Source organism: Cupressus sempervirens, chromosome 4, assembly GCF_028749045.1.
Source record: "Cupressus sempervirens isolate cs-2001-9-10 chromosome 4, ASM2874904v1, whole genome shotgun sequence".
NCBI lineage: Eukaryota > Viridiplantae > Streptophyta > Pinopsida > Cupressales > Cupressaceae > Cupressus > Cupressus sempervirens.
This window is the reverse complement of record NC_143121.1, coordinates 580,016,729-580,160,907: the sequence shown is the minus strand read 5'-3', so window position 1 is coordinate 580,160,907 and position 144,179 is coordinate 580,016,729. Positions and strand designations below refer to the sequence as shown.

Below are 144,179 nucleotides of genomic sequence, written 5' to 3'. Positions count from 1 at the left end.
TTTTTTTAGATATACACATTAATTACACCAAAATTTTATTTCAAAACCATATGCACAGATATAAACATTAAGTAAAACATGTACAATATTCTTGTAGATATACACATTAATTACACCATTTTTTTTTTCAAAACCATATGTGCAAATATAAACATTAAGTATAATATGTCCATTTTTTTTGCAAATATACACATTAAGTAGACCAAATTTTTTCTTTCAAAACTATATGTGCAAATATATATACATTAAGAACACCATGTCCAATTTTTTTCAAGGTTTTCTCTCTAATGTCAATGTGTATGTTTAAATGGTTATCAATGATAGATCTAGAAAGTACAACTAATTCAATAAGGGTAAAAGAATAATTTATTCCCATGAAGAAGGATCATGTCAGATAATACAAGGGAATTTGATCAAAATAGGGAGACAATCGCTAGATTGTTGTCTAACTTTCGAAGATAAGGTGATGAAAAATGTTATTGTCCTTGCAAGAGTTGTAATGGTTTAAAGACATGAAAAATCAAATTCAAAACAACTAAGAGACATTATAGGGAGAATGGTTACATTGAAGGGGGTTTTGATTATCATCTATTGGTAAGTTGATTGTTATATTGTTTTCACAATTAATTTATAGATGAACAATAGAATGGAGGTTTGATTATTATTATTTTTATATAGGTTGATCTCCCTAGGATAGTAGGTAATATAGACTACAACATCTCAGAGGAACATGTAGGTGTGAGTATTGAAGGAGAAGATCATGATCCCATGAAAGATGATGATCATGCATCAAAAAAAATATTTGAAGATGATGGTACAAATGCATTGATCCATGACACATTTGGTACCGATGTTGTTTTTTTTGTTATTGATGATGATGATTGTGATGAGGATGACATTGAGGCCATCCATTACATACCTCTACTTGAGAAGGAACACATGACCCTTTATGAAGGATCCCAATCAACTCTTCTCTCTGTTGTATTTTTTTAGTGAATTTGAAGGTTTTGAATGGTTTATCCAACATAACAATGTCACATATGCTAAGGTTTTTCATATACATCATTATAGTCTATAAAAGGTGAAACATGTACCATTGCTATTTTTTATAGTAATGACTGATATTTTTTGTTGTAGATTGATAGGTGATTTTTTGTTACCACCATCAAGTTTTCTCCCCCGCTCATTTCAACAATTATGTGTCACTATGAAATATATTGGAATTGAGTATCAAGTAATAGGTAATTGTCCTCAATGTCATGTTATTTATCATAAAGAACACAAAAATGAAATAGAATTCCCCAAATGTCATACAAGATGATATCAAGATGATCAAGTGAAAAAAAATGTGCCTCACAAGGTTCTTTGATACATCCCCATTATTCCACATCTTAAATGATTATTTAGGTGCAATAGCTTGTCACAATTTATGAATTACCATGTACACAATAGAAGTTGAGATGACATTATTCGAATGCTTGTGGATGGTTTAGCATGTATGGACATAGAGGAAAAGTGGCCACACTTTAAAGAAGAACTTTGAAATATTAGGCTTTCTTGGGCAACTGATGGTGTTAATCTATTTGGACAGATGAGATCTGTTTACTCGGTGTGACCTATTTTTAATCAAAAATAACCTTCCTCCATGGATGTTAATAAAGAGGGAGCACATTATGTTTTTGATTAAGTAAAACAAGTTTTATAGAGATTCTAAAACCCAAAAGTTTTTACATAATATCTGAAATAGAAATAATAAGTAAAGTCTAGCTACTATGCATCTGCTTATAAAAAGCCAAAACCAAAAGATAGGCCTGTGGCTAGGAAAAAAAATCTAGCAACCCTAGAGAAGGACTAACAAAAATGACTATTAGTTCTCCTTATCTAGAACTTGCAGAGTCTCTGTAACTTTCTTGGCCCTCTGGTTGTCCATGCCCACTTGGTACTAGTTTTGATCATCCATCGATCCCCTGGTCTCTATTGTTTCTCCCTTGGATTACCCAAAGTCCATACCATCCTTATCATCCTTTTCCCCACCAAAACTAGCATTCTTCATTGATTCACCTAGACTATTGATATTCTCATTCAGGGTGTTCAAAGTTGCAATCACTTGATTAGTCAGGTTCTAATTAGAAGTCTCCATCCTTTGAACTCTTTTTTCAACTATTGAGATTTGATCCTCTTGGTTAGCATGGTGTCCCTGGTCACTACTTCTCATATGGTCATCCTTCTGGCTCCTTTTCCCCTTGAGCTCTTCTATCTCATAAAATAGCCACTTGATAGAGTGAAAGTTATCTATCATGTTGTTTTTTGCGTTATTAAGCAGATTGAGCCCATACTCTCACATTGTTAAAGATTGCAACTAGAACCAGGTCAATAAGTTCATCTTTTCCATCTTTATCCTCCATCACTTGGGGGTTCATCGTCTCCTTGATAATCCCCATCTTTTCCATTTTGGTGTTGAAATTTCTCCATGACCCCCTCTTATCTTTCAAAATCGTCTCCCTACTATCTTCTACTAGAGAATCTATCTTTCCCTATAGCAAAGAAATAGTAGGGACAAGGCCGAAAATCACAAGAGTCTCATTTTTTATTTCTTCCAATAACGAAGCCTCCTTGGCCTTCCTTTTCTTGGGGTTCCCTGGCATAATTGTCATATCCTCCTTAGCTTTCTCACTATCCTCCCCCTTCATCTCTTCCTCTGACTCTGTTTCCCCTTCTTCAGCACTATGCTCCTCTTCCTCCTATTCCTCATATTTGGGGGGGTTGGGGGTTAAGCCCTAAGGGTTCTTTTTGCTAGGAACAATGCTGGCAGAGGGAGAAATTTTCTCCTCTTCCTTTGACTTCTTTCCATTAGAGGGGGATTTATCCTCATCTTTCAAATTTATTTTTTGAACTTCCTTAGAATCTAAGCTATCAGTTTCCTCAAATACATTCCTAGTTTCATCGAGGGATTTGCCCCTAGTCTGAGTCTTTAGGTACTCATAGACTAGAAGGAGCAAACCCTCATGAAGGGTTGGGTTTGCAATAAGTTTCTTTTTAAAACTCTCAATGCCTTTGTTCATTGACATTTAAAGATAAAAAGAAAAGGAAATCTTTATGCCATGCCTAAAATTATTTATAGAATGAAATGATGTGTTTCAACCCTATCGAATCTAATATCCAGAGATATACATTTGATAATAACCCTTAAGACATATCTCCATAGATTTTTAATGGACATTAGCCAACATTTTCTTGTCTTTAAAAAAGTTGATCCCCTCCAAGGGGATCTTTGAGATCTGGCCGATCAATTCCACATTAACTTGATGAGTGACCCTATCAATTTTTACACACCCATCCTTCCATGACTTCACATAATCTTAGTGATTTCCTTATCAAATCCATGGACTTTTTCTATGAATCTTGTAATACCACCCTTCTCCAGTTTATGCCAGACCTTCAAGTTTTTCCCCCAAATTTTGCCTCCCCCATTGGCTCCTTCCTACTTCTTTTCCCTACCATAATGTCCTCTGGTTCAAAAATCCTACACCTACTCACTATTCTCTCACAGACTTCGGCTTCTTTCAAGTTTCAAACCTTGAATTTTTTTTACATTTGGCAATTATAGTGGATGAAGGAAAATTGACCCATAAAACGTGCCACATGTACTCGATATGATGGATAGTTAATACCTTCGCATAATTTTCATTTATGCCCTATCCAACGTGCAATCTTATAAATCTTTCCATAATTGCTATTGGATTGACTTCATACTTCCCTAGATACGATCTGGCAATATTAAATCTTTCACAGTCCCTGGAAAGTTGTCGCTATTATGCCACATCATCATTGTGTTTTTGACTACCACTTCGTTATTGTTCCAAATATTTTCATATTTGATTTTTCTAAATGTTATAAATTATTGTTCCAAGTATTTTATTATTTTATTTTTATCTACATGTAATTATAAGTCTTGGAGTGAAATGACCACAATAATTATCTGATGTTGTTCATTCAACTAGGTAAGTACTAAGTGAAAGATATGAATGTATATATAAAATGTGCCACATGTACTCAATATGATGGATAGTTAATACCTTCGCATGATTTTCATTTATGCCTTGTCCAACGTGCAATCTTATAAATCTTTCCATAATTGCTATTGGATTGACTTCATATTTCCCTAGATACGATCTAGCAATATTAAATCTTTCACAGTCCCTGGAAAGTTGTCGCTATTATGCCACATCATCATTGTGTTTTTGACTACCACTTCGTTATTGTTCCAAATATTTTCATATTTGATTTTTCTAAATGTTATAAATTATTGTTCCAAGTATTTTATTATTTTATTTTTATCTACATGTAATTATAAGTCTTGGAGTGAAATGACCACAATAATTATCTGATGTTGTTCATTCAACTAGGTAAGTACTAAGTGAAAGATATGAATGTATATATTGAGCATCTTATTGATGAGTTTTTGGTGTTATGGAATGGTTTCACTATGTATGATATCTCTAGACTAATTAGAGAAAAATAATTTTAATTCCATGCAATGCTTGTGTGGACAATTCATGATGCCCCAGGGTTGACACATTTATGTGGTATGTTATGATTAAATCTAGTTGTATGCAATAATACTGATTCTAAAAATTAACATAATGAATCAAATTGTATCGTTATCTTATAGGTCTTCAAACAAGGAAAATTTGCATGTCTAATGTGTGGTCCAAAGATAAAATCTCATCATTCCAAAAGTTTAAGAAAGCAGGTGTTCAATGAGTATATGCACTTCCTCCACATAAATCATAAGTATCAAAGTGCCGAAAAGTATCTTTTCAATGGAAAAGAAGAGATTACATCAAAGCCATGAAGAATGACACCTCACCTATGGTAGTTTGAATATAATAGAATTTGAGGTAGTATCACTCCACCTAATGGTTTATGTTTGGAAATTATATATTTTGATTTTGTTTTATTGTCTAATTATGTAATTGATGATCATGAAGGTCATCAAGGCATCACTGACCACCTTCCAAAGGGACTAAAATGTTATCCCAAAGAATTTAGTAGGCCACCCTACTATGAGAAGCTACTAATTGTGCATTTGTTTGATACTATGCATATTGGAAAGAATGTAATAGAGACACTGCGAAAAATATTGGATGGAAGGTGTAATAAAGAAAAAATTGCCAAAATTTGTAGTGACGTTCATGATTCCAATCATGCCATGAAAAATATCATTGAGTCAAATAGAAATGGAGACAAATTAATGGAAGCTCCCTTTCTTGGTAATTAACGAAGTAGCAAAGCAATGCCATAAAATAAGTTATACGAAAAAATTCAATTTCCTATAGGATTTTCTATGAATATAAGCAATCTTATATCAAAGAAAAGTGAATTTGGGCCAAGGCTAAAAATGCGCGACTGGCATACCTTCATCAAGGTAAGTCACAACCTTTTGTACTTGCAATATATTTGTGAAACTGCATTCAATTTTCATTGTATTATGTTAGAAAAGAATGAAATGATTAGTTGATAATTATTGCAATATGTGCTACCCCTAATGCTCCTAGAATTTTTTTTCAAAAATATCAAACAAGTGATATATTATCTTGGAAAATACATGAGGTAAATAGTGATATTTTTGAATATATCAAACAAGTAATATATGGTAAAGTCTTGTATTTATATTGTTCTGTGTCTTGAATCCTTTGTAGGTAGTTATAATCTAAGGAAATCCATAAAAAAGATATAAAATATTGGAAGACAAGAATTTTTTGACTAATATGTGAAATGAAAAAGTGTTTACCTTCAACTTTTTTCAATGCACAAGAACACTACCTCACACACCAAGTTTAGGAGATTTAATTATGTGGACCTTTAAAGCTTACGTCAATGTGGATGTTTGAGAGATACTTGAAATTTTTGAAGGGTTTGATTTGAAAAAGAGTACGTCCCAATGGTTCTATGGTTGAGGGATATATGGTTTACCAAATGATGGTGTATGTTAATATCTTCCTAATCTTGTAGCAAAGACCCATATAGATTGCATTTTGGATATTGACTCCATTAAAAAAATTGAAGGGGAGTGCTTGGTGGGGAATGATAGATTTAGGAAAGTGTGTAGTTAATTAATTCTTAATCTTCAAAATAAATTTGTTGTAATTCATCTATTTACCTTTGTACAGTTGCTAAAGAGTGGGATGCAATACATTTGTTTATTGAAAATAATCAAAGATTTGATGATGGTATGGATTGAACAATGTCAACATTTTGGTCATAGATTAAAATGGAAATCCATGTCTTCATTGGTTATACAAGCTCATTGTAATGAAGATCCCAATGTTAAACAAAAGGAAATAGATTTAGCATATGGTTTAAGAGATCTCCAGGTACTTATAAGTTTGTTAATCAACGGTACATTTTTTAACTCGTAATGTAATAATTTATACATGTCTAACATTATTGTATTTGAAACACCACCGGGATATGTTATGCAATGGTTATAGATTTTGTATTAAAAAAATTGATGACATGAAGAGAACTTGTGATTTTGGGATAAGTGTAGTATTACAGGTGACCATTATTTCATCTAGAAATGACTTACATCCTTGAGATTCAAAATAGATACTATGGAATTTTGGTTGATATACTTGACTATGAATTTAATTCCTTCAAATTAGTTCTCTTTGGTTTCAAATGGTACAAATTATGACTCAATCAAAATGATCTAGATAGAACTATTATTGAGCATGAGAATAAATTTCCAATGATTGATACAAGGTTGTATGAGCCATTTGGGGATGAGCCCTATGTTCTTCCAAGACAATGTGAGTAGGTATTTTATTCAAAGGTTCTACATAAACTAGGTTGGTCATTTTTTGTTAGACATGATCTAAGAGGAAGCTTGATAAAGTATAATGCAATGGAAGAAGAAGACATCAAGAAAGAGGAAGAAGTGAATCACAATCGAGAGTTAGTTGATGATGCTTCTAATGAAAATGATGCTACTAATAATCATGATGATGATGAGGAGGAGAAGGATGATGATTATGATGATCATGATGATCGTGATCATGATCATAATGATGATCATCATCATGATGATGACGATGATGAAAACCACAATAGTGGTGGTGACGATGTCAATGATGATGATGATCTTGATAATGAGATGGATGAAGAATAATATCAATGATAGGGGGTTTGATTAGCTAACAATGAAGGGGGGTTTAGTTATCAATGACAAGAATGAAATGTACAGTTATGTGATCAATACCTATGTTATTCAATATTGAGTTCTTGATAGATCAATGATTAATCTGATTAACTTGTCATGTACCTTTTAATATTTATAATTAATATGTGATACTAATATTTGATGTGATTTTGAGTATATGTATTATGATTTTTTATAGCTAATATAAGACAATTGATTTACATATGCAAAATTCCAAAGCCTTTTCACGAGCATCCAACACAGTCTCATGGATTATCAGGTATAAGTCAATACACCACATAGAGATTAATGTCTTTTGCCATTTTTAAAATATGTTTCCCATTTCCAGCTATCTCTCTTATTTTTTAGAGTACAGGTATTAGCAAATAGGTATTTATTAGACTTATCTTCCTCAAGCGAGGAAAATGTAGGAATAGAAGAAGAAAGTGAGACATTTAATATGTCTAAATCAAGGAGATCGTCTTGAGGTCAAAATATCAGAAAGAAATTCAATAAGTGCATGAAACTTTTCCTTTCTAAAGGGATTCATATTCTTATGATGATGAGAATGAAGGCAACACTGATGTGCCCTTTAGGTACAAACATCTACAGAAGCAATGGATCCTGCTGAACTTCCTCCAATAAATATTGATTTTTGTGTTGGAGAGAGGATATATCACATAACACCATCCTCATTACATGGTTTGGGCCTATTTTCTATGGATGACATAAAGGTATTTTAAAAAAAGGTTGTTGAATTGATGGAGTATGTTGGACCTTGCTATGATTATAGTAGTTGTATGTAGATTGTTAGATAAAAAAAAAGTATGAGTAGGTATGCACTTGCATCATAGAATATTGTAGGCTTTATAAATAGTACATGACCTACATCAATTTAGAAGCGACCCAATTGCATATTTGAGGCATGCAAGGGAAATCATATATTTGCATGTTCAATAAAATCAATATCTGGAGGCAAAGATCTTCTTACTGATTACAATTTGAAATCCATAGATACAAACAAAGCCACTATCATGGTCAAGGTGGTATGTACTATGCATATTTAAAATCAACTCCAATCAATGAATCCAACACATTATTAAAAAATTTATTTTTAGCTTTTGCTAACTTAGAATAATAAAACATGTGTTTTAACATGTCTCAATGATTTTTTTAAATATAGGGCTATAGTATGGATCAACAGCCACATGACATGCATGACGACGATGGTTCTCATAGGACTTCTTCTTCCAGATAGGTAAAACTCATTGTTGTTCTACAAATTAGATACAAGAAATATGTTAATAGATATTTTTAATTATATTTTATTCTTTAGTACTATTTTGGATATATTTTAAATATAGCACTAATAATATTGTTCTCACAAATGAGTGTTGAATAGGAAAAGGGAAAGGAACAAGTAGTCCATGAGAGCCATAAGATGAGCATGATCCATTCATTATTAATTTTGTATCAACTGTTGATCCTATTGTTACAATGCAAAAGGTCCTTCATACACTATCAAGAGTGTTACGACAATTGGCATCAATTCAACCTTAGACTCCTTAAATACAATAGAAAAAGGATGAGTTGATGCACCTAGTTGAGACTTATATAATAGGTATTAATGTAATTTTTAATTACAACAAAAGTTCAATAATATTTTTTATAATATAGTATTTTATTTATGTAAATAAATAAATAAAATGCATATGTGTCATTTTTATAGATGATTCTAAATAGGTTAAAGGGCCATGCCCCAGATAATGATATTTTAGGTGGTTCACGTACATTGCATGTTCTATCCTACATTTGTGTTTTCCTCGAACAACTATTTTTAATAGCTCTAACAATCTTGCTTTTTTGTTCTCTAAGAATATTATTTTCCAGCTCATAGCATTGATCCTATGTTCACTACACCACCTAGTACAGGGAACATAACCAAAGAGGTAATGTCGACTAGAATGTTAACAACACATAGCATGGCCATAGATGCGATGGCAACTCCTATTGGTAGGTAGATTCCTCTTTTTCTCTCTTATTTTTCATGTATTTATTTCACTTGAATTATTATTTCTTAGGGGGCATTTTGTAATAGTAGATTCATTTTATGCAAGAGGCAATGAGGACATTCCTGGATGTACCTATGTTAGATGTATGAGAATACTAAAGAATTGTGATCAATTTCTTGTGATCAATGAAGATGGACTTCCCCTAAGAGCAGCACAACTTCTAGGTTCTTTAAAGATTGATCCTTTCTTTTACTATAAGATCTTATACTCATAATCAAATTTACTAACCTCTCATGTAATCCCTTGTAATAACTACAATCTCATTATTATTTTGTAGTGAATAACCTATTTTATGAAAAACTTAATGATGAATATTTGCACATGTATATTTGGGCCAACTATACACACAAGGTATCATATTTTGATTTCATTTCTAGATTAGATTTCCTTTGATCAATTTTTTCAAGTAAATTAAAAGGTAGCTTCAATTCATTTATGAATCTAAATTTTTTTTTATTTTCTTAAAAGGTGGAATTTAAAAACTATAGAGTTAAAGGATAAACTCATTGATGTCATGATAACACTTTTTGGATCCAATGTCTTTCAAAAACTTAGGATCCTTTAGAATGCAGGCCAAGATTTGAAGTAAATTAGGTACAACTACAGAACCCAACTAGAACATAACCCTTATTATGGGCAGCCCCCTTCTAATCTCAATATTGAGTGGGAGAATCTTAAAAAGGATGTCACTAAGAAAAGTGCAAGACATGGTAGAGAAATAGTACCACCCAAGGAAAGAAGGTATGTCATAATATTAAGAATGAAATTATGTACTAATTACTCTTAATACTTATGCAATCTAACATATTTCAAACTTCACATAGGTTTACTGACACATCAAAGGAAAATGAAGGAAGAAAATAGAAGCACGGGCAACACAAGCTCGGCTCGGGTGGATATTTAAAACTTGCACAAATTGTAACTATAAGTAAATGAAAACTTATATGCAAATATTATAAATTATTTTAAAAATTAGTCTTGATGAATTTTTTTTTTAAATCATGATACCAAGTAAAAATGTAGGCCTCAAAGTTTTAAAAAAAAATTCTAAAGAGGACAACAAATTAACCTGCAAACAAGGCTATATAACTATGGCTAAACAACTTTGAGAAATGAGTGTGCAAGATTCATCTACTAGATCTATTAATGAGGTAAATAATTCAACCTATTTTCATTTCAAATTGAATACCTTAGAAATTACTATATTTGATATTAAGTTCCAAAAATATAAGTTGTTATATTTGTTTTTGATAAGATAAATAGGTTTTAAGGGATCCTGAAACCCATAAGTTTTAAAAAAAACAAGGTTGATAATAAGCAAAAGAAGCCCAACCAAAATAGAGGTCCAACAGCTGAAAAAAGCCCAAAGGCATAGCCCAAAACAAAGGCCCACAGAAAGGCCAAAAAACAAACAAACTAAAACAAACTACAGAAAGCTTGTCCAAAAGCCAAAAGCCAGAAAGAAGAAAATACGAAAGACAAAAAATCTAGTCCTCAGTACTCTTCTCCATTTCTTGTATAGTCTGAGCTGCCTCGACTATCTTTTGTTGCTCCTTTGCCATTTGATCCTGGACCTTCTCCATGCCCTAATCCATACTGGAGAACATACTGATTGTGGCCATGTCATCATCCGGCCTGGCCTTCTCCCTGTTCTGTCCTCCCTCCTCCACCAGGAAGCCCCTGTCCTTAAGTTTACCAGCTAGGGATTGGATGTTTTCATTCATCGAACTCAGGAGAGAAATCATCTGACTTGCCAGGTTTTCATCAATACTAGTCTTTTTCTTAGTACTTTCCATCTGGAATACCTTTTCTCTAACTTCCTCTAGCTCATGGAAGAGCCATTTGATTGATATGAAGTTGTCAATCATCCTACTGCGGGCATTATTCAGAAGGTTCATTCCAGTCTCCCTTGCATTGTTTGAAATGGCCAAGATAGCTGGGTCTATGAGCTCATTGAGCCTAGGCTCCTCCAAGTTGTCCACCAGGATCTGAGGGTTCATAACCTCCCTAAAAATCCCCATAGTAGCAGTCCTCACATTGAAATTTTTCCAGGCCTTTCTTCTATTATTGACCTGCACTTCCCCCTCGTTCTCACCAGTGATGACATTCACTATTTCCTCCGAAGGAGGCTGAGATTGGATAGGGGAGAGGGGAAGAGGAATAGCATCCATCCTCTGATTTCTAGTTTCCTTAACTCTCACTACCTCCCTCTTCCATTTTTTCCAAGTTGTTATATTTGTTTTAGATAAGGAAACAATGTTATATATTTTTTAAAAACTTTAAAGTGAATATATTTATGTAGAAAAATGAATGTGTTGGAATATTTAGAATAACAGAGAGGGGGGTGAATCAGTTATCCAAGGTCCAAATGTACAAATAAAACTTTTTAGTTCTCACCAAACATATAAGTGCATGCATTGACTAGATCAACCAATAACTCCATAACTAAATAGATTAGTATCCTAGGTTAAAATAACTTTGCAGTAATGTAAACATTAAACACCAAAAACTCATTCACACAGTTTGACAAAATGGTTTAACATGGGAACCCAATTTAGGAAAAATCACCAATAACATGCTCCTAATTTTCACTCTTTTGAAGTGAGCCCTATGAGGAGCCAACCCTATTAAAGGTTACAATACACACTGTTAAATGTGACCTTGATTAAAGTATTTCAATCACCCTATTAGGAATGAGCCTTGTTAGAGGTCTTTACAACATTCCATTACGATGTTACCTAGTTAAAGGATTTATAAATGACTATTAGGTCAACCTTAATCCAAAGGATTTATCCAGATTGATACAATGGTTAGAATGTAGCAACAGGAATTGATCTAGAAGCAAAACATACCTCACTTGTAGATTATAAATCTCTAGTTTAGTCCTCCATTCTACTTGACATTCATCCCTATTATCTCCAATTACTTGTTCACCCTTCAAGTCTTCAACTCCTTAAGCCTTCTTGCTCAGTATGCCAATTGTAGATTCATTCCTTCTGCCACCATATGAAGCAACACCTTCTATCTCTTAACACTCATTACTTTTGGCCTTGTATTCTCTTATAAAGAGAATCATGATCTTTCTCTACTTAATGATAATTTTCCATCTTATGATTAGGTTAGATTCATTGAATCCTTCCTCTTTCCATTAGGTTCCCTCTAGAAATTTCTTTTACAATCTTCTTAGATTTTCCTCAAAATAGTTTATCTTAGATTTTATATGACCATCTCATCATACATATGTTCCACAAACTTCACACAATTCAAGAAATTAAGTTTGTCAGCTCAGATTTGTCAAATATTTTATTAAACTCTTTTTGTTGTCACTTGGTATCCACACTGTTCACTCGATGATAACAGCCTTCTAATGCTCAACCAACATTGGGTTACTCGACATCAACTAAGTCTTCCTCACTCAGTCACCACTATTATTTCCTTGACAGTTGGCACTTTCTATATTTTACTAATGATTGACACCTACTAATTTTTTGGCACTCAACACAAGCTAAATTTTTTTCATCTTGAAGTATTTTTTGTTGGCTTCCACTATTTTCTTAGCCAAGCTTGGTAGACACTTTTTATGAAAATACTTCTTCTTGGCTTGGCTTAAGTAAAAATTCACTTTAGCCTTAAGTAGATAAATAATACATCATATCATCAATATCTTACTTAATGTTGGTGCTCCTTTTATACACCATATAACTCAACCTTTCTCTAGGTACTCTTGTTATATTTTCTTTTCAAACCCTCTTCATCAATCAATCAAATGATAGCATTCAAACTAAAAGCAGTTGTCTTACTAGCAAGTAGTAGGTTTGACATCATTGACAAAATAATGATTGTTCCATGATAGTTCCACACTTCAAACAATATCTTTTCAACAATCTCTCTCTCTCTTTGGCATTGATGCAACAATACCAAAAATACCAACAATAATACTAAAAAGAAACTTAATACCTTTGAAACTCTCCCTCTATCAGTATGTGTCCTTCCTCTATATAGGGTAATGTAAGATTTTTGAATCTCCTTCAATGTATCTCCACTATATATCTCCCTCTAAACTTTATCGGCATATTTTCCTTCTTTCTATCTTTCTTCTTAAGATGTTTCAATGTATATCTCCCTCTTTATTCAATTAAGATATTTCAATGTGTATCTCCCTCTTTGAAAACAATGCTAAAGACTTGTCATCTTATCATGTAGATATTATCAGTTTAGGTTCTCCCTCTATCACCTTATTTGTGACTATAAATCCTCTATTTCAACTCCTTCATTACTATAGGTAGATCCTAAAAGAAGATCCATTGGACCAAGTTGTAATATATGACATTCAACTTAGTTGATATAGAGCACTAACCTAACTTCTCTAGTAGCTTGAGATAGGGGTATTGCCCCTAGCTTACCTCTTAGATATTCATGTACATCCTTAGGTAAAGCCTTTGTGAATATATCAGCTATTTGTTCTTTGGTATTCACATATTCCATTCTCATTTCTTTTTCATGAACCAATTCTCTCAAATAATGACATTTGATTGCTATGTGCTTTGTCTTCGTATGCATCATAGAATTTTTAGAAATATTTATAGAACTTGTATTGTAACAGTATATTACCACAGGTTCAGTGATTTGATCTTTCATACATTTGAGTAATATTTTGATCCACATCAAATTAGAGAAATTCATTACAACTGCCACATATTCAGTTCCAGCAGAAGATTGTGAAATACAATTTTGTTTCTTACTAGTCTAGGTAACTAGTATTTTTCCTATGGAAAATGCTCCACCACTTTCACTTTTCCTATCATCAATGTTTCCATCCCAATCAAAATTTGTATAGGATCTCAATTCAATTTTTTCATTGTTCTTGTAGTATAGACCATAGTCTTCTATCCCTTTAAGATATCTCATTATTCTCTTGACAACGATCAAGTGATTCTCCTTAGGATTGGCAGAAAATCTTGCAACAATCCCAACAGCTAGTGTAATATCATGTTTGTTATGCACTACATATTTCTATTTACTAATCATAGACCTATATAATGTTTGATTAAACTCAATAGAGTCATCAATTTTAGATAGTTTGTGCCCTATCACCATAGGTGTGCTAACTGGTCTTGACTCCTCCATACCAAAAGTTTTTAATATTTCCTTCACATACTTAGACTCAGTAATATAAATACCATATTTCACCTGATACACTTGAAAGCCAACAAAGAATTTAATCTCTCTAAACATAGACATCTCAAATTATTTCATCATTTCATCAACAAATATCTTACACAATTATTTTTTCCTCCAAATATGATATCATCAACAAATATTTCAGCTAGTAAAATACCTTTACCTCCTTCAATCTTCAAGTATAGGTTGTTATTGTTATCAGTCTTCTCAAAATTACTCTTCACAAGATAATTATGAAATCTTTCATACCTTTCTCTGGGAGCTTTTTTTAAACCATATAAAGCTTTATGCAATCTATATATCATGTTCTTGTTGTTAGGAACAACAAATCATTCAGGTTGTTCAATGCAAACCTCCTCTTCTAGTATATCATTTAGAAATTTTTACTTAACATCCATTTGATAAACTTTGAAACATTTGTACACAGAGTAAGAAAGAAGAGTTCTCACTCCTAATCTTGCAACAGGGGAAAATGTTTCCTCGTAGTCAATTCCCTCCTCTTGATCATAACCTTTGCAAACTCGCCTTGCCTTAGTCCTTGTCACTTCACCATTATCATCCATTTTTTTTCTATACACCCACTTGGTTCCAATAACATTATTATCCTCTGTTCTAGGTGTAAGTGACTAGGTTTTCTTCTTCTCAATCTGCTCAATTTTGTCATTCATGGATTTAATCTAGTCTTCATTTTCTAATGCATCCTTCAAAAATCTAGGTTCAGGTATGCTCAACAAGTATGTATCATTTTTTAATCTATTCCTTGTCATTGGTCCATCCTCTCTTCCACCAATGATTTTTTCAACTGGATGATGTCTTCTGGTATACTTTGAGAGTCTTGGCTCTTTTCCTCTTTCTTCAATAATAGGTCTTTAAGGAGATTAAATCATAGATTCACTTTATACATCTCTCTTAGGTAATTTAGCATCCCTTTCTTGTAAATTATTCTCGGCATCAATATGCAACTCGACTTCTGAATGCAACTTGGCATTCATTGGGTGTGACTTAGCAGTCACTGATTCTGGTTGATTGACAACTTAGTTTTTAGAATCATCAACCGTCATGCCTTCATAGTAGTTTACAAATGTTTTATAATCTTCAAGTTCCTTTTTTTGTTCATCTTTGTGTGTATTTGTATACACATCAACTTTTAGATTTGGATTTGCACTTTCCACACTTTTGTTAGTGTTAGTGTTTAAACACTTATAAGGTTTGCTTTTTGTGGAATAACCAAGGAATTTACCTTTCCCATTGTCCTTTAGAATGTAACACTTGCTTTTAAAGACCTTAAAATATTTGACATTGGGTGAGTTTCCATACCATAATTCAAAAGGTGTGATATTAGTACCTTTCTTTACTTATACTTGGTTCAAGGTATAGAGAGTTGTACTAACAACTTCACTCCAATATTTCAAAGCAACATTCTTCTCCATCACTACTGTCCTAGTATAGTCCATCACAGATCTATTCCTCCTTTTAGCCATCCCATTTATGGAGGGGTTTTAGTAGCAGAGGTTTGTCTCTTGATTCCTCTATTATTAGAGAAAATTTCAAATTCATTTGATGTAAACTCTCCACATCTATTAGATCTTGGACATTTTAGACTCTTACTAGGTTCCTTCTCAACTCTAGCCAAGTACCACTTAAACATTTGGAAAGCATCATATTTCTCTCTCAAAAACATAAGAGTCATCATTCTAAAATAATCATCAAAAAACAACATGAAGTATTTATCACCTTTGTATCTTTTTACATTAATTGGCATCATAGATCAGCATGAACTAATTCCAGAATTTCATTTGAAGTATGAATCTTACTCTTAAAACTAGACTTAGTCATCTTACCTAACTGACATTGTTTACAAATCACATTATCAAATTTCTTCAATTTTGGCAAACCTCTAACTCTCTTCATCTTACTAATACTAACAAAGTTATTAATATTAACATGACATAACCTTTTGTGCCATAGCCACACATCATCAATTTGTATAATGGGATAAGTAACTTCATTCATGTCAAGATAAAATAGATTACTTCTATTCTAATCACCACTACCAATGAGTTCACCATTAGCATCATAAATCTTAGTCTTTCTACTTCCAAAATCAACCTTGCATCCTAAACTATTAATTGTGACACACTCAAAATATTATAGTTAAGTCCTTCGAAATAGTAAGCATTGTCACACATGATCTTATCTGTCATTTTTATTGATCCTTTACCTTTTATCAGACAGGGTTCATCATTACCAAATCTAACACTATTTCCATCATAATGCACAAGAGAGTTGAACTTACTTTTGTCTCCAGTCATGTGATTAGAACAACCACTATCAATGATCCATCTATCACTCTTGTTCACATAAGACACTAATGTAGTTGCCTCATCCTCATTAGCATAATCCTTCATAGCAACATAGACAACTTTATCATCATCATCTGACTCTTCATTGTATTCCTCTTCAAGAATGTAGCAAGCTTTCTTTCCTTTATCTTTATAATCTTTGTCACTCTCATCTCTTTGACCTCTATATTTGTCTCCACTTCTATTATTCTTATTCTTTGGACACCTTGCAACAGTATGACCAACCTTAGTACAATTGAAAAATATGATTGGAAACTTACCTTTGTATTTTCCTTTTCCTTTGTGAAATCTCCTAGCCAGCAATGCTTCAAGCTCTTCTACATCATCTTTGTCTATATCACTATCACTAGAAACATGTTTGACCTTTTTCTTTCTCTCCTATTTAGGCTCTTCTAGTGATAATTTAGCTTTGAAAGAAGATTCAACATTCTCTAATTTGAAATTATTAAAATTTGAAAGCTCAAAAGTAGTAAGCCTACCAATTATTCCTTCAAGGGTCAAATTGTTACCAGGATTACATCTTAGTTTTCTATATAGAAGAGACTCTAATAACATAGATAGGTAGCAGGGTTCTCAACACTTTTTTTATCATAGCCCCATCTTCAATCTTTCCATTAGATCCTTAGATACATTAACAACTTCTTTGACTCTTGCACAATACTGAACTATATTCTCACCTTCTTGCATTCTCATATCATCGAATTTTCCTCTGAGACTTTTAGATTTGGCTCTAAACTCATTATTATCTCCTCTATAGATATTCTTTAGGGAATCCCACATCTATTTGGAAGTAGTGCACTCATTGATGTCATCAAACTCTATATAGCTTAGGGCAGATGCAATCTCCAACATTTTCTGATTATGTTCTTTCTTATCTTTTAATTGTTATGCAATCATAGCTCTAGTTACTTCCACAAATTTGATAGTTATAGTTGACATTGCAAAATCTCCAAGTCCTCCTACATGAAACTTCATCAAACTTTTCCATGCTGGAAGGTTTTCCTTGTTTAACTTGGGTACCTCCTTTCTATACATCTTGATCTTTCGCTTCTAGTACCTTCAAACTCTTTCCTCACAAGCACCAATGCTCTGATATCAATTGCTAGAATATTTAGAATAAATAAGAGGGGGGTGAATCAATTATCCAAGGATCAAGTCTACAAATTATTATTTTTTTTTTCACCAAATATTTAAGTGCATGCATTGACGAGATCAAACAATAACTCCATAACATAGTAGGTTATTGTCCAAGGTTAAAATAACTTTGCACTAATGTAAACATTAAACACCACAAACTCATTCACACAATTTGACATAAGGATTTAATGTGAAAATCCAATTTGAGAAAAACCACTAGTAACATGCTACAAATTTTCACTCTTTTGAAGTGAGCCTTGTGAAGAGACAACCCTACTAAAGATTACAATGCACACTGTAACATGTGACCCTGATTAAAGGATTTCAATCACCTTGTTAGGAGTGAGCCTTGTTAGAGTTCTTTACAAAATTCCATTAGAATGTCACCTAGTTAAAGATTTACAAATGAATGCTAGGTAAACTTTAATCCAAAGGATTTATCCATGGTGCAGGAGCATGTCTATAATAGAAAGTCTATTGGCAACAGGAAGATAGCATGCAGTATTACTAATGAAGGATTTTATTGCAATAGGAAGTTAGGTGGTGAAAAGAAGAAAGCATAAAATATTATTAATATAGAATTTTACTGCAAAAATAAGTCCAGTGGTGATAGGAAGGCAACATAGAATATCAGTAAAATGTAGAAGTTTCACTACACGAAGTCTGATAGCAACAGGAAGTGTGATAGTATATTAAAATGCAAAAGTTTATTATAAGATTTAAATGATTCCAACTAGTCATTGTAAGTGATGGAACATGAAGATTCATTCATTTATAACTTCCCATGAATAATATATAATGGGTCGAATTTTTCAAAAAGGAGGACAACCAAAAAATAGTTTAAAATGTAGTCTTATTAGTTTTCTTTGGCTATAGGCAGCCATATCTTTTATGAAGTTTTGTTTAGTTTTCAATAAATATTTTCATAGTTGAGTTTCAAATTTTCTTCTTCTATTTCTTGCTGTTGTTCTCATAATGGATAAAGGTTTAATCTTTGAGTGATTCAATCATGTATAGAAAGATCACAGAATATGAATTGATCTTTATTTGTGGGTTTTTAGTTCAGAGTTTCTTATATTGAAGTTCATATGATTTGGAGTCGAATCTTAAATATGTTGACAAGTAATAATATATTTTCCACAAAAAATTTTCATCTTCCAGTCATTTTTAGACATTATGTTACTGTAGATCTATAGAAATAATAGAAGATAAATTAGTGTAGGAAAGTCTATATAGCTACAAGAAGTCTAATAAGTTCATGTCATATATCTGCACTTTTGTTAATATTAAGAGAATCATTTGGATAGCAATCTGAGTTAAGTGGAATAATCAATCCTCAAGGTGTATGAACCCCTTGATGAAAACTTAGTTGAGTGATTTATTTCCTCCTAAGTTTTCCAAGGTGAGACTCTACATCATTTTTTGGTATTAGAGTTCAGTAAAAGATTTGGGAAGTGGAAGAGTTTTTATTTTTATTTTTATCAGTGGAGTTTTTATTGGCTACAAATTGATTTGTTCACTTATTGCAAGAGGTGGACATGGAGGTCTACCATGAGGGCCTTAGAAGGAGGTCCAAGTTGTTTGCCAAAATCCTTGGGAAGAGAGGTAGGAAATGAACTCCCATGTAAGGCACATAAGTTGTTTATGTGTGTGTGAGATGCAACACTAGAGGAGTGGACTTTTGTTCAAAGGAAGCCATTAAAGATTTTAGTGATGAGAATCTCAGTTTGAAGAATTGGTCTAGTAAAGACATCAAAGAAAATGAAGATGAAGAGGCAAACTTTTAATTTTTTTGTAGGTTTCAATCAAGCATATTTCCATGGGACATGGAAACTTTTTGAATTTTAGAGTATGATGCAAGACTGGTCAGCCTCACAATAGGTGTGTAATAATCATGCCCAAGGCCTTTCTTAAGAATACTTTATTCAATCTAAGGATTACTTCTCCCACCATGAGGTTCATTTAATTTGTTAGCCCAAGGATGTATACTTGAAATGGTTGGCACTATATGTGCACTAGGTTTCTTAAAGAGTCATTATGCTTATGTTGTAAGAAAGTAAAATGCATACAAAGAACCTACACTAGTGCTACAGGAAAGTAACACACTTAACTCCTTACTAAAATTTATGTAGGAGCATCCTAGGTTGCCTTGTTATCTTGCTCATTTTTGTTCATTCTGCATATGGATGTCCAATTACCATAGCTCTAGTGGATGTCGAGTTATTGTAGCTCTAATGGATGCCAAGTTACTGTAGCTCTAGTGGACGTTAAGTTATTGGAGCTCTAATGGATTATGGGTTACTGTAGCTCTAATGGATGCCAAGTTACTATAGCTCTAATGGATGCCGAGTTACTATAGCAATCTAGTCTTGACCGAGTACTCCTTCATGTGCCAAGTTATCCAATGTATGCTAAGTGACTCTTCATGTGCTGAGTTACATAGTGAATGTTGATTGTTAACATTTGGATGTGAGCCAACTTGTAGGATTTTTTTTTATCACGACATTTATGTTAAGATCTTTTCTTGGGATGTATCTAGACTATTGTTGGGTCAGCCTTCCTTTTATGTAATATTCTAGAATAATCTATAAGCCATTTTTGAAAGTATATATACAATATTTAGGCTTAAAGTCAGGCAAGTTTTTGGAGAGGAGGAATTTTGAGAGTAGAACTAAAAGTGCAAATTTTCAGTTAGATCTTGGAATGTGAAGGTATTTGTATTTGGCCGTAACCTAGAAGGCCTTACAACTGGACATGTATGAAGATATTTTGATGAATCAATAAAAGTATTTCACTCTTCTTCCTACTTTGGTTGTTGTTCTTTGTGTTTGCTTCCATTGTGTTAACCCTTGTATGGTGGTTTGGATAGCTGGGTGAGCCTTTGGCCCTAGTTATTCACCCTTTTGCCTGAGTCAATTTGTATCAAAGCTTGAGGTTCATCCTTGTGGAGATTGAATCGTGTAGAACCTTGATTTTGATTTGGTTGTAGGGTGGACAATTTTGTAGATTTTACCTATAACTTGCAAAAGGTTACAATCTTGTAGGAACATGATTTGTAAAGATGGTTTGTGATAGAGGAGATAATGTTGATAATGCTATATTAGATACCAAATTAGATGTTGTGGAGATAGCCCAAAGGAGAGGAACACATCTTGATGATGTAAGTGATGATGAAGTGGTAGCACCAAACCATAATCCAGAACCTAAAGAAGATCAAGATGAAAAAATATTGTTGTGAGTGTTGTCTAGGGAAAATTCAAAGCGTATTGTTGAAGTTGTTCCTTATGATGGAAGATTGGACACCAATGTTGTGTTGGATTAGATCTCTGATATGGAGAATTTCTTTGAGTATGAAAATACTCCTAATAATAGAAAGGTGAAGATTGTAGTCACTAGGTTGAAAGGTATTGCATCACTATGGTGGGAGCACTTGAAAACTGATAGACAAAGGAGAGGAAAGGAGAAGATCAAAACTTGGCCAAAGATGGTGAACAAGGTAAAGAACAAATTCCTCCCTGCTGATTACCAAGTTAGCTTGTTGAGAAAGATGCAAATTTTGAAACAAAAGGACATGACTATAAAATATGAGGAGTTCAATAGATTGGACATTAGATCTGGATATGTGGATGATGATGTTGAGAAAATTGCAAGGTACATTAATAGATTAAGATTTGGAATAAAAGATGAAATAAGTTTTGTGAATTTGGAAAGTGTAGAAGAAGCATATCAATATGCCTTGAAAGCTAAGGAGATCTTAGAAAAGAAGCAAGAACAACAAAAAAGAGGTAAAGTTGGTAGATTCCAGAGAGGCAGAGGTAGATCTTATGGTGAAGGTGGAAAATTTGAAAGTTTTGTGTAGGATAAAGGTGTTGGAAATGATTGAAAGGATCATGAATGAAGAATAATGGAACTGGTAAAGAATGTTTTCAATCATTGTTTTGATATTGATGTCAAACTTGCTACTTGTAGGAATGATAATTGCTTAAGTGATCCAAGTACTATCAATTGGTTGATTGACAAGGAGTAGGCAATCAATAAGATGTAACTAGAGCACCTAGAGAAAGGTTGAAGTTATGATGTTGTAAAGAAGTATAAAGATCAGCTAAGTCATTGATGAAATAGTGTATTGATGACATACTCTAAGACACAGAGAATGGACACACTAAGACACATCAAAGATGTAAGGTTTAACTAAGTCATTTGTAAAGACTAACTAAGTTCATTTGAGAGAACTGAGCAAGCTAGTTAGAGCTGAGCGAATTCATAGTTGAAGCCAAGCAAGTTCAACTTTAGTGTGTTCCAAGCAATCCTTCAGGTGTCGAGTAACATAGGAATGTTCAGGTGCTGAGTAACTCAGGAAAAGACTTCAGGTGCTAAGCATCAGAAAAAAGGTAATGGATGCTGAGCAAATTTCTTTAGGTGCCAAGCATCAGTAAATGCAGTAGAAGCCGAGTAACATAGAAGGAGCTGAGCATCGGTAAACCAACGATGCCGAGTTGTTGCATTATTTGTTAAGTCAAAAGATTCGCCAGATCAGTAACGATAAGTTTGTTACATTGAATTCTGTGAATTAGTTGGATGATAAGGATGATGAGTAGATGTCACAGAATTTTATGTAATCCATGCAAACCAATTCAAGGTGAATGCTAGTGGACTCATCATGAAGTTTCTAGAAGAAGCAATTTGGAGGGAAAACAATATCATTTTCTCAAATCAAATCAAGATTTGAGTAGGAAATGAAGAATATAAATTATTTATAAGGAGTTATAGGTCAGAGATCAAGTGTGTGTGATAGGGAGTTGATCATAAGTGTGGTCATGCAAAGAAGTCAAGAGAAAGCTAGTGTGAAGTGTTAAGAAGAGGACATAGTGAGGAGGAAGTACAAGGCATCAAGACTCTGAGTTGATCAAGTGACCATAGAGTGCATTGGAATAACAAGTAGAAGAACTCAAGGAGATAGATTTTCAAGGGTGAACAAGCTGTCAGCACTACAAGGGAGAAAAGCCAAGCAAAGAAAGGAACTGAAGAGTGATTTGAAATCTACAAGGTTAGGGTTGCAATCTTTATCAGGTCAAAACCTTTCTAATACTTTCTTACCATTGTATTAGACATTGAAATCCTACATTGCTAGGTTAGCTTAATATCTAGGTGGATAAGCCTCAAGAAAAAGATAGAAGATCCCCAGGAGAAGGATAAGAGATCCTCGGGAGAAGGATAAAGAGATCCTTGGGAGAAGGATAAGAGATCCTTAGAGAGGGATAAAAGATTCTTTTGAGAAGGTGACTATAAATCCCATGGACTTGGGTGAGCCTAATAGCTCTATGTAAATCCTTTAACAGGGTGGCATTCTAAGTTGAATATTCTTAAGTCCTCTAACAAGGCACACTCCTAACAGGGTGTAGAAATCCTTTAACAGGATCACATCTGACAGTGTGTAAAGCCTTTAACAGGGCAGACCTTTAACAGGGAAAATCATAAGAAGTGGTTGCAATCAATTTTGCAATTATTTTGTGGGTGTCATCCCTACTCCAGTTTTACCTTCTTATTCCTAGAGGGTTTCTGGGTTACCAAAATTCTTTGTGTTATGTGGTGATGAATGATTACTTTTCATGATTGTTTAATGTTTAATTGCATGCATGATAAGAAAGTAAAAAGGACAATACTTTTGATTCACCTCTATTTTATTAGAAATTTTGATTGGACATTATTGGACCTTGAATAACTCATTCACCCCCCCTCTCAATTATTCTAAAGAATTCTAACAATTGGTATTAGAGCCCACTGCTGATTTCTTTCAAGGTACTAGTAGCAGAAAGATCAAGATATCCAAGAGAGAAGTTCCCAAGCTAAACAAAGACAACTTTGTTGCATGGCAAAGTCTGATGAAGCTACACCTCAGATCAATAGATGACTATGCATAGACCTCAATCATAGTTGATCATGTAGACCCTACTAGACCCCTTGCTGCAGATGACATGAGCAAGAAGAAGGAGCACAATCAAGTGATGTTAGATATTGCTTCAGCACTAAGCTATGCCAAGTATGATGAAATCAAAGACTGTGGTACTACACATCAGATGTGGGAAACATTATCAAGAATCTATGGAGGAGATGATAATTTCAAGAGAGCCATAAGAGAGAGCCTAAGAGGAAAGTTTGATGACATGAAAATGGAAGAAGGAGAGAATGCTACTCAATATGGTGCAAGGATGAAGGAAGTGGTAAGTGCCATAAGAAGCCTAGGAGGACAGTAAGCAAAAGAAAGTTTATGTAGCAAATACTTGAGAACTTTGCTTCCTATCTATGCTATAAGAGTATCAGCCATCCAAGAGCTAAGGTGTGTACCAGGAAACGCATTGTCATTTGAAGGAATAATTGGAAGACTCACTACCTTTGAGCTATCCAACTTTAACAACTGCAAGCTAAAAAACTTTGAATCTGCATTCAAAGCCAAGATGACAAAAAGACAACGAGGAGGTGAAAACAAAGAAAAAGAGTGGAAAGGGAAAGTATGTATCTAGTGACAATAGTATTGATGAAGATGATGTAGATCAATTGGATGCATTAATAGCAAGAAAATTTCACAGAGGAAGAGGAAAATTCAAAGGTAAGTTGCCAATCATTTGTTTCAACTGTAATGAAGTTGGTCACATTGCAGCCAGATGCACATAAAAGAAAATTTACAAGGATGGAGGCAACTTCAAGAATAAGAAAGAGGACAACAAGGACTACAGAGGTAAAGACAAAAGATGCTACATTATTGAAGAAGACTCTGACGAGATTGATGATGAAGTAGTCTATGTGGCTATAAAAGATGAATCAGATGAAGATGAAGCAATTGCCCTAGTAACCTGAATGAACAAGAATAACAAATGGATCATAGATAGTGGATGCTCTCATCACATGACTAGAGATAAAAGTAAGTTCATTTCCTTTACTCAATATGAAGTAAATAGTGTTAGATTTGGTAACAGTGCACCATGTCAGATCAAAGGAAAAGGTAGTATCAAGCTTATTGAAAATATATCATGTGATAATGCATACTATGTTGAAGGCTTGAATTATAACCTATTAAGTGTCTCACAATTAGGCAACATAGGATGTAAGGTTGAATTTGAAAAAGGAGTTGCTAAGATTTATGATTCTCAAGGAAGTCTAATAGGAAAAGGTGATCAAACTAGGAGTAATTTGTTTTACCTAGACATGGAAGATGCTTCTTGTCTCATTGTTCAAACTAATGATGTATGGTTATGGCACAAGAGGCTATGTCATGTAAATTTTTATAATCTAATAAGCATCAGCAAAATGAAGAAAGTCAGAGGTCTACCAAAGTTGAAAAATCCTGATAACACAATGTGCAAACAATGCCAACTAGGGAAGATGACCAAGTCAACTTTCAAAAGCAAGGCTTATACTTCTAATGAAGTATTAGAGCTAGTTCATACTAACTTGTGTGGTCCTATTGCAGTGCAAAGCTACAAAGGTGACAGATACATAATGCTATTTATGGATGACTATTCAAGGATGATGACAATCATGTTCCTGAAACAAAAATAAGATGCATTCCAAATGTTCAAATAGTACTTGGCCAGAGTTGAGAAAGAGACTAGGAAGAGTCTAAAATGTATTAGATCTGATAGAGGAGGTGAATTCACATCAAGATAATTTGAAGAATTCTACAATGAAAGAGGAATCAAAAGGCAAACATTAGCACCTAGGACTTCACCTCAGAATGGTATAGCAGAAAGAAGGAATAGATTAGTTATTGACTGTGCCAGGACATTAATGATGGAGAAAAATGTTGCACTCAAGTACTAGAGAGAAGTTTTAAGTACTATAGTCTACACACTCAACAGAGTTCAAGTCAAGAAAGGTACAAGTGCAACACCTTTTGAATTATGGTATGGACATTCTCCTAATGTAAAAAATTTCAAAATATTTGGATGCAAATGCTATATATATAAGGAGTCTAGAAATGGAAAGTTTGATGCAAAGAGTGAGGAAGGCACATTTCTTGGTTATTCTACTAGAAGAAAAGCTTATAAGTGCTTGAATGTTAATACTAACAAAGTAGTAGAAAGCTCAAATGTGAAATTCGATGAGCTTGTAGAAGTGCAAAGTCTTGAGAACACCAAGAAAGTAGAAGAATACAAGACCTTTGTATACTTTTATGAAGGTATACCTAATAATGGTGAAGTTGCAACTCAAAATAATAATCAGCAACAAAATCTAGCATCTGTTGAAACACAGACAGTAAATGTCGAGCATCAGACACATTCAGAAGCTGAGCTACAGAATACAAAGAATGTTCATTCAGATTTTGAGAACTGTCAATAGGAAGAAAATGAAGAAATATCTGATAAAAATACACATGAAGATTCAGATTCTAAAAGAGACAGCATGCAAACAAGGAAAGAACCAGGCAAGACCAATGACAAGGAATAGACTCAGAAGTGAGACATGTCTACTCAGAAAAATGGAACCAAAAATAGTAAGTGAAGCCATAAAAGATGGTGATTGGTACAATGCTATGAAAGAAGAAATAGAACAAATTGAAAAGAACAAGACATGGACCTTAGTCTCAAGACTAGCTGACAAGAATGTAATTAGAACCAAGTGGCTATTTAGAAACAAGTTAGATGAGAATGGTGAAATCACAAGGAACAAGGCAAGACTAGTCTGTAAAGGGTATGCATAAGAAGAAGGACTAGACTATGGAGAAACTTTTGATCCAGTTGCCAGAATGGAAGGAGTAAGGACCTTACTGGCATATGCAGCCTTCAAAGGTTTTAAAGTCTACCAAATGGATGTTAAGTTCGCATTTTTTAATAGTATACTTGAAGAGGAAGTCTACATAGAGCAACCAGAAGGATTTGTTGATGAAAATAACAAAAATAAGGTATGCAAATTGCATAAGGCTCTATATGGATTAAAGCAAGCTCCTAGAGCATGGTATGAGATACTTCACAAGTACCTAGTGCGAATAGGCTTTGAAAGAATTGATAATAATAGCAACATGTACATCAAATCAGAAGAAGGTAAGGATATCCTTGTATCTAAAATCTTTGTGGATGACATAGTTTTTGGAGGAAAGGAAGCACTTTGCAAAAGTTTTGCTGAAAAAATGAAACATGAGTTTGAAATGTCTATGTTTGGAGAAATCAAGTTCTTTGTTGGATTGCAAGTACATCAACTAAAACATGGTATATTTATGACACAATCAAAGTACATCAAAGAGATACTCATGATGTTTGGATTGGAAGACTCCAAACTAGTCAGCACACCAATGGCAACATGACATAAGCTATCCAAAAATGATGAATTAGCTGAAGTCAATCAAACAATGTATAGATCCATGATTGGAAAACTACAATATGTTGTACATAGTAGACTAGACATAACCTAGCAATTGAAATAGTGGCTAGATTTTTTGCTAATCCTAAAGAAAATCATCTCATGGCAGTAAAAAGGATAATGAGGTATTTCAAAGGAACTGATTATTTTGGCCTATACTACAAAAATAATGAAAATTTTGAGCTCAATGCATACACAGACGTAGATTGGGGAGGAAACGTTGATGACAGGAAAAGCACAAGTGGAGGAACATTATTCTTAGGAAGAAGGCTAGTTACTTGGACTAGCAAGAAACAAACATGCACATCTCAGTCCACTGCAGAAGCAGAATATGTGGTAGCAACAATCACTTGCACAAACATTGTATGGCTTAAACATCTATTGAAAGGAATGAAAGAAGAGGTAACCAAACCTGTGATACTGTATTGTGATAATACAAGTGCTATAAACATATCCAAGAATCTAGTAATGCATGCAAAAACCAAGCATATTGCAATCAAGTATCACTATGTAAGAGAATTGGTGGAAGACAAAAAAGTGAAGATGGAGTACATTCACACAAAGGAACAAACTACAGATATCTTCAACAAACCATTGCCCAAGGATACTTATGAATATCTTAGAGGAAAGTTGGGGGTAATGGCCCTAACTCAAGCAATCTAAAGAAACAAAGAAGTTTCCCTGCATCAACAAGAGTAGATCATTGAAATATCAAAAGAATGATGCAGAGGATGACAATAGGAACATAAGTTTCAGATCAGTCACAAGCATGGTGATAGAGGGAGAAAACATGAAGATGCAAAGCATATATTTAGCATGTTGATGATGCTACATCTTTGGCATTTATGTCAAAGAGGGAGATTTATGAAAAACTGATCAATGAAAGGTAAAGATATGGAGATGTATGAGATCAATAGTATGGATGCAGCAGTCAAGAGGGAGAAGCAAAACAAAAGGATTCAGTTTGTATCAGCAAAAGAGGGAGACATGATACAAAGAGGAAGATATTTAATGACAACAAGTATTCTATTTGGTATCTAATTTTGGTGGTAACTAAGTTCATTAGCTCAATCAATTGATCAGTTTGGTTTTCCATCAATGCCAAAGAGGGAGATTGTTGGAAATGATTGAAAGGATCATGAATAAAGAATAATGGAACTGGTAAAGAATGTTTTCAGTCATTGTTTTGTCATTGATGTCAAACTTGCTACTTGCAGGAATGACAATTGCTTAAGTGATCCAAGTACTATCAATTGGTTGATTGACAAGGAGGAGGCAATCAATAAGATGTAACTAGAGCACCTAGAGAAAGGTTGAAGTTATGATGTTGTAAAGAAGTATATGGATCAGCTAAGCCATTGATGAAATAGTGTACTAATGACATACTCTAAGACACAAAGAATGGACACACTAAGACACATCAAAGATGTAAGGTTTAACTAAGTCATTTGTAAAGCCTAACTAAGTTCATTTGAGAGAGTTGAGCAAGCTAGTTAGAACCAAGAAAATTTGTAGTTGAAGCCAAGCAAGTTCAACTTTAGTGTGTGTCGAGCAATCCTTCAGGTGTTGAGTAACATAGGAATGTTTAGGTGTCGAGTAACTTAGAAAAAGACTTCAGGTGTCGAGAATCAAAAAAAAGGTAATGGATGTCGAGCAAATTTCTTTAGGTGTTGAGCATCAATAAATGCAATAGAAGCTGAGGAACACGGAAGGAGCCGAGCATCAATAAAATAATGATGTCGAGTTGTTGCATTATTTGTTAAGTCAAAAGATTTGCCAGATCAATAACAATAAGTTTGTTACATTGAATTCTATGAATTAGTTGGATGATAAGGATGATGAGTAGATGTCACAAAATTTTATGTAATCCATGCAAACCAATTCAAGGTGAATGTTGGTGGACTCATCATGAAGTTTCTAGAAGAAGCGATTTGGAGGGAAAACAATATCATTTTCTTAGATCAAATCAAGATTTGAGCAAGAAATGAAGAACATAACTTCTTTATAAGGAGTTACAGGTCAGAGATCAAGTGTGTGTGATAGGGAGTTGGTCATAAGTGTGCTTGTGCGAAGAAGTCAAGAGAAGGCTAGTGTGAAGTGTTAAGAAGAGGACACAGTGAGGAGGAAGTATAGAGCATCAAGACTCTAAGTTGATCAAGTGACCATAGAGTGCATTGGCATAACAAGTAGAAGAACTCAAGGAGATAGATTTTGAAGGGTGAACAAGCTGTCAGCACTACAAGGGAGAAAAGCCAAGCAAAGAAAGGAACAGAAGAGTGATCTGAAATCTACAAGGTTAGGGTTGCAATCTGTATTAGGTTAAAACCTTTCTAATACTTTCTTACCATTGTATTAGACATTGAAACCCTACATTGCTAGGTTAGCTTAACAGTTAGGTGGATAAGCCTTAGGAAAAGGATAGAAGATCCCCAGGAGAAGGATAAGAGATCCTTAGGAGAAGGATAGGAGATCCTTAGAGAAGGATAAAAGATTCTTTAGAGTAGGTGACTATAAATCCCATGGACTTGGGTGAGCCTAATAGCTCTATGTAAATCCTTTAATAGGGTGGCATTCTAAGTTGAATGTTCTTAAGTCCTGTAATAGGGCACACTCCTAACAGGGTGTAGAAATCCTTTAATAGGGTCACATTTGACAGTGTGTAAACCCTTTAATAGGGCAGGCCTTTAACAGGGCAAACCATCATAAGTGGTTGAAATCAATTGCGTAGTTATTTTGTGGGTGTCATCCCTACTCCAGTTTTACCTTCTTATTCCTAGAGGATTTTTGGGTTACCAAAATCCTTTGTGTTATGTGGTGATGAATGATTACTTTTCATGATTTTTTAATGTTTAATTGCATGCATGATAAGAAAGTAAAAAGGACAGTACTTCTAATTCACCTCTGTATTATTAGAAAGTTTGATTGGACATTATTGGACCTTGAATAAATGATTCACCCCCCCTCTCAGTTATTCTAAAGAATTATAACAAAAAGAAAATCTGAATGGAAAAATGATGACAAAGGCAAGGCCAAATTGAAAAGTAGTAATTCTTACCGAGGAAGAGGTAATTCTTATTCTAGAGGTGGATTTCATGCTAATTGTTTCAGATGTGGTAAAGAGGGACATAGATCTTTTGAATGTAGATTGTCTGAAAGTGGGCAAGGTAACAGAAATGTTGTGATTCAAGGAGATGATGAGGGTTCACCAAGTGAACCTAAGGCTAGAGAAAATCTGATGGTGAGAAGAACATTATGTAATAAGGGAAGTCATGAGGAACCTATTTTAAAGAGAATTCTTTTCAAAACCAAATGTAAGATGGCTAGAAAATGTTGTAAAGTGATCATTGATAGTGGAAGTTCTACAAATTTGGCATCAGAAGAGCTAGTTACTGTTACTAAAATTTTGCATACTTTGAAATTTTAGTATGAAGGCAAAATGCATGAGTGTTATTCATTGTGTGCCCAAATAATATAAATGTCCTTGTATTCTTTATTTTCAAGAAATACAACTAAATATTTATATAGAATGAAGTAAATATAAATGTTGGAAATGGAAATCTCACACAAGCCATGAGTCTAACTGTTGCTTCTATACATACTGAAAATAAGAAAAATATAGCATAAGGAAGTAGAATCAGAGGTAACTAGTCATTGCCTTTAAGCCTTTGACTAGTTATGTGTCTGTTGTTGCCGCTTCTGGTCCAACTCTCAATTTGATGGCTTTGTGATGTTCATCTTCCTACATGGAAAAAATGGGGTTAGATCTTTATGATCTAAGCAATGATTGGTAATAACCAACTATGTACCCACACATGCTATATATTTCCTATTCCAAGTACATATAAAAATAGTAGAGTAAATTCTAAGTGCGGAAATAGAATGTTAAAGGGACATATTATTTCTGATATGAAACCTTTCATTATAGTCAATAACGAGCATTTTGATTTCACAAGCAGTAGGTACAAGAAGGATAGTTCATGAGTGTCATGAGCCCGTGCTCAAACCTCATGAAGTACAATTTATACATCATCAAAAAATTAGAGTATCCTAACAGTCAGGAGAGCATCATTTCAGCATGCAAAAGATAGAGATTATTCAGATGAAATATGTAAATTAGAGATCCATCAACATCTATAACATAGGGGAAACTTAAAAGGAATAGAAGGGAAGCCAAATTACAAGAGCTCATAGTGGGAACAATGTGATCTTCGTTAATGTACAGATAGACAGCTACAACAAAAAAATTAGCAACAAGTATAGTCATCAATTAGTTTACAAGCTAGAGAACTTTTGACACATTAATTGTTGTAATTGAAGCTATGAAATATAAGGCATTTGATAAAATAATTCCATATATCCTATAATCATACTTTAGTCATAGCAGCATGGAAGCTTTTACAAACAAATTAAACATAAAATACAACAAAAGAGATACATGTAACCAATTGCAGTCCAGTCTCCAAATATCAACTCTATTAAGCAACAATCTCACTATCTAGTGGCACCTCTATTCCAGATTGCCTTGAGAGGAAATAAAATTTTGCATACAACCTTCGCTCAAACTATTGATATTAGCAAGGTGCTAATGCAACTGGCTTCGATGGAGTCACGAGTTCTGTTGTACATACAAATTAGAATATGGGACTGAATATGTTTGCTGAAGCAAGTGTCCATGGAATGCTGAATAGTGACTACATTTGAATGACAAGAATAGCAATAGAAATAGTAAAACCCAGTCATAATGTATTTTAAAGGAAAGATTTAGCTATTATTTCATGGCGGATTCGAGCAAAGAACCTAGAAGAATTAAACCAAATGATAAATATTTTCAAATATCTTCCATGATTGAGAGTGGCCAGGAATTATTATATTTTTTTAATGTGAGATATGCAGCATTGAAGCTAACATCTTGTTCATAGCAGCTGGAAATGTTCAAATACCCAAATGAAGGAAAGGGAAAGAGAGGAAAAGTCGACAGAACCCTTCAATTTAGTACATAATGGTAGGGGAATGTATTTCCTGGCGTCATGGTGAAACCAACAAACTTTCACAGTGACATGCCACATAATGTAGCACTATGTCTTGGAATATGAATATATTGCAACACACAAATCCTCTGCAATCTGGGTTAGTGATTTAACAATAGGATACTTATTTCTAGAATGACAAGACTTAAATTCAAAAGTGACTTCAAATACCTATTACTGGTATGTATTTTCAAACAATAGAAATCACTCAGCCAAAAAAAATCTAAAATTCATCCTCATCAATGGCAACAGAGGTAAAGCTTACCTCCAGGTACAACAATAGCAACAAGTGCATATAATGTAAACTCAAAATTACAGAGAGCCCATCTAAAAATGTGATGAAGGTTGGAAATGGAATTAAAAACCCTTGCCAGCAAGTCATGGCCCCATGAGCAAGAAAACTCGTGTTCTACCATGGAGTAAAGCCAACAAGTCTTCAAAGAAAACCAGTGAATTCATGGCAGCGTGCAAGGCATAGGAAAACCCTCATTTTTCCCCATGGTGGCGAGAGCTCATCCTCACATTTTGCAAAGTGTAAAATGAAATGATTTTGGCATGGTTAGGGTATTCGTATGATGCCTTCTAGAGCTTTCATCCCATTGATTTTTGTGGGATATTATTTTCTTCTTTTTCCAAGTGTTCTATTTCATGCCGCGAGCCTTCTCTATTTTGCTTGGCTTTAATTATAATTTTGCAAAAATTATCTTTCTCTAACTTTATTTTAAAGGTAAAATGAATATTTTGAAATATGCATTATAGTATTAGGAGTGTGATTTTGATATATCAATGTTAACGATATTATTGAGTGATTTATGATTTAAATCATTTAAATAAAATTATTAACATTGTTAATCCAATTGATATATCAAAACAATACTCATAACACTATAATAAATATTTTTATTTTTTCAAATTAATAATATTTATTATAAACGTTATAATTTATAATTCAATAAATATCAACTGGATTAATAATGTTAAGTGATTTAATGTATCATTTAATAACATTATTAATAATAAATATTATTAAATTAAATATTAAACAATTTATGATTTATTTATCTAATTGATATTAATCAATATTTACTAGATAACTAAATCATAAAATATTTAATATTAATGATAAGAATGAGATATTTATTTGACTTTTAAAATAATTAGAAGGATCTTAAGATATTTTTGCAAAGTTCTAACATCAGTCATGTGTTGGTAAGACTTGAAGGCCGGGGAGTTATTGAAATTTGGAGACTTTTTAGGAGTTTGCTTGGAGATATAGCTGCATTTATGAGGGGCAGTTGATGATATTATCAGACCATGCCTTTTGGGCTATTTTGTACACCTTTTTGAAGTCTTTTCAAAGACTCAAGTTTGGCCTCAAGGGCTTAATCCAACCCAACATTTATGGCTTTCAAAATGCAGTTGGATGAAAAGTGCATAAGTATGAGTTGGGGACTCATTTTGAGGAGGTTCTTTTTCTTCTCTGCCTTGCTATTTTTGTAAGTTTTTCAGACTTCTTGATAGGAGCAGAGATCCTTTTGTAACCCATTATTCAAAGAGATATATAGATTTGCAGCACTTTTAGACAGGAATTTCAGTTGTACCTTCTCTTTTTCTATGTTTGTGTGTCATGTTGATGCCTTCTACAAGATTGTTTTAGTCTTTTTGCAGGTTGAAAGTTGTGTTACAATGCAATTTTTGGATTGTGAGTAATTTATTCTCCTTTTAGAAACTGTTATTCTAAGCCTTCTTATCAGTTATTGATGCAATGATTTTGATTATTGAGTTGTGTAAAGGAGTTTCATTTTTACTATTTCATTATGTGTTGATTATCTGTTAGGTCTTAAGGATACTTTTTCTGGTGCATCACCCTTAGGATTTAGATTTTTACTTTCTGTTATCCTTCTTCCCTTTCCCTCCATAAAAAGAATCAGTTTCAGGTAGTATAAAGTGATTTACCAGATAGGAAGCCAACCTAGAATCTAGAGATTCATTCCAGCCACAGTTTACCCACAACCTTGGAATGTTTCCATGTTTCTCCAAAAGGTTTACTTTTCTATAAATTTAACAGGGTGCATTTTTGGTAGATAACAGTTACCAAGTTGCAGTTGTAGAGACTAAAACATCTTAGACCTTATCATGTTTCATGGATCAAAGATGAGCATAAGAAATTAGTAAGTGAGCAATGCCTTGTGAAGTTTAAAATTGGACATTACTTTAATGAAGTTTTTTGTGATATTATGCCCATGGATTGTTGTCATTTTTTTTGGGTAGACCTTGGTAATATGATAGATATGTTGTACATTATGGAAGATTGAATCAATATACTCTTTCGGTAAATGGGAAGAAACAAACATTGCTGCCTTTGATTGAAAGTCCAAATGAGGTTAGTTGCACTACAATAAAAGTTTGCATGGTTAATGGGAAACAATTTGAAAAGGAAGTGAAGAAGAATCAAGTCTATTTCACCATAGTTCCTAGAGGACCGAGTGTTGGTAGTAATGATCGAGTAGCAGAAGTTGGTAATGACTGAATGACAATAGATAGTGATAGTTGAGTACTAGTAGAAATTATAAAATTGCTTTATGAAGATATTGTTGTTGATGATATTCCTAATGGTTTACCTCCAATAAGAAGTATAAGTCATTGTATGGATCTAATTCCTGAAGCTAGTTTGCCAAACAAAGCACCATATAGATTGACACCTACAGAGAATGAAGAACTTAATAGACAAGTGCATGAGTTGTTGCAAAAAGGTTTGATTAGAGAAAGCTTGAGTCCATGTGTTGTAACTACTACATTAGAACCTAAAAGGAATGGAGAATGGAGAATGTATACTGATTCTAGAGCTATTAACAAGATCACAGTGAAATATTGGTTTCCTATGCTGATGATGGATGACATAATGGATTGTTTGAGTGGAGTAAAGTATTTTACCAAGATTGATTTGAAGAGTGGCTATCATCAAACCAAAATCAAAGAAGGTGATGAATGGAAAACTTCTTTCAAGACAACAGATGGTTTGTATGAATGGTTGGTTATGCCTTTTGGTTTGACTAATGCACCTAGTACTTTTATGAGGTTGATAGATGAAGTTCTGAAAAGATTTTTGGGTAAGTTTGTGATTGTTTATTTGGATGATATTCTAATATTCAACAAGACTAAGGAAGAACATCTTAAGCATATTAGACAAGTATTATAGAGGTTGAAAGAGTAAAAGTTACTGATTAATCTAAAAAAGTGTTCTTTCATGCAAGAGGAGATTGTGTATTTGGGATTTTTGATTTCAGCTAATGGATTAAAGATGGATCCTGAGAAGGTTAAAGCAATTTTAGAGTGGCCTACACCTAAGAATGTAAGTGAGGTAAGATCATTTCATGGTTTGGTTTGTTTTTTACAAAAAAGTTTATAAAGAATATTAGTGCATTTGTAATGCTATGACTAAAACAATGAGGGGAGATAAAAAGGAATTCAAGTGGACACATGGAGCTGATAAAAGTTGCATAAATCGAGGATACATGACAGAAAGAATTGTTTATTTATAAGACTCACCTTCACTAAATGTCAGTTTTAAATTTTAATAAATAGAATATTAAAAAAAAAGTAGAAAGAAAAAAATCCAAATCACACCATCTATGTAATAGGTATCTGCTACAATTGTGAAAGTCTTATCGATAAAATTGTCATTTCTCTAAAATCTAGGCATAGTCAATTAACAAATTTGATAATTTCTTTCATTCCCCATACAGAAATGTTTCAATGAACAAAATAGATGTCAAGTTACTATAACTCTAGTGGATGTCGAGTTAGTATAGCTCTAATGGATGTTGAGTTACTATAGCTCTAATAGATGTTGATTTACTGTATCTCTAATGGATGTTGAGTTACTATAGCAATCTAGTGTTGACTGAGTATTCCTTCATGTGCAGAGTTACCCAGTGTATGCTGAGTGACTCTTCATGTACTGAGTTACCCAATGAATGTTGAGTGTCAGCATTTGGACGTGAGCTGACTTGTGGGATTTGTTTTGATCATGACATTTATGTTAAGATATTTTCTTGGGATGTGTCTAGACCATTGTTGGGTTGGCCTTCCTCTTATGTACTATTATAGAATAAGCTATAAGCCATGCTAACAAGTATATATAGAGTGTTTAGGCTTTAGAGTTAAGCAAATTTTTGGAGAGGAGGAATTCTGAGAGCAGAACTGAAAGTGTGAATTTGTAGTTGGATCTTGGAATGCGAATGTATTTGTATTTGTCCATAACCCAAAAGGCCTTAAATTTGGGCATGTATGAAGATATTTTGATGAATCAATAAAATTATTTCACTCTTCTTCCTCATTTGGTTGTTGTTCTTTGTGTTTTCTTCCATTGTGTTAACTCTTGTAGGGTGGTTTGGATAGCTAGGTGAGCCTTTGGCCCTAGTTATTCACCTTTTTGCCTACATCAGAAATGAATGCTAGAAATACAACTCTATGCTAACCTGTATCTCAACCTAGACCATCCACTATAACTGCTCTTGTAGATATTGTAGGAACATTCACAAAGTACAATGCTGCGGGAAGAAACTTATAACTTCTATTTGAAATACTAGAAATGTTGAAAGTAAATCTACACTACTCTAATCTAATCCACCTCCCAAGTGGGACCCCTTGGTTTTCTTTTACTAATCTACTAACATAGAATGTAAACCAAGAAATACTTCATTATATTTCAAAGACTCTTTACATAAGAACAATATATAAAACTATAGATAACTCACTACAAGAGTCAACAATGTTTTTCCATAAACTTTTTCAACCCCCTAGAACTATCAATCCAATGCCTATAAATAGAGGATCGACACTTATTCCAAAACAAGAAAGAAAACAAATTGACTAAAAATCTACCAGAGAAGAAGAAGGAAATATAACAACTCACGGTATAAGAAATAAAGTTTGGGTAACCAATTCAAAACAATAGTAAATGTAGTGGAAATATAGCAACACTTCATCCCCGCATTCCTGGAATAATATCTCTTCCTTTTTAGTAGTCATGTCTTTCAGTGCCATCATGATTCCTCCATTGCAACTAGGCCTTGATGCTCCTCCTTGAATGTTGTCGACTATTCTCCAAGTTCTTCCTTTCCTAACAAGCTAGTTGTGGTGTAAAAATATTTATGCAAATAAGCATAATCAAATTAAATCAAAATATTAGAACACACATTCTGATGGTTATATGCAATACTACATTATATGTATAATATTGGAAAAGTATGACATAACTATCTACCCATGGTTTAATGGTTCTATCTAAACTTTATCATAAGTTCAACTAGTTATAAGTTCACAAATGTCCTAGTAGTATTAAAAATAAAGTATTAAAATTAATATAAAATAGAGGCAATAATTGGCCTCATCATCTACCCCATAGTAAGTTTAATGCTTGTCCTCAAGCATTTCATCTTTTGGCCATTGATCAAAAGTCTCCAACCTTAGTCCTCCCTCACCCATTACTCCTGAAAGTGTAGTAGAATCCTCTTGTTCTTTCCTAGACTTCCCTCTTGTAATCCTCTTGCAACTTTTCAAGTCATTCAGAGTTGATGTCATACAGGGGCCAAAGGAGCATGGGTGGCTGCATTGTTAATGTACACCAAATTTATGGTCTAATTTTCCTTCCTAGCTGCATGTATTTTGATGTGCAGAGAAGGGCTACCTCTAGGCTGGTGGGGCTATGTGTTTTTGACCTTTTGACTCCCTCAGGTAGTCTAGCCCACATTCTTTTGACACTGGCCATGACTCTTTGAAAGAAAAAGTAAGACATGTTGTCATACTCTTCATATACTTTTGTTCTGGCCTCAAAGATTTGTTTTCTTATTTCCTTCTGAATATCCCCATAGGTCATCCCAATTCCTAAGGATTTCTTTTGGTTTATTACTTTTTTCTCTTAATGGTAGGGGTTCTATTCTCTCCTAGTCTATGTAATTATTCAGTTGTCTATCATTATTGGCCTCATTGTGTATCTAAGAAATTAGGGCCCTAAGGTGTATATCCCCTATATAAAGTAGAGGGTTCCATTGAGTTTCTGTAGGGATAATGAATTATGCACAACAATTCACACAATAAATTTTGTGACCATGATGGAAGGGTCTGGTACAAACCATAGAATTCCTGAGCTAAGCTAAATTCTATATCTATATCTCTAAGGATCATCATCAACTGGAATAAGAGGAATTTTTCTTTCAAATAGATGGCATGTATCCTAGGTGGCGGTCTACAAGTGATTATTTGATTAGCCAACTTAAGGGCATGATCCATCTTTTGCTTCTGTTTCACCAATTGCTCTTTTAATTTTGCAATTTCTTGACCTTTTTCAAGCATCATAGGGGTTTATTCAAGCATCATAGCCTTTTTCTTGCTAACCCTCTTTAGTGTCTCTTCTACAAGAACCAACTTTTTTTTCTTTTGTTTTGAGACTATAGAGTTTCATTTTTCTATTGCAAGAACCAAAGTTTCTTCTTATAACTTTCATTTCCTTTTTGCTCAAGAAGAAGTAGGTACATTACTTGTTTGAGTGAGTAAAGGCGCATTTTTCTTTCACATTTTTAATTTTGCACCTTGGGTACGTTGCTCAATAGCTGTGTCAATGGGGACTGCATCATCTTGGCTAGGTTGCACATTAGGGGCAACCTAAGGCTGTAGGGTTTTATGCTAGACAATTTTTACCCATGACATATGAGAGATGTCCCTAAGAGATCTTTCTATGAGCAATGGTGACTAAAAAAATTGTCATTTCCTTTATGGGTTTCCTTAGCACTAACACATGACATATTGAACAAGAAATTGGGGACATTTACTAGAAAATTATGCCTTACATAACTAACTTTAAAATGATGTGCATGCAAATTAGAAAAAATTCCTTCACAAGTAAAATAGCTAATAATGTGCATGGTCAACTCATTGTATAGTGGTGGAAGAGACATTCTTTTGCATCCCTACTTAGTAATATTCAATGGAGGTTCACCTAGTAGGAAAAATTGGGCCCTAGCTAATCTAGCATCATGCACATTGGGGTAGTGCTCCTCTGCTACTGGCAGCCTGGTTACTTCCACCATTTATTCCTTTGTGACAATGAGTGTCGATCCCCATACTATTGCTTCACCTTCCTCAAATGTATTTGTAAATTTAGTAGTTGTTTCTTCATCAAACTCTATTAATTTCAAGAAATATCCTAGCCATCCACATGCATTCAATCTTCTTACTCCTTCTACATCATAAAATAAAACACTATGTTCTACTAGTTCACATCGCTACAACTGACCTCCCATTTGTGCTTACTAATGTCAACCTTTGCTTTATTGGCAACAATTACCTTCTTCCCTTCTATGAATTTCAAACTTTTTCTTTATAAAACCAAAAACCCTTTTCACATTATTTTCTATGAATTTCTATCATGAACAATAATAATGTGGTTTTAATGAGAATAAATCATAGATATCTAATAATCACTTCAAAATTTAATTTGGGTCACATCTTAGTCTGATAATGAGGGATTATTTGGGAATAAAGGTACAACACTTGAAACTTCCATACTATGGCAACTAGATTTTAATCAAAGAGAGAGTACATATTTGAGGATCTTTAATGAATAAATAGAAATTTCATTGGGGATTAGTAACCTTCCCTTCCACCTATGAAACATCGACAAGTGTCCTCACTTTTCATACTTGGCATGAGGTACACAGAGGCATAATGCTACAATGATATATGTAATGCAATAGTATAGATAACCAATGAAATCTATGTGCTAAAAATGAATAAAATTTCAAAAGCATATACCTGTCAATATGATCATTATAGATGCCAGATAAAGGTGGCAAGAGTAGAAGAATGACAACAACAATATACATCAGTGAACTCGCCATATTATTGAAAGCATAGAAAAATGATGACGTGGAAGGTAGGTGGGTGGTAGAGAAAGAAATGAGATGAGCTAAAAAAGAAGAATTTAGAAAGTGAATGGATAATTGTATTTGATGTAAACATAACTTTTTTATTATGGGCATGCTCAGAGGAATTCTTATTGAAGAGCTACAGGAAGAAGGTTGGAACCTTCTACTGGAAGAAGTGTTACCTATTGTCCATTGGAAGCTAGCTATTAAAATTGTTGTAGGAAGTCTTCTTTCATTTGGGGCTAGTGATACAAATTTAGCCAATGTCCATTGACTAATAAATTGAAGTGTACTGGATCAATTGTGGTTAACTAGATTGCTCCATTTCCAAATACATGGCTTATTTCATAGGGACCAAGCCATCATGTCTATAGCTTTCTTGGTATGTCTTTAAATCTAGAACCATAAATTAATGCCCAATCTCCAATTTGAAATTTCTTACTCTCAATGTGAGAGTCATGCCATTGTTTCCTTTGCTTATGTATGATTTTTGTGCGTTACAAGATAGACTTGTACATTTCATCCAAAGAATTAAGATGTAGTAAGTGCTCTTTGTATTGCAAGAAGATCAATGTTTAACTCTAGTATTGTCCTTAAAGTTTTGTGTTCAAATTCAATGGGTAGCATTGCTTCTTTTCCATACAATAGTTCAAATGGTGTGAACCTTGTGCTGGTCTTCCATGTTGTTTGATATGCCCAAACAGCTTTTGGTAGTCTGTTGCTCCAATCTCTATAGTGGAAATTAACTATCTTTATCAAGATGGCTTCTATCTCCTAATTTACAACTTCTACTTGTACATTAGTTTGAGGATGATAGGGGCTTGATTTCTAATGTCTAATATTATATTCCTTCATGAGTTTTGTGATTATATTGGAAGTGAATTAAGCACCCTAGTCACTAACAAGTTCTCTAGGTACACCATATGTGGAAAATATTTCTTCATACAAAAATACAACAACTTTATGGTCGTGGGAATGCTTCATGGCTTTGACTTCAACCCATTTTGTCAAGTAGTCAGTGCATACAAGGATGTATGATTTCCTATTGGACCAATGAAGTCCATGTCCCATTTTTTGAATGGTGTTACCACCACCTATGGATTGAGAGGTATTTCATCTATTCTTGTTGGTCAGCCCATCCTCTAACATTTATCAAAATTTCATGTATAATTGGCTGCATATTTATGAAGTGTAGGCGAATAGTAACTAGTTGTTAAAATCTTCAACATTGTTCTTTTTGCTGCAAAGTGCCCCCCACATGGTTCATTATGACATACATGTAGAATTTCATATGTCTCATCTTCTCTTACACATCTCCTCATAGCTTGATTAGGTCTAGTGTAAAATAGTGTGTTATCAATCCAAGATAAATGGAAACTTTTCTTTACAAGTAGCCTCTTATCCTTGTAAGAGAAATGTGCTGGCATTTTGTTAGCTACAATGTAATTAGCTATGTCTGCATACCATGGGGTTTGGATAGAAATATGAAATAAATGCTCATCTAGATATGTACCATCTATCAAAGTAGTACCTTTTTCATCATGATGGATTCTGGATAGATAATCAACTACCAAAATTTTTTTCCAAGGTTTGGCAATGATTGTGATATCAAATTCCTGCAAAAAAAGTAACCATCTTGCTAACCTTCCTATAATGGTAAGTTTCTTCATGAGATGCTTGATTGTTGCATGGTTAGTATGAACAAATATGGGATAACCAGTTACATAATGCCAAAAAAAATTCAAAGCATAAACTATTGTTAATTGTTCTTTTTCAGTCACTGTATAGTTTAACTCTGGTCCATGAAGGCTCTTACTAATATAGTAGATTATATTTTCAAGGAATTGAGATTTTTGTCTTAGTACTGCACTTATGGCATAGTTAGAAGCATCTATATGTATTTAAAAAGGAAAAGTCCAATTAGAACCCTTGAGTATTGGTGTAGTTATCAATAGTGACTTGAGCTACCAAAAGGAATCATCACATTCCTTTGTCCAGGCAAAGTTAGCCTCTTTGGTAAGCAAAGTATATAGAGGATTAGCTATCTAACTATTTGTTTTGATAAACCTCCTATAATAGCTAGCATGTCCTAGGAAATATTTGACTTCTTTTTTCTTTGTGGGAGTAGGGAGTGTGAGAATTACCTCTGCTTTCACAGGGTCTACCTGGATTCTAACTTTAGAGATAAAATGTCTTAAGACCACACCTTCCTACATCATCAAAGAGCATTTCTCACTATTGAGAGACAACTTTTGTTCTTCACATTGGATTAGTACTTTCTCCAAGCTCTTCAGGGCTTCCTCAAATGTGACACCAAATGTAGTGAAGTTTTCCATGTATATCTCCATGCAGTCATGTGATATGTCAACAAAGATGTTGATTACAACTCTCTGAAAAGTAGCAAGTGCATTGCATAAGCCAAATGGTACTATAGAATAGGTATAGGCACCCCAAGGAAATGTAAATATGGTCATCTCTTGATCTTCTAGAGCAATTTTTATCTGATTGTATCCATTGTATATATTGTACCATCTAGAAATGAGAAGTATTTCTTTCTAGCCAAAGTATCCAAAACTTGATCAATAAAGGGAAAAGGAAAGTGATCCTTCTTTGTGCCATTATTTATTTCTTTGTAATCTACACATATCCACCACTTACCACCTTTCTTAGGTACAATAACTAATGGTGATACCCATTTTCTATAAGAGATTAGATAGATGAATCCAGCATCCAACAACTTGTGTAACTCAATCTTAACTATTTCGCACAATGTTGGATTTATTCTCCTCTAAGGCTAATAGATTGGCAAGCGTCCATCATTGATGTAGATCCTATGGGTGCAAATTTTAGGGCTCAATCCTACCATATCCTTATAATCCCAAGAAAAGGCTTTTTCATGCTGATTGAGGAGCTTGTTAACAATTCCAATTTGATTGGGACAGATTGTTGTTCACATGGATATTATAACCAGGAGAAAGTTCCACAGTAGTTGTTAATTCTACCATTAACACTTCTGGTACGAGACTTGTAACTACATTATTTGGCAATAGTTGATCAATTATTTTAGGGCTTGTTGGGTAGACACAATCTTCATAGGTGCATAGCTTTAAGAGAGAACTTTCAGCAATATCTTTGGTTACTATACACTCATTGGTAAGAATGCACCCTATTACATCATCTTCCTCCTATATTTTTAGAAAAGAGTGCCTGTGCAACATCATGAGCTATGCTACAAAATTCAACTCTTCCTATTCATCCCCTAAATTTGGCCAAATAGGTTCTCCCAACTTTGTTTGGGGTTGGGTAGGTGGATATAGCGCTAACTTCCTTATGGTGCAACTATTTGAAATTGTCATACTACCTAATTTGCAACTAATTTTAGCATTAGTGGTGGCTAGCCAGGGTCTCGCTCATATGACAGGATAGCCAAAAAGTTTTACTTTAGGTGATGGGATAAGAAAATCAGCAGGGTATTCCCAAGAATCTAAAGTCACTATCACATCTTCTATGAGACCAATTGGAGTGATAGTTGAACTACTAGCAAGTTGTAACACTGTGGGAGTTGTCCTTAAGCCTTCCATATGTAACCTATGCATTGTATCTTTGCTCATCACATTTATTGCTGCTCCCAAATCAACTAAAGTATTTTTCACGGCCTGTCCATTTATGATCAGATTAACTACTAGACTACCAAGATCTGAATACTTTGGTATCACTGCCTTCCCTAAAATGATATTTACTAATTTCTTGACAATATGGACTATTTGAGGATCTTTCTTCTTCTACCCTAGCTTCTTAAGGCATGCTTCCTTAATAGCCTTTCCATAAAGAGGGACATCCTCGATAGCTTGGAATAGAGGAATTTAGATGTACATGTTTTTCAGTTGCTCAACAATATCAAATGTCTCTTCCTCTTGGAATATAGATTTCTCTTTATTTAGCCTATGTGGAAAGGGAGAATTCACTAAGGTGTGGTTAGTAGTCCTTCTAGGTACATCAGTTGGCAGGTTGGTATTTGGCAATGTAGCTTTTGGAAGCAATGTTGTAGGATTATCTGAAACTTCTATGATAATAAGGTATTCTGGTGTAGGCAGATTTATACCAAATCTCAAATGGATATGAAACATTTCTAGTGAATATGTAGGGCACTACTGAGTATCAGTGGTGTACATTTGTTGTTGGTGTTGCTTATTGTTTGGATTTGGCTGAGATTGAGTAGGCAATTAGGTTGGCTTAGGATTAGCATTATTTGGTGTACGTAGTGATATTGTTGCAGGTTGTTGCACTAGAGGTAGTAATTGTGGGTTACCAAGATTTTGGTTAGACCATTGTGGAGGCCCCCTCCATTGATTATTTTGTTGCCAATTTCCTTGAGGTGCTTTCCATTGATTCTACTAATTTTTCCACTAGCTTTTTTGCTAGTTTTTGCCATTGGTTATTTTATTTATTGGGTCATTGGTTGTTTTGCTAGTTTTTCCATTGATTATTTTTCTAATTAGGCCACAGGTTATTTTTTTGGTTTTTCCAAGGAGGTTGGGAGTGCTAAAAAAGGATTTTAATAACTTTGGTTTTGCCACTAATTATTCTAAGGATTTGAAAATTATAGAGGATCTTGAGCCATACCTTGTCTTGGAGCCCATGCTCAACATTGAGCAATAGAAAACACTTGATCATTGTCCCTATCTATCTTCATGTACTCAATTGGAAATTGTTGATTCTCCAGGTTGGCTACCAACTTACATGTGTAGTCTTGCTTTTGTTTGTGGTAGTGAGGACAGTACTCCACCAATCGTGATTTAGCATATGCATTCTTCTTCTTTGTAGTCATGGTGTCGAGATGTGTAGCAACATCATTTATGATGTCCTACTCAAAATATGAGAGTAAATTAGATATCTTGAGCTTTGAAATGCCTTAACTGATACCTTTAGTGGTTATGATCCAGTACCCTCTGCCCTTCTTCATAGTTGACCTTGAATAGTTAAGACATATTTTTTTAAGGTCATCCCAAGAAGATTGATATATATCACCACCAGCCATCAAGTCTAATGCTTCTAGACAATTATCGTTTGCCTCTCTCAAGAAGACTGGTTTCTATGAATCTTCCACTAGTACATGTTGGGGGTTCTTTTGCATTGTGTGATAAAAATGTGAAACATAGTCTTCCAATGTTTCATTCTCCTTTTGTATATTCTAAAAATGTCATCTCCCCTTGGATCACTCCCCTTGCTATAATCTTTGTATTTCTATAGAAATAGAGTCTGCATCTTGTCCCAGGTACCTTTTGCATTGGCTCCTAAGCTCATGAACCATCTTAGGGCTGATTCTTTCAATGTTATTGGAAACAACTTGAGCTTGTGGTCATCGGTGTTATAGTCAAAGCTATGACAAAGTATGTCAAACTCAAAAAAGAAAGTATCAAGATCCTCAATTACAAGGCCATAAAACTTTAGAAGAGAAGCTCTAGGTATATTTTTGAGATTAACATTGTTTATGAGGCTCAGGAGAGGAAATGGAAAAGTAGGGTGTGCCATTATTGGAGGTTTTTGATTATGGGTTTGTTGCTGAAAATGAGAATTAGCTATGGGATTTTGAACAACAGGTGGATTTGGACCTAAACTATCAAGAAAGCTAGCTAATATCCTAGAAAAAGGTTCAAGACCACTTATATCCAAAGATTCTACTCTAGAGAAAGATGTTGCTAGAAAATCAATGCTTGCATCTTCAAAAGGAAACTCAACTTCTTCAATTTCGTTGTTCAAATTAACAAACTCTTGTGGAAGAAATCTACCATATTCATCTCGTTGTCTTCCTCTTCGATGCATGCAATTGAATACTTCACACTTGTGAAACAATTTTTAGGACTATAAATCTCTATTTAAAACTTTCTATAAAAATAATGACTTAGAAATATGTTCCTAGCTTGACACCATTCCCAAAAAAGGTGCCAAAAATGGTCCGCCTCACAATAGGTGTCTAATAATCATGCCCAAGGCATTACTTAGGAATAGTTTATTTAATCTAAGGGTTACTTCTCACACCATGAGGTGCATTTAATTTGTCAACCTAGGGATGTATACTTGAAATGGATGGCATGGTATGTGCACTAGATTTCTTAAGGTCGTTATGCTTATGCTGTAGGAAAATAAAATGCATACAAATAACCTACACTAGTGCTGCAAGAAAGTAACACACTTAACTCCTTACTAAAATGAATGATGTAAATACAAATCTATGTTAACCTATATTTCAACCCAACCCACCCACTATAACTACTCTTGCAGATGCTACAACAATATTCACAAAGTACAATGCTACAAGAAGAAACTTATAACTTCTATCTGAAATACTGGAAATGCTAAATGTAAATCTACACTACTCTAATCTAATCCACCTCCCAAGTGGGTCCCCTTGGTTGGCTTCTACTAATCTACTAACATCCCCGTGTAAGCACCTGGTATGCACGTCGAGGGGGAGATTGTTGGGTGATGCAACGCGCTCCCCTTCCCACAGGTGGTTAATTATGTGGTGTTCCATGTTCACTAATAGTCATGGCTTTTGGTGCAACGGCAAATGGGCCCCACAATAAGAACAATAAATAAAATTGCAGATAACTCACTACAAGAGTCAACAATGTTTTTCCATAAACTTTTCAACCCTCTAGAACTATCAATCCAATCCCTATAAATAGAGGATTGAAACTTATTCCAAAATAGGAAAGAAAATAAACTAACTAAAAATCTTCCAGAGAAGAAGAAGGAAATATAACAGCTCGTGGTATAGGCAATAAAGTTTGGGTAACCAATTCAAAACAATAGTAAATGCAGAGGGAATATAGCAACACTTCATCATTGCATTCCTAGAGTAATAGCTCCTCCTTTGTAGCAGTCATGTCTTCTAGTACCATCATGATTCCTTCACTGCAGCTAGGCCTTTATGCTCCTCCTTGAATTTTGTGGACCATTCTCCATCTTTTTCCTTTTCTAACAAGTTAGTTGTGATGCAAAAATATTTATGCAAATAAGCATAATCAAATTAAATCCAAATATTAGAACACACATTCCTATGGTTATATGAAACACTGAATTATATGTATAGTATTGGAAAAATATGACATAACTATCTACCCATGGTTTAATGGTTCTATCTGGACATTATCATAAGTTGAACTAGTTAAAATAGAGGCAACAATTGGCCTCATCAAGGAGCACATTTGTGATAGGAAGTCTAGTGGTGACAGGAAGATAGAATGCAGTATTACAAATGTAGAATTTAATTGCAACAAGAAGTCAGGTGGCAACAGGGAGATAGCATACAATATTATTAATATTGAATTATATTGTAGAAGGAAGCCTAGTGGTGACTAGAAGGCAACATAAAATATCAGTAAAATGCAAAAATTTTGCCACATGAAGTCTGATAGTGATAGGAAGTATGACAACATATTAAAATGAAGAAGTTTATTATAGGATTTAAATGATTCTCACTTGTCATTGTAACTGTTGGAATATGAAGAGTCATCCATTTGTAACTACCCATGAACAATATATAATGGGTTGGAGTTTTCAAAAAGGAGGACAACCAAACAATATTTTAAAATGTAGTCTTATTAGTTTTCTTTGGCTATAGACAACCATTTCTTTTATGTAGTTTTGTTTAGTTTTCAATAAACATTTTCATAGTTGAGTTTCAATTTTTCTTCTATTTCTTGGTGTTTTCCTTGTAATGGATAAAGTTTTAATCTTTGAGTGATTCAATCATGTATGGAAAGATTGAAAAATATGTATTGATCTTTATTTGTCAATTTTTAGTTCAGAATTTCTTATATTGAAGTTCATATGATTTGGAATTGAATCTAAAATATGTTGACAAGTAATAACAGATTTGCTACAAAAAAATTTCATCTTCCTACCATTTTTAGATAGAACTATGTATGGTAGATCTATAGAAATAATATAAGTTAAATTAGTGTAAGAAAGTCTATATTGCTACAGGAAGTCAAATAAATTCATGTCGCATATATGCACTTTTATTAATATTAAGAGAATCAATTGGATAGAAATTTGAGTTAAGTAGAATATTCGATCCTAAAGGTGTATGAACCCCTTGATGTAGACTTAGTTGAGTGATTTATTTCCTCCTAAGTTTTCCAAGGTGAGGCTCTACATCAATCCAGATTGATACAATGGTTAGAAAGTAGTAGCAGGGCTTGATCTAATAAGAAAACACAACTCACTTGTAGATTATAGATCTCTGGTTCAGTCCTCCATTTTGCATGGAATTCATCCCTTTCATCTCTTATTTCTTTTTCACCCTTCAAGTATTCAACTCCTTAAGCCTTCTTTCATAGTATGTCAATTGCAGATTCATTCCTTTGGCCACCATATGAAGCAACACCTTCTTTCTCTTAACACTCATTACTTCTAGCCTTGTATTCCCTTATAAAGTGATTTATGATCTTTTTCCACTTAATCAAAATCGTCCATCTTAGGGTTAGGTTAGATTCATTAGATCCTTCATCTTTCCATTAGGTTCCCTCTAGAAACTTCTCTTATAATTTGCCTTAGAAATGCCTCAAATTGGTTTATCTTGAATTTTGTGCTACCAAATCATCATACATATCTTCCACACACTTCACACAATTAAAGAAATCAACTTTTTTGGCTCTGATTTATCAAATCTTCAATTAAACTATTTGCATTGTCACTCAACATCCACACTATTCACTTAGCAATTATAGTCTTTTGATGCTTGGCCAACACTAGGTTGCTCAACATCAACTAAGTCTTCCTTGATCACCATTTTTATTTCCCTAATGCATGGCAATTACTATATTTTGCTGATGCTCGGCACGTACTAATTTTCTTACACTTGGTACATGTTGAATTTTTCTCGGCTTGAACTAAGTCTTCTCATCTTCCACTATTTTCTTGGCCAAGCTTTCCAGACACTTTATGGAAATGCTTCTTCTTGGCCTTGCTAAGTAACCATTCACTTTAGCCTTAATTAGATCAACAATGCATCATATCATCAATGTCTTGATCCACACAATGTTTGAATAGTTCATTGTAGCTACCAAATACTTGGCCTCAGTTGTTGATTTGGAAATAAAGATCTATTTCTTGCTTGTCCATGACACAAATCTCTTTCCTAGAAAGAATGCACCTCTACTAGTGTTTTTTCTATCATCAATATTTGATACCCAATCAAATTCAGTGAATACCTTCAATTCAAATCAATCACTCTTTTTGTAATACAATCCATAATATTTTGTACCTTTTAGATATCTCAATATTCTTTTCACTACCATCATATGATTTTCTTTAGGATTTACTTAAAATCCTAGAACTATCCTAACTTGTAATGCAATATCAGGTCTACTATAAAAATTATATTGCACTTTTCCAATTATTGATCTATATAGTGTTTGGTTCACATTAGTAGATTCATCATTTTTAGATAACTTATGTAAATTTTTTCATATTTTTCAATAACTTCATTCAAACTCAAGTAAGGTGCACCCATGGTATTGTTTAGGTGAATCCAAATGTCCATGGAAGCTAAGGCTTGTTGTTGATTCTCAAAGACACTTTCAAGTGATTCCAATTTCATAGTACCTACCACAACACTTTCCTGGATTCTATCTAGTGCTCCCATTATATCCTCTATGTTGTCTAGCTAGTGTTTGTGTCATGCAGTCTCTCTCTAAAGTCACTCTTTTTCCTTCTCGTATATTTCCATGAACTCTCTCTCGTGCCTTAAATTCTGATCAAACTTCTGAATATCTACCTCTACCATATCTAAAATCAACTTCACATTGTGTTGTAATTTTGGCATAGGTGTTTGATCCTTGGTAGATTTCATTTCAACATTCAAGTTTTCAAGATTGGTCAACACCTTCACTTGCGAATGTCTCATGTCAAGCACTTTCTATACTATTTCAACACCATATTCTTGTTTTTGAGCTAATAGTACTTCAGGTGCATCTTCTTGTAAAAGATTAATTTTTTTAACAATTGTAATTCTTAGAAAATGCATTCTTGTTTTCTATTACCATTGGCAAGCTTCCTTTGAAAAAAATCAAAATAAAGAGGCATAAATAAACCAAATTTTTCTTTCAAAACAATATGTGCAAATATAAACATTAAGTATAACATGTCCAATATTTTTGTAGGTATACACATTAAATACACCAAATTTTTCTTTCAAGACCATATGTGTAGATATAAACATTAAGTACAACTAACTCAATAAGGGTACACAAATAAGTTATTCTCTTGAAGAAGGATCATGTAAAATAATACAAGGGAGTTTGATCAAAATAGGGAGACAATTGCTAGATTGTTTTCTAACTTTCAAGAAGAATGCAATGACAAATATTATTATCCTTGCAAGCATTGTAACAGCTTAAAGACAAGAAGAATCAAAATCAAAATAGCTAAGAGACATTTTCAAGAGAATGGTCACACTAAAGGGGGGTATGATTATCATCCATTGGTAAGTTGTTTGATATATCATTTTCACAATTAATATACATATCAACACATAGAACGGACATTTGATTATTATCATTTTTATATAGCTCAATCTTCCAAGGGTAGTACATGATATGGACCAACACATCTGAAAGGAATGTGGAGGTGTGAATATGGAGGAACATGGAGGTGTGAGTATTGAAGGAGAATATCATGATCCCATGGAAGGTGATGATCATGCACCAAAAAAAACATTTGAAGATGATGGTAAGAATGCATTGATCGATGAGATATTTGGTACTAGTATTGTTATTATTGATGATGATGATAATAATTATGATGATGCGGATGACATTGAGGTTGACCGTATGCATAAGGTATCATATTTTTATTTCATTACTAGATCTTGTTTCCTTAATTTGATCAAATTCTTCAAGTAAATTAAAAGGTAGCTCCAATTCATTTGAGTCTAACATTTTTTTCCTTTTCTTAAAAGGTGGAGTTTGCAAGCGAAAGATTTAAAGGACCAACTCATTAATGCCATGGCAATACTTTTTGGACCCAACGTCTTTCAAATACTTAGGCTCCTTGAGAAAGCAAGCCAAGATTTGAAGTATATTAGGTAAAACTATAGGACCCAAATGAAAAAAAAATCTTTTTATGAGTGGTCCCCCTATATTCCTATTATTGAGTGGGAGAGTCATAAAAAGGATGCCATTGAGATAAAAGAAAGAGATGATGGAGAAATGGTACCAGCCAAGGACAAAAGACATGTTGTAATATTAAGAATAAAATTATGTAATAATTACTCTTAATACTTATGTGATTTAACATATTTCAAACTTCACATAGGTTGCCTGACACATTGAAGGCAACTGAAGCAATAAAACAGAAGCATGTGCAATACATGCTCAACTCAGGTGGATATTCAAAACTTGTTGCATAAATTGTAAGTATAAGTGAATGAAAAATTATATGCAAATATTTATAAATTGTAAAAAATTTAGTCTTTGATGAAATTGATTACAAAAATAATCATGATACCAAGAAAAAATGTAGGCCATGGAGTTTAAAAAAACAACTTCTTAAGATGACAAAAAATTAGCCTACACAAAAGGCTATATAGTTGTGGCTGAACAACTCTGAGCATTGAGTGCACAAGGTTCTTCTGCTAGATCTATCGATGAGGTAAATAAGTCAATTGATTTTTATTTCAAATTGAATGCTTTAGCAATTATTGTATTTGATATTAAGTTCCAAAAATATAAGTCATTATATTTGTTTTAAGTAATGAAACAATGATTATATATTTGTTTAAAACTTTAAAGTGAATATATTTATATGTATTAAAATGATTGATTAAGATTTCTAATTATTTGTCTTGTATATATATATATATATATATATAATTGATAAATGCTAATTATTTACATTGGATTGCAGCCTACCAATCTTGATACATCAGTTGAGAACTATGGAGGCAATGATTCAAATGTGGATCCTAGTACTCAAGGTATATATTTTCTATTCAATTTTTTATTTTTGAATTATTAATACAAGTAAAAAAATTTAAATTAATTTGGTGTAGTAATACAAATTTAACTATAATATGTGTTGGGATTAAGAAAACATTTTGTATTGTAGTTGCAGGGGGATGCAGATGTTGTTCCTAATAAGTGTATTGAGATCCAAGTCGACGACCAAGATGATGAGGCTAGAGAAGGTAAAGATCGCTACAATATTATTTAAAATCTTTAAAGTATCATTTTTATTTGTTATTGTAGAGGAATTTCCTTTGCAAAGGATAGTGAGTGCACATCTATTAGTGAGAAGAAATATCAATGACAACATGGATATGCCTCTGCAACAAAATAGGGAGGGACAAAAAAGGAAAAGAAGAAAAAACAAATAATTCATGTGAATTTATGTAAGTTATTTATGTAACTTATTTGATAATGACTAATATTTATGTATAGATGTTTTATTTACATTCTATTAAATGTTCATGTGAATGTTCTAATGAATCTTATGTTTCAATGTTAATGTGAATGTTCTAATGAAACTTATGTGTTAATGAATGTTACCATGTGATCAATGTTACCTTTTATTAATAGAATGAATAAATTTTAGATTTTAATGGGGAATTTATATGTTGGGGGAAGAGGGAAAATGAGCTTCCACTTTCATGTGGTTGGCCCTGATTAGTAGAGAATATTAAACTATTCTCAAAACCAAGTGAAGCCTAACATTAACCTATGATTGCATGACAACTAACTATGTGAATCTCTTGGTTGCAGGAAATGCAGAAGGACACCATAGTCAAACTAATTTATTTATGAAATTTAGTTGCAATGTATAAAGTATTCAAAAAAATATCTTTCTGTAGTGCCTGCCCCTAAGTCGCATTTCTGTCATCATTGCCAAACTCTTTTAGGCCAATTTATGTTTGATGATTAGTATTATTATTTTAGAGATTATCAGATGTTGTTTTACACTCAATTTATTATATGATGAGATGACTTGGTACTCTATATTTCATGCATGTATGATGATTATTCAATGTTTTCAATTATCAATGATGATTAGTTATATGGTTTATTATCACACGTGCTTTCTTATGGATACTTACCCCATACTGCATGTGTATGGTGTGCGTGTTTGTTTTCTTTATGTATGGTGTTTCTGATGTGGTTAAGGAAGGGAGTCGTAGTCACCTGCTAGTCGGGATCTACACGATGCACCACTTCCTGCCATTGTCTGTTTAGCTTAGAATATTGTGTCTGTACATGCGTGAATTTTATGCAGGTTGCAGGTACCGGGTATCGACTTCCCTGAATTGCCAGGATGAGCGTACCCTATCGCTTTATCTCAATGGTAAGAGAGGGGAGATAAACTCTTAAGTCCAAATCCTAAACCCTTTAGCCAATTGCCCTAATTGATAATTAGGACAAGTATCTAAGTTAAGTACCCTCTGAATGCATCAAATGATGTTATTTCGTGATTATAACCCTTTTTGTTTGATTTAGTATGTGTTCTTCTATGATGGGTTTTCATATGTTGCTTTATGAGTCCTTGATGTATTTTCTATTAATTAAGTTTAATTAAAAGGATTAATTAATGATTTAATTTAATAGAAAATTATTATGATATTTTAATATTTAATTGTATTTAATTAATTGAAAAATTAATTAAATAAAAAGAATTAAATTTGGAAATAAAAGTTTTAAGTATAATTTTAGAATGTGGTAATATTTATTTAATTTAATAATAATATATATTTAGAGTTCATTTTTAAATAAATGCTAAATATTATTATTAATTGAATTAATAAATATTTTATCAATTAAAGTTTCTTAAATAAATTAAAAGTGGAAAAGATATTAAATTATTAAAGGTTTCTAGATCGCATGATCTAAGCATGAGTTTAAATATAAAAGAAATTAATTAAAATGATTAATTAATGATTTAATTTAATAGAAGATTATTATGACATTTTAATATTTAATTATTATTTTTATTTAAATTGAGAAATTAATTAAATGAAAGGAATTAAATTTGGAGATAAAAGCTTTAAGTCTAAATTTAGAACTTGATAATATTTAGTTAATTTAATAATAATATATTTAGAGTTCATTTTTAAATAAATGCTAAATATTATTATTATTTGAGTTAATAAATATTTTTACCAATTTAGTTTCTAAAATAATTTGAAAAGTGAAAATATAATTATTTAATAAAAGATTCTAGTTCGCATGACTTATGCATAAGATTAAATAAAAGAAATTTATTAAAAGATAAAATAAGTGAAAATAATAATGTTACTTTAATTTCATAAAGTGCGCATGAGATTAAAAGTAATAAAGATTAAAAATAGAAGTCAAGTGGAATATTAAATAAAGTTATTTAATAAATCAACTTAATGTGCATGAAAGATGAATGCAAAATAAAATAAAAGATAAGAAAGGTTAATTGGAGTTAACTGAGTTGTGCAAAGAGTCTTCTCGGGTAAACGCACAATTAGTGCCCCGATTTGAGGAGAAAATTTGCTTATCACAACATTGAAGGTTCATTTCTGGGGACATGAAGATTGGACACGAATTTGGAGATGAATTTTTAGGAAGCAAATTTAGAAGAAGAATGATAGGAAAGATTATCAGAGAAAAGTTCTTGAAGAGGAGCGAATTTTCCCACAATTTTTGGGTGGTTGCATATTAGCATCAGGATGAGGTAGGGTCTGGTATTTTGACCCCTAAATGATTTAAGAAATTTAATATGTTCTGTCTACTTCGTGATTGTAAGAACTTGTCTTCTCGAATGTGTGAATTCTTCGTTCTGGATCTTTTGCTATTCGATTCCATCTATGAATCTAGATTGAAAAACTAATTAGGAATTCTCGTTTGTTAGACTAAAGAAATCAAGATTTAATCAGGGAAGGGTTGAATTTTAAATTAAATGAAAATTTTAGATTGAAAATTTGAATGGTTCAATTTATCTTTTCTATCAGATTAAAATGGTAATTATTTATTTTAAAAAAAAAAAAATATATATATATATATATATATATATATATATATATGTTTAATGTGCTTATGAAGAGGAAGAGGATTGTTTAAAACAATTATTAATAAATTAAAATCGATTTTGAAAAATAATAATAATAATAATTTAGACCTACATATGAGAGGGTGTTGATAGAATTTGATAAAATTATATTTAAAAATATATATACTCAAACTGCCCCACGTACCTTTCTAAGTCAGCGGCCTTTATGCACACTGTGCGGTACTGATCGCAGTGACAGCAGCCGTACCCAGTGGCAGGCCTGCGATTAATCGCATGGCATATGCTTTATAATGTTTTGTTTTATTAAAAAGTTTTTATAAACTTTTAACTAAAGTAAGATTCTTAAAAAGTTTTTATAAAGTTTCATAAGATACGTGTAAAGCTTTTTATAAAACTTTTATTAATTAAATTATGTTTTAAGTTTCTTTTTAACTTTATAAGCTTACGTATTATTTATATTTTAAAAAGTTATATAATATAACTTTTTAATTAGTATGATTTTTTTTATAAACTTTATTATTATTTAATAATTTGTATTAATAGATTTTAAATTCAAATTTATTATTAATTAATAATACTTTATTAATAAGTAAATTTTATTATTATTTAATAATATTTATTGATAGTTTTTATTATTAGTTGTTAATTTAAATATCGATGCGTCTTAATATAGTTTTTGTAATTATTAATTTATTAATAATTTTTGGTCAAATATTAATAAATTGATAATTAATGAAAATATTAATATAAGCATTTTGATCAATAATTATTAATTAATTTAATTAAAATTAGTTGAATTAAAGTTAATTAATGATGGATATTATCTGAAAAAAAAATTAAAAAAAATGTAGAATTATATTATTGATTTAAAACATGATGGGAGGGTAATTCTAATTTCACTCGAACAAGTGATTGTGTCAACTTGTAGGGTTATCTAGAAATATTTTGAACTTGAATCATACCTTGAAACTAAAACTGAAACGTTACATTAACTCAATAGTATATTATCAATCAAACCAAAACTTGATACCTATGTTCTGTTTTATGTATGTTCTTGGGGTTGTATTAGCTTGACCAATCCTAGGTCGTTACCAGAGGCTCAGGGGTTTGTGATTGTGATATCATGATGATTTGGTCTCGATCTTTCTTAACCCGACCATGGTAATGTGATGAAGTGCTCTATGACATGATTGTGTTTACTGTTTGTTATTGGTTTCCAGTTTCCTTGTGTGAAGCTGAGATGTATGTATTTGAGATACCTGACTTAACCATTTTCGAGTCTCGATCAGTTATATTTGATAACCATTTTTGAGTCTCGATCAGTTATTCTTGGATTGATTTTTGGTCGCTTGAGAGGACTGAAGTGTGTGTTATGATCTTGATGATGTCATGTTTTGACTGGATCATTTTGGAGTCTTCGATCAGTATTGTAATTTACTATTGGGATACTTTCTGGTTGCTCATTGGAGAACCATTGGATTTCGTGATTTATCATTGATGCCTTCAGTTGCTGATAGAGAACTGTCGTGGTCATATGATTATTATTTGGTGCTTATCTGTTGCTCATGAAGAACTGATGTAGTTTTGTGGCTTATCTTTTATGATGTCTTTTCAGTTGCTTGTATAGGACTGAGGTGGTTTTATTATGATTCTTTGATTTATGATTTCATGAGCCTAGGGTAGGTTATCTATGTGTAGAGTCGGGAAGTGGCTTGCAATGGGGATCGGGGCCCTAAGAGGCTGCCTGGAGTAACCCATTGTAAGTTGTTTTAATAAGTGAAAACATTTACACTAAATAAGGGAAAATGAACCTAATAAGATAATTGTATGTTCTCTCCCATGCCATGAGTGCTAGTACAGACTAGGATGGGGTAGAGAGGATGCTTGGTTATGACCTTGCATTCCATAGTATGCCTCGTCAGTACGAGAGGATACTAATGGCCGCAGGGATCAGTAGGGACCCGGGATTCCTAAGGGATTGCTCGGGTAACTTCTACGTGACTTTTGCGATGACACTTTCCCGCTTGCATATTAGGTTTCCTACGTGTCTTTGTGGTGCCTCTGGGTCTAGATGTCTATCTATGTTGGAACCCTTGAGTTAGTATACTTTTAGGATTTCCAGACTTAGAGAGTACTTGTGTTTTGTGTTTTGATACCTTGTTTGGGACTTGAGACTATCTCCTCAGCGCGGTGGGAGTGGACCATTTAGGTTCCACGCGGTCGGGTGGTAGTGCTTTTACTCTTACCATTGAGATCCGTACCATGGTCACCGTGGCTGGAGTTTTCGTGATTGGGATTTACCTTCACTATGTCCTTGGATTATTATGATGGATGGTTAGATTTTATGTTAGATGTTTTATCATTATGGATGTATGGACATATCAAGTATGGTGAATAGTTTTGTATATATCTTTATTGTACTTTGTATCATGGATTCATGGAGGTTGATGTATTTCTATTATTACATATGTATATTCTTTTAAGCCTTTCATACCCTGTGACTTGTATAGTGGATGATTGAGCATTCCGAATTAATTTGCCGAGAGGCATTCGGAACAAATGTATATTATGGACATGGGACTTTCTGATTATTCTTTCATATGTATGTGATAGTTGTTAGACTTAGAATTAATTAAATTTAAACGTGACTCAACGTCTTGGGATCTTTAAGAAATGTAACTTACAATGTATGTTTGTCGATGATTACATGTCATTGCTTCCGCTACTATTTGTTTGATGTGTATGTCATACTTTCTTACTTTAAAAAAAAAAAAAATGTTTAGCAAACTTAGTAAAACTTTAGGTTAATTCTTTTGGATCCCTTGGCGGGGCGTTACACTTTCTATGGGATTGTCTCAAAATTTTCCTCTCTAAGGTATTGTATAGTTTCTATTTATCTACAATCATGTTTGATTACATTGTTATTTTTGCCTTAGAAGAAGAATATAGTAGTGTTGAGGAGATTGAAATGTTTTTAATAAATAGAAATCTCATGTTCATAGCTTCTCATGGAACACTATTAAGTCAGAGCTTGGCAATAGATGAGGTTGCAATTAGTCACTATGCTTCAAAGGTAGAATTTTTTTCTTGTATATTCATATCGAATGGAGCTATTTTTCTAATGGAAATAAATTAAATGATGGACTTCCTTTATCATTTTGATGTAGGGGAAGGTTCTCCTTATATCAAAAGTTGGACTCCATCAACTACATATCTTCGTTTTTGTATTGGCAGTTTCTCATTTCTTGTCTTGCATTGTAATTATGACACTAGGATGGGAAAGGTATGAGTCACTAGGCTTTCCTCCTCTTATTGTTATATGCAAAATAAATTTGGGGTCATGGTTAAATATTAGAATACCTTTGCAGATGAAGAAATCATGGGAGGAAGAGACTAAAATTTTGGATTATGAATTTTCAACTAGTTAGTCTAACATTTTCCATTTTCTCATTGAATGATTGCATTTAATAACTTTTGTTGTAAATTGGGAGACACGAAGAATAATTTGAATAGTGGTAACAAATGATATTATATTATTCTAAAGTATACATTGATTCATGAACTATTCTCATTATTTATTTTGAGTGTGGTGATATGTTGAATAATATTACAAGGAGGAAGAAGAGGATCCTAAAGTCTAGTCAAAGATTTGTCTTCAAAATATGGAAGCAAAGGAGGCCACCACAACACACTATGTATGTGAACCTATGTTTCATTTTTTCAATACTGGGAAGCACTAGTCCCTTCAGAATGGACTCACACTATGTGTCCTATATGACATGCAACACTTAATGGAGAAAGCAGGTAACATTTACAATTTCACACTTTATAGTCCTTGTTGCAAATTACAATATGCAAAAGTCAAACTTCATTGGCTACATATCTCGCTAGGTTTATATATGATATCTACTGATTTGAATTTTGAATTTTACTTTCAAAATACTTTGGTTAAATTATAATGTAAATGTGAATATTTCAGTTATTGTTTCCAAATGCCAAGTTCATCTTTTCATTTCAATATTTTATGATATTTCATGCTTTATTTTCAATTGTCCATTCTCATTAAACATCTTAATCACAAGAATGTGGTGCAACAACTTCAAATGTAGATTAATATCATTGGAATTTCTACTATCCTTGTGCAATAGTCAAAATCACAAGCTTATGTAGCAATGGTTGGCATCATGTTTGGTCTAGCAAAGCATTTGTGTAAGATCATGCATTGTACTTATGAGGTTTCCAATCTTAGTGATGATATAAACAACTAGAACAAGTCTTTTTAGGTCACAATTGAAGAGTGTTTAGTGCAATTTGTAAAAAGGTGATAAATTTAATAGTTCTTTTCCATTCTTGAATGCACAAGTTTTTATACGACACATATAAAATTAGTATTAAATATCCACTAATATGTAGAGTTCATCAATATAATGCAAAGTTCAACTTGTTTAGATATAATCCTAAAGAGGTGCCAAGGAATTGTCTGAAAGAATAAGAAATGCTTATAGACAAGGAAAGTGGAGTTTTTCCTAACAAAACATAGATGTTAGATAGTAAAGGAGTTTCATCACAATAACTTCTTGCATTTTTTCTCTACAAGAACTTACCATGACATCTTTGATTAACTTTTAGGTTTTTAGGTTGGTGATGCTGGTCCAATTCTTGACATGATTGTTGTCTCATTGGAGAATCTTTCTATAACCACTATTGTAGCTAGAAAAAAAATTGTAGCAATGTATCTTATTGCACATATCATATCATCTATACCAAATCATTCATGTTATAATAAAGCATGTCTTTGTTCCTTATATTCCTAGTTATTGCTAGCATCACTAGATAATTACTCAAATTTTTGGGCTTTTCTTTTTTTAGCATTTGAGGCACAAGGGTTCTCAATACATAGGATCTCTCATGTCCACACTTTTCTAGAGGATCTATTTCATTAGTTATTGCAAGCTATGGCACATCTAGATAATGAAACAAGGGTTAGAGCCCATCAAATTCTTTCAATTATCCTTGTATCATCTTTCAATTGCCTAAGAAACTAAGAAAGGAAAAAAGCTCGTTAAGGTTGAGTGGACATCAAATGGCTCTTTTATTTTCCTCACTATTTACTTAGACAATAAACCCTAATACACCAAAAAATTCTAAGGCAATTGCCAATACTTATAGTCTTGCATTAATTTTCTCTCATGTCAAGGTAATCTATATTTTAACTTTTAAGTTATATGCCTAAATTGTTGTTTAATTGCGTCAGTGGTTTGTTTGAGGAATATTTCTTACTTAAAATGCTCATGTTTTCCTTTGCAATTTATTGCCTAAGTACATTGTGCATTTCTTTACCTATAACTTCAATATAGCATATATGTATAAGCTTGAAGAAGAGATGAAAAACATTGTACTTGTGCCCTTTCCATATGATAGTTTAGATACTTTCAATCCTTGGAATACCACATTCTATATTGGCTAAGTATAGAAATAAGAGTATTGCATTGTGATTAATTTTTGTGATCTGGTTTCAATTAACCTCTATTAAATATTGGTTTGATCTATGTTTTGTTAAATGAGCCTTCTCAAAACATAATAATTTAGATATGGAATATACATGCTTATAGAGTACAAATATTAGCAACCATAGGGACAGCCACACCAACAAAAGTTATGACCAAAACCATATGAGAAAGAGGAACCTCCAAGCAAGAGATGAGCAAGGAAGACACACATCCCCCATTGAAACACCAACAAGTAGAGTGGACATAACATCACAAGGACCAAGGAAAAAAGCTTTGGCGATACCATCAACACAACAAGAGGAACTCAAACCACAACAGAAGCAATTGGAACCATCCCAATGGGTTCTTCAATCACACGATCTTCTACGTAATGTTGTGAGTTATTAAGCATGATTTTAAGATCATACTCACAATATGTTAGTATACAGTATTTAGAGGCAAGTGATTCTTGGAAATACCTCCACAAAATCACATGCATTGCTCATTGACTTTAGGGATACTTATATAATGCTATGTATTAAACATTTTCTATTGAAATCAAGTATTATGAAAAGAGTTTTTAAAAAGTTTACGACTTAAAATTGGATTCAATCTCTTCTTAATTGAACCATGTATGATGAAAAATGTAGTACACCTTACATAAGAAGGAAAATATAATGATATAAAAAGAAGTTTTATTAACATTATTTTAGGATTTCTACTAATCCAATTCAATTAGATTATTTTAGGGATTTCTATTAATGCCATGGACATGTGTGTAGCATGCCTACACCAATTTTTTTTAAAAATTCACCAAGTCATCACAATTGCAATGGCTTCTGCAATGGTCAATCGTCGTTTGACAACATTTTTGTTGCATGTCATCCTCATTGTGATGGATACTTACAATGGATGGTAGACACTCCTACAATACTACTATCACAAGTTGTTGATGTTGCAACGTCCCATTCTAATGGGTCTTTGTCGGTCCTACAACATAGATATCAACCTAGCGATGACATACTTAAAATGTAGTCTATCATTTTTGTGATAGTTTACCATCACAATTTTGATGGTGTGAAGATGGAATTTTGCCCTTTATTTCTATCAAAATTATGGCAGATTTGGGCATCACAATTGTGATGGATGAGCTTGTAATTGCAATTTATGACAAAAAAAATTTGATGCCTATATGACAGGAACCAATTGGTGGTATTGTCACTTGGGCAACAGGTATCCATCATAATTCTGATGGCCTACCATCACAATTTAGGCCCATATGTAGTAGTGTAAGAGAATTAAGCTACAAAAGTGGTTGGGTAATATCCCTAAGAAGTTAAAGGCCTATGAAATGTAAATATAATGATTGGTTAAGGATAGTTTTCAAAGGATGCACATGGTAACCTCAATTTTTTTTGTAGCTATTGTGAGCATAAGTAAAAGAAGTAACAAGGAAATCATATCCCCCATTACAGTTAAGTTGTCTAGTGGCCCTAGTAAGAGAACTAGACAAAGTACAAAGAAAGTTATTATTGTTTCACTAAGTTCAATGGTGGAGGATACCCTTCAAGGTAATGTGGAGGCTGGTAAGGAATTAGCTAAGGCGATCCAAGAGTTAGCTTAATTAAGGGCTCTGGTTGGGTTGCTAGTCCTAATTCTCTCGTTTCTATTATGTTTGTAGCTTTTGTTTATTTTGACACTTGGTTAGACTCTAGGTCCTTGTAAAACCTGGTTTTGAACTTTGATCATCTATTTATAAGTTTCATGTCCTTGTAAAACCTAGTATTTTGATATGTTTGTAAACTTTAGGTTCTAGGTCCTTGTAAAACCTAGGGAACTTTTATCATTTTATCCTTTTTCTAGTTGTATGGGGTTTTGGGTCCCCTCAAAACTTGTTTTTACCTTAATCTAAAACATCACTCAATCAATACTAAACTTTCTCACTTAACACTAAACTTAATCTTTCTCTTTCCAACTACTTAGTGACAACTATAGTCACTCAGTGAATATTGTCTTCTTTCTTTAACCTTGTCAGTCAGTGTAGCTTGTATAGCTCATTACATTATGATATTATATTATTGTAAAAAAATCAAACCAGCATTCCATTATCATTATCCAACTCATTCAAATGCCCATTGAATACCATACAACTCAATAATCTATCATTAACATACTTTCTTCAAATCCTTTTCATCAATTAAATGATGTGGCACTCTACTAAATTATCATAATGTCTAAACAGCTAATACTTGACATTAATAACAACATAAAAACTGATATGAATCTTTTAGATACATTTATAGCATTCTCAATATCATCATCAGTTGGGGTTAACAATCTACCCCTTTGGCATTAATGGTAACCATAACATTTAATTTTACACAACAAAACATTACATAAGATAATGAAATGTATGCATTGAAAACAATATAAATTTTCATCTCTTTGAATTTATCAATTGGTTCTCTTCAACAAATTTCATCATCAGGTGTACTCAGTCTGTATCTTCGGCATCTTCAAATTTTCTCATCTTTGGAATATAATATCACCTTCTAATCAGAAACATCATTATTTATTTTGACTTCATCTTCATCCTTCCTTATTGATTCTCACAAATTCTCTTCCTTCTATTCCTTCACTCCCCTTTGACAGATTCTTCTCCTTCAGTATACTTCTTTACTAATTCTCTCCATACTAGATATCTCCCCTCTTTTTTCATATCTTTACTTACTAATTCTCTCCCCCTTTATCAATAACTCCAAAGGTAACAATAAGTTCCAATGTGAAACTTATGAAACGTTATAGTTAGCCTTAAACCTTGGATCTACAATTTATATCATTTTCATATAGCTTCACAAGTGTTCATAAACTATGAACTCTTGCATCTACTCCACAAAGATATTTCTACTCATCTAGGAATTGATGCAAAATACATCTTCACTTAGCAAATTTTGGATAGGGGAAGGACCCCCAGTTTACCTCTTAGTTACTCAAAAGCATCCTTAAGCAATGGCTTGGTAAATATATCTACAATTTGTTCTTTAGACTTCACATATTTGTGCCTAACTTGTTTCTTGTGTACTTTCTCCCTCAAGTAATGATACTTGATTGATATGTGTATTTTTTGCATGCATCACCAGATTTCTTGATATATTTATTGCACTAGTATTATCACAGCGTTGGAAAATAGATTTTTCTTTTAGTTAAAAGAAAATAATGAAAGATTCTATGCCCAAGTTCATAAGACAAATAAAATTTTCCAATAGTTGAGGAATTTTTACATTCACAATTCCTCTCTAAATTTTGGTAAGGTTTATCTTCCTTATTAGATTTCCAATCAATATCACCTTTCAAAAGAGAATTACTTTTAACCTAAAAGTAATACAGCTTCCCATCTATTCTTGGGTAGGGGGAACAATCTAATTAGTAATAGTATAATAAAAACAAATACATACAAAGGAGAGAACACATAGTTTCTTTGTCAATCACCTTCCAGAAAATAAACAAATTTGATACACAGTCACCATAAGAAAGAAATATCTAGCACACAAGGAATCTCAACAATTCAATACAGATTCAATACTAAATCAATAATGAGAAAATTCAAAGCATACATCTTTGAACATTCAACCATTTCCTCTCAAAAAGAACAATACTATTCAGATATGATACTAGAAAAACCTAGAAAATTTGCATAATCATAAAGTTTAAGATAAAATGGTCACAACATGATATCCATTAAAAATTGCCAACCCTTAGCACTATTGAGTTTCAAACTTAAATAACGAGCTATTCAAGAATCTCCCTGAAAACCCAATTCTTGGATAGTTAGAAGTAGTTATGAAAACCAACATGAAATAGGGTATGCAAACCAAAAGTTTAACTTTTTAAAAACCATAAACTAAATTTTTTTGAAAGCAATTTAACAAAAAAGCATTAAACATTTTCCAATTGGTCAAGCGGTTTCCTCCTCTTCCTCGTCCTCAGCATCTTCTACATCACCTTACCCACATTCCAACTTCCACATCCTAAACGCATTCATGAATTTAGTCATGGTGATCATATTTGGATTCTTAATGCTTTGAAGATAGTTTTTCTAGATATTTGTGTCCAGCTTCATTTTGTTCATAGTGTCTAGGTAATTGGGTAGTCGTAGGGTGCAGGTTCCTGACATCACTTCACTTTTGGCCACTTTGGAGAAGTCAAATGATGTGAGATTGATTTTTTCTTTTACAGACTTTGTTCATTCTTCATGTTTCTTGGCCATGATCTCTACATCAAAGCCCTCCTTCTTTAAGGGGATTAGGGAAAAGCAAACTAATGGATTGGAAGTCTCTACTTACCTACTCCATTAATGTCTTGAAATCTCTTTCACATGATTGCATCCTTGAAATCATGGAAGTATAATTGGACACCCTCCAGGCTATGTTTTTCCTTAGAACTTGAATTAGACTTGTGTCTACCTATTGCAATGGGTTCTCTTGGGGGAATTTTTCTAGTCCAAACTCTTCTACTTCTACTAATTGAGACACCATGGTTGATAGTTTCTTGACTTCTATTTTCCAAGTCCCAGATTGAACATGGGATTCATCAAGTGCAATCTTGGCTAAAGAAACAATCTCATGAAAATTTTGCATGAGTTTAGCGACTTGACTCATTACCAAGTTAATCTAACTGGACACTGCAAATGTCATCATTTTTCCTTTCTTTAAATCTTCTAATAGCTGCTAATTTTTAGGGGCATTGGAATCAAAGGCCATTTGTGATTGATTCCTAGGAACTGAGCTTTTTCCTTTCAATGAATTTATGTATTCATCCATTGCATTATTTTTAGCTTTTAGCCTTTTCTTCTCAATTCAATCTTTTTGTGATTGCAGTACAATTTGTTTTGTGGATGCCTCTATGTAGTGCTCTTTTGTATCATGGTGCATTACCCCTAAATCTATATGTGTAATCTCAAAGTTGTTCAAGTGTAGTTTTCTAGCTCCCTCTTTTTGGTTATAGGTGGCTACCTTGACTATGCTCCTCCCAGTCACACTGTCAAACATTATCCTAGTTGTGCTTTTGGCTATTTTTGGTTTGGGAGCCTTATTAGCATATTTACATACAATATCATCAATAGGGAAAGAAATTGGAACTAGACTCCTTTTCTTGTTCATTGAGGGCACAAGCCAATTAGGAGTGATAGCATCTCATTGTGATTCAATAGCCCTTTCTAGGGTAGCTACAGTCTGCACCCTTGGAGGAGATGAACCCATGATCATTTGAACTCTCTACCTATTATAGATGAGCTCTCTGCCTTGATCTTTGTCTTGTTCACCATCAACTTGAATAACTTGGTGAAGACTTACTAGCATTGACATTTTAGTCTTCTTGCTAGAATGTGTTTTCTACACAAGAAGGGGATTGTGAACCTTTTTCTCAGAAATCCTTGATGACCTTCTGCTACTTGCAATGGTGGGACCAAAATTAGAAATAGGATCAACCTAGACATTATCACATGTGCCTTTTTTCAATTTCAACCAAGACTTTTTCTTTTTAATCAAATTTGTTGTTTTTTCAAGAATATTATCTTTTTCTTTAGAATCCCAATCTATAGCAAGGTTTACTGGTTCAATTTCTTGGGAAGCTAGAATGTTGGTCCCATCCTCTTCTATGTCTATAATAACTATACCCAATTTCAATTGAAAAAGGAGAATCTAGGAAATGTTAAACCTAGATAACCCTCTTCTCCTCACCTCTAATTCATCTATACAATCTTCCCAAAAATCTTCCATAGTGGGTACATGTATTTTTTTTTACTTGAGTATCAAACAAGCTATGAATGATTCCTTTGTTGTCAAAGTTTTCCCTAGCTTGATAAGAACATGTAAGAATTTTCTTTAGGGAAAAATTCACCCAAGATCAAAGAACTCAAGCACAAGCACAATAGTAGACCAAAAAGAGTATGATCAAAATATCGATATGTATTCGATTCAATGTGAAAGTGCACTAGGAGTGCCTATATATAAAGGCCTCTGGAATGCTTCTAGAATGCATAGAAATCAGCAACATGATAAGTCATACAACTAGGTACATGTCCACGAGGTGTGGGTTATCCTCCATTAAGCATAGGAGTAAGTGTGATGATTAGAGGATAAGCCTACAAAGGTGTAGCATGCAAAATAATGTTATAGACACCATGTGCTAAATTAGAAGTGTGAATAACTATGTTGTCTACATGAAAAATCAGTTAATTATGCAAAGTCTAGTGTTGTAGACACCATGTGCTAAATTAGAGTTGCTTACTTCTGTGTTGTCTACATGACAACTCATAAAAGTATGAAAACTCCTAAGTGTCTCACCAAATAAATAATAAAATAATGCATTAACCTAACTTAAGGTGTAAATAGTAAATATGTATTTACACCAACAGAACCAAAACCAATTTTAACTAGGTTAGAGCTTATACACTTTGCATCTTCCACGCTTCCACGTGTTAATTTTCCTAGCTTAAGTGGGAAAATGATATCACAGGCCTCTTTGGCTGAGAATTTATTTATCACAGAGACTAATTGCCATGCTACTTCTGCTAAGATGAAATAATCAAAGGAAAATATGGGAAGATGCATAGGTTCCTCATCAAAACCTCATACTCTCAAATAAGTGAACCATGGGAATTAGATGTATAAGCTACCGAAAGATTGGATGAGTCTTTGAGACTTGGGTGATAATCTGTGTTACAAAGAACTTTTCATCTCAAAATACAGTTTTCCAGAGAAAACATCATGAACCCTTCAAAAATCATCTAAGACTTTATCCTTGTGTAACAATAGACAATAATTGTATATGGTGATATCTTCAATCCAGGGTTCATATAGAAAATATTGCAAATCCTGAGTGGTAACTAACATGTACATTAAATAAGATGACATGAAGAAATCCATTTTCAGATTTAAAGCACCTTTCAACTAATCTCTGAGAGAGCTAGCTATTTATTCCACCCAGTCTAGAAATTATGAACCTTTTAACACAATTTGAATGTAGAAGTACATCCAATTTTCTAAAATACAGGCATCAGGAGAGCCACAAATTCTATGTAAAAGAACTATTATGTCTTGAACTTGAGTAGTCATTAGGCTTTTCTTCAAATTTTTAAGTAACCCTAAACCACCCTTATAGAAAGATTCAATCCAACTTTTTGCTATGACATTCTTATAATCACTTGCCTTCTTAGAAAATCTAGTTACAGACAAGGCCAGGGTAAGATTAGCAAATTTTTGCTCTTCTAGGTGAAACAAGCTAGATATAGTCTCCCTATTGACATTCAACAAAACACTTCCATCTTTCTTCAATATATTTCCTTTAGACACATTATACATATGTATGCACTCCTGAATTAACTCTAGGAAAGGATAAGCTAGAGGGAAAGTAGAAGCCATGAGAAAGTTTTTTTCTAATAGCTTAGTGGAAAAAGGTTTGGCTAGTCTTTCACACAATCCTTCTGAAACTCCTCCCAAATCTACCTCTAGCAAGTCTGTATCAGCTATTATGGGGGACCTCCATTGCAGACTACAAGTATTTCCAAATAGGTGTAATGTAGACTTCATGATTTTAGGAGCTCTACTTTGAATGCAAAAGCAAGGAAATAACCACAAATATGATTTTCTCAATAGGCAGGAGAAGAATAACCAGAAGATGGAAGGATAACTTAGAGGATGATGACCATTTCAACTATGGAAGAAGGTTGGTTTTCTCTTTTTTTTTCCTACGGCTGCTTGTTTTGAGAAAGAAAAGAAACTTAATGCCTTTCTTTTTAAATGAGAAAACTTTCTTTTAGATGTATTTTGAAAAGGAGGAAATTATCATTAATTTCATAGAGGATGGAAGTAATTTTTGCATGCCATGAAGCAAAGATGACAAGGCAAAATAGGTACTAGCATTAAATCAGGAGGCAAGTACTTTAAATAATTGCCCTTCTTTACACATGCCAAATCTTCATTTCTGCACCCTTAAATCAAAATTCTGGCACAACCATTAAGATAATTTTACTTTAACCATTAATTGCTTGTACTCACTTTTCAAATCATGATGTCACCTATGACCATGTTAATCATGATGAAGCAACTAGCTGTTGTGTGTCTCATGTGCCACGTGTGCATGTGGCATGTCAAGTGGGTCCTCTAAGGGAAATTGCTTTGAGGAATGAATGAAACATTGAACCCATAAACTAGTTCCTTTGGTACAAAAGGTTCAACGTTGAAATGTCCCTTTTCTGATTTTACATGATATTTCCAACCTTTAATCAGATCTTTAAGATCAAACAACTAATATCACAAAGATCCTCCAAATTTCTCAAGAAACCCCAAATCGGGTATGCCAGAAATTGTGCCAAAAGCTTCACAGCTTCACCAATTACTAATAAATCTGAAAATGGAAATTTTTACAGAACTTTCAGTAGCATAACAGCCTACAAATTGACATTTCCAGATCCGTATAGCCTTTACACAATAGCTCAAAAATGTAGGACCAAAACTATGCTCATCGGGCTCCCGAAATAGCACAAAATATGCCCGGAAACACCACAAGAACACTAATAATCTATCTCAGAAGTTTAATCACGTCCCAATATATATATTCAGATCTATTTTAATAGCTTAAAGTCTAAAATACAGCAGCAACCAAAACTGATATGAAATACTCAACCGGAAACACCAAACTCTTACAAAAATACACCCGGAAACTCACAAATCTGCACTGTTCAGCACAAAGGCAAACTCTGTATGAGCATGCACATGGAATGGCTTCAAACTCCCGTCCTTAGCCTTCCTGGAAACCTGCAAACTCCCATTCTTGGGTCTCCCTGGAAACCTGCAAACTCCCGTTCTTGGGTCTCCTTCTCCACAGGTTTGGCAGCCTCTGAAGAATAACAAAGAATGAGCGAAAATCAAGTCTGGAATCCCCCCAAAATGCCTCCAAACCTCTTTAAAAAGGGCATAACTGTAACTCACGTCCAAGAGAGGTTAATGAAACATATTTTAATAATAATTATCATTTATTAGTCCAACGGTTTCCAAAGATTAACTCCCTTTTTCCGAAACTTCACTTTCTTGGGCCTGCCTGCCTTAGCAAAGATTTTCTTTTTTTTAAATTATTTGAAAAGGGGACATGACAAGTCCTCCCCTCCCAATCATTGCTTGTCCTCAAGCAATGGCTGAACAATAAACCAATCAATCCACCTGGATCCCAAATGTAGTCATGAACTATACTACTACCAATTAACATAGGCTCCTGCAATATCCTTTGCAATATGACCAAGAGGAATCCATAATCAAATTGACAATTATAGCTCAACCAAACTCCGAAATCACCACTACCACAAACAAAAACCCATGAGGCACAAACTCTTAGAACATCAGAACCCAAGTAAAGTGGACAAATCAAACTACCAACACAGTAAATACCATCAACGCATCCCACTGGCCTATATGGAATGTACAATCCAACTCTGAAACAATGGTGAACCCTCTTGAATGAAACTGTACCAAGTATGGAGAATCCACACACTGTACAACTCCTGCAGTCAACACAACTCTGCAAATCATCGGCCACTATCTCATAACCATAACTCCCATACACTGCTGATGGTGAAAAGACATTCAAGATAAAGAGTAAGAAATGGAATCCAAACCAAATTTGTCTACCATCAACTCCTCAGCACAAGGATCAAATGCTAACTGATGTACATACCCTGCAATATAATGTTGATAAAAAAAACCAACCTCAGTCAACAGCTCACCATGAAGAAGTGATACAACCCACTGTGACTGATCACCAGCTAAGTCAAGAGATGTCATAGCCAAAGGAGTAGAATCAATAACAACACCTGCTGAAGCATCACTCTGAAACTCCTGCTCTAAGTCATGTATTATCAAGCTGTCAACTGTAGAACCTATCGCCATGTCATGCCCATCACAACTCTCATCTTGAGGCATCAAATTGTCCCATAACTGATGATAAGCTCTAGGAACCAAAGTACATCTCTGTATCATCATCTCATCAACATGGTCATCAAAGGTAGATAGATGAGCATACCTCACAGTGTAATGCCGATAGAATGCACCAATCTCAGTCAGTGGCTCAGACTGCAATCCAGATGTAACTAACTGCAATCGATCATTAACCAAATTGGAACTGACTACTACCTCTGAAGACATTGCGAAGGGAGTAGTATTACTAGTAGGAACCATGCCAACTATCAGCTCACCAATGTCACACATGGTCTTTGATACAACATCTCTAGTCTTCGTGCCATTAGTACTAGAGGTCACCACCATGTCAGGCATACAACAATCTGCTACAACACCCAACTCAATTGAACCTAACTCTAGTGGGAATGAACCTGATATTCCAATGTTAGTATCAAGAATGGATGCAGCCCCATCTCCACTGTCTCTGACAATCTCGGCCATGGACATCCTCAGATCACCAAACACCACTGCTTGTGACTGTATAGAATCAGGTAAAGACTGTAGTCGCTCTAACTCCATGGTCACCTTAGCCAAATGAAACTGTGACTCCTTGAAAGCCAACTGTGTACTCTCAAGAATCTCAGAAGTCACCACAAGCTGCTCAGTAATCTCACTCACCTCATCTTCCTTGGCCAACAATGCATCATATGCTGTACTGCCCCACTTCATAAGATAATCTCTGTCGGCTACCAACTGCATATAATCCTGTCTCAGAATCTGGATAGCCTCCCATAAAGAGTGGAACTCTGTCAAGGAAAGATAACTGCCTCCCTGCTCATCACTAGTAGGAGAACCCCATCCATAAACTGCTAACAACTGACGAGCAGCATCGAAATGCTGGCAAGTGATAGCAATGTCTTGGTCACTAACTCTCAACTGATTAGACACATGATGGCACTGGCTTGACTGTCTCCTACAAACCTCCTCTGATGCACTGTCTAAAGGAGTATCCTCAAAGTTACTAGTCTCTAGAGTATTACCATCCATATCCTGTGAATCAAATCTAAAACTCATATCAACATACAGAGTATCAAAAACATTAGCATTTCTGTCCAACTCCTCTATACCCAAGGAAACTAAGTCTTCAAAATTGCCCATTGCATCCTTCTGGATGTCATCAATGCCAATATGATCCTGGGACTCATCTATACACACTGCCAAATATGAAATATCATCAACACATTCCAACAAGTATGGCCGACTGGATATATGAACAAGGCCCAACATTGGTGTATAAAAACTAATACCAACATCAGACAAGATACTGGCACAAGAAAAGACAACACCATGTAATCTGCTAATCAAATCCATGATAGCACCCAAACAAACACTGCTACCAAAAAGTGTTAAAGATATCCAGTCAACTGAATCCCAAATGCCAATATAACAATCTCGAGTCCATATCCGTAAACTAGAATCAACTGGTAACTCAAGCAAACTCCTCACCTGAGTAATATGACCAATACCAACTAACTCCACATACCTGTCATGATGAGATAATGAAGTCACAATACTATCTTGGTTCACCTTCAGCTGGCTGGACAAATCATGTGAAGTACTACCAGCCTCAACCTCATGTGATGAAGCATCTAACTGTGCCTGGTACTCTTTCTTAGCAAAGTCATGAATGCTCAATGTCTACTCATCTCTACCAGGTATCTCACCATCCTGCACAATAACATCCTCATAATCATCATCTGAACCCACTACACTGTTGTCACTGCCTGTTGTAACTATACCATCCTGAATACCTGTGGCATCACCCTTTGACAACCTGTAAACAATTGTCTCAATTTGAGTATCAAGTTGACCGTTACTATCAATCTGTGTAATATCCTTTCCCACCACCTCCTGTGGCAGAGTAGAATCTGAGACCTCTACCTGGCTATCAGCTAGTTTCTCAAACTCCTCATGCAAGTTCTTGGAAATTGTGTCATCTGTCCTGTGAGAAAATCTGCCAAATAGAAATCCAGTCAACTTATCCACCTTAGCTGGGTCAGATAACATGTCATTTATACGGTGGTGCTCAACCAACTGTTTAGACATGTCATGGCTTATTTTCATAAGTTTATCTCGAATGTCTAAATAACCATCCTTTCTATTATTTTGACTCTGGCTATCAATTGTCCAAGATTGTTCCCTCTGAGACTCTGTACTATACCTGTCCATTCTGGATAAAGTAGAGTGTAACCCCAATAGGATATAACTTCTTCAAACACCAAGAACTAACATGCAAATGATTAGAAGTAGCATGCAACCATAGATTTGGACATGCAACTGATTAGAAGCAACATGCAACCACCAAATTATGACATGCAAGATCTGGGTAGTTGTCAAAACTGAAATGCAAACTTCTACAACCACCAAATTCACCAAGAACTAACATGCAAATGATTATAAGTAGCATGAAACTATAGATTTGGACATGCAACTGATTAGAAGCATGCAATCACCAAATTATGACATGCAAGATCTGGGTAGTTGTCAAAACTGATATGCAAGATCTGGGTACTTGTCAAAACTGAAATGCAAACTTCTACAACCACCAAATTCACCAAGAACTAACATGAAAATGATTAGAAGTAGCATGCAACCATAAATTTTGACATGCAACTGATTAGAAGCAACATGCAATCATAAATTATGACATGCAAGATTTGGGTAGTTCTCAAAACTGAAATGCAAGATCTGGGTAGTTGTCAAAACTGACCTGCAACTTCTACAAACCCTCAGGCTGGCAAGATCATGGCTCTGATACCACTGAAATGTCCCTTTTCTGATTTTACATGATATTTCCAACCTTTAATCAGATCTTTAAGATCAAACAACTAATATCACAAAGATCCTCCAAATTTCTCAAGAAACCCCAAATCGGGTATGCCAGAAATTGTGCCAAAAGCTTCACAGCTTCACCAATTACTAATAAATCTGAAAATGGAAATTTTTACAGAACTTTCAGTAGCATAACAGCCTACAAATTGACATTTCCAGATCCGTATAGCCTTTACACAATAGCTCAAAAATGTAGGACCAAAACTATGCTCATCGGGCTCCCGAAATAGCACAAAATATGCCCGGAAACACCACAAGAACACTAATAATCTATCTCAGAAGTTTAATCACGTCCCAATATATATATTCAGATCTATTTTAATAGCTTAAAGTCTAAAATACAGCAGCAACCAAAACTGATATGAAATACTCAACCGGAAACACCAAACTCTTACAAAAATACACCCGGAAACTCACAAATCTGCACTGTTCAGCACAAAGGCAAACTCTGTATGGGCATGCACATGGAATGGCTTCAAACTCCCATCCTTAGCCTTCCTGGAAACCTGCAAACTCCCGTTCTTGGGTCTCCCTGGAAACCTGCAAACTCCCGTTCTTGGGTCTCCTTCTCCACAGGTTTGGCAGCCTCTGAAGAATAACAAAGAATGAGCGAAAATCAAGTCTGGAATCCCCCCAAAATGCCTCCAAACCTCTTTAAAAAGGGCATAACTGTAACTCACGTCCAAGAGAGGTTAATGAAACATATTTTAATAATAATTATCATTTATTAGTCCAACGGTTTCCAAAGATTAACTCCCTTTTTCCGAAACTTCACTTTCTTGGGCCTGCCTGCCTTAGCAAAGATTTTCTTTTTTTTAAATTATTTGAAAAGGGGACATGACAAACGTGGCTTAGTGTTCTTTGAACTTGGTACAAGGGGTACAAAAGGTTCAAGGAGTACACAACCTATCTATTATACCAAGCAACCTCCCAAATCGCAACAAGATGGTCTTTTGAAATAAATCACTTTCAGTTAAAGTTGGCTAAAAAGGAGGACTTGGTCAAAAATTTAGCTTGAGGGAAGGACTGCTCAGAAATAAAGCTAAGTGGATATGAAAATGTTAGTACAACTTCATTTTCAAATTTGATAATTGACAGAATCAATGGTTCAAACCAAAAACATGAAAACAAGAGTGAACCAAAAATAAAGAGTAAAAATGGTGACTCTAAAAAACATGAACTAACACATAGTAAATAGTAAAAGGCTTAGTTATATCTTCTTGCATACCTTCCAATAGTCACTTAATCCAAATAATATTTGAACAATTGATTGTAGCAACAACATACTCAATGTCATCTATAAATTATGAAATACAACTTTATTTCTTACTCAACCATGTTATCAATATTTCTCCTAAACATAAAGCTCCACCACTTCTTCTTTTCTATCATCCACATGACTACCCAATCAACATCAGTATAGAAAAATAAGTGTAAATTCATCCTCTTTTTTAAACCATAGGAAAAATCCTTAATTCTTTTAAGATATCTAAATATCCTCTTCACAACAGTCATCTGTATTTTTCTTGGGATTAGATGAAAACCTTACAAGAATTCCAACATGTGAAGTATTTGGTCTATTGCACATAACATACTATAATTTCCCAATTATTGATCTATATTGTGTTTCATTTACCTCTGTAGTAGTATCCTCCTTTGATAATTTCACTCTAGTTAGCATGGGAGTATTGATTGGTCTAGACTCATCCATTCAAAATATCTCCAAGCTTTCCTTTATATACATATATAGAGTTGCATATATACCATTCTTTGTTTGATGAACTTGTAGGCCAATGAAAATTTTGATCTCACTAAATATAGACATCTCAAATTCCTTACTCATTTGACTAGATCATCTTACATAGCATGTCATTTCCTCCAAATATAATGTCATCCACAAATATTTCAGCAATCAACACCATATTTTCAAATATAGATTATCATTCTCACTTGTTGTAGAAAATCTAATCTTAATCAAATATGAATGCAACTTTTTATACCATGATCTCGATGCTTGTTTTAGACCATACTATGCCTTGTTCAATTCTCAAACTATGTTTCTTTGATCAAGTTCAATGAATCCTTATGGTTGTTGTATGTAGACTTCTTCTACAAGTACTTCATTCAAAATTGCATATTTGACATCCATTAAACTTGAATTTATTGTATGTGGCATAGACCAACAATGTTCTTACACCTTCCAATCTTTCCATGGGTCCAAGAGTCTCACCATAATCTATTCCTTCTTCTTGTGCATAACATTTGCAAACCAGTCTTTATTTTTTTCTCACCACTTCTCCATTTTCATTCAACTTATTTCTGAAAATCCATTTTGCTTCTATCACATTCTTGTTAGAAGGTCTCAGTACTAACTTACATGTATTTTTTTTTCTCTATTTGATCAATCTCTTCATTCATAGCATTTATCCAATATTCATTTTCAAGTGTAGCCTTAATTGTTCATGTTTCAAAATCAGCTATCGAGCATGTAATATCTATTGACTTACTTTTGTCAACACTTGAGTGCTTTTCTCTCCTATAATTTTTCCTAATGAATGATTCCTTATCACATATTTGGATAATATAGCTTAATTTATCTGATTCTCAACATTTTCTCCACTTAGTAGGGGTTCAACTTCCTTCTTCGGTTGTAGTATCTAGTACTTGGGTAAGGGACTCTATGACTTGGGTAATATTGTCAAGTGCTCGGTGGCTCTTTATTGTAACTCTAATAGTGTTTCTAGTGCCTCTTCATACACATATGCAAACTTTTTTTAATCTTTAGGTTCCCTCTTTCTTTCTACATTGTTCTTTTCTTCAAAACCATCAATCCTCACATTTTCACTTTCAATCATTTTGTTATTAGCCTTGTTCAAACAATTATAAGTTTTACCCTTAGATTACTAGCCAAGGAATATACTTTCATCTCCTTTTTTATCAAATTATCCATTCCTTGCATCCTTATGAATATAACACCTACTTCCAAATATCTTGAAATAACTTACATTAGGTGTATGACCATACCAGATTTCATATGGTGTTTTATCTATCCATTTCTTCAACTGAACTCGGTTGAGAGTATAAAAAATAGTGCTAATAGATTCTCTCTATAATATTTATGCAACATCTTTTTAAATCATTAGTTTCCTTGCATAATCCACAATTGATATATTTCTTCTCTCAACAATACCATTTTGTTGTGGTGTACTTTGTGCAGACAATTGTCTCTTAATACCATGCTTAACACAAAAGTTAGTGAATTAAATAGACATAAACTCCCCACCTCTGTTAGATCTTAAAAATTTCAATGATTTACCAAATTCTTTTTCAAATCTATCCTTATACCATATAAACATATCAAAAGCATGTGATTTCAAGTTCATGAACATGGCAATCATCATTCTAGAATAGTCATCATCAACAAAAAAGATGAAATATATGTCATCTAATAAATTTCTATACCAATAGTTCAATACAAGTCACTATGAAATAGTTCAAAAAATTCATTAGACGTGTGTCTTACTTGAAAAACTTGACTTTTTCATCTTACCAATCTAGCACTGTTCGCACATAGCATTCTTAGCTTTTTGCAAATTTTGTAAGCCTCTAACTCTTTTCTTTTTACTAACTTTTATCATGTTCTCAAAATTTACATGACATAGCCTTTTATGCCACAACCATACATTCTCAACTCTTAAAAATAAACATGTCTAAATAGTAGGATAAAGATGAAATAGATTACTTTTAGTTTGCATCCCAGTTCCAATCAGATTTCCTACATCATCATAAATCTTAACTTTATATTCTTCAATTTCAGCTTGTGGCCTGAATTGTTCAACAAAGAAACACTCAAAATATTATACTTTATTCCTTGTACCCAGTAAAAATCATCACATCTGATCTTATCATTTAACATTAATGATCATTTTCCTTTCAACATATATGGAACATTATTACCTAACTTAGCAGTTCCACCATCATCAATTTCTTCAAATTTGTCAAACTTACTTAAGTCATCACCAATCATGTGATGTGAGAATAAACTATTTATAGTCCATGAATCATTCTTTCTAACATGTGAAATAAGAGTCATTTCATTCGCATACCTTTCTCCATTGGGTTCTTCCTTGATAGCAACATTTACCATCTCAACTACTTCCTTCTCTTCATCAGTACTAAACTTGATGCACATTTTTAGCAATGTAGCATGATTTCTTCCCATTATCTTTGTAGTCCATGTTCTTCTTGTACTTGAATTATTTCTTCTTATTTTTGTCACTTTTACTTTTTTTGGGACACAATATAAAAATGACCAAATTCATTGCAATTAAAACAAATCAAGGGCAATTTACCTTTACCTCTTGATAATATTCTTTCAAGTAATACTTCAAGTTCATCTAGACCATCTTCAAATGCAAATTCACCTTCTTTACTTTACTTTACTAGACCATCTTCAAATGCAAATTCACCTTCTTTACTTTTCTTCTCTTTCTTATAATTTCCTATGGATAGTGAAGACTTACAAATATTTCCAAATGTAACCATCTTATTGTCATAATTGCTCAAATATTCAAACATAGTTAACCAACCAACTAAATTGTCAAGTGTCAAAATAGTACGAGGCATAGCTCTAACTTATTGAAATACAAAGATCTTTATATCATGAATAAGTAAAAGATTTATAAGAACTTTACTTACAATTTCAATGCCACTAATAATACCTCCAATAGCTCTGATTGTACTCATAACTTCTTTGATTTGGTTCACATATTGTGCAACATTCTCATCAACTTTCATTCTCATGTTATGACACTTGCCTCTCAAACTTTATGCTTTATCTCTCAACACATTTGGATATCCACTATGTATCAATGTCAATTTTTCCCACATGTGTTTAGCATTAGTGTAGTTCTTAATATCATCAAACTTGGCATCATTAAGAGCATATGCAATCTCAGTCATCAAGCTATTGTGATTCCTTTTCTCAGTCATTTGTTCCACAATCATAGGAGTAGAAGGTGTAGTGTACTCATTACCTAATCAGTGTGTAATATTATCTCCAATTCTAGATAGGTGTAGCCTCATTCTATCTTTCCATGATAATAAATTCTCCTTATTCAGCTTTGGTACCTCTCTCTTAAACTTCTTTCTCCAAGAACTCTGCTTTAATGCCAATTGTTAGATAATTAAGAGGGGGTGGGGTGAATCAATTATATCTAGTTATCTTATAAACCCTTCAAACACTTCAATACCAATAAAAACTCATAAAATTCAAAAGCATTTACACTGTGATCTCTTTCAACTTCATAATCAACTCTTAAACTCATTTTTTACCAAATTGTTAACTCATTATTCATGTTATTATAAAATATCATAATTATAATATTACTATTACCTAGTTGTTACTAAGTTATAGTAAAAAGTAAATACCATGAAAATTGACTCACAACACAACAATAATCACACATTTGACACCAATTTTTTTAACGTGGAAACCCTATAAAGGGAAAAATAACTTGGTACTAACAAGCCAAAAAAATTCACTCTTCTGAGATGAGCTCTGCTAGGAGCCAACCTTAGATAAAGTTTACATACACATTATTAATGTGACCATGTTAGAGGATTTATACTAAAAGATCATCTAGACCTTATCACTCCTTGATCCTATCTAAAGAATGACTTGCTCTAAAGGACTTACAAATATCACTAATTGATGTTACCATATAGGATTTCATAGACTTGTTAGGTCCATTTAGTTAAGAGATTATTTTCTGCAATGATTATAAAGTAATAGTTCAAGTGATCTATTCAGTTTAGCACTTCCTTTCTTGTTGATATATTTTTTCTACTCAGTCTCTTTTTAATTTGTTGTCTTATCTCTTTCTGGCTCATTCACTCCTTTTTCGCATTGCACTTAACTCTACTTTGATCATCTCTCTACTTTTCTCAATTCTCCTTTCTTTCTTCAGCTTCTTCAACTTTTCACTTTGATCTCCTTTTTCAAAAACTTAATCAACATTTAATCAACAACTCCATCAGCAACCAAAACTTTTTCCAACATCTACTTAAATAGTAATCTCTCTACTTCCAAATTCTTCCAAATTTTGTCGATCAAACACAATCATTGATCTCGGGTTCATTACATTTAGTCACTTTTTAAAATTCCAAATAATTTTGTGCTCACTCTTATCATTTTACAATCTCCACCATCATATATTCATTACATTTTTCCAATCATAGATCTTGTAACAAAATTCAACTCATGGCTTTGAACTTCTCAAACATTCTTTATTTCTACCAAAACTTGGTTGCACACTACATCTAATATAAACTCATTCTTGTTGTTGTTACTCAATGAATATAACATTTCACTCGGGTAAAAAATCACTTGGTCAATGCCAAACTTTCTCAGTTAACATTGAACTTTATCTTTGCCTTGCCAATTGCTAAGTGACAATTGTAGTCACTCAGGGAACATTGTCTTCCTTCTTTAGCTATGTCACTTCATGTAGCTTGTATATCTCATTAAATTACAATATTATATTATTTTAAAATAATAAAATCAACATTATATTATCACTATCCAACTCATTTGAGTTCCCATTGAATACCATATAACTCAATACTATGTCATCAACATACTTTCTTCAAATCCTCTTCATCAAACAAATCCTCTTCAAAATCAAAAGATGTGGTACTCTACTAAATTAGCATAATGTTTAATCAACTAAGATTTGACATCAATGACAACATAACAACTAATATGAATCTTTTGTTGGCATTATGATACATTTTTGTCATTAGTTACAACACTTATTGGATTCTGAATGCTTACCGAGCTCTCACCGGACATTCCTTTGTAAGCCAAGCTTTACCTAGTTCTCAGTGTTTACCAAGTGATTGAGGTGAACAAAGAAGTCAGTGTTTACCGAGTAATCAAGGTAAAATAAAGAAACCAGTGTTTACCGAGTGTTCGAGGTAAAGAAAGAAATCAGTTTTGACCGAGTGAAGATGTACTTAGTATTGACCGAGAACTTCGTGATAACCGAGCTCCTGAGGTTATCAAGGAAATTAATTTTACCGAGCTTAGACGGTTATCAAGGAAACTAACTATCACCAAGTCACAAGGTTCTATCGAGTGTTTCCTTTGATCACCGAGCTATAGTTCAGATAGAAGTGTTCACCGAGTGACATCTCTTCTACCGAGTCTCCAGTGGTTACCGAGTTCAGAACTACTCGAAGTGTTTAGTATGGACCGTGCCTTCACTTCTACCGAGTGCATGACGATGCCGAGTAACGCAGTGGACGTCGAGTATCAGAAGGACACCGAGTCAGTTCAGTGAACCCGAGTTTTTACCTTGGGCCGACTTTGTATAGAGATTTACACTTGTTGTTTTGGCCGACCTTGCATGTATTTTTTATTTGGATGGTATATATATATGCAATGTATTGTATCATTCAAATGCAATGGTAATGGAAATGAATGAAAAGTGCGAAAGAAATACATGCGTGCGAAAGTATGTGTGCTAAGTTGTGAAGGTATTCAGCAAGGTCAAATTTTGGAGCAGAAAAGTTTTATCTATCACATCAAGGTGAATCAGAGCATAGCGGATCTTATCAGCAATCAGTTGCAATCAGATCCACTGTTTCATTCTAACAGGTGAATCAGTTTTTGTAAATCCTTTAACAAGGTAGACTTAACAGTCTTTTGTAAATCTCCTAACAGAGTGCATACTTTATTGTATGTTTGTAAATCTTCTAACAAGGTGGATCTAGCAATCCTTTGTGCTCCTAACAGGGCAGATCACCAGAAGTGGTCATTGTAAGCCTTAACCGGCCAACTTCATACTGCAGTAACGAAGCTTTGTGGGTTTCATCCTCACCCCAGTTTTACTTTCTATTTGGAAGGTTTCTGGGTCACCAAATCTGTGTGTTCAAGTGTTGCAAATGATTTTGTTTCATGCTTACAGTAGGTTACTTGGATGAATGGTGAATATATCAGTATGCAGCTTTATTGTTTGAAATTTTAGAAGTTACTGATTCACCCCTCCCCTCTCAGTAACTTGTCATATCTTGAATATTTCCAACAATTGGTATCAGAGCAATAAGGTTCTCAAGATAAAAGTTTCACAGCTTGAGCAAAGATCAAGGACAATGGAGATATTCAGACTTGACAAAACTATTGAGAATGAAAAGCTAGATCTGGAAATGGCCATGGCTCAACTCAATGAAGCAAAAGAGCATCTTTCACAATCCTTGAAAAGAAGAAAAGAACTTGCAAGGCAAATGAATGACCATCAGTATGTTGAAGAAAAGATTGAAGATATCTCACCATCAAGTAATTCAGATGAAGCTGACAAAGCAATCAAAGAACTTTTAGAAAAGAATGGATCTCTGCAGGAAGAATTAAGAAAGCTCAAAAGGGAACAAGAAATCCAGTCCATCAGGCTATGTGAAATCTTGGAGCAAAGGAACAAGGCAGCTGAAGACTTAGAGTTAAGGAATAATCAATCCTCTCAGCTTGAAAATCTTGTAACTCAATTATCTAATGCAAATGAAGAAATTATGAATCTAAGATCTGAGAATGAGAATTTGAGAAATGACTTAATTACTGAAAGGCAAATCAATGCAAGCTTACAAAGTGATCTAATCTCTGAAAAACAAGTCAATGAGAGAATGGTAAAATCTCAAAAGGACATGGATCAATTGAATCTGCAAAATGAAGAAAATTTTCATAAACAAAATGGTAAAGCAGGCCTTGGATACAAGGAAAAAGGTGAATCCTCCAAACAGGGTACTCAAAAGAATCAAAGACCTACTTGCAGCCACTGTGGTAAGTTAGGTCATACATCTAACAGATGTTGGAGCAATGGAAAAGGCAAATTTAATGGAAAGTGCTACAATTGTAATCAGCATGGACACAAAGCCAATGAATGCAAAGAGAAACCGAAATTTGAAGGTAAATGTCACAAATGCCAAAAGCAAGGTCATAAGGCATCACAATGCAAATCCAAATCATTTAATCCAGCTGAACAACTTGTCAAAGCAATATTTGGTTGGGACTACAACACTTGGTGCAGATGTCATTATTGTGGAGAATATGGTCATACTGGCATAAACTGTGCAAGGCATCACCTAAGGAAAAGGGATACCACTATAAGATGTTATACATGTACAGAACTTGGTCATATATCTAAAAACTGCATGAACATAAAAAAATTCGAGGATGAGAAGAAAATCAAAGTAGACAATATTCGAAAGCAAATGAAGCAGCAATGGATTCCTAAATCTACCGAGCCAGATAATTCAAGTGATGGAATGGTCACTCAAGAAGTGAGTGACTCTACCATTTACAATTAAGACTCATCAGCATAAGACCAGGACTGTATCTACAAAGCAATATCCTAAGCAGTCCTAGAATGAAAATATGATCAAATCAGTATTTCAGATACATCAGGATCATGGTCGGTACATGACCTTACCGAGCTCAATCGGGTGCAATAAGGCTTCTTTCACCAAGTTGCACTTACCGAGCATGGTTGGTTCTTCTCTTACCGAGTTAAGGACGGTTTAACCTATTTTCTTTTGGTCACCGAGTTGCGAAGTTTAAGCCGAGCTAGTGGATGACAGTCTGTCGATCGCAGCTACCTCCGTACTGAACATTAATGGTGAATTTTTCATCAAAAGGGAAAATTTCGACCTCATTTTTCGCCATGAATTCGAGATTTACACAAAAAAGGGCTTTCAAGCAAGTTCAAGCGATTTGAAGAGATTTTCCAGCGAAGTATTCTTACAAAACCTTTTCACTCACCGAGCAGTAATGGCATCCGCAAGCACCAGCAGTAGCAAGGCGAAGAAAGGTTCCGAAATGCTTGTGAAGGGAACAGAATGGAAGGCACCTACGTTCAAGCTCGTTCCTACCATCACTGAATCGCTCGATCCCAATGGAGCTCAATCACAGATTCCACCCAAGGTACTCCTCGTGAACGACATTCGTACTCATTTTAAGTGTGCTATTCAAGAAATAGGGACATTGGACATGGATAATGCCCTAGCGGAGTTATGTGTAAATGGTTCTCTCAAAATCGAGCACAAACATTTGGAAACTAAAGGTTTGACTCACATCGCGCATATGCCTAGAAACTTCCAAACCAAATGGATTAGGTATATCTTGAGTCGAGTGCATAATGGTCAGTTGTGGTTGGAACAACCCGTTTTGATAACCAAGAAGATGATTCACAAAATCACGGGTCTCCCGATACTCAGCAAAGCCAAAACCACCAAAACCCTAGGACGGGATGAGTTACAGAGGCAAACCCTAGCCGAGTGGGACGGTAGAGGTTTGAAGGTTAACACTGTAACAGATCTGGAACTAAGATTTGGCATACATATTATTGCATATAAGTTATATAGTTCCAGCAGGTTAAATAGTGTACCGTGTGAAGCTGTGGATTTGGCCCTGAAAATTGTAAAGAAGAATCTTGAGTTTGATCTGTCAGAAGTAATGTTGAAGCAGTTAAACAAGAACATGGAAAGTATAAGGACATCGAAGAATAACCCCTATAAATTTGGATCTCTGTTAATATGTTTACTATTTTATGTACAAAAATTCTTTCCATCAAAGGGAACCGTAGAATGGAGAAAAGATGTCCCAATTTTGTATCAGATTAAAGAATTTATAGCAGAGATGGGAGAAAATTTTGATAGTATCATGGATAACTATTTTGAAGACTTTAAGGAGAGGATGAATAATCGATTCAGAATTCCTCCTAGGCTTGTTGAAGAATATAAAGATGACGTATGTTTTATGGTTGACTGTGACAAGGTGTACATACAGGCAGTTAGACCCCGAGTTGCATGGGTGAAACCTCTTCCATATGAGGTAAATATTGATGAAACAAAGGATATCATTGAAGCACTGGTAAATGAGCCAGTAGACCCAAGGCAATAGATTTTTGGTACTTATGATGAAGCAAAGGCCAGAATTGAACTGGAAATCAAAATTCCACAGGCCATCAGCAAAGGTAAGAGGAAAGTGGCCAAACTGAAAACTGCAATGGGTCCTCTTATGCTCACCGAGGGAAAAGGTGAAGATAAAGAAAGTGAAAAAGAAAAAGTAGGAGAAGAAGAACCAGAAGAAGAGCAACCAGCAAAGAAGAAAGGCAAGGTAATCATTACCGAGCCCAAGAAGCAGCCTACTGCAGTATTTACTCGGAGGACAAGAAAAGGTATTCAGGAACCTGTATTGGTCAAGCCTGCACCTACATTCGAGCAAAGGCTCAAATCATTGGAAGAAGGAGTTGGCATCACAAATTTCAAGGCATTGAGATTTGAGACAAGGACTAATGCAGAGAAAATGTAGATTGAGGAATTGGTACTTAACAAAATGGGAAAATGGAAATACTCCCCGGACCAGATTGCTCCTCATATCTCTAAAGAACTACTGGAGAGAGTACAGCCAAGATGGGAGTTAGCCACCAAGACGGTAAAAGATATATATGAGCAATCCCTGAAAAATCTTCGGCCTAGTCTCACTGGAGCAGAGGTAAAATATGAATTGAAAACCTATGAAGGTAAAATGATGATCAGATTCCACACTTGTTTGATTTTGATCAAAGATATAGAGCATGTTGTAAATGATGCTACAAACATGTGGAAAAACATCTATCATCTACATAAGCCCAGTGTAGACCCAGTAGAAATAAAGGATGATGACAGCAGCAACAGCAGTGATGAATCAGATAGCGCTCCATCCATCACAGTTACACCAGGAGAGTTGCATGCAATGATGGAAGAGAAAGAGGAAGAAGACAAAGAGGAAGAAGCTGAAGAGGAAGATAAGGAGGATGATCTGGTAAAATTGCAGCAGCAGTTATTGCATCCCTTCCTCACTCCCCAGCTAAACCTGTGACATCATCAAGGTTGGAGTCAACTTCAGCAGGTTCATCTACACCAGATTTACCATCTACACCTGCCATATCTCAGCTCCAGGTATCATCAGTAGAAGTGACTACCACTTCATCTACCGAGCTACACCCCTCTTCATCTACCGAGTTGGCCTCCTCGACTCCATCATCATCAGTTGGTATTGCTGTGAGTTCTCCAATTTTGACTACTCCAATTTGTTTTACAATTTTTTTGCCATCTACTTCAGGCACAGTGAGCTTAGATACTATATTACCGAGTGTATCACCATTTTTGGCGAGTACTCAAATTTTTTACCCTGTACATACTCCTATTGGCACTCAACCCTCAAGCATCCCAGTTTTTACTGCTAGTCCTTCTGTCTCTACTATTGTGTCTATTCCAAAGGTCAAACCAGTCATCTCAGAAGTCAAACAAAAGCAACCATTAAGACTTATGATCACTGGAAAGGAAATTCCTAAAGACATTGACTTGGACATAGAGATAGTAATTCCAAAGATTGACTTTGATAATGCTACCATTGAAGAAATGAGATATGCTAGTCAACTTATTGAGAAAAAGGCTACTCAGATGCAGTTAAGATCGAAAAGGGATAAGGAATACAGGATAATTGAGGATGCCTGGAACATAATTACTGAGGCTATAGGTGATGATGTTGATACTTCTCAACACATTTTGATTCAATTGGAAGAGGCAGTTAATAAATTCAATGAAGATGCCTCCGGACAAGAAAAGCTGATTGAGCGTGCAGCAAAGAAATTTGATAATAAGGTGTTGGGGCACATTTTCCAAAACATTGCAATAAATCAGGTTGCATTAACCTCAGTTTTGGCAGATATGGAAAATTCTTTTAATAATGTAACATCTCTTTTTGCTAAGCTTTGTGATGTTACCGAGTACACTAAGGAAATAAGAGAGAAACTAAATAAAATTGATGAGGATCTGAAGGTGAGCGCACAGAACTTGAAGCTTGACCCCAGTTCAAGCTCATCTCATCACCTCAAGATCAAATTTTTGTCAGAGAAGCAGGCAGAACTGTTGAGAGAAGAGGCAAGGATCCGATCTACATTGATAGATATCCAAAACATGATCCTTCCCATCATGGATTCAATGCAGAAGCACATTACACATTCAAAGACATTAATCCATGATAATAACTTCTCCATTGCAGACCATGTGATTGAACTTTCGGCTGAAGTTCAAGTAGCTCTTTCCACCTGCAAAATTTTGCAAGAGAATTGGGATAAGACTCTCTAGCTTATTCTTCAGGTACATTCAGAGTTCATCTCTCATTTTGGTGTTTCTATATAAGTATATATATTCTTTTATTCTTTGGCATTATTGTCAAAAAGGGGGAGATTATTATTGGATATGTATACTATGGGTGAATAAGTGTTTTCAGAGAAATTATACAAAGGAAGAGATATACAGCTCATGTAAATACTGTATGTACATTCTATGGGGGAGTTGTATATAACGAAGCTATATGTATTCAGAATCAGTCATCAGCATGTCAGATAATTTTGTCTCATAAGTGTTTTTGTCACTAATGCCAAAGGGGGAGATTGTTGGCATTATGATACATTTTTGTCATTAGTTACAACACTTATTGGATTCTGAATGCTTACCGAGCTCTCACCGGACATTCCTTTGTAAGCCAAGCTTTACCTAGTTCTCAGTGTTTACCGAGTGATCGAGGTGAACAAAGAAGTCAGTGTTTACCGAGTAATCGAGGTAAAACAAAGCAACCAGTGTTTACCGAGTGTTCGAGGTAAAGAAAGGAATCAGTTTTGATCGAGTGAAGATGTACTTAGTATTGACCGAGAACTTTGTGATAACTGAGCTCCTGAGGTTATCAAGGAAATTAATTTTACCGAGCTCAAACGGTTATCAAGGAAACTAACTATCACCGAGTCACAAGGTTCTATCGAGTGTTTCCTTTGATCACCGAGCTACAGTTCAGATAGAAGTGTTCACCGAGTGACATCTCTTCTACTGAGTCTCCAGTGGTTACCGAGTTCAGAACTACTCAAAGTGTTTAGTATGGACCGTGCCTTCACTTCTACCGAGTGCATGACGATGTCGAGTAACGTAGTGGACGCCGAGTATCAGAAGGACACCGAGTCAGTTCAGTGAACCCGAGTTTTTACCTTGGGCCGACTTTGTATAGAGATTTGCACTTGTTGTTTTGGCTGACCTTGCATGTATTGTTTATTTGGATGGTATATATATATGCAATGTATTGTATCATTCAAATGCAATGGTAATGGAAATGAATGAAAAGTGCGAAAGAAATACATGCATGCGAAAGTATGTGTGTTGAGTTGTGAAGGTATTCAGCAAGGTCGAATTTTGGAGCAAAAAAGTTTTATCTATCACATCAAGGTGAATCAGAGCATAGCGGATCTTATCAGCAATCAGTTGCAATCAGATCCACTGTTTCATTCTAACAGGTGATTCATTTTTTGTAAATCCTTTAACAAGGTAGACTTAACAGTCTTTTGTAAATCTCCTAACAAAGTGCATACTTTATTGTATGTTTGTAAATCCTCTAACAAGGTGGATCTAGCAATCCTTTGTGCTCCTAACAGGGCAAATCACCAGAAGTGGTCATTGTAAGCCTTAATCGGCCAACTTCATACTGCAGTAACGAAGCTTTGTGGGTTTCATCCTCACCCCAGTTTTACTTTCTATTTGGAAGGTTTCTTGGTCACCAAATCTGTGTGTTCAAGTGTTGCAAATGATTTTGTTTCATGCTTACAGTAGGTTACTTGGATGAATGGTGAATATATCAGTATGCAGCTTTATTGTTTGAAATTTTAGAAGTTACTGATTCACCCCTCCCCTCTCAGTAACTTGTCATATCTTGAATATTTCCAACATCTTTTACATATATTCACAATATTCTCAATTTTATCATCACTAGGGGCTAACATTTAAAGCTTGTAGGATAATTGGTTATAATTGATTCCCCCCACCCCCTCTTAGTTATCGAATAATTGGTATTGAATTTGAGTGCTTGAAGGAAAATTTTGAAGGGACTTAAGATAAAGATCCACAATTTATATGAAAGAGGTACCAAAGTTGAAAAAGGAGAATTTCTCTTCATGGAAAAGAAAGATGAGGTTGCATCTATCTAGGATTGGAGATAATGCATTAAATTACCTAGATAACCAATACACCCCTCCAAACCCTCCTATGACAGTAGAAGACATGAACCATAAGAAAGAAAATAGTAGTCTAATGATTGAGATTGCTTTTGCACTGAATAATTTTTAGTTTGATGATGTCAAGAAATGTGTTAATGCAAAAGAGATGTGGGACAAATGGATACTTGTCCATGGAGGAGATGAGGATGTATTTAGAGTCAAATATGAAAGTCTTAGATGAAAATATGATGAGGTTTGAATAAAAGAAGGAGAAAACACTATTCAATATGTCAATTGAATTAAAGAATTTATGAGTTCCATCAAATTTTTTAGAGAAGTCATTAGTAATAAAGAAGTTTTAAGTAAAGTTCTCATAAAAAAATTTCCTATTTCTAGAGGTACATTTTTTCATGTTAATTTAATTCATTTAATTATATTTGTTTCATGTTTCATGTTACATGTAATGTGTATTGTATGACATGCAGCTCTTAACATCTGAGACTCCTCCTCATCTTCGACAATCTATCAATCATGGAGTGGTTGCAGCTATGGCTAGTTCACAGCCATTGACTGAGGTATGAAAGAATTAGTTTAGTTTAAGTTGTTGTTTATAATAGTTAGTATCAAATTTTTTGATGTTATTTATAAGTGATTGTATTTATTGAATTGTTGTAGGGTCTTGTTACACCCGATCGTCCAAGAACCTTCGAGGTGGACTCGTAGAGTGACTATATGATGGTAGTAAGAAAATAATTAATTTTGTGTGTACATATATTTGATTTCAATGTATAATAATTATTGATTCATATCTACTTTTTTTGTATCAGCTCAAGTTAGAGAAGAACCTCAATAAGAGGATGAGTGAGTGTGTGAGGAAGACCCCATCATTGCCATCATCTCCCTCCACACGATGATTGAAGACCTCTAGAGATTTTTTTCCTTCCCGTTGTGGGAAGGAGAAGATATAGTTGATAGAAATACATGTATAGGCATCAACAGACATATATGTTGGATTTTATGTCAGTGGACATATTCGATATACATTTGATGTATATATGACATTTTATATTTGATGTATGGCATTTATTTGATGCATGACATTATTAGACTTATGAAATTATTGGTTATCATTTTATATTATATGTTTGTTCATGCATTACATTATTGGTTATCATAATATATTATATGTTCCTTCATGTATGACACCCCTAGTACTTGTACCCACATACTCAAGTACCAGGTACACATATCCCAAGTATCGGGTACTTAGTGGAGAGCATCATAGCTAAGGACCTTGATTGAGATTTTTATTTTATTTTTTCAATTTTTTGTTTATGTATCAACTCGTTGTTTATCAAGATTAATTCAATACCTAATCAATTTGAAACTTTGATAGAATATTGATTAACAATAAAATTTATCACTGTTTAAGCATAATTTTATCATTTCCAATATGTCATCATCATATGATTTATGATCTTGTTCATGTTTAAAGTTTTCCTTCTCTGTTGTGTATCAAGCTTAATTCAATACCTAATCAATTTGAAACTTTGATACAATATTGATCAACAATAAACTTTATCACTGTTAAAGCTAGAAATTTATCATTTCCAATATGTCATTGTCATATGATTTTTGATCTTCTTGTTCATGTTTAAACCTACCTTCTATGTTATGCATCTAAACATTTATCATAAATTATTATTACAAATATATAACAAATCTAAAATTGAAAACAATACATTATATTTGCAAACATTATCACTATTCTTGATTTGAAAAATCATTGTCATGACTCATAAATTTAGGTTTTCTATAAATATAAAAGTATAATTAAAAATAAAGTTTGACATACCCAAGTACCCCCATCCCCTATTATAAAAAATAGTTGTACCCATACCCATACCCATAACCGTACCCTAAGTACCCCCGTCTCCATGCGACCTTATATATTATATGTGGATCTTGGTGTTTTTTGTACACCTATGTGGTCTATAGGATCTCTTTCTACTTAGAACATCCCCTGACCTTGCCCAACCTCCTCACTAGGTTAATTGATCCAAACTTGCAACATCACTCCCTTACTCTTCTAGGAACAATACCCCTCCAAAGGTTTTATAGGTCTACTAGGGTACCATAGCACTCCTGAGTCCAACCAAGGTTTCCATGATTTCCTAAGGTTTTATTGGAATACTTGTATTGTGCTTGAATTGATAACAACAATGGGTTTGTACCTGATTTCAAGATTTCTTCACAAAAGGGCTACAAGGAGAGTCCCTAATTAAGCATCCACCCAAATTTCTAGGGCCAATAGCTCCTTTGTCTTAGAGTTTCAACACCTTTTTCCTTAAGAAAAATTGATACATAATACCCATGCTCAAGTATTTTTAGGGTCTCAAGGTGTATACAGGTTGTACAACAAAAATAGCAAAATTGAGGGTTTGGTAGGGTTTTCTTGGCTACCTGCTATCACAAATTTTAAGACACATTCCAAACTTCATCAAGACTCCTCCTCCACAAGTTATAACCTCCTCATACCCCTCTTCAATCCCTCACAAGGGAAAATCTTCATTCTTCAAGCTTTGCTGTCGATAGCTCTTTCTTTGCTGATAGTCCCTAGCTGGGCATTGCCTAGCTCGCCTAGGGCTTGGTCAAAGAATTATTTACACTCACTTTCAAAGCCCTTGCATGCATAATATAATACAATAGGATCTATAGCCTTGAAATATAGAAGACCATGGAATTTCCATGATGGAGACAAGACTTACAGCCCTTTCATGATAAACAACTCCAAAAAGCTGGCAACAGACAGGTATCTTTGAAGAAATTTACAAAACCTTTCAAAACTTGGTCACAAACTATAACTAATTCATGGTGAATATATAGGTTACAAGTATCTAATTTTCTTTAGCTATTATAGAGAACTTTCATATATCCATTTCTTGACCTCATTCAATCCATGTCTCTTGGCTTAAGGCTCTACTTTCATGGCATTAATATCCTTAAAAGTGTATTATGCCAATGCTTTAAGATAATGAGATGCATGTCCCATGTTCATCTGTGACAAACTACTTTCCTAAACCTTTTTGTTCTTTAACTTCTTGAATTTGACACTTTGTCTACTATACAAATCATCTTTCACATCACCAACAAGACAACCATGAACTTCATTTTTTTGACATCTTTTGGAATCCCTTTGCTCATTTAGGTCATGAATTTTGGAGTGCCTATTGTCATCTTCTTTAACACTACTATTGCCATAATTCTATAACTGTCACATTCTCCAAAGGGAAAAACTCACTATTTCAATGCCTTATCCTTAATGCTATGACAATTGCACAACTTTGGACCTTTAGACTTGTTAGGTTCTTATTCATTAGATCACCATTCATCATAACAATATAATAATATATTGATATAGCATAGCCTCAAAATCACCATATATCACTAGTGCCTTAACATGTATGCAAAAATATTTGAGCCTTTTTTGAATTCTCAGTTCATGCTAGGTGAAACTTGTAAATTTATTCTAATAGAGTTCAACATTGAAAAAATAGGAGTAGATAATAAGTTTCCTCAAACTACCAACCTACCACCACCTGAATGGCATTTGGAGCTCCTCTTCATAGCTTTAGAACTGTGATTTTTCCTTCATGGTTATCCCTTTATGAACTAACTCACAACTTTACAACTCATTGTAGTATTTGAATCATCTTTCACGTATAGAACTAGGTGTTTTGTTAAAAGATCCTTGAAACATTTTAATTCATTACTCCTACTATAAATAGTACTAAATGTCTTATATTCTAGTACACATGATTACTAGATTTATTAAGATTGTTGTCTCGCTATGTCTTATTATTTTTTAAAATTCGCTATCATATGATCCATTAAATTAGTTCTTATATACCTCTACCATAAAGGTTCTCCATGCTTTTTACCATATGACTATAATCTATGTGATATAGTAATAAACTAGCTTTTAAGAGGTTTTTCATTATACTTTAATCAATCATTGATCTCAATTGGACACCTCTATTCCATTTGCACATAACTACTACATAGGCTTCTCACATGTACTTTTTCACTTGTTTGGACTGAGCACTATTGTTGTGCTTAGTTGAAAGAGAAGTCAGAATGATTTTAAAGATTTTCATTATCATACTTTTCCACTTGACATTCTTTTACTTATTCCATCTACATAGGAAATGATTCCACTTTCTTTAACCCTACCACAAAGCCTTAGAAATGAACACGAATATTAAGTTTAATACCATGTCATTTTTTTCATGGAAATTAGCATTTTGATAGAGATTCAAGAGTTTTTTTGGAGATATTGATAGTTACACTACTACAAAGGTTTTAAAAGTTGTTCATCACACTCACTATTGTTGCCTTGAATATTTTCCTTCCATATCATTCCATCATAATACATTTACCTTATGCATTGATTATCATTAATGTTGTTTTGACAATTATAGTAGCATTTTATCTGAAACCCTTCATGAATATCATCTCCCTTAGTTTATGACATACATCCGAACCAATCATTACTTGGAATGTAGTCTTTCTTAGGGACGTTTTGGTTCGGCATGCCCGAGAATGTTCGAGCACTCAACAAGATAGGACAAGGTTGGGGCTAGTGTTTACCTAGCCACCCAGAGCTAATGGAATAGATAGTTTGATCCAATGATGAAAGGTGAGACAGATTAGGTAGTTGGCAACTTTGTATTGGCCAATACTACAAGTTTCAACATCACTCGAGATGGTGTCACAAAATCAAAATAGAGTAAGATCTCCAAAAAGTGAGAGAGATTATTGTAGGTCTCTACAACAAGGTCTTATAAGAACTAGAATTGCATCCATACCTCACATGAGCTTTGAGATATGCCTCATGAAAGATCTCTACCCTATGGCATTTAGTGACCCTTAGGGATGTTTCAGTTCGGCATGCCCAAGACCATTTGAGTACTCAACAAGATAGGATGAGGTTAGGGATAGGGTTTACCTAGCCACTTGAAGCTAACAAAATAGACAGTTTGATCCCATGAAAAAAGGTGAGAGAGATTTAGCAGTTGGCAACTTTGTACTAGCCAACACTACAAGTTTCAATATCACCCGAGATGGCATCGCAAAATTAAAACAAAGTAAGATCTCCAAAAAGTAAGAGAGGTTATTGTAGGTCTCTACAACATGGTTCTATAGGAACTAGAATCACATCCATACCTTGCATGAGCTTTGAGATATACCCCATCAAAGATTGCTTCCCTATGGCATTTAGTGACCCTTAGGAATGTTTCGATTCAGCATGCCCGAGAACGTTCAAGCACTCAACAGGATGGGAGGAGCTTGGGAATAGGGTTTACCCTACTACCCAGAGCTAATGAAATAGATAGTTTGATCCCACGATGAAAGGTGAGAGAGATTTGGCAGTTGGCAACTTTGTACTGGCCAACACTACAAGTTTCAACATCACCTGAGATGGCATCGCAAAATCAAAACATAGTAAGATCTCCAAAAAGTGAGAGATTTTATTGTAGGTCTACACAACACAGTCCTATAGAAACTAAAATCTCATCCATACCTCATAGGAGCTCCCAGATATGCCCCGTCAAAGATCACTGCCCTATGGCATTTAGTGACCCTTAGGGATGTTTCAGTTCACCATGCACGAGAATGTTTGAGCACTCAACAGGAAAAGATGAGGTTAGGGATAGGGTTTACCTAGCCACCTGGAGCTAACTAAATAGACAATTGATCCCAAAGGAAAGGTGAGAGATATTTGGCAATTGGCAACTTTGTACTGGCCAACACTACAAGTTTCAACATCACCCGAGATGGCAACACAAAATCAAAATGGAGTAAGATCTCCAAAAAGTGAAAGAGGTTATTGTAGGTCTCTACAATATGGTCCTATAGGAACTAGAATCACATTCATATCTCACATGAGCTCTGAGATATGCCCCGTCAAAGATTGCTACCTTATGGCATTTAGTGACCCTTAGGGATGTTTTGGTTTGGCATGCCCAAGAACATTTGAATGCTCAACGGAATAGGACAAGCTTGGAGATAGGGTTTACCCAGCCACCCAAAGCTAACAAAATAGACAGTTTGATCCCACAATGAAAGGTGAGAGAGATTTGGTAGTTGGCAACTTTGTACTGGCCAACACTACAAGTTTCAACATCACTCGAGATGACATTAAAAAATCAAAATAGAATAAGATCTCCAAAAAAGTGAGAGAGGTTATTGTAGGTCTTCACAACACAATCCTATAGAAACTAGAATCACATTCATACCTCACACAAGCTCTGAGATATGTCCCATCAAAGATCTCTACCCTATGGCATTTAGTGACCCTTAAGGACATTTTAGTTTGGCGTGCCCGAGAACGTTTGAGTGCTCAACAAGATGGGACACACTTGGGGATAGGATTTACCCAGCCACTCGAAGCTAATGGAATAGAGAGTTTGATCCTACGACGAAAGGTGAGAGAGATTTGGCAATTGGAAACTTTGTACTGGCCAACACTACAAGTTTCAGCATCACATGAGATGGCATCGCAAAATCAAAATAGAGTAAGATCTTCAAAAAGTGACAGAGGTTATTGTAGGTCTCCACAACACAGTCCTATAGGAATTAAAATTGCATCCATACCTCGTACAATCTCCAAGATATGCCCCATCAAAGATTGCTAACCTATGGCATTTAGTGACCCTTAGGGACATTTTAGTTTGGCGTGTCTAAGAACATTCAAGTGCTCAATTTGGGGATAAGGTTTACCTATCCACCCAAAGCTAATGGAATAGATAGTTTAATCCCACGACAAAAGGTGAGAGAGATTTGGTAGTTGGCAACTTTGTACTGGCCAACACTACAAGTTTCAGCATCACCCGAGATGGCATCGAAAAATTAAAGCAGAGTAAGATCTCTAAAAAGAGAGAGAGGTTATTGTAGGTCTCTACAACATGGTCCTATAGGAACTAGAATCACATCCATACCTTGCACGAGCTCTGAGATATGCCTTGTCAAAGATCGTTGCCCTATGGCATTTAGTGACCCTTAGGGACATTTTGGTTTGGCGTACTTGAGAATGATCAATTTCTCAATGGGATGGCACGAGCTTGGGGATAGGGCTTACCTGGCCACTCAGAGCTAACAGAATAGATGGTTTGATCCCATGATGAAAGGTGAGAAAGATTTGGCAGTTGGCAGCTTTGTACTAGCTAACACTACAAGTTTCAGCATCACCCAAGATGGCATTGAAAAATAAAAAGGTAGTAAGATCTCCAAAAAGTGAGAGATTTTATTGTAGGTCTCTGCAACATGGTCTTATAGGAACTGGAATCACATCCATACCTCTTATGAGCTCTGAGATATGCCCTATCAAATATTGTTGCCCTATGGCATTTAGTGACCCTTAGGGACGTTTCAGTTTGGCGTGCCTGAGAATGTTTGAGTGCTCAACAAGATAGGACAAGCTTGGAGCTAGGGTTTACCTAGCCACCCAGAGCTAATGAAACAGATAGTTCAATCCCACGACCCTTTTTCCACTAAGTTGCAAATTTGAGCAACTTTTACAACTTTCAACAATGCAATTTTGCACAAAAAGTGCAATTTTTATATTTTTCACTTGATTCCACTTCTACGACTTGGAAAAGGTTCAGCAATACTAAAATAACTTATTTCCAAATGCTAAGCTCTTCACCAATTTCCAAACTCTTGCAAAGTTGTCAGCATTTTTGCAATTTTGCTTTGACAACTTTTGCAATTTTTTACAATTTTTGGCATCTTAACTCTTAAATTCCTAAAAATTAACCTAATAACCCTAAGGACCTTTATAACCTTCTAAGAAATATAAAAATCCTTTTTTCCTTGAAAAATCACCTATATTGCTTATTTTTAACCCCTTGGTTCAATTTGGCACTCTGCCTTATAATGGCACCTAGAGTTCAATTGATCTAACATCTCGTGTCTTATTAGATCATTTTGCAACCTTGTTCCTAATTTAAAACTAGGATAACACCTATCTGTTTGCCTTGGTGCCCTACACCAATGATCATCAAACTGGACAACTTTGGAGTGCTTGCATCCATGAAAATGCATTAAATTTTGGCATAGGGCACCAAGGAAAATTAGTAGAGATCCTAGTTAGAAATTAGGTACAAGATTGAAAAATGTTGTAATAAGACCTAAGATGTAAGGTCAATTGGACTTTAGGTATCAATTATAAACCTAAGTGCCAAATTGAACCAAGGGGTCAAAAATGTGAAAAATAGTTGATTTTTCAAGGCAAAAGGGATTTTTTATGTTTCCTAGATGATTTTAGAAGTCTTTATAATCATTTGGTTAAGTTTCAAGTGTTTAAGAGGTCAAATGTGAAAATTTGTAAAAAATTGCAAAAGTTGTCAAGCAGAATTGTAAAAATGCTGACAACTTTGCAATTTTGTTGTTTAAACAAGTAAAATTTGCAACCACCATTTGAAATGTGGTTATAACCATTTGGATAGACATATATATGTAGATGAGATGACTGTATATACCTAAAGTGGTTTTGGTTGTATGGATTTGAAGTGTTTTGGAACAATAAAACCTAGTTTTTCTACTATTTTTCCTATTTTTTACTGTTATACAAACGTGTACCTATTGTAACATGTGAAAGAGTGATATGGTTAGATAGGTATTTGAATAATATTTCATCTACATTTGGTTTCATGTTTTCATCTATTCATTTGTGTAAGTTATTGTTGTTTTACTAAGGGCTACCTGGTTAGTGTTATAACGTGACTAGTTTGCATTCATGGACCTCTAACTTGCAACCCAATGGTGGGACCAGGCTGATTTTTGGTGGGAAGCAAGTTAGGGGAGTATTTTCACATATGGAAGAGTTTCAAGGGCAGAAAATATGGTTTACTATTTTTTCTTGCAAGCCCTAGGCTGAATATCACCATGTATTCAGCCCTATTTTAAAGAAGAAGTGGTCTAGAACTCCCAAGCTTATCATTGTGACCTAGGGGAAGGGTGAAATTTTTTTTTGGCATGGTGAGAAAGCGTTTCAAGTGGCTTTGTTGATTCTATGACCCATCTCTTAGCACTTACTTTGGAAAGCCGGCCTAATTAGCCCTATTAGGACTATGAACCTAGTTGGTGTTGGGTACGCTGGAGTAGGATCAGCCCATAAGACTTTGGGATCTTCAAGAGTCTAGAAAAGAGTATCCAGAAATGTATTTTATTTGCCACTTTTTTTGGAGAGTTTGGGAGTTAACCCTTGAAAACTAGAAATAGACCTACTAGGATTTTTAGGCCTAGATTTAGGAACTAGGTCTATTGGTGGTGTTTGAACCTTGAAAGTGGATGAATCCTTGTGAGATAGGTCTGAGTATGACAAAACAAGTCTTTTTTTGAACTCTTGAAAGCATTTTCTCTAATTTTCCCTATTTGGCCTAGTTGAGGCCTAGTGTCCCTAAAGCTTAATTGAGACCCAAGTTTGTTGTGAACCTTAGGGAGAGGGTAAGACTTTGCAGAAGTGGATTCCACTTGGAAAGATAGAGGTCAGCATTGGCAAGAGGCTAGTAACTTTTCTTGGCATCTTGCAGTGGGTTGGGTGCTGCTAAGCACTGCAAGAGGTGGTGGTAGATGTGGTTGTAGACTCTACATCAAATTTGATGCCATAGGTATAGCAATGGGAGATTTGCCTAAAGGATGCCATGGTTTTATGTAAAATAGTCAAATTAATCATCATAAACATGGTTTAGGATCAACTAACAAGTCTTGAAAGTGATTTCTTGATCAGATTTGAAGAGGCCCTAATTTTTGGCTTTGTTTGGTGAAGGTTTCATAAAAAGCACATATAAAGAGTTGATGGGTTCAATCCAATTAAAGAATCCTCACTTTGGGATAATATTAAGATTCTTTACCAAGTTGTATAGTTGGAGGATAATTATTCCATATAGTTCCTTTATAAATTGAGGGGTTTTTATGCCTAAAAAGTGGCTCATAGTGTAATAGAAGAGACTTGGTCCAAAACAACTATACCTCATCTTTTGATATGTTATAGAGAAGTGAAATGGGTATCCTAATATTTAATCTATTTTTTTGGTGTTATGAAAAAATATGGAAAAAAATTCAAGAGGACAACATTTTATTCAAGAAGACAACATTTTATGCATTTTTTCTCTTTTTACATCATCACTTTAGAAAAGTGGAAATATTACTAACCTAGTTTAAAAATCAAGTGTATTCTAGTTATCCTATTGAATTATTGTATCTTCTTTCATGCCATTTACAACTAGATATAAGATTCACCAAGAAAAGCGGCCTAAGACTATATGGAAGAAGCATGACAATTTTCTCAAGGATTTACCAATTAAATTTTTAGACATTGTTCACTTTCACCCCAAATGTCAAAACATACTAGACATGGTTCACAAGATAATGATCCAGATCCAAAAATCACTAAGGAAGATATCTTACAATTTCAACAAGATAAATATTAACAAAAGCTCATGAAATTGAATTTGGATCAATAAAAGGATAAATGTTTCGTGCACTTATTCTCTCAAGGAGTAAAATTTTCACACAACCTCAATGTTGACAACTTGATTCAAAAGGAGAAAAGTTCATCTTTAGAAGTTTTTATGAAACAAATGGAAGAAATGAGGAAGGAGCCTAATGTGATCAACTTGACCAATGACATCAACTTGACCAATGACCAATGACATTCAAACTACAAAACAATATGCTTCTCCACTTGAATATTGACTCAAACAAATCTAATGACTCTAGTAAAGGTAAACCATCATGGGTTTCCAAATCTAAGCACACTTGTACGCCTCTAGGAGACTCACTTGAATTGGTGTTGAATACTTTGATATCAAATAAGATCATTACACTACCATATAACTATAAACCTTATGAACCCAAGGTTAAGCCTAAATTTTGGAATGACAATCACTATTTCATCTATGATAGAAATAAGGGTCATAAAACTAAAAATTATGGTGTAGAGCACCTAACTTTCATTCATCAATATGTTTTTAATAAGGTTAGGGGATAGATCTCATGATCTCCCTATGACCCATCTATTTTGTTAAGGACATAAGACCCCCTAGTGTGTTTATAAACCTTGGGCATCATTTGGTCATAATGGATGATATGTTAGTCATTTCATATTTTTCTAGGTGTGTCTTAGGGGTTTCGAAGCCTAACAAGGTTTCTAAGTGTTAATCAAGTTTAAATGCAACATTTCTTGCTATAGCAGCAAAAGTTGCTTAAAAGTTGTCAGCAACTTTTACAATTTCATAAGCAACTTTTTGGTTTAGGAGTCCCAATGGCTCACACCATGTGATGGGTGAGTGAAACAGTTGGAAATAGCCTATTTAGGCTTGAGATATTTGAAAATGGACAAAGAGGGAAGATCCAATTGTAAACTTGTTTTCAAATCAATAAAATATACCTGTTTCAGTGCAATTTCTTGACATTTTGCAAGTACAGTATGGAAGAATAAGGGGTGGATGATGAAATTTCTGATCTAAACATTGATGCTAAGTGTTTGAAGGCTTTTGGCAGTGGTTTGAAATTTTTATCCTTTTTCTTTCAAAAGTAATCAAATTGTAAGCTTGTTAGTTTGAGAAACCCTCAATTTCAGCGTTTTGGCTTTCAAATGCCCCTAACTTGCTAATCCACTAGTGGAATTTCTTCTCCACTTGTATAAAGAAAGTTAGAGATGTGTACTACAAGATTTTTTTAGTTTTGGAACATGAATTGAAGGCATTAAATTTTGGGAGGAAGCCCTAGGTCAAATATCACCATGTATTTGACCAGTTTTAAGGAGACTGAATTAGATGAAGAGATGGAGATACTTTAAGGACTTGGTGATCAAGCAAATTATCCTTTTTTCAGTTAGTAAACACCTTGGAAGTGGAGTTTTGGTTCTATGCACCCATTCCTAACCTCTTGTTTTGAAACCCAAGCCTAACCTAGCTAATTAGGCATGTGGACTTAGTCAGGGTTATGATATGTTGGAGTGGAGTGAATCTCTACAACTTTGGGGTTTGAGAGAACTTGAAAAAGGGTATCTAAAAGTGTGGTTTTTTCCTTAACTCTTTTGGGAAGTTTTGAAGTTAGTGGCAAAAATCATAGATTGGAGACCTAATAGGATTCTAGGTCCTTCCTTGCAATTTGTGTTGTGGATTGTTGGGAGTGCAACCAGTGGTGGATTTTTCTTAGTTGGGTTGTGACTAAGTAGTTTCTAGCCTTTTTTGGAAGTTTTGAGGCCTAGAACCATAAAATCCTTGTTTTACCCCAACTAAGGGAACTTGTCCCTAAAGGCTTGATTTGGGTCAAATTTCTTTGTGTCATACTTGTGTATGGTGACTCTTAAAACCCACATAGTGGCTCCTTGAGAGTTATATACTTGTTGAAGTGAAACAAACCAATTGTTCAATCCTTTGAACATCTTGAGTGTTGGTTTTCGGGTTGGGACTCAAGGTTGTGCTTCCATTATTGCACTCTGCATTAAATTATATGAAACTTAAATACCTCATTCAACATCTCATTGATGATAATAAAGTTCAAGTGGATGGACTCATGACTAATACTGATCATAAGGTTTTCAATGAACCCAGGTGCCCAAGCATGAACAAGAAGAAAGTTCTAGGAAGATAAATAGGATGCAAAGATCAACTACATATGATTGAGCCAACTTGTGAGAACATAAACATGATTAGGTCTAAAGGGAAAAAGGAAGGCTACAAATCAAACATTGATAAACCACCTATGATTATCCTTAAGGGTGTGGATTCTTCTACACAATCACAACCTTGCAATCTTGAGACTAAGAGAAAATAAACATTACAACTTATGGTCATCCTTAAAGGATTTGACCCCTGAACCCATACATATGCTAAAAACTTGAATCTTGTGACTAGGAGTGAACCAAAGATCATACACTTTGGTCTTAACGCTTCCAAATAGACAACATTTGAAAAATTTATAAAATGGGTTTTATAAGTTTATGATTTGGATAAAAATTTGTTTTGGAGTTTATCTAAAATAATTACAAATGACAAAAAAAAAGAAGATAAAAGCATGTTAGTCATAATATCATTATTGGTAACAATGTTCCAAATGCAAAGAATTATTTGTTTGAGCTTCTAGCAATGATCAAGTGGCTTACTGAATGGCTTGATGAGTCTTGGAAACTTCTCCCATTGTATCCTTGTTTTTGCCAATTTGAAGTTTCTGGTTACATGCACACAATCATGACTTTACATCACAAAGCATTCACATTCTAACAATTTTCATGTTCTTTCATTACATTTTGATCTAAACAAAAAATTCAAAACTTTCACTTATTGAAATGACTAATCTGAAAATGGGTCCTATAAAAGAATATAATATAAATTCAAATAATGTATCTAGATTCTAAACAAATCAAAACATAAAATCTATGATTTAAACTTATCTCATCACTTACACATAATAACAATACCCACCTTTTCATGTGGACAGTCTTGGGGGAGAGGTTGCAACATTGTATTCGGATCCAATTAATCACTCTTTCTCTCTCTCCCTCTCTCCCTATTCAATCTAATGAACTAACTGGATCTACTTTACATTTTAATGTCTCAAGTATTGCCTCATGGTCTAACTCGTGAGCTTTCCAAAGAATCTTATTATGTGGTTTTCCACCATATTTTATCAAGTGGACATTTGATGCGACAACAAGGTATGAATAATGAAGAATCTTCCTCTTTGTTTGTCAATCCTTGAATAATCACAACTTAGGGTTCTTCATAGAATATCGTTTAAGCCATGTGCTGATTACAACCACCACACCGACATGGTACTCTAAACCTTCACCATTTTAACTAAGTGATCCAATTTTTTTTTGGGTTGGACACGACGACACAAATAATAATTTGTCTATTCTTCATTGTCTTTAGGTGCAATAATAGAAAAAACATGGCTTATAGTGACAAATGTACAAAATACGATCATTAATTCAGAAAATACTTAGGTAAAAGTTATAAAATTACATATTGAAATTACAAAGATATATAAATATATATTACCAGGTTGCACTAGATCAGACAAGTGGTCAAAGTCAATAGAGGAATCCATCTCTAATATTTTCAATGCTTGTGGGGGACGATAGGTGTCAATTCGGTCCAAAACCCATATATCCCATTTGTCCACCCATTTAGTTGACTCACAGTCATCCCAATTTTTCTCTACATATGATGGACATATGATGGACATTAGCATGCCATTTTTTGTGTGTGGATACTCCATGAACCTACATTAGAGCTTCTAAAAGAGTGCAACTCATTGGATCCTATTGTATATGAGCAATGTTAGTATGCTAATAGAAACCAAATTTAAATAAAGCTTCTACAAACTAAACAAAATTCATAAACTTCAAGATAGACTAAGATGAGCTCTCAATTAAGAATATGAGCCATTAATGGGCTCTCTCAATAAGAAGCTCTCTTGTTGAGTGGCTTTGTCTAAATAGATAGGATGTATGCTCAAGCTTATGCTTCAAAAAGGGCTTCAAATGGAGTTGGAATTTGAGTGTGAGTGTATGGTTTTGATGTAAAATGGCTTCTTAAAATGGCATTATGACTTTACTTCATGGATTGTGTTATTTTGCAAAGGGGAAGGATCCAATTTATAGGCAAGAGGCTTGAGGGATTGAGGGCTAAGATGCAAGGATGGGAAAAAGCTCATGGAGGGCTTAGATTGCATGAGAGGAGAGCACATGGATTGTGCTTCCTTACAGCCAATCAAGGAGTGAAACATGTCATAGGGTGAGAGGATGGAGGAAAGGGGAAGGATGAGTCAGAAAAGGAGGCTCAAGGGATAAAATCTTCATAAAGACCCTCATAATGGCTTGTAAGAGCAATAAAAGGGCTTGGAAGAGTCATTTATGGCCTAGTGGGCTTCATAAAGTTTTATGGTTGAGATATTTTGAGGGAGATGAGAGAAATTTTGACTTGGACTTGATTAGGAAGGTTTTAAGCTTGCTTAGGCTTGTGCAAATGATTAGAGGATGGATTAGGATGGTTTAGGATTAGCTTAGGGATAGGCAAGTGGATGGCATTTAATGAGGGTGGGTGAAGGAGGAGATATTTGTTAACTTTGGCTTGGGTTAGTAAGTCTTAACCCATGTTTAGAGAATGTGACAAGGTTAGGAGGGGATTAGGATTAGGTTTAAAGACATCTTCTAGAAGAGTCTAGACTTTGGATGAGGATAAAGACTTTCTAGAATAGTCTAGAATTTCCTAGGATGAGGATGAAGACTTTCTAGAAGAGTCTAGAACTTCTTAGGATGAGGATAAATTAGATTTTTAGGAAATAAATAAAGTTTTATTTATTTCAAGGGTTTGGGTTGAGGAGATATTTATTAAAACTTTTTTAATAAACATGAGGATTAATATTTAATCTTAATTAAATATTTTGAGTTGGGATTAGGGGTAGGAAATGATGAGATTAGCCTTTAATCAAAATTAAAGAAGGATTAGAAGATTTTGGAAGAGGTTAGTGGTCTTAAGGAAATTGACCAAGTTTTGGGCAAAAAATAAATTTTTTATTTATTCTGGGTTTTTTGGTCAATTTATTAATTAAATAATTAATAAATAAGAAAATAATGTTTAAATAAGATTTAAAGATTTTTGGGAGGGATTCCTTAATTAAATATTTTTAATTAAGATAAAGGGATTTAATGGCATAAAAATAAATTAATTAATTAATAGATGATGATGTCATTAGGAATTTTTCAAAAAATAAAAATACTTTATTTTCTAAAGGTTTTTAGGTGTCTACATTTTGCCCCTCTTTGATGTGATGCCACAAGTGGCATGGCATCAAAGATAAGAAAATAAGATGCCCAAGGCTAGAGCAGAAGAGGAGAGAATGGACTGTGAGATGCCTCCTCAAGAAGGCGGCGGGGAGAGAAAGCGAGGCTCGATGGCTTCTTGAAAAGTACAAGAATCTCAGATGAGCAAGGAAACTCAGATTGGCAAAGAGAAGGGGCTGAATTAGCTCAAACTCTCACTATGGGAGAATGATAAAGGAGAATCAGATGCACAAGAGGAAGCAAGCTTAAGACTTTAGGGAAGGTAGAGGATGAAGGAGTGGAGCGCTATAAAAAGGAATCCAGGATAGGGAGATGGATGAGGGGATTATAAAGCTAATGCAATAGGATTTCAAAGAGTTAGATTTGTGAAAGATGGGTTTCGGAGATCCCTAGGACTAGGATTGTGGATCTCGAAAGATGAGGCTTGGTGGATTGATTGGATTGGTGGATCCCTAAGACTAGGATTGTGCATCCCTAAGACTGGGATTGTGGATCCCTAAAGCTAAGAGTGATTATTGATTCTGAGAGATACGGTTGCACAAGCTGGGGTAGGAGAGACGGATGCTGGATACGGATGGGGGATAATGGAGATGAAGGGAATTTATTGAAGCTTTTTGAGCAGGGGGAAACTTCAAAGAGAAGTACCACCATGCAGTTGAGCACTAGATTTTCTATAGGACTGTTGGTTAATTTCCAAGGTTACCAAGAACATCAAGGCTGTATCACCAACCATCCAGAGGACTGACGAGCTGACTCAAAACAAACATGCAAGGATTGACCTAGTATCACACATAAATCCCAGAGGAAGCAGTGTGGAAACGACACTGGGTAACCCACAAGCAAAAAAGAAAATAAGCAAAAGACATGATCAAGACCTTACACTCTGATTGCCCCATTCGTAGTATACCATGATATGGAAGATTGTGGCAACCTTGAGGAGGGAACAAGGAGATTGCTTGGAAAAGATATTTCAAGACCCAACAGGGAAGAGTCCAAATCAAAAGAAAGTGAAAATCCAAAAAAGAACTATTTTCCAACGAGATGGGTAGGACGAGGTACTAATGGACCAAGATCAGACATGAGGAAATCTATATCCTGCACGGATCTATCAGAGAGCACCTAAGCTGATGGATTTGGATGAGTGATGTGTCTGGCAAGCTGAACTAAGAAAGATAACACTTTGGTGACAGGAAATCTAGCTAAAGGATGCATTGGAATAGCTAACCAAGATGTGTGATGGGTGCAAGATGCTGATCAAGGACGAACTAACATGAACGCTGGATAGATACAATGTTACTAAGCTAAAGAGGATGTACAAGTTGACAAACCAAGATATTTACAAGCGGGCTAATCAAGATATGGTACAAGCTAATGAACCAATGATAGGTATGATAAAGATGGATAAAAAGCTCAGGATGAGAGGATAGCGAGATGGTTCGATGTTGTGCAAGATGCGAAAGCTAAGGGGGGGGGTGATAGTGAAAGATATGGATTTGGCAGGATGCATCCAATGATGATGAGAGATTTTGTGACCAAGAATAGCTAGAGGAGTAGGATGAGATGGCTGGATAGAATGGTAGATAGCTAGGATTATGATGGATATAAAGAGATGACATTGGGTTTGCATGAGGATAGCCTAGAGCTAGATAGCAATGACAAGGGAGGATGGACAAGACAAGATCTCCAAGGAATATAGTGTCCCCAATCAGAAGATAACATGCGAAAGGAGGTCTTATGATGGATGTGATAGGATTGAAGCTAGGATGGAAAAAGCTGAAGGGGCTAGGGAGATGGATGACAGCTGGGATGGTTGGCTGAAGCTGCAGGAGATAAGTGGATGGTGTGAGATGGAAGATGGAGGGTGGAGGATAGGTGGATAGATTGGAAGATGGAGTTGGATGTCAAGAGATGACCAAAAGCATGAGGGTGATAGGCTAAGCTGGGGATGGCAGGATTACGCATGACGCTTGTTTGCCAAGTTTTCATCATGGTACTTGTCCAAGGCGCTTGAATTGCCAAGTTTTCACCAATGGACGCTTTATTTTTCTTTATTTTTTTTGACTTTTTGACTTTGGACTTAGCTGGAATGATTTTGGCTTTCTTCAACTATTTTTGGCTCATAGATGTTGGTAGGATGGATGAAAAAGGATTGGATTGAACAAGTGGAATGGTGGGTGGGAGTTTGACAGATAATGGATGCAAAGACATAAGGCTTGTGGGTAAATGGATGAGGAAAATGGAAAGATTATCATTGGCACAAACCTTGAGAGGTGATAAAGTAGTGGGAAAGATGGTTTTGAGCGAGGTTGAGGAGAAAGTGGAGGAAGAGAAAGATAAGGACTAAAAGTAGAGTTGGAAGATGGAGGATGGGAAATTTAGGATAAGAAGCATATGGACTAAAAGTGGATTGGGGGGATGAAGGATGCTTATATGGGGATTTGGATGAAGGATGGATGGATGAGGCTTTTTGAGTAGCATGAATGGATGCCAATTGAGATTTTTCTTTGAGATGCATTTCTTTTATGAGCATCTTGGGTATCCACATGATTTTTGACTTTTTTAGCTTGGGCTTTTGTGGCCTCTTGACTTTTTCTTTGATTGGGATTAAATGTTTCTTGTTTTGAACATGTATTTTAGAAGGGACATGTTGAGACTTGGATTTTTATGGATTTTTGGATTTATGCTTTTGTATTTTGGCATCCAATATGCTTCTATTAGCCATGGGATGGGAACAAGAGCATGGAGGAGATGGAGGGATAATTGATGGAGTGATAGGGTTTAAAGGTTGGAAGGGATTCAAGGGTGAGTGCCTTTGATGATCTAGCTGGTGGATTTGAGGGGATGGAAGGATATATTGGAACATAGGATATGGATGGATATAATTTCCCAAAATGGATGGAGGGAAGGAAGGATATGGGCCCAAAATAGATGGAAACGGGGAAAGTGTAGGTCCCAAAATAGATGGGGGGGATAAAGGATTCATATTAGGTATGTAAGGACCCAAAATGGATGGAAAGGGTGTGGGATTTAGATAAGGGATATATGGACCCAAAATGGAGGGTTGGAGATAAGGAGTAGGATGAGGGCCCAAACTAGATGCGGAATAAGATGGATGGGAACTTTGGGGTGGAGATGGAAGGACTTGGGACCATGCAGGAATAGCGGGGATACCAACATCTAGAAATACATTTTCATTATTTGGAACACAAGATGTGAGTCCATTACTAGCTGAAGGAGTTGGAGCTTCGGATATGATAATTAGTTCTTTTTCGATGGATCTATTATCATGGATTATGGGAGATGTATGATCATGAAGCAGAGGAGATGGGAGGATAGGATCTTGAGTTGGGTGGGCTGTGGGAAAGGGATCTTAAGATGGAGTAAGTAAGATGGTAGGATTTAGATATGGAGGGGATGGTAAAAGTGGATCATGTAGGGGAATAAGTGGGATGGCGAGATCTGTTGTTCTATCGGAGGATATTTCAACATGCTTTTGGACAAGATCTTGACAAGAATGGATGGGAGTGGATGCATGAGGTTCATTATATGGGATTTGGATAATGCTTGGAGGAGTAGATGTGGATGGGATTTGGAGTGATTCGATGGGTGGTATAGGGATGATAGCTATGGGAGATGGAGGTGATATTATAGATGGGGAAGCTTCATTACTGACTACTTCACATGGTTGGATTAGATGACATGGCTTATCGACTGTTGGAGGCGACTTTTCTTGTATTTCCTCTAGGAGATTCCTTGGAGACTCATGTGTCAGAGGTGGAGGTGGTGGATTGATAGGAATAGCTGGTGTGATGAGGGTGGAAGATTGGAAGCTTGGTTGATTGGGTGATTGAGGAGAAGCTGGGATATCAGATGGCATGACTAGATAGTTTGGAATAACTCTTGGATTTTGGGGGATGGTTGGTGGAAAGCCTCTAAGGCTCTCAAGATACCCGTCATAGTCAACAAGATTTTCATCATCATTTGAATAGGAGGTGGCGGGAGCAAGGACAATACGATCGAACACATCATGATAGGTTTGGGATTTCATGTTTTGATGATGAGTCAGATGGGGATGGGGTCTTGCATATGGATGAACACAGAAGCTCATGGTTGGATTTGGATTAAGCGCAGGTTTTGGATTGGCTAATGAAGGATTTCCTAGGGAGAGTCAAAGCTATATGATAGACCTAAGGAGGATTGGCTAGAGATTTTTGGCTTTCCTGTGGATGGAAGACTTCAAGGGCATGCTATCAAAAAGTGAGAGTTTTGCTTTCCTATGCGCTAGATTGGTGGAGATTGTGTCAACTTAAGGATAGACTAATGATCCTATAGGCATGACACAAGATTGATCACTTGTGGATCCCAACCTTTAGCTCAAGGTGATGAGGGATAACAAGTGACAAAGCTAGATTACCCTAGACAAAGCTCTGTCAAAGGGATAACCTTGGTGAGGCTGGTGGATTGGTCGGATTGATTAGATAGAAAATTCTAGCAGAATGACAAAAACTCTCTAAAGGCTTGGGTGTGATTTTGGATTGGGTTGCTAGCTGGTTGGGGGGGATGATTTGGAGAGACTTTGGATTTGGGATTGTTCTAAAGTAAGGAACTAGATAGATTCGGTTGCAGTGGGGGAGCTTGGATGATTTTCTGATGAGGCAGTGACTACGCTAAGTATGCCTTGAGCTGGAAGATTTTTGCTTTTTTGGGATTTTGACCAAAGTTGGCAAACATTCATTCAAAAGCTATGAACAAACAAGCAGACAAAATTTTGGAGCAAGCACGTCAAACACACCAACATCCTAGGAAGCTTTCTACAAGGATGAAATTTTTTATAGCTAGGGAGTCCTCGATATACGCAAGGTACGTGAGGCCCAAATCCGTAGATGAAACCAAAAAGATGTCACACAACCGAGAGGAGCGGTAACCCACTTCTCCTCTTTCACTTCTCAAGGGTATAAAGTTCCTTGAGGTTTAGCCTGAGTGACAAAATCTTGATTCCAAGAGAGGTGTCTTCGGATTCACCTCTCAATTTTTATACTCCGCCAGAATGCTGGAGTTGAGGTCGTCCCAAGGGGTTATGAAATCCCCAAGCAGGCCTCCCAAAAAGTCTAAAACAAGACCACATACATGATCTTGGGCTTTAAAAGACGCGTTTATTCCAATTGATTATTTAGATTTTGTAAGCTATGATTGAAGACACTTGTGATTATGGCATACAATGTTCATTCCAATTTGATAGCATCGTCAGCATAATGAAAGTTGAGAGATCATCAACATAAGAAATGCGAGCATCATTGAAAATGCGTCCAAACCATGCAATGTTCATTGATTGTTAGGCATTCAAGATTGAGTGTGAGTTTTTTTTTAAGCCCAAAACAAAGATGTGTGAAACTCGATTGCCAAGCACACGCCCGGAGGCCCTCCATGTCAAGATTTGTCCAATTTTTATGCCCAAATGAAGTGTGAGCGAGATTAATGCGCATTCAAGAAATTTTCTAACTTAGAAAAACCACTAAAGACCCAAGTGAGTGGAGTTTGATCTTTGTGGAGCACTTAACACCCTCTTAGGTAGACCCATCCCCATAGATGGTGCTAAGATTGCAACCAATGGTTAAATTGATGGGTGATTAAAGAGGGTGAGTCCAACTACAAACTTACTCAAAGTGTCTTTATTAGTTTTTATAACTTAGAAGATTTCAAAAATGTGGATTCTTTTTATGCCCCAAAAGATGATTATTTGATCTATGGCATTCAAGATTGGATTTGTTTTTTTAATCATGCATTCATAGAAAAACAAACTTGATTTTAATCCATGGCACTCAAGAGTGATTTTAGCAACATGCATTCAAAGACAAGTGATTAAACATTCAAGTTTTTTTTCTTTGAGCATTCAAGATTGAGATTTTGTGTGTTATTTTAAGAACTTTGAAGTGCTTTGTTTTAACCTTAGATCATTCAAGATTGTTTTGGACTCAAAAGTGAAAATGACTCTTTGGACTTTGGTTTTCATTCAAGATTTTATGTTCTAGTTTGCATATTTTAAGCCCAAAAATGATATTCCTAGATTGTTTTGATGCATGAAAAACCTAAGAAACATTCAAGATTTTGCAACAAGACATTTATTTGGAACAAATAACAAAGCTTTTAGGACAATTTTTGGCAACCATTTAGGACTCTTAGTTTTCATGAGATTTTTCAAAGAACTTTAAAATATTTGCAAATGAGGTTCATTTTATTCTTGATTGATGCTTTGAGTTTGATTTAGATTTTAGTGTGCACTTAATGTTGATTTTGAACCTTTTGAAATGGAAACTTGAAGTTCTTTTTAAATTTTCAAAAATGAAGTGTTCCTAACTTTGCATGAATGCATCTAAAATCTTGATGTTGCAAGGATGCAAATGATTGGATTGGTTTAGTTTCACTTGTTAAAAGGCTTTTTTTTTTTTGCAAATTTTTAGTTTTTTAATGGATTTAAGTATGATTTAGGGGTTCATTTTAAGCACTAAAAAGAAGTGTGTATGATTTTGCTTCCTTAAAAAAAAAATGGCCAAGATCTCCCACAAGAAGAAGAAGAAGAAGTAGATGGAATAAGAAGAATATAGACAAGAAGAGGAAGAAGAATTCCAAGTGCTTTGTCCACCTATAAGCTTGAAAAATCTGCAAATACTATGAGATAGACTATGAGTTCATTTGTCTTCTTCATGCTCATGTGGACCTACAAAACCAATTTATACAATCCTACCAATCACAAAAACAAGCAAAATTAGCCAAAATTAGCAAATAACATACAAAACTTGACTTAAAAAGCTAATGAAGATGACCCATGTGGGGTCCCACCGAGCATGCCAAAATGTATATGAGCAATGTTAGTATGCTAATAGAAACCAAATTTAAATAAAGCTTCTACAAACTAAACAAAATTCATAAACTTCAAGATAAACTAAGATGAGCTCTCAATTAAGAATATGAGCCATTAATGGGCTCTCTTAATAAGAAGCTCTCTTGTTGAGTGGCTTTGTCTAAATAGATAGGATGTATGCTCAAGCGTATGCTTCAAAAAGGGCTTCAAATGGAGTTGGAATTTGGGTGTGAGTGTATGGTTTTGATGTAAAATGGCTTCTTAAAATGGCATTATGACTTTACTTCATGGATTGTGTTATTTTGCAAAGGGGAAGGATCCAATTTATAAGCAAGAGGCTTGAGGGATTGAGGGCTAAGATGCAAGGATGGGAAAAAGCTCACGGAGGGCTCAGATTGCATGAGAGGAGAGCACATGGATTGTGCTTCCTTACAGCCAATCAGGGAGTGACACATGTCATAGGGTGAGAGGATGGAGGAAAGGGGAAGGATGAGTCAACAAAGGAGGCTCAAAGGATAAAATCTTCATAAAGACCCTCATAATGGCTTGTAAGAGCAATAAAAGGGCTTGGAAGAGTCATTTATGGCATAGTGGGCTTCATAAAGTTTTATGGTTGAGATATTTTGAGGGAGATGAGAGAAATTTAGACTTGGACTTGATTAGGAAGGTTTTAAGCTTGCTTAGGCTTGTGCAAATGATTAGAGGATGGATTAGGATGGTTTAGGATTAGCTTAGGGATAGGCAAGTGGATGGCATTTAATGAGGGTGGGTGAAGGAGGAGATATTTGTTAACTTTGGCTTGGGTTAGTAAGTCTTAACCCATGTTTAGAGAATGTGACAAGGTTAGGAGGGGATTAGGATTAGGTTTAAAGACATCTTCTAGAAGAGTCTAGACTTTGGATGAGGATAAAGACTTTCTAGAATAGTCTAGAATTTCCTAGGATGAGGATGAAGACTTTCTAGAAGAGTCTAGAACTTCTTAGGATGAGGATAAATTAAATTTTTAGGAAATAAATAAAGTTTTATTTATTTCAAGGGTTTGGGTTGAGGAGATATTTATTAAAACTTTTTTAATAAACATGAGGATTAATATTTAATCTTAATTAAATATTTTGAGTTGGGATTAGGGGTAGGAAATGATGAGATTAGCCTTTAATCAAAATTAAAGAAGGATTAGAAGATTTTGGAAGAGGTTAGTGGTCTTAAGGAAATTGGCCAAGTTTTGGGCAAAAAATAAATTTTTTATTTATTCTGGGTTTTTTGGTCAATTTATTAATTAAATAATTAATAAATAAGGAAATAATGTTTAAATAAGATTTAAACATTTTTGGAAGGGATTCCTTAATTAAATATTTTTAATTAAGATAAAGGGATTTAATGGCATAAAAATAAATTAATTAATTAATAGATGATGATGTCATCAAGGAATTTTTCAGAAAATAAAAATACTTTATTTTCTAAAGGTTTTTAGGTGTCTACACCTATTAGTGTGCAATAATATTCATATAGTGCAATGTTAGTATTATCTATCAACCAAAAAAATCTACAAACCGTAGACTCACCTTCCTTACCTAAACCCATTGTAACGTTACACCACTAGATGATGGATTTTGCATCTATCAATATTGCTCCATCTTTGTACTTTAGTTCTTCATGATCTAAGGCTCTTTTGATACATGTGCCTGCACCATCGTGCTCTCCCTTTCCATGACCAACCTCTATGAAATTCCACATATATTGAATTCTACACAACCTGTGCATCTTGCTTGACCAATAGAACATCTATGCATTCTTGAATTGAGATGCACAATTGTCTGACCAAATAATCTACTGATGATATGTAATGCCCTTATTAGCCAAATCTCCATAAAATAGTTGAAAACAACCATGTACAAACTTCGTAGAATGTGATCGATCATCACTAATGTAAAAATTGTACTCTCTCAAAATCTTCCTATCATCCTCTGTACTTGTAGGTGAATGCATGAATGTTATGTGAACAAATATGGAAACCTGTTGAGAAGTATAATACTTTGCTTGCACCTCATTTTGTGGTTGTAGTGTGTAGTTCTCTGCGAAGTCTACAACTTAAAAAATGGTACCAGTGGAAACATATCCTTGCACAACTTGAATTGCAAATCCAACCATCGAGCTCTATGCGTATGCCTTGCATACTTGTAAATAATCTTTTCATGAAAAATCTTCATGAACTCATACATTGGAATCTTTTCAATGACTAAATCACATCTTTTACCTTGTTTCCCATCTTTTAGAGCATGTCACTATCTTAAATTTTCTATAATCTACTATTTCATTTCCAATTGCATGTGTACTATTCATATGTTCACAAGTTGATAAAAGTTGCAAAGAACCACAAAATAAGCATGTACTATCCAAGCATGATGTCTTGTAAAATTTTTAGCCATCTACTATTTCACATAAAATGTTGGATATGAATTCTCTTGAAGATCTTGGTGGCTCATTCATGTCACAATCCTGTAAAACAAACTTAGAATGCAAAAACACACATATATGCCTAAAAACATCAAAATGGTTAAAAAATTCAATATGTATCCTATAACAACAAGTTGTGTGTGTGTGTGTGTGATTCATCTTCACATAAAAAGGTTTACCCATCTCAAAAAATCTTTGACTTATTCAAATTTGAGGATACATCCCAATAAATTTTGCAAAAAATTGTGTGAGTTGAGTCCAAAAAATGTTTCGCATGTGAGTCGTGATTTTGGCTACGAATCCTCCTTACAACATCCCTTTGATTATGGAAAACACGTGTTTTATTTTACCAAAAATCTTCAATCAATGATTTCAAAGCTTCAATAATTTTTTTATTCTTTCGCACTAGTCTACCACTAAATGTCCATAACTTAGTTTTTGTTCGATCTTCCAATCTCTCAAGCCTTAGCATGGCTCTCCTTAGAGTACCTCTACCAATTTTCAATATTTTTCTTGTCTTTCTCATGAGTTGAGCTTTCTTCATCTGGGTACTTAGTATTATCGATGTAAGTACTCATCTTGTGATATTACTATCTTTGACGTGTGATTTAGAACCCTCTTTGTCATAAGCACTCTTTAGATTTTTTACAATATTTTTTATTTGAATCGTCTATCATTCTTATCCCAAGAATCTTCATGATAGGCCTAAATTTAAAATTCTTCATCATTTCAATAAATAATTGGCATTGACCTGTAATATTTAATTCTTCAAAGAATAATCTCTATATACGATTAACTTTTCTTTGACAAGTACACTTGCTAATCTTGTCAGGCATTGATTTCAAAATGTTAGTATCAATATCAATCAAATATTTTGGTCTACTAAAATGAATTCTAGAAGTGTTATAATCTCTTCCATTTCTTCAACATTTTGAACATCAACATAAGGTTGAGTGTTTTGCGTACCTTGAACTAAAGATGATGTGCCTTGGCAATAAGATGCAAAAGATGGAATATCACCTACTTGATATGTTGATGTTGTGCCTTCAACATGACATGATGGAGTGTGTACATCATTGGATCTACAAATTAGTGTCTCTTCAACGTGAGAGGATGATATGACTCCAACATTGGAAGATGGTGTAGCTTCACAATTCAATTGTCTTCTTGAGCGTAATAGTCTCATTCATTCTCTTTCTCTCTCCAATTCTTCCTCTTTGTTTCTTTGTATCAATGGTTCTTGATCCTCTTCGAAAGTCAATTCTTCATTATTTCTTTGCAATCTTCTTTGTTCACGTAGTAGTTTCATTTTCTCTTTTAATTGCCAAATCTCTCTCCCTATCTTCATTTGTTTGAGCTTTTAGTTTCTTCCTTAGCATGATGATGATTTCTACATGTCAAATTATTCAAACATCTGAATTATTTACAATTTGTAAATTAAAAATTATTCAAATACATATAAAAATTACAATTATTTCAATGAATACACAATATATATCAAACAACTTGCCAAATTTCTAACCATTTCCAAATAACAATTCATTCAAACATACAAATTTAAATGAATTCACTATATATTAAACATGTCAAATTATAATCAAATTTGTCTCTATATATCAACAAACAATATTTAAAAAGGACTGCACTAACCTTTTCTATAGAAAAAATATTCAAAAAGTCAATCCAATGATTGAATTTGGTGTTTGCTAGCTTCAAAAAGTCTTCAAATAGTGTTTGCTAATTTCCAACAGCTTGAAACTCATGTTTTCTATCGAAACAACAGAATGCATAATAGACAAAAAGCTAAATATGGATCAAAAGGGACCCAAACTTTCTTTTTGACCATTTTTTGGTGATTTCACATAGTGCATATGCACTATAACGTGTATGCACTATAAAGCGTGTATGCACTATATCAAAACACATCTCTCCTTATCCCACCATCCCCCATCCCCTACTCTCTCTCCTCTCCCATCTCCTACTCTCTCTCTCTCTCTCTCTCTCTCTCTCTCTCTCTCTCTCACTCTCCCTCTCCCATTGCCTACTCTCTCTCACTCTCTCTCCCATCCCCTACTCTCTCACTCTCTCTCCTCTCCCATCCCCTTCTCTCTCTCTCTCTCCTCTCTCTCTCTCTCTCCTCTCTCTCTCTCTCTCTCTCTCCCCCCCCCTCTTTCGTCCCCTACTCTCTCTCACTCTCCCTCTCCCCCTACCTACTCTCTCTCACCCTCTCTCCTCTCCCATCCCCTACTCTCTCTGTCTCAAACACTCCCATCCCCACTCTCTCTCTCGAGCTACTCTCTCTCTCTCCCCTCCCCCATCCCCTACTCTCTCTCTCACTCTCCCTCTCCCACTGCCTACTCTCTCTCTCCCATCCCCTACTCTTTCTCATCCTCTCCCCTCTCCCATCCCCTACTCTCTCTCTCTCTCACTCCCATCCCCCCTCTCTCTCCCTCTCCCACCAATTACTCTCTCTCTCTCACTCTCTCTCTCGCATCCCCTACTCTCTCTCACTCTCACTCTCGCATCCCCTACTCTCTCTCACTCTCTCTTAGGTCTCCCATCCCCTACTCTCTCTCTCTCCTCTACCATCCCTTACTCTCTAGATCTCTCATTCCCCCTCTCTCTCCCTCTCCCACCACCTACTATCTCTCTCTCACTCTCTCTCTCCCTCTCTACTCTCTCTCTCTCCCATCCCCTACTCTCACTCTCTCTCCCATCCCGTTCTCTATCTGTGCCACCCCCTACTTTCTTACTCTATCAAACTCTCTCCCATCCCCTACTCTCTCTCTTACACACACTCCCATCCCCCTCTCTCTCTCCCTCTCCCACTCCCTCTCCCACCACCTACTCTCTCTCTCCCATCTACCACTCTCTCTCTCTCTCTCGGGCCACTCTCTCCCCTCTCCCATCCCCTACTCTCTCTCTTTCACAAACACACACTCCCATCCCCCCTCTCTCTCTCCCCCTTTCCCACTCCCTCTCCCACCGCCTACTATCTCTCTCTCCCTCTCTAATCTCTCTCTCTCTCATCTCCTACTCTCACTCTCTCTCTCTCTCATCCCCTACTCTCTCTCTCATTATCTCCCATCCCCTAATCTCGCTCTCTCTCCCATCCCATACTCTCCCTCTGCCACCCCCTACTCTCTCTCACTCTCTCTCATCCCCTACTCTCTCTCTCTCTTACACACATTTCCATTCCCCCTCTCTCTCTCCCTCTCCCACTTCCTCTCCCACCACTTACTCTCTCTTCCCCATCCCCTACTCTCTCTCCCCTCTCCCATCCCCTACTCTTTCTCTTTCATAGACACACACTCCCATCCCCCCTCTCTCTCCCTCTCCCACTGCCTACTATCTCTCTCTCTCACTGTCTCTCTCCCATCCCCTACTCTCTCACTCTCTCTCTCTCTCTCCCATCCCATACTCTCTCTGCCACCCCCTACTCTCTCTCCAACTCTCACACTCTCTCCCATCCCCTACTCTCTCTCTCTCTTACACACATTTCCATTCCCCCTCTTTCTCTCCCTCTCCCACTCCCTCACCCATCACCTACTTTCTCTCCCCCATCCCCTTCTCTCTCTCTCCCCTCTTCCATCCCCTACTCTCTCTCTTACATACACTCCCATCCACCTCTCTCTCCCTCTCCCTCTCCCTCTCTCTCCCACTACCTACTCTCTCTCCCATCCCCTACTCTCTCTATCTCTCTCTCTCCCCTCTCCCATCCCCTACTCTCTCTCTTTCACACACACACACACACAGCCATCCCCTCTCTCTCTCTCCTCTCCCATCCCCTACTTTGTCTCTCACTTGCTCTCCCTCTCCCAACACCTAATCTCTCTCTCACTCTCACTCTCACTCTCACTCTCACTCTCTCTCACTCTCTCTCGTTCTCACTCTCTCCCTCTCTACTCTCTCTTTGCCACCCCCTACTCTCTCACATCCCCTATTCTCTCTCTCTTACACACATTTCCATCCCCCTCTCTCTCCCTCTCCCACTCCCTCTCCCACCACCTACTCTCTCTCTCCCATCCCCTACTCTCTCTCTCCCCCCTCTCCCATTCCCTACTCTCTCTTTCACACACATGCACTCTCATCCTCCTCTCTCTCACTCTCCCTCTCCCACTCTATCTCCCACCACCTACTCTCTCTCTCTCTCTCCCCCATCCCCTACTCTCAATCTCTCTCTCCCATCCTGTACTCTCTCTCTCTTCCACCCCTACTCTCTCTCACACTTCCTCTCTCTCCCATCCCCTACTCTCTCTCTCTTACACACAATCCCATCCCACCTCTCTCTCCCTCTCCCACCACCTACTCTCTCTCTCTCCCCTCTCTCATCCCCCCTCTCTCTCTCCTCTCCCATCCCCTCCTCTCTCCCTCTCCCACTCCCTCTCCCATTGCCTATTGTCTCTCTCTCTCACTATCTCCCTCTCTACTCTCTCTCCCCTATCCCATACTCTCTCTCTCTCCCCTTTCCCATACCCTACTTTCTCTCTTTGCCACCCCTACTCTCTCTCACTCTTACACTCTCTAATGCCCTACTCTCTCTCACACACACTCCCATCCTCCTCTCTCTTTTTCCCTCTGTCACTTCCTCTCCCATTGCCTACTCTCTCTCTGCCATCCGCTACTCTCAATCTCTCTCTCCTATCTCGTACTCTCTCTACCACCCCTACTCACTCTCTCACACTTCCTCTCTCTCCCATCCCCTACTCTCAATCTCTCTCTCCCATCATGTACTCTCTCTCACACTTCCTCTCTCTCACATCTTGTACTCTCTCTACCACCCCTACTCTCTCTCTCTCTCTCTCTCTCTCTCTCTCTCTCTCTCTCTCACCCATCCCCCCCCTCTCTCTCTCTCTCTCTCTTGCTTTGTCTCTCTTCTTCCCTCTCTATGCACTATTTAGGTCTCAATAGTGTGTGTGCACTATAGCGCGCACATGCTATTGAGACCCAAATTTAAAAAGCTTTAAATAGTGTGTGTGCTCTATAGTGTGCATGTGTTATAGGGTATACACGCTATTCAAACCTTTGCATTCTACCAAGCCTAAGGCTTGGTTTTGCCTTGGGGATCCAAACCAAAGGTTTGGAGTCTATAAACTGGTCTAAGATGTGTTTTGCTACAAACATACAAAAAATGATTAATTTTTTTTGTGTGCTCTCCTTAAAGATTCCTCATGATTGAGCATCAATAAGATCAGGTTACATGACATTGTAGGTCTCTATGTTAGCTATATAACCATATAATTTATTTATTTTTTTGAACTATTTCAATCCTTTCATCTATAATTTCTTTTGAATGTATGCCCATTTTTTGTCAAAAACCAACATGTATTAATTGGGCTATAGATTTTAGCTTGCTCATTAAATTTTGGAATAACTTGGTTTTTTAGAAACTAGACTCCATTCTACACACTTTGAAAAAAAGAAGTTTTGATTTTAGATTGGTTTTAATCATTTCTAAGGGGAGCACATAGATATTTCACATTTTTGGGATGTATCTAGTTAAAAAATTCATAAAAAATAAAATAGGCATTATAAAATTACCCAAAAAATCTGGGATAAACTACATAGTGTTAAGTAACTTTTGATCAAAGCGATTAAAGAATTTCAAAAAAAAAAAGTTAAAATTTTAGGGCGGCCACACTTTGTATTTGGAATAAACAGTACCACTTTCTGTGGCCCCCTTTTTTGAGGACCTAAAACTAAACCATTTTGAAAAAAAATAATAGTTTAGAAACTAGATTCAAAGGACTACTACTTTTGTTTTCATCATAGCTTAAAATTATGAGCATAACTATCTTCAAATTCTTGTTGAAGTTCAAAAATTGCTGATTTTAGAAAAAAGGTGTCCACTTATACCCCCCTTTTGGCACCACAACTTGGTGCACTTATGTTGAGACTAAGTTTTTACTGGTTTGCAAGTTCATTGAACAAAATGTGGTGTGTGTGTGTGTGTGTGACTTAGTCTATGTACATTATGGAGATACTAAAGACATTTGGTATGGATGGGTCAAGGCTAGTTGGCACACCCATGGTCACTAGCTACAAATCATATAAGGAAGACAATACTAATAAAATGAATGAGGCACAATATAGATCAATGATTGCCAAGTTGCAGTATGTTGTATACAACATACCTAATAATGCACATGTAGTTGGTATAGTTGCAAGGTTTTCCTATAATCCTAAGGAAATACATATGACTACAATTAAGAGGATATTTAGATACTTGAAAGGAACAAAAGAATATAGATTGTGGTAGAAGCAAGAAGGTGATTTTAAGCTTAAAGTTTATACTGATTCTGATTGGGCAAAAAATGTTGATGATAGAAAAAGCAATAGTGGTGGACCTTTCCTTTTAGGATAAAGACTAATTACATGGTTAAGAAAGAAACATAGTTGTTTATCATAGTTTATAGATAAAGTTGGGTATGTTTCTACTACTATTAAATGTTCAAATATAGTTTGGATCAAGAAACTATTGGAAGGAATGCAAGAGGAAGTTACCTAACCTGTTACTCTCTATTGTGACAATACAAGTGCAATTAACATATCTAAGAGTCATTTTGATGCATGCAAAAATCAAGCATATACCTATCAAGTATCACTAGTTGAGGGAGAAAGTACAAAAGAAGCAAGATTAAAAAATATGAATTCAAAGGAGTCGATTGCAAACATATTCACAAAGCCATTTCCTAAAGACTCTTTTGAGTATCAAAGAGGTAAGTTAGGGGTCCTTCCCCTATCCAAGATTCACTAAGAAAAAAATGTGAATTCTAAGGAGTCGATTGCAAACATATTCACAAAGCCTTTTCCTAAAGACTCTTTTGAGTATCTAAGAGGTAAGTTAGGGGTCCTTCCCCTATCCAAGATTCACTAAGAAAGGATGCATGTTGCATCAATTCGTGGATGATTAGATATTTCTTTATGGAGTTGATGCAAGAGTTCACTCTTTAGGGATTATTTTCTAAAGATGTGAAAGTGGTTGTAATTAAGAATTTGTAATTAGTACATGCAAGGTACAAGGTATAACTACAAGGCTTTATAAGTTTCGCATTGGAACTTATAGTTTCATTCGGCACTATTGTCAAAGTGGGGGGAGTAGAGTTAGGGAGTGATTGGATGCATGATAAAAATATGATTGTAGATTATTGTCAAAAGGGGAGGTGAGCAAGTCAAAAAATATTCAAGATTTTGTTAAATAGTGAAGTACACCCAAAGGGGAAGAAATTGTCAAAATGAAGAAGAAGAGTGGAAGAACTTGAAGTTTAACCTATTGCAGGGAACCTGAATATGTATTGGAGTTTGATTATCTCATAATTTAATTTTATGTAACATAATATCTTTTATGTTTTGTGTTGTCATCAATGCCAAAGGAGGATATTATTAGTCCAAATTAATAATGTTGTTAGTGTATGTGAAAGAGTCATATTAGTTGCTATATTTGCATTGATGTCAAGCCTTAATTGGTTAGCCATTATGCTAATTCAATAGAGTTTTATATCATTTAATTGATAAAGAGGATTCAAAGAAAGTATGATGATGTAAGTGTTGATAAGTGTATGGTATTCAATGGGCACTTGAATGATTTAGACTCTAACAATATAATGTTAGTTTTATTTTTTACATGATTTGATTAAGTGTTTAGATCATGTATAAGCAAGACATTTTGGTTTTTGAATGAAGAACCACAATATTAATTGAGCTAATACAATTATCATCGAGCACCTAATGAAGAAGTGGAGAATGTTTGGTGTTAACTAAGTAGTTACAATGTTAACCAAGTCTAGTGTTGACCAAGTGAGATGTAATGTTAATTGAACATGAAAATGAAGAATTTTTTTAGAAATAATTTAATGAGGCCAACATTCAATGAAAATTAAGATTGATTAAGAAGTTTCAAGGATAAAGATGAAGTTAGTTATGAGATCAACGCTTGGAGAAATTCAAAGAAGATCTGATGAAGGAGATTTAACAATTTGAATTAAAGCACAAAGGTGAAGGTGGAAGTATATTTCTCAAGTATCTAGATTCAATGAATCTAATCATGACAAGATCTAACAATTGTGATTAAGCGACAAAACCTGGAAGATTCTAGAGGAATAGAAAAAAGTTTTCTATTTAAGGGATGAACAAGATGTTTATTTTTGTTGATCGAGTTGATGAAGAAAGTGATTGTGAAAAGGAGAACCATGTATAACAACATTGTGAAGATAAAAAAATATGAAGTTCTAAGTTGATGTGTGAAGTGTGAGACTCAACCAATAAGGGATTAGAAGAAAGAGATTGAGGAAATTAGAGATCTAAATGAGAAAGGTAGTGCTAAAACCTAATAGATTATTTCCATGTTACTTTATAATCATTGTAGAAGAAAATCTTCAACCAAGTAGACCTAACAATCTTTTGAAATCCTATATGGTGACATTCTTTTGAATATATTGTAAGTCCTTTAGAGAAAACCACTCTTTAGAAATGTCAACGAGTGAATAAGGTCTAGATGATCTTTGGTGAAAATACTCTACCAAGGTCACATTAACAATGTGTATGTAACCTACAACAAGGTTAGATCCTAAAAGAACTCACTTCAGAAGATTGAAAATTTGGGTTTTTCGATTCCTAGTTGGTTTTTCCCTTTACAAGGTTTTTGTGTCAAATATTTGTGTCAAAATTGTGTGGATGTTTATTGCATTGCATGTTTATTTCATGTTTACTTATTATTGTTACAACTCAATATAAGCTAGAAGTTTACTTTGATATTCAATATATTAAGTTGATAGTTTGATGCAAAGTTTATATTAGTTAAAATTATGATGTTAGATCTAGTTACCAAGTTAATGATCTGAAATATTGAAGTGCTTAGTTAGTTTTAAAAAAAATTGAAGGCCCATAGGAAATGAGTTGAATGATTACATAGTAAGAAGGGGATTTGAAGACAAATATTAATCCAAATCTAGAACATTGTGATTACAAAAGAGCCCAAAACACATATGGAGACAATTATTAATCCAATCATTTTTTGGTGTTAGAGAAAACACCAAGAGTGAAGCCAAAAACTATCATAAGAGTTTCCATCATTGATCTTCATCCAAAATTCCAATTCAAACTACAATATTAGTAAAAAACCATCTGATGCAAGTGCAAGCTAGGACCCTAAACTACATACAATATCTCAAAAGAACAAGTGAGGTCCATAAAAGTAAAACATGTGAAATCGTAGAGAAGTCATGATTTACTATTAAATAATATTTTAGAAGGGCTCAACATTATTCTACGAATAATATTTTGTCATAATATTAACCAAGTTGGGAAAAGCAAGGAGATAAAGTGGGGAAAGTAAAGAGTTAATATAAACCCCATCAACACCCAAATTAATTAGACAATCAACTAATAGGTTGCCTTCTCTATAAGTATGCATAATGTAACATTCAAAGATTGAATTAAGAAAAGACCAAACTTGATACAATATATTGAATGGACCAATTATACACATGATGTTTAATACATGCATTAATAATAATTGTTGAATCCCCTTCAACATGTAACTTAGATAAAGATAGTGATAATAAAGGTTTCAGTGATAATAAGGGTTTCATTTATTTTATTTTTTTTAATCATAAGGGATTCATTTATTATAATTAGATATTAATATTAATATTAATTATTATCAAGTGTATATTTTATTATTAAATTTATTTATAATAAATTATATATTTGAATATTAAATTTATTTATATTGTCTTCTATTAAACTTTGTTCATAAAAATTATTAATATATAATTTTTAAGATATTATCTAAATAATTATAATTATAATTTTTTGTTAAATATATTTTACTTGAATAAAAAGATAATAAAGCATGACAATTTTAACATTAAAAAAATTGTTTTGATTTAAAATAAAACAAAACATTGTGTCATCTTATCTTAATCCAAACTATTTGAAAATTATTTTAAATGACTTTTTTATATTATTATTTAGATTTAAAAAAATTAAATATTTTTATATGAAAGAGAGATTTAATAGGTTTACTCAATTATTTAATATGAAGTGTGAAGAAATATATACATTTTTTTTTTTAATTAATTTTTTACAATCATAATACTAATGTTGTGATTTATCTTAATGTTGATTGTAAAACTCTTTTTGTTTTTGATTAGATAAACAGGTTTTACAGGGAACCTGAAACCCGCAAGTTAGTACATAAGAAGGCTGATAATAAGCGTGATAGCCCAGCCAAAAAAGTTTAAGTTCAAAGGCTGATAATAAGCATTAAGCCCAACCAAACGAAAAAGTTCTGAGAAAAGACCAGGAAAAAGAAACAGACAAAGCCACGGCCAAAAGCTAGTACAAAAAGCCAAAATACAGCGAAAAACAAAGGAACCGGCAAGAGTTATTCCTCGTTCTTTCGCTCCAGATCCTACATCACCTGAGCAGCCTCAAAGGCCTGTTGATTCTCCTATGTTTCCATCTGTTGCCCTCTTTGATTCCCCTGGTCCTGTGCAGGAGTGGATTTGTCCTTTGCAGGGTCGTCCTATGTTCTAGTCTCGTCTCTGTCATTTCCATCCTCATCCTCATGCGTTTCTCTGTCTTTGATCCAGCCCATGAGAGAGATGATGTTGTTGTTGATGGAGCTTAACAAGGAAAACATCTGGTTGGCAAGGTTATGATTGTAGTTTTCTAGATTGTGTATCCTCTGTTCGGCCAGAGTGAGCCTATCGGCTGAGTCTGTCCTCCTATTGGCATCCTTTCCTTCCCTTCTTGCCTCTATGTGTTTCACCTAGTCTTTAACCTCCTCGAGCTCATGGAAGAGCCATTTGATTGATCTGAAATTATCAATCATACTATTGTGAGCATTATTTAAGAGATTCATCCCTGTCTCCCTGGCTCTGTCCAAAATAGCCACAATCGTCGGATCAGGTATAATGATCTAGAATAAACTAAAACTAGAAAATAATTCTTGTTTTATTTTATATAAAGATTAAAAACTTTTCTCAAGTATTTAGAATTGTACTATTAATTTCTCTGATCTTATATTATGTGATGTTGTGAATAAGTATGCTATTATTTGGCAATATGTTGAATGCTTGTCAGCATGCTTCACTTTTTTGGGAAAATAAGAATGTTCTACATTATTTAGTTCAAATGTTCTCATTGACTATGATCATGACATTATAGCCGATTCAACATCAAGAGTAACATAAATTAATTCTTTTATAATAAAAATATTTTAAAATTATTTTATTCGCAGAATCTAAAAATATTGCATTTTTTCATCTAATTATTAGTAAACCTTGCTAATGCTCGTTATTGTTGACTACATCATGAAGGTTTTACCCTCTTTTTGGATACATTAAATCAATTTTCCCCAATTGAGTACATGTCACAACTCAAACTAAAATATAAGCTCATAAGTAAATTATCATTGTGGGTGTATTAGAGCAATAATTCTTACCAATAAATGTAAGATAAAAATTTATAATAGATCAATATCTAATACTCAACCCAAAGAAAAAGTGTAAGTGTACCTATCTTTCATACCTAAAAATTTTGATTGACAAATACCAAAAAAAATGGCAGTATATTAATTGATGAATGGAGTTAGAATACATCACGACAAAAAGTAAAGACGACTATTAAAGAACTTTAAAAAGGTATGAGAAATTAATGACAAAACTAATACTATAAAATACAATCAAAACTAGACATGAGAAATCTATGGAATGTGTGTGGAAATTTAGGCTTAATATAGCCATTAAAAAAAGGCCATTTAAGCAACATTATTGAACAAAGAATCCAAAATTCTACCAAGAAAACAAGAAGGTAAAAGAAAATATTATATGAATAAAAATTTCCAAGAACAAATTAGTGCCAACCTCTTATTCACATTGGACACTTTTAGAGTACTTCACGACCCTATTTATACTCTTCTGGATCTCTTTGCAAACATTGCACAAGATAAAGTGTCATTAGATTGTGTCACTTTGTATCTCCAAGAACAAGAATTAGAGGAGGATGCAATTGAAAGTGTTCCTACACATTTAAAATTGAAGGTGGAGATTTCAGCTCGGATCATTTTGCAAGTGAGCATACTCTAAAAGACACTCATTTGCAGGTGAAGAGAGGAATGTGAGTAGTAGTCTCTAAGGGTTCATTTGGCTACAAGAATAGAAATACGGGAATTGGAATTGTTATTTTGGAATAGAAAATGGGGATACATATTTCTATTCTTGTTTGGTTCAATCAGATTTTGATGGGGAATTCATGGACCCAAAAAGTTATGTTTTTTAAAATAAATAAAACTAGAATAGGATTACGTATTCCAATTCCACTTATTTAGGTGGAATTGTAAATTTTGATTTTTTAGCCAAAATTAGAATACGTATTCGCAATTCCAATTTGGTGTTGTAAGAATTTGTCTAAGGGCAAAATTCACCCAGGAACTAAGAACTCAAACACAAACACACAGTAGACCAAAGAGAGAGAGTATGATCAAAATGACAATGTAGTCAATATGCCATAATTAATGCAATGTAAAAGTACACTAGGAGTGCCTGTATATAAAGGCCTCTGTGATACATCTAGAATGTCTTGTAATCAGCTACATGATATATCATACAACCAAGCACATGTCCACCAGATATGGGTTATCCTCCATTAAGCACGAAAATAAGTGCGGTGATGAGAGGATAAGCCTACAAGGGTGTGACATGCAAAACAGTGTTGTAGACACCATGTGCTTAAATAGAGTTGCATACTCCTGTGTTGTCTACATGACAACTCAAAAAGGTGTGCAAACTCCTAAGTGTCTCACAAATAAAAATAATAAAATAATGCAAAATAATAAACTAATGCATTAACCTAAGTAAATTTAAGTAAGTGTACTAAGTAAATACTTATTTACACCAACAAGTGCACCCATACGAAGAATTTATATATGCCTATTCCAGTCATATTCTTGCTACCAAATGGGCCCTAAACATAATTGTGTTTGCCACATATATGGGGGATAGGATGTAGCTTAAAAGTATTACATGCAACAATCTAACAAATTAAAATGATGAATTTCAACAATAAAAAAAGATAATATAAAAATTATTTCTATTTAATCTAAAACTAGTGAAATTTTATAGAGAGAGTGGAGAGTAATGAGATATATATATATATATATATATATATATATATATATATATATATATATATATATATATATATATATATATATATATATATAGAGAGAGAGAGAGAGAGAGAGAGAGAGAGAGAGTTGCAAATAGGGTTGAGCCCCAAATAGAATGTAGCAATAAAAAACAATCTAATTTTTTATTTAGAATAGGCTAAAATACTAAACAAATCCAAGTTATATTCAACTACATTTTTTATAATTAAAACCAACAAAATAAGAGTGTTGGCCCTTCAACTAGCCCTAAGGAAAAAATAACTAGCTACAACATGAACTACAACAAAACATTTACAAAAAACTAACATGAAAATAAACCCACATCAAGAGATCAACTCCCCTAAAATATGGGGGGGTGAGAAGAATGAGAAACTATTGGGTGGTGTTTCCTTCACCAATGGACAACTGTCTAGGTGATACTTTCATTGGGATTCCCACCACCAAGGGGAGGTGGAAAAACCCCCTTCTTAGGACAAGCAATACTAGAAAAAGAGTGTTGACAATGTTGTGCCTCCATAGCCAAAGGTTGGAGAAGATCATAATTAGTCATTAGAGAAGGGTTTGTGTAGCCAAAGGGGACTACACTAGTAGTAAGAGGCGAAGTTGGGTCTAACACAATTATCAAAACAATAGGAGCATCACCCTAGGGGGGTTATAATCATCCTGTGAGGAATTATCAAAGGAAGAATTGAAGGCTAGGATGGTCAAATGGTCATTATATCCTTCTACCAAGTGGCGGTACTTTTATGGCATGAGAGAGGACAATCAAAATGACTTGTAGAAAAGCAGCATTGACATCAAAAGGGGAGATCCTCATAATCCAATGATTAATTCGAAGATCTATCCCCAACCATGAGAGCCATATCCCCTAGAAGGGGTGTGGAGATGTCAATGTCCACTAGGACCAAGTGAAGGTAGAGAGGTTCATAGTTGTAGCCATGTCTACCTTTAAGAAACAACCAAGGGTTACAATGGTCTTAAAGCAATAATTCTCCCAAAAATGAAGATGAAGATTTGGGAGATGAACCTATATTGGATGTACAATGAGAAAATTCTAGAAGGTTAAAGGAGATGGTCTAGAGTTTGGCCAAGAAAAGTGATTCCCCCAATCACATAGCTAACTTATGACCAAGACAGAGCGTTCAAAAGAGAAGAAAAGAGAAATTTTTAATTTAAAAAAAAACAAAAAACAAAAAAACCTTTGCACAAGGGAACAGATCGATTTTACTAGAGGCTAAGAATCCTCGTGAATTGAAGACTTCGTGATGCAGATTTGAAAAGGAAGGTTAGAAACTGGCAAATCTACAGACCAACCCACAGCTTTGATAGAAATCCACATTCTCCACCACATCTAGACCACACACCACCACAAGAATGTATTAGCATAGAAAATAGGTTAAGATTTCTTCTTTTAAGGAATGGGTACAACATATTCAGCCATGTGAGAAAAACTTCATCCACCAACAAAGTCTTTGGTGGGGAGTGGGAAACCCTTCCACCACTAGATAAAACTTTCAAACCACCAACAACAAGGTGTGGAGAAAACACTAGCCTAGGTAAGGAAGGAATGTCTACCACTATAGGGAAAGCAACTCGATCATCCACAAGGCTAGAGGGAAAAGTAGCTCGTCTAGTAAGCATAAAGGCTTTCAAACTCAACTTTTTTGCATGGTGGGAATGCATGTTGGCATGGCAATAGACTCAAATAACATCGTGAATAATTAAAATATTTTTTGAACCTTGATTATAAGCTCCAAAGAAGTCCCACTAGTTTAGCAAAGATCAAGATAAGCAAACTCTTCATTAAGAACCACAATAGAGAGAGTGACCCCATAAGAACTTGAACCTTGGTAGAGAACTACAATTTAATACACAAGTTTATCCACTTTAATTTTGTCAATTGAAATAATGTCAAATCCTTTATAATTATATCTATCTTTTAAAATGAAAAAATGATGGTAATCCTAAAACACAAATTCCTTATATGTAGACTAGAAGATTCTTTAGATTATATGAAAGACCTAAAACTATGTGTACGAGAAGTTACAACCCATACAAAATATTATCCATAAGAACACACGACCTTACAACTTAATTAACCTAATAGTAAATTTGTATTCTTAATGAAAAGACACAAATTCAAATCTTGGAAATAACCGAATGTAAGACTCATTTGACACAATTTTCTCCCCGAAAACTCATAATAGTCAATATTAAAAAAATTACGTTCCTTCTTTTTGACCTTATTGTTGGCTGCCTTGTTTTCTACGTGGTACACTTGAAAGTATGAATAAAACAGAATTTCTTTTTTGAAAAATTGAATAGTAGCTATGATAACAATTGCCATGGAAAAAAATGCATATAAAGCAACCAATGAAATTTAGCAAGGCTGAGTCAAGATGTGCTTACATGGAGCAATAATTGCACCTATAATATTATTATATTTATACAGTCTGCAAGCGACTTGGACATCTCAACATCACTTCTGTCAGAATTTTATTTTAGCAATAATAAATTAATCTTTATATTTTATGACATATTTGGAAACTGAATTTAATTATTTATTTATTCATTGCTTCCCTTTTGTATTTGAGGGAGGGTCGAGTGCTTGAATTGTCAGAGAGAGGTAGGTTTCAAATGCTATATCAAAACAATTATAGTTGACTCCTAAAGCCTTTAAGAAATCCAGCTCCAAGGAAAAACTAAATCGAATGTTAAAAAGATTTGCAATGTCTATTCTTTAAGAATAAAAAGAAGATTGGAAAAAATATGCATTAAATTTTTGGAAAGAAACATGATTTGTAAATTAGGATTTGGTATGTTAAAATTTTATAATAATGTAAAATATAATTATAAAATATTTAATTGAATTTGGTTTCTGAATCTAAATAAAAACATCTCTAAAAGGTCAAGAGACGAGGATGCAAACAATTTTCATAATTTTTAAAGTGCCATTAAAAAATACTTATAAAAATCAAGAAATCAAATTGTTTTGAACTTGGTATTGTTTAAGCTACTTTTTTTTTATAATTTTGACATTCAAGGAAAACAAAATTGGCCAAGTTTTTTTGGTTTGTAGTTTTTCCAAAATTTGGTATCTTGTGAATCTTCTAATATAAATATAAATCACAAAATTTATACATTTAGACAGAAATATTGACCAGAGAAAATAATATCTATTTGTGGCATGATCAAGGAGAAAGACTTGCTTGAGTTTTTGAGGGGTCTAAAAAGTATTTTCAAACTTGACAAGTAAATCTTGCCAATCTTTTAGAACAAAAAAAAAAAAAGCAAAATTAGCATATTATAGATACTATTGATTAGAGAAAATTATATTTAATCGTGTACCATATGACCTTAAGAAAGAAACATTGTCTGGAAAATAACTATATATCATTGTATAAGATCTAAAGATTATTAATGTCATTAGCTCACAAATAAAAATAAATAAATAATTCTAAATATTAATATTATAAACAAAAGCATTGACAAAAGAAAACTATATAAATATTGTATAGTCGTAGACTTTGAATAGGTGTCTCCTATACAAGTTTCTCCTATAGAAGTTTCACCATTCAAAATTTATAATAGAATCATCTTTGAAAAGAGGACATGTACATAAACTTGAGTAGCCCTCAATGCATAGTTGGGGTGCCTTGCAATTTCCTTGCAAAAGAAGTGATCATCAAAATAATCGATTTTAGAAAAAGGACATTATATTTCTGGAAACTCTAGTACCCAAAGCAATGTTTGTTGATATTATAAAGTTTCATCACACCCCTAAAATTAGGGCAACATTAAACTCTTATTTTCAAATACGTCAGAATTTGGGTCAGTTGTCCTTGAATCGTTATAAACCCTATTTTACATGGCAAAAACTTGACGAGGAAGTTTCTTTGTAGCCAAGCCAAAATTGAGTCATAAAACATATGCTTGCTAGGTTGCTGCCAATGAAGCAATATGACTTTCGAGAATAGTCCGATGCTGAAGCAAAAATAAAAAATTTAAGTCTCCTCCAAGTAATATGACTTCAGCTTTGTAATCCAGTTCAAGGTTTTCAGTTTCTGCTGCTTTTCCTTTAATTGTTGTATAAAAAAGTTGTTTTTTTAGATTTTAAATTAATTAAGGGAGTGGATCTAGTAATTGAGCATATTTTTGGTTTTCTGTATTGAGCATTTTAACTTTATGTTTTTCAATATCATATCATTCTTAATTTTTTTTAACAGTTTAGTGACATATCCTCTTTTTGGAATCAAAATTTTAGGGCCGGCCATCAAATAGGGTATTACATCAGCATGTATTTTGTCAAGGTATTCAAAACAGCTCAAAAAAAAAGTAAGACCAATGGTCTGCAAAAAGAAGCCCCCTACTTGTAGTTAACGTGACATCACATGATTGATTGTTTAAAATAATATTAGACATTACTATCAAGACTATCGGGACACACCAAGATATAAGATCATTTTTCCTAATAGATTAATTGTCCTTTAATACACATGTTATTATAATACAGTAAGCATACTTTCTTTGACATAAAAATGTTAATATTATATAATGTATTGATAGAATCCACTCTATCCACATTAGATTTGAAAATTAGAATTTGATATTTTGAATTCATTGATATACATAAGAAACTACCAAGTTGGTTCATAAGAAACTATCTATGTTGGAGCACAAATTGATGCAGTACATAAGAAACTGCCAAATAAAACTCATTCAAAAATTGAAATTCCACTCAACAGTATAAAATAGTGCATCAAAAGACCGTGAAGCTGAGACTTGAGCTTTGCTGACTGCAGATCAAATTGACCTTTGAACTCTAAAACGGAAAATTTCTTAAACAACCACTGCTCAATTGGTGGTAATATGTGATCAAGGTCATTCTTCTACAATGAAAATTCAATTTCTCAAAAAAAAAAATGTTAGAAAAGAATAGCTTACCAACCAGTGATGAGTGGAAAAGAAGAAATCAAGGCAAGTGAGCCAATAGGGCAGCTAAAACCACCATGTGGGACAAAATCTTAGCACAATGCATAACACCAAACACAATGATACAACTAAAGTAGTGACTTCAAGAAATAGTGCCTACAACTGTGTAACATTTTTAAGCGAATTGAAGGAGAATATTGTCTGAATAAAGGCATTCTCGTCCTTAGCCCCAACCCCTGATTTATTCAAATTCTAATTTTGATTTTGGCACATCTTTGTTTCTTATTAAGGCTTATATTGATTCTTCATTCAAAATCTAAAATCTATATGAATTCTACTCCTTTTGATTACATTCTTAAACTAGATTGAAATCTGAACTTAAATTCATTATACTATATAGTTGGGATGGATCTGCAGTGTGTTCACTGGTAAGATCTAATTGCCTATGATAATGTTCCATTTCCACTATTCTTATACATATTGACACCTACCAAATTTCCCATCCGAAGTGAATCCATTTCAACTCATAATCATTAATCATTCTAAATCCAAAACCTTCATATGAATTCTACTCCTTTCTACATTATTCTTAATTTAAAATTAAGAATTTAATTATAAACTGATATGCATTCTACCATTGCTAAAATTAAGAATTTAAATTATAAACTGAAAAGCATTCTACCATTGCTGGAGAGCAGCACTATTGTTGAAAATTACAAATAGAACTCTCCAAATAAAATGTAGCATTGACGAATTGTCCTAAATTTTAATTTAAAATATGATAAAATAATAAACAAAACAAATTATATTCAGCTATATCTTCAATTTTGTTAAAACTAAAAACATAATCTTAATTCCTTATAACTATCTATCATTAAAAAATATAAAATAAGTCTTTTTTAGACTCCATCCAAAACCTTCAAATGCACGTACTACAAGATTGTTTGCGGTAGTAGCTATCCAATCACCATAAAATCTTATAACTTTCGAAAAACAAGCTAAGTATATTCCCTTGATATTCAAAACTATTTTCTCGACTGCATAGCAGCAGCCATAAGAATACAGCCACATACCCAGTCACCATTAAATTTTATAACTTTTGGAAAACAAGCTAAGTATTTTCCCTTGATATTCAAAACTGTTTTCTTGACTGCATAGCCGCAGCCATAAGAATACAGCCACATACCGTTACCTCTTGTAATTTGACTGCTATTTTTTACAACATGATATGCTTGGATGCAGGTCTGGAATTTGATGGTCGTGTATTTTTTATGACAGTCATATTATGCTAATGCCTTTCTTTTTATGTTTAAATATGATTGTCAAAAATTAATATAATATATCTATAAATTAGTGAAAGTAATTATAAATTAACAATATATGTCAACTTGAAAAAGTTTCTAATTTTATATTTTGCATAATAATAATATTTTAAATTAGTGAAACAAGTTTGTACTATGTTGATAAACGTTAGTATCATATTTACAGTTTTATAAAAATTTCACATATCAATCAATTTTTCAGCCCGTCAGGCCTGCTTGCAAGTATGTATAAAACAAGACTTGTAAAAAACAACTATAAATAGTAAAAGCCCAGCATGATAACAACTAAAATTAAAAATGCATACAAAGCAATCCATAAAGAATGACTAGCACAGCTGAGTCAGAGAGCAAAAAGTATCCAATTACAATTCTTATGATTGCAAACCGCAATAATTGTACCTCCGGTTTTATATTAATACAGGCTACAAGCAACTTGAGACATCTCAACATCACTTTTGTCAGGATTATATTATTCATCAGCATTTTTTGGACATATTCCCAGACTGAATTTGATTAGTATTTCATTGCTTCCCTTTTTTGTTTTGGGAGAAAACCAGGCTCTCGCCATTGTCCAAGAGAGAGGCGGCTTTGAAACGCTTTATCAAACCAACTTCAGTTGATTGGACAATTAAGATGCCTGTACAAGCCTTTTGTAAGACCAGGTGTAAGGCTGCCATTCACAACCCTTCCCCGCTCCTGGCCAATATGCCAATGATGTTCTTTCTATAAACCCAATATAAAAAAGGGCTTGCAATGACGGACAATTCTGCCGTTCAAGAATATATAGAGAAAATTATACATCCCAAATTTGGAAAAGTAGGAGATTTTTTTCCGAACGAAAGCAGAATTTGCATATCCAGATTTGAATAGAACTGGGCGAGTCAGAGATTTAGAGACTACTGCACAAGTCAGAAATTTTCAATTCTGACAGTATTCAGTAATTACTTTAACAATTTGAAAACATTTAATTTTAAAAATGTATGCATAACCTAATACAAAACATAAAGTAAATCAAAAGGCTCTGATGGGGATTTAGAAACAGCACCCCCAAACAGAGAGTTAAGGAGCAGCACTTCCAGTGACAATAGAATGACAACCTTTTAATGATAGATTTCTATGATGCATAAATTTTTCATAATTTTCAATTCACAAAAAATAATGCTTATAAGATTATAAAAATCATAATGTTTAGGCTCTAGAAGTGGAGTATTTTTCCTAAAGCTGTTAAGACCTTAGAAGTGTAGTGTTTTTTCTTCTATTTTGTCATGTTGCTATTTTAACAAGTCGAGGAAAAAAATTGGCTAAGTTCCTTAGAATCTTGTTAAATATTTATATTTCCGAATACTTGACATGTAAAGACCTTAGAAATGTAATATTTTTTCTTCAATTTTGCCATGTCTATTTTACAAGTCAAAGGAAAAAAAATTGGCAAGTTTCTGAATCTTGCTAAATATTTCTGAATACTTGATATATAAACCTTGTAAATAGTCTAGGAATAAAAAATTTAACAAAGTTGACTAGAGAAGATGCTGTTTAAGTACCTACAACCTAAAGATTCAAATACAATTATAAAATACTGGAAGAAATCAAAAAATTGAATTTTTAAGTAGCAGCATTGACAGAAGAAAATTATATGTCATTGCATATCATAAAACCTAAAGATTATCAAATGTAATTATCTTTAAACTAAAAGAAAAAGATTCAGAATATTAGAATTATAAATAGAAGCAAAAGATTCAGAATATTAATTTTATAAACAAGAAGCATTGACAAGAGAAAGTTAAATATAATCAATAGACTTTGATAAATTTTCCTATAAACAAGAAGCATTGACAGGAGAAAGTTAACTATAATTAATAGACTTTGATAAATTTTCCTTTGTTTCTAGAATTTCTATTATCCTAAGAGATGTTATGTTTGTTGATACTTTCTTCACTTTCTACAAATTTGTACAACATTAAACTTTGTTTTGAGCAAAATCAAACTTATCAGTAAGGAATTTTTTGTACCTTATGGACAAGTAGGTAGCATGTGATACTATTATTCATTTTCAGATCAAAGCATCTAAATAGGGGAAGAGACCCAGTAACTAACAGGGAGCCCAATAATCGTAATAGTTTGTCATAGATCTCCCAAATTACACTCGTAAAAGTGTTCAAAAAAATGAAAATACGGTACTAATAACCAATAACCGATGACACATGTTTCTGATAGTACATCACTATTGGGACATTTCATAACCACTATTGAGAAATTTAACCATAAGTACTGCTGGGGATTGACCAATTTGTGTATTACTATTGGGACACTTCAAAATGACTATTGAAAAATTTAAATAAAAGTACTGTTGTTTTTTAGAGTGAGCAGTTATTAGTGCATGAACATAGCAGATTTTCCTAACAAACATTTTGAAATGGCACTTTTGGACCACTTGAACATTTCCCTATGTGGACCCTTGTTCACATTTTGTTCATGTGGACCCTGGTAATCTTGTAGTTCTGGTAATCTTGTAGTTCCTTGTAATCTTGTAGTCTTTTTGAAATTATTATCAATTGGACCTTTTCAATATGTCCAGTTTCGATCAGAGATGTACCTGTTTTTACCTGGCAAAAACTTCAGAAGGAAGTTTAGTTGTGGCAAGCCAAAATGACTTCAAATGTATGCTTGCCAGCTTGCTTGCTGCCAATCAGTCAATATGACTTTTTGAGTATGGTCCAACATACAAGCATTAGGAATTTTGAGTCTCTTCCACGCAATATGACTTCTGATTGCAATAGGGTTTTGTTTAGGGTTTAGACTAAAATCTCCCGGGCAACTCTGGAGAGGAGAAATCTTATAGCACTCTTAAGAATTTATAGTTATATTTTAGTTGGGATGAGAAATTTCCGAGTTCCGTAGTCCAAAGTTATTGGCCTGTCATCTCCACACGCAAAAGCATACAAGTATTGACAACAGATGCCATTGATTAGATTTATTTTTAGGATGCAATGCCAACAACAGTAATCACCAGCCTGGTAACAAAAATTATGCTAGTCGAATTACAGCTCATCCCTTATCCCATAAATGATAAGAAACAAGGCTGGCCAATTTCAATGAGAAAAGATGCTTGTCCATATTTTAATGTAGGATTTTATCTTCTACGAGATAGTTTTGTTATTCAATACACACGATCCTATGCTGATACCACATCAGTTATTGGTTTTGTTATTTAATATGATCCTATGCTGGTATCACATCACCTATTTGATCTCCTGTTTCAAATTTAATACAGAAGCAATACGGATACGAGATCGCCTATTTGGCATTCATATTAAAAACTCTTTATTAGCGAAATAGCAATGGAGTTGAACATGGTACACCTTAATATTAGATGTTCAACAAATGATGAGCATTGTGATTTAGTGAGGAATTTAATGTTCTGGAGCTCAAGAGCCTTTGCTCTTCATGACTACATAGCCAGTCACAGAAAGCTAATCTCATATAGGTCCTTTACGTTGTATCACTTTCTAAAAGAACTGAAATAATAAAAACTCCACATGTACTTCAAAAGCTCAAAAACATACCACATGAATACTCCAGAAGAACCAAACGACAGAATGGTAACAGAGCTGACAGATTGGCCAAAACTTCAAAACTTGACTACATTAATAAAAGATGGCGTTACATATTTTACAAAGAAATAATGATTAGTGGCCCAATCTTAATGTGGTTAAATCTCAGACCTGCCTGAATGTTTGCCTTGCTCTCAAAGGCTACGTGGGTTACTTGTAACCCTTGCTCTACTCTCAAAGGCTAAATGGGGATATGTGCAACCCTGTGTAGCTCCAAATGCTCGAAGACCAAGCTTGGATGATTGAATCTAGCAGCTTCATTCAGGTCTACGGCCAATCCTCAAGTTAATTTGCAATGTCAAGAGCCCTATCGACACATGAGCATAAAGCCAAAGAAGCCAAACCCCTACCCTCCCCCCACCCCAACCCGGCCCTCCTAGCTTTACAGTGAAAATATAAATAGCCCAAACAGCCCTTATATCCCCAACACCTCATATGCAACATACACCATGATAGTTTTCTTTGAGAAAAGCCAATGTCAGCTGCACAAGCGAACGGTACAGGCCACAGCTTGTGCCCAAAACTTGAGCCTTGCCTTGACTTGCTCTGGACGGTCCCCTGAAAACAGATACAAAACGTCGTCAGATAACTCGTCCATTGAGCCAATGTTTGGATAAATGAATGCTTCGGTTAAAATGTTTTTTGATATAATAAGACACTAACCATACCAGTAAAAGATGCAACAATATAGAGAAGATAAACATAATGTATATACAGAATCAAATCTACAATCAGATCCAGTAAGACATGAAATAAATCAGATATTTATTGCAGACTGATTCAAATGCAACAATCTTTCAAACACGTTTCCTTCAATAATTTGAAATAGAATGGCATTGGCTCATTCATTCAAAGATAAACTACAAAACTCAATCTCAAGCTTAGGTTACTGTTCCACTAAAATGCCTCGTCACTGACAAACAAAAGGCTGAGTTAATTTTAGTCATGACTTTTATCCCACCTTGACACTAGGCAATACATCCAGCTCTTGGCTATAAATATAACCAAATATAAACTCAGGTTTCACACCCTTCACAGTATACATATATAAAAAGACATTAAACCTTCGAACTTAGGATGATGTTTGGGTAAGAATCCCCATCAGAGGAATAAATGTTCTCTTTATCTACCATAAACCGTATTTTCCTATCTACCTAAACAGCTAAGAATGCAGGTGCTCTCGTTTGATTGAGTCCACACTAAAGGATGTCGATTCACTAGTCTACTTCAGCACCATATCAGCTCCTATCTACCTGAATCAATATAAACCAAGGTCTGACATACAACCATTGGTATGGGCTTCCCATAATGGATATCCAAAATACCCATCTTACAACTTCCTACCCACATTAGAGAACGCGCCATGTTTTTCTGTAGGTACTTGAAAATGTAATACAACAAATCTGGAACCTAAAGAATCCATTTTTTCAGTCCTACAAGGAAGCAGCGATGTAATAAAGGAACAATAACAAGAACTTCCAAGAAAAATCTCTATTGAATTTGTTGAAGATCACAAACCTGGACTAGAAATCTTCCAATTCGCAATCGGTGACTGTGTACAGCTGCTACTATTTGAAAAACCATCAGACATACTACCATCGACGGCAGGAACAGATGACTTATGCACCGGGGACCTCTGCTGTTCATCCTGAAACTTCTGGCTAATGGAATAAGCTAACTCCAAGGCAGGCAAAGTATTGCATAACTCTGGTATTTCTTCATAGTTAAACCCAAATCCCAGATCCAAGCATCCTTTCAGCTCATCTAAATCCTCGTCCGTAAGACTCTTTGTCCTTGGACAAGACTTGGAATTCTGATTAAGGGGATTCTCCGCACCATCGTTAAGAGCATCAAGTCCCTTCATCTCATCATGTCCAATCGGTCCATCAACAAAACCTTCCATCAAAATCTGCCCCCGCCTCCTCGCCCACAAAGCCTCTTCGAGGCCTCTACCCCTAACTTTGAGTTTCGGCTTCTTAATATTCTGATAAACAATATCAATCGGCTGCGTTGCCTCATTTCCTTCATCCGATTGCATCTCTCTGAGATCAAAATCACAGTTCGCTGCATCATTGTACACAGATTCATCATCATAATCATCATCAGACTCAGAATCGTCATCTTCACTGCAACCTGTACTAGGATGATAAAATAAATCTCCCTTTTCTTCCTCCAAATCATCATGTCTACAGATTTGGGACACATTTGGGTACTTAAATAAACCCCTATTTCCTCCTTCCAAATCACCAATCTTATTGATTTGTGTTACAGAAGGAGCAATAGGATCCAACACTAATCCCACCTCATTAGCCTCCATTTGCAATCCTGATCTATCACAAACGCTCTTCATTCCCCTTCCCTCTTCTCTCTCCCACTCCTATTCCTCTGCTCTTTGCTGTTTACAAGCCCTCTCGGTGGACTTAATATACCACTACACTAACTCTGACACACTCATCGTGGTTCCGAATTAACCACACCTGCACAGACAGGAATGAATGCATGTGATTCACATGGCAGTCTTAGTCAGGCATACAAACATTCATGTATGAGCCTGCCAAATGGACATACGTGTCACACGCAAACCCTAACCCTAGTTTCATCAAACCCTTTTCAAATTGGGGTTTTGTTCTTTCTTACCTTGCATTAGGTGACTTTTGTTGGCTGGCTGTACAAAAAAACAATGCCATTTTTACCAAGCTCCCCTAAAAAGGGGGTTTAACAAGATCCTAACAAAGCTTTTTTTCAACTTTTTAACAATTTAATGGGTCCCGACATATGATCCTCAAGAAACACATGAACTACTGGTAGTTCATGTGAACGGAAAAAAATGGAACTTTTCATATAAGTCTGTATTGATAACCACTATTTCTTAATATATTGTAAGGGCAGAGATCTTGTGATGTAGAATCCCTGAAAACACGTCACAAAATCTGCAACACCACCAAAACGAAGCATATAATTGATGGATAGGCGGTCTTTTAAATCATAGCTATGATATCCGTAGCATTAAGAATGAATGAAGGATTTTGAAAGTGCTCTATTGATAAATTTTTTGTTAAATCTCATTGAGATATACTTGATGTTTTTTCCGTTGTCTTCTCAAATTAGTTTAAAGTGAAGCAACAGTTAGACAGAATATACCTCCATACTCATCAACCTGCTTCCATCTGATTTGTAAATATCACTTTCTATTTCCACAATTAAATAATTAAGAAGCATAATTTCCTTCTCACTATTTTAGAAGCCTCCATAAATGCATGTGTGCTTGAAATTCAATCTTTTAATTTTTGGGTTTTTTTTTTTTTAAATTTGTTTAAAAGTAATCTTCTAAGTTTATTTTAGTTGATTAAAACTCTTTCAATTGATGTTAAAATAATAGCAATCTTACAAGTATTTGATTTTAATAATTTGTCAGGTTTTCTATAATTTATAATTTTGGTCAATGTTGTTTCTAAATTGAGTTGTCTAAAGGTGTTTTATATAAACACTTTATAATCCACAATCAAGATGAAGTATTTGATTTGAATAATATTTAGTTGGCTTGTGAAGGTGAGAAAGTGATGTAATAGATGTTAGAATTTGATTTGCTGAAGTGTAGGAAGTTTAGTGCTCACAAATATAAAGATCTTAGTTTCTACAAAATTATTATTATTACTAGATTTCATGTTTCCAAGCTTCTATCTTTTCTATGTGAATAAACACCTAAACTTATGTTCAAATTGAAGTATGAGTAACAACTTTGAACTCTATTGGTTTTAAGGGTAGATTTTGTTAATTTGTTAAACTCTACTAGTTTTAAGATAGGATCCCTAGTAGTGTTCATTATTGTTATATTGTTACTTATGTTTTTGATGTAATTCGTTAGGGGTGTGTGGTTATCTACTGGTTGTGTCACCACTGTTGTAACTAGGTTACCTTTTTTTATGTAAGTTGTTAAGAAAATATGAAAGACAAACTCTATTAAAAAAGCATACAGTAGACCTAAGATAGTTTATTTTAATTTACTTTTATGAAGGAAAAAAAAAATTAGAATCTTTTAATTAGTTTTACTCATCAAATCTTGGGTGTGCTTTATAAATTTATACGTAATTTCAAGATGAACCAATGAATGTTCTTAAATACAAAAAACCAAGCACATAAATTAACATTCCTTTTTATTATATAAATAGAAAAGCAATTTAACTCACATTTACACTAATAAATCTAATAAAATAATCAAACTTAAATATAAGAACCAAAATTGAACTAGAGAAATGCTAGATTGGCAAGAACTTAAAGCTCTGTGCAATTTACGAAAAGAACTACTCAATATATACAATAAGACCATATAAATGAAATTAAAATACTATAAAAATTATAAACCAAATTTGTACAAAAATTTGCCACTTACAAATGCATAATTTCATTTTAAAATACTTACCATAGGAGTTTGATGTAAACATTTCGAGATGAGGTGTGGAAATTGGAATCTTAAAACATTGAAAACAACTGAACGTCGTCTTTAAAATATATTTAAAATTTCCACGAGAGCAACGAGGGAGATGTCAATGAGTGATTGGCTTACGTCTCTTGACTCTTTCAAATGTTTATGTGAAAGGTGTCAATGTATAAATGAGAAGCCAATTAAAAATTAAATAAATAGACAATATTTTTAAAGGTCAAGAAAAAGAGATATTTTGGGAAGTTTCCTTAGGCATTAATCAAATATGTAATATGTATATGTTGAAGTGGGGCAACTCAGTTTTTTTAAAGAGGCGTGTGCACTAAATTTTGCTAGTATTGTGAAACAATAGTTATTTAAAACCCCAAGAAATATATTTATTAAATTTTTAACTATGCATTTGTGCTTTTGCTTTTCTTGCACGTAGTATGTAGTATTATGGCATTTATTTGTTTTATTATTATTATTATTATTATTATTTTTTACGTATTCATGGAGACCTTGTTCATTGTATGAAATGGATGAGTTTTCTTGTGTCAAATTCATTGTATTAATATCGGGTATTTATAGTGTAAATTGATTTTATGATTAAAGAGTTTTTTATTGGTCAAATGGTCATTTGTGATATATTTCTTATTTTGATGAGATGGGATTGAAGATCAACATTTAAATTCATGGAATGAATCTTCATTATAAATGGTGTACATTGTTTCTATTATTAAAGAGTTATTTTGTTTAGGTAAGGTGGTTATTTGCATATTCTTGAATTTATTGTATATTCTTATTTCAATGAGATACTAACAATACATCAATATATCTATGTCAATTTCAATGTATTATTCATTATAAATGGTGTACATGATATTTATCATTAAATAGTTTTGTAGTTTAGGTAAAGTGGTTATTTGTAGATTATTGAATTTATTGTCCATTCTTGTTTTCATGAGATGATGACTATAGATTAAAATTTATTTTTAAATTTTGAAATTTTACTAGTTTTATTCTTTAATGATAAATGGCAAAATCAATTTAACAGTCTTGGACATTGTTTTTATATTAGAAGCAATCAAAATAAGGGGGTTGGCCCATGGAGAAACAAGAGGCAAGTCTCAAATCACATAGTTATCATGCCTTAACAACGAAACCAACATCAGACAATTGGTCAATTCCTTCCCTTAATATCAAAAACCCAACCCACCATATAAAATCCATCATAGTAAACTTATCTTCTCTCCTATCTTTAAATATACTACCCAGCCTTGGAAATTGTTAATTAAATATTTTTTTGTTAAAGGAATCCTCTACTTCCTTATGTGTAGATATCTCCCATTTCATTTTGTGAATTGATTTGAAATACAACAAATCCAAGAGAGATAAAGAAATGGAATTTAATATGTGTATGTTATTATACGGGTGAAATTTTTGTTGGGAAGACTATTCTTTAATTATGGTGTTGTGATGTATTTCACTTTTCATTTGTATAATAGTGAACATCCTCTTCATTCTTATGTAGAATGGTTAGAACCAAAATGAGGTGGGCAAAAGGGGCAAAAGGCACTATGCTTATGGAATGAATAATAGGAACATATATTTATAGCCTTGACAATGAAGTGTTGCACATTAATATGTTTTTAACAAAGCCACTTTGTATGGTGATTGGTCAATAAAGCTACAAATAAATGAGTCTTTCAACCATTCAATAGCATATTTATATGTTGTTACTAATTTTAATGAACTCATTTTTTTTTTTATTGATGTTGAATCTCTTATGTTAATAGATGACTATAACTTGGTGATTTTTGTTGTATTAAAAATAATAATAAAGAGAAATATAATTGCATCAAGGTTTAAAGGACATGGCTTGATGATTACAAATCTCACTTATAACTTTTTTATTTGACTTCATTGTCTATTTCTAGAGTTTTATACTTTGTTAAATATATGATGAGTACAAATCTTCTCAATGTGTTGGACACTTTGAAGTTCCTAGATGTTTCTTTCATGAATTTCACCTCAATTTTCTCAAATAAATAAGGTTTGTCCTTCTATGATTGAATTTCCAAATCAATAAACATGTCTATGAAAAATAGACAATGACCTTCCTAGATTGATGTTTATCCATATAGTACCAACACAATAAGATTGTAATAAAACAAAATAAATTGATTGAATCAATATGAATGACTATCATAAATCATTGCTTATCTATATAAAAACCAAATCACTAAATCTCTTTCAAAACACAATAGCTTTAAAGCATAAATATCTTATTATACTTAATAAGCACTATAAATTCATAATAGTTATAATACCTTTTGTTTTTGTATTATACTTATATTATTTAATAAAAGCACTATAAATTCATAATAGTTATAGTACCTTTTATTTTTGTATTATACTTATATTATTTAGTAAAAATATATTATCAAATATTGATAAATATTCTTATCATACATAGATATTTAGAACATTAAATAAACAACTAGATAAGAATGTTGACTCATAATCCATTGGAAAAACATTTCATGAATTACTCCAAAACCTTCGGGATTTCTAGCTCATATGCATTCCTTAAATTGCAACCTATGTCCCACATGAAATGAGTGGCATAGTGTAAGCATGAATATACATTCATAACATTAATTAATTAATGTATGCAAGTAGAGGAATCCCATTGGCCACCTCATGATTTAGGTGGACAAAAAACAAAATAAAAGGCTACAATGAAAAAGATTGAAAGCGAATGCACATGGGCTTCAATAAAAGAACTAACATGTGATCCAAGTGTGGACAAAAACATTTGTATTTTAATACATT

The 144,179-nt window shown here is 34.3% G+C and overlaps 1 protein-coding gene across 1 annotated transcript; it reads right to left on the bottom strand.

The window, feature by feature from the left end:
* Window positions 1–136,926: 136,926 nt before the first annotated feature.
* LOC149562533 (uncharacterized) lies at window positions 136,927–139,343 on the bottom strand. The gene is made up of 2 exons (XM_089826008.1): window positions 138,440–139,343; window positions 136,927–137,479 (listed from the first exon to the last, which is right to left on the bottom strand). Exons 1-2 carry the CDS (start codon window positions 139,269–139,271, stop codon window positions 137,400–137,402), a joined length of 912 nt encoding a protein of 303 aa, XP_089682134.1. The 5' UTR covers window positions 139,272–139,343; the 3' UTR covers window positions 136,927–137,399.
* Between the last annotated feature and the right edge of the window lie 4,836 nt (window positions 139,344–144,179).

Coding starts and splice junctions, on each gene's coding strand:
- LOC149562533 (XM_089826008.1), bottom strand. CDS start 139,271: ATGAAGAGCGTTTGTGATAGATCAGGATTGCAAATGGAGGCTAATGAG. Junction 137,480..138,439: donor TTGGAAGATTTCTAGTCCAG/GTTTGTGATCTT, acceptor ATCTGTTTTCAG/GGGACCGTCCAGAGCAAGTC.